Here is a 139873-nt window from a genome sequence, read left to right on the forward strand (position 1 = left end):
AGAACTTCCGTCTGAGTTGATCGCATACATCAACTTTGCTTCGAAAGAGACACGAAGTCTTTGAAGTAGACTTAGGTCTTAGACAATTGATCACAATCTTGTGAAGCACAATGTTGATAGCGTTCATTCTTGAATAGATAATTTTCTTATCTACATCCCTATCTTTGACAAGATCCCGAGTAGTTCGAGCGGGTGAGACTTTAATTGGGAGATAGCGTCCCCGTTCAACTCCAACTATGTACCAACATATTCACATCTACCACATAGACTTTGTCTCGAACACTTTGAATGAAATTCTATTCGCATCCAAAAAGCTAAGATTTGAATAGAAATAAGCAGTCGAGATGATCATACCGTCTCAGCCAGAGTCGGAGCGGAAAGTCTCAAGTTGAAGCAAATTCAACTTCTCTCTTAGGTTCAAGTTGATGGAATCCGAAGTCAAAATCGACACTTCTAGGGTTGATTACCCCTCTTTTTCAACAGTATCGTAATACACTTTTTCTTGATCCTTGGATTTAAACAAATCCATCCGATTTCCTTTCGCCTTTGCCACACCCATTCTAGGTTCAAATTCAAGGAACATTTTGTCATCATCATTCGCGTCAATCGATTTTTGTCACGGCATACGAGGATCTCTTGGAATGTTCGCAAGAGCTTCCTCTGCTTTTCCTTTTGGGGCAATTCCCCATTCCTCCATTTTCTTCGAAAAAAGATACTCATTCCCATAATTTTTGTCCTTAAGGAAGTCATCTATGTAGTTCAATGGAGTACTGTGCTTTTCAATGCACAATAAAGTTTATACAAAAAGGAAGGCTTTTGAACTCTTCTTTTGGTCGGCATCCTCGATTATCTCTTCTTCCAGATTATGACTTTCACTTTGTGGGGCGGGGAGATGCTTGAATGACGTGGAGGAGAGCGAATCGGACTTTGTCGGCGACCGAGATAAGTCTTCTTCCTCGGTGAGATCGAAATGAGTCGGTCCCTTCTTCATTCTTTGTGGTCCCACATTCGCGATTCTTGATGATTTCCTTGAAGACGACATCTTTCTTTGTCTATTGGAGGATTCCTTCACTTGCTTTCCCAAGAAAAATGACCACTTTCTCGACGATGAACAAAGAGTAGAAACTTGATGTCGAGAGAAGAGTGCTTTTAGGGTTTGAAGATTTGGGGAAAGAAAAAGCTGTATATATATATATAACTTAGTTTTTGAAAAGGGAAGTTCAATCGGTGCAATGGAAAGTGAACGATTACTTCTTTTCAAAATCTATAACTGCCAAAATTATTAAACAAAAGATCGTACCTTTTCGACTAAATGACAATTAGTACCTTTTAGAAGAAATACAACTTACGGTCTTTATCCACGAATGTCCGAGTCTCGGGACTTAGAGTCTAAGAGATCGAGTCTTTAGAGTTGGTGAGTCTCTAGACTTTAACTTCTTCAAGCTTCAAAATGTTGAGTCTTGAGCGGATAAAGTCAAAAATGATTCTTCTCAAAGGCTTTGTGAATATGTCTCTAGTTGACTTTTTGAATCAACAAATTGAATCGAGATTTCTCCATTTTGAATATGATCTCTAATAAAGTGATGTCGAATCTCAATATGCTTTGCTCTTGAATGAAGGATTGGATTTTTGGTGAGATTTATAGCACTGGTGTTGTCACATCGATTTACGTGCATGAGTCTTCAATGCCAAAGTCTTGTAGCTGTTGTTTTATCCATAGAATTTGCGAACAGCGACTTCCAAGAGCTACATACTCGCTTGTTGTTGAAAGAGCTACAGTGCTTTGTTTCCTCGAAAACCAAGACACCGTTCTGTTTCCAAGTAGTTGACAAGTTCCAGAAGTGCTCTTTCTATCGATTCTGCAACCGGCCAGATCTGCATCTGAGTATCCTAGAAGATTAAAGTCTCCTTCTTTGGATACCAAAGACCGATGCTTGAAGATGAAGCAACGTATTTGATAATTCGTTTCACGGCACTTTGAGATGTGATTCTCTAGGATCCGATTGAAACCTTTTGACAAGATCATTCGCATATTTTTCTTGATGGATGAAAGTTCCTTCCTTCATTTGTTTCACTTGGAGTCCAAGAAAGAATGTTAATTCTCCCATCATACTCATTTCAAATTCATCTGCATAGACTTAGAAAATTTCTTGCAAAGACTTTCATTAGAAGATCCAAAAATAATGTCATCAACATATATTTGAACAAGTAAAAAGTTTTTGTTTTCCTTTTTGATAAACAAAGTAGTATCTACTTTACCTTTGACAAAACCATTTTGTAATAAAAACTTACTTAATCACGTCGTACCAAGCTCGAGGTGCTTGCTTTAGACCATACGAGCCTTTTTCGGTCTCGCTTCTTTGGGTCTTCAAATCAGTTGTTCCACATAAACTTCCTCATGGATAAATCCATTTAGGAAAGCACTTTTGACGTCCATTTGGAATAACCTGAAATTTTTGTAACAAGCAAACGCAAGTAATAGACGAATAGCTTCTAACCTTGCAACGGGTGCGTAAGTCTCGTCATAGTCTATTCCTTCTTCTTGCGTATACCCTTTGGCCACGAGCCTTGCTTTGTTTCGTACGACTTTTCCTTTTCGTTCATTTTGTTCCCGAATACCCATTTGGTTCCAATAACAGTTTTACCTTTTGGTTTAGATGTCAATTCCCGGACATCATTGATGTTGAACTGTCTAAGCTCTTCTTGCATAGCTTCGATCCAGCTTTCATCGGATAAAGCTTCTTCTATGCTTTTTGGTTCAATTTCGGAGATGAGAGCCACGGCACTAGATTCTTCATGCCTTTTTGATCTGGTGCGGATTCCTTCATTAAGTTCGCCAATAATAAGATCTTTGGGATGAGCTGGTTTGTGTTTCCGGTTACCGGGTTGATGATCTCTTTCTTTATTTGATTCTCCATGATCGTCTTGATGATGGACTTCCCGAATCCGAGATGCTTCTTGAGATGTAGACATTTGAAGATCTAGAGCGGATTCGAGTCTCATCGTGCACTGAGTCATTTGGATTCATCTTGCAGAGTCTTGGAATTTGACATTCATTGATTCTTCCACGGTTATGGCTTTTTTGTTGTAGACTCTAGGCTTTGCTTGATGTAGAATATCCAAGGAAGATGCCTTCATCTCTTTCTTCAAACTTACCAACTCGATCATTTGCATTTTTCAAAATAAAGCATTTGCAACCGACACATATCAAAGTATGAAACAATAGGCTTCTTACCTTTGAACAATTCATAGGGGGTTTTATCAAGAATAGGTCTTAAAAAGACTCTCCAATGCTCTGGGTTCTTGTTGGTCCGAAGAGATCCATATGAAGCAACAATATTACATGATTAGTAGATACATGATTTATTTGTTTAAATGAATTTCTTACACCTTTCCCGAATGCATGGAGTACATAAGTCGTGACTTTTGGTATGGCGGTTTAGGTAGACCTCTAACAAGTTTGCTTTGAAGAGATTTTGGCTAATTGCTTCTTGTTGATATGGCCAAGCTTTCTATGCCATAGAATTGCTTCATCTTGAATTGAAATTAAGCATTGTTCTTCATTTGGCTTTACATCAAGGAGGTAGATGTTTCCATGCCTTCGACCCATGAAAGATCGCGAGTCGAATCTTTGCTAATTCCAGAACAAATGCCTTCTTGAAAGAAGATCTTGTAACCAGTATCACACAATTGGCTAATCTTTGAGTAGATTGTAGTTGAGTCCTTCCACTAGAGACATTGCTTATTGTGAGATTTCCAATTTTCGCAATTCGAATCCCACAATACTTCCTTTGCTATTTCCTCCGAATGAAACTTTTCCACCATTCACTTTAATAAGCTTTATGAAACACTCGAGTCTCTGTCATGTGTCTTGAGCATCCGTTTTGTCAAGATACCACTTTACCTTCTTTTTGACCAGAGACTGCATTCAAAAAAGAGTCTCAAGCTTTCTTTGGTACCCAAATTTTCTTGGGTCCTTTCATGTTAGTAGGATAAGCATTATTAGGCCATACTCTCTTCACGGGCTTCCAAACCATAGGACACTCTTTTTCAAAATGATCCGATTTTGTTACACTTAGAACACCTTAAAGCATTTCGACCTACGGGCTTTACAAAACTCTTTTGAAATGATTTTTATAAGCCTCTTTCGATGGTCTTTTCTTAATTCTTTCTTTTACTTTCGGAAAATCAATCAAAGGGATTGTTTCTTCTGTCATACCTAGACCCGACTTATTAAAGTAAGGTCTTTGGATTGAAAGAACTTTTCAAGTTTTTTCGGACCCTATTGAAAATTTCTTTGAAATATTTGATAAATCAGTTTTTAAGAAAGCATTTTCTTTTGAAAGATTGTCTTCACATCTCTTTAAGAGTAGAAACATTCAAGTCTAAATTTTTACCTTTTCTTCTAAAATGATTTCCTTTTGTTTTAAAACTGAGTTTTCCTTTTTAAGTTCGGAAATCCTTTTAAGAGAAGTCTTAAGACTAAAACATAACTCATTAATATATTTAGAGACTTTGACAGGGATTTTATAATTGCTTACCTCAAATTCACACATTCGATCCAGTCTCGAGTCCGATTGCGCCATTAGACACGGGTTGGCATATTCCTCATCACTCTCTTCACACTGATCGCTCCAGGTTTCGGCTTTAGAGCTTTTGAAATTTCTCGGCTTTTCCTCTTTTCTTTTTCGAAGAGGACGGTTGGGTCGATGTGTCCCTTCTTTTTACATTCGAAGCAAACTACTTCTTTGTTTGGTTCCTCATCATCAACATGGTCTGCTGTCTCACGAGAATTTTGTTTCCTTGGGATAAACCTTCGCCTTTTCTATTCAGTTTTACGAATCTTCTTATCATGAGGGCGAGCTCCTCATCATTCATATCATCTTCGAATCTGCATCATCGGAATCATCATTTGATTTCGGTGCAATAGATTTCTTACCTCTTGGATCTTCGTCTTCATTAATTCGTTCCACTTCGTAAGACTCAAGAGTTCCAATCGGTTCGTCTGAGATAATGGCATGATTCTTTGCGTCTCTCTTATTGAAGTCTTTATATGATTCCAATCCTTGGAGAGTCCACGTAGAAGCTTGTTCACCTTCATGGGATCAGAAATTTTTTGTCCTTGGTTCTCAAGACCATTGACAATATCGTAAAACGACTAAACATGTCGGTTATAGATTCTCCTGGTTTCATTTTGAAGGATTCATATTGACCAAGAAGAATGTTAATTGGTCTCCTTCACTCGATCTGTTCCTTCATAAGTGATATGTAACACCGTCCCGGACTTCTTTTCTTTGTGACACAAGAAGATATTCTGTTATATTCAGTTGGTGACAAAGCACAATATAAAGAATAAATTGCTTTAGCATCAAGTGCTTGTCTCTTGTTTATTTCTTCTTGAGACATTCCCTGGTTTCAACGGTTTCTTTTCCTCTTTCGGTGTTTGATGCAGCGGCAATAGTGATTCCTTTTTCCACTACGTCCCATTCCAGGAGGATCCTTTGATCGTAGGGAAAGCTTTCATCTTGTTCTTCCGGATGTTGTAATCCTTTCCATCGAAGTAGGGAGGTCTGGTATTGCTTTGCCCCTCCATCGGCCAGTGCTAGCATACTAGCCATGGATCTTTTACTACGAAGTAAAACACTTCAAACAAAGTAAGAACACGAGGCTCGATACCAATTGAGATAGCTAGTACGGTACCTAGAGGGGGTGAATAGGTATACAAAAAAATTTCTCGATGTTTGCACGATATTTAAACAATTAGAGACTTTGCAACTTGAAAATTCAATCGCAAGACGAGTAAGGGAAAGAGAGAATTGAACACTCGGTTTATAGTGGTTCGGCTTGATTCAAGCCTACGTCCACTCTTACGCGCTCCCTGATTGGTGATCTTCCTTGATTTCTAGGTGTAGATGATCTACCACACTTGCTCAACGTCACCAAGTATAAACATGTTTGCAAGAATACGATATGCAAACAATTATAACAAAACCACCCTCTCTACTTTCATCACAACTCTATATGAAAGACATATTCAACCTAAATTAAGGCATGCCAATTATCTCGAGGAGATAATTGTCATGCACTACAACTTTATCATCAGTTGTTGTTTTCTTCTAAATTCTCCAATATCTTGTCCTCCTCGATGTGTCTATGGATCTTAATCCCATTAGAATTTGACATTGACATTTGGTCAAAAGGTGTTGCAACAATTCCCTTTTAGTTATGGAATTTTCGATGGAGAATACAAGATGGGCTTTCCCATTCACGCTAATTTTACAGTTAAGCTAGCATTTGTAGTGATTCAAAGCTTCCTTCCAACATTTCTATTACCTTCACAATTGATGGTCGATCAAATGGACGGGTTTGAATGCACCACAAACTCACAATGATCATCTTCCTCGCCAGCACTTCCTCCTCCTCTGTCACATTCATTGGCAATTTCAAATCTTCGCCGAGCTCTAAATTCCTATAAATCCATTCTGGAAAGTATATTTCACTACTACTGGAAACTTTGACGTCAGAATTTTTTATGCCTACTATATCAAGAACCAACATTCCATAACTATAAACATCAGACTTGTGAGAGACTCTCCCCAAATTTCGGCAAAAAACTTCTGGTGCAATAAATCCGACTGTTCCTCTCATGCTGAGAGTTGATACAGCACTCTCCCGTCCATGACAAAGTTTAGCAAGGCCAAAATCCGAAATCTTGGGGGTAAAATCTCTATCAAGCAAGATGTTCTGAGGTTTTATATCAAAATGCAAGATTCTGGTATTGCAGCCTCGGTATAGATATTCTAGCCCACGAGCGATGCCAATTGCAATTTGATCTAGTATCTTCCATTCCAAGGAACTACTTGTATTTAAAGCTCTTCCTGAATATATGAACTTATCCAATGAACCATTAGGCATGTACTCGAATATTAGAGCTCTCTTCTTCCCTTCGTAACAAAAACCTAAGAGAGCGATTACATTAATGTGAGAAGTTGTACTAATGCTCACAACTTCATTGATAAATTCTTTAGGGCTACTTTTCGACTCTGTCAGAATTTTCACCACCACAAGACAACCATCTTTGGTCTTTCCTTTATACACTGCACCGAATCCTCCTTGACCAAGTTTCTCTGAAAATGATTTTGTCATTTTCTTCAAATCAAGATATCGGTATCTTCTTGGAGCAAGAGATCCAAGGCTTCCTATCAATTGTTCCACTTCGCCATCTTTCTTGTTCTTGAAGAGTAGAACCTTCCATGTGAAAATGATGGCAATTGCAAATATTAAAGCACCAATAGCATACGCTCCACCTGTCATTTTCAATCCCTTAAAAGATATCGATGATTTACCAAAGCGAGAGATACAAACCCAACAATGTCAGAGAGATGTTTACCTATGATAGGTTTTCTCCACCTGTTGAATCCTTGGAAATGGAAAGATCCATTATTTCCAGGGTTGACAACAATTATAGAAAGAGAAATGGTTGAGTGACAGTTTTAAATATATTATGATAATAATAGTTTATTCTGAATCATTAAAAATCAAATAATAAATAATTATAAATCATTACGGAATCCACTCCTTGAAAAATTTATAGCTCACAACAATATATTAGTCTCAAAGTAGCCCAAAAATTGTTATGCTATCAACCTAAAAAGAATCTGGTGCAAATTGAGTGTACATAGGAATTGCTAATAGTAAACACCCAAAGAGTGAAAACCTTGTCCTCATTTTCAAATCATATTCAAGACATGAAATCCTTTGTGTTGGAAATCATTCGTAAACTGTCCATAAAGTGATACTGATCTATTTCAAGTGACTTCGGGCCCGTTTGGTTCGGCTTTTGGGGAATGCCTTTGGCTAAATGCAAATATCTTTAGGATAAAGGGGTTTTCGGAAATGTTCGGCCGTTTGGCAAATTACGCATTGAAAAGTTGCTTGTGCGAAAATATCGTTTGGCAAAATTTATTCCAAATGAGCTTTTGCTTTTAATTTTCTTTTTTAAAAAATCTGAAAATCAAATCCGGCGGCCGGCGATGCCGGACGGCCCGTCGCCGCCCGAGGTCGCGACCTCGGCGACGCCGTTGCCGCGACCTTAGGCGCCCGGAGGCACAGAGGCCGATCGGCCGTTCGATAGCCGATCTGGCCTCCGAACCGCCAGATCACGGCGGCTGAGGTCGGGCGGACCCAGCGGCGCGACCTCGGGCGACGTCGTCGCCCGGAGGCGCAACCTCGGGCGCCCGAGGTCGTAGAGGCCGAGATCGCGCCGGACGGCGGCCTCCGCCCCAGAATCGGCCCGAGGTTGCGCGGACCTCGGGCGGCGTCGCCCGGTTCCGCGCGACTCGGGCGACATCGGGCGACGCGGACCTCGGGGCGGCGTCGCGAGGTCGCGCGAACCTCGGGCGGCGTCACCTGGTTCACTCGAAACCGGTCGACGCCGCCGAGGTCCGCGCGACCTCGGCGACGCCGCCCGAGGTCCTCGCAGCTGGGTCGCGCGTTGCGGCACCCCCGGACGGTGGTCACCGGCAACGCGCGACCCTCAGGCGGTAGCGGCGGTGGCTGCCGGAGAAGCTCGGTCGCCAAAAAGAAGAAGAAGAAGACGACGAAGAAAAATGATGAACAGTAGGTGTGGCATTTCCCAAATGCCGAATGCCCAATGCTGCCCCTCCCAGCATTGGGCATTGAGCATTCCAAATGCTCATACTTGGGCAAAAGGGCTTCCAAAAAATTTGCCAAACACTAAAATTTTCCCCCAATTTTCTTTGGGGGTCCAAGGGGCTTTGGGAATGCCACATCCTTTTTCCATCTATCTGTTCTAGCCTCGAGCCTTATCAAAAATCTTCTCTGCTATGGGGCTGTTCCTTGACTAAAGTAAAAGGTGCAAGGGGGAAACTAGCATGCATGATAAAAAAAAATAACTGAGTTTCAGATCAGCAATTCCGCAGCAGGTCATCTGATTCATTTGAACGAACAGAAAGTGGGTCAATTGAAGTACCTGAGGTAGGAATGGGCCTGCTGGGGGACGTGGGACAAATTTGGTCACCACAAATACAAATGGGCTTCCCCTGATCAGAGTCGAACCCACACTCCCCCCCAATCCCACCACACATCACGCACTGATCCTCGTACGGATTCGTGTAATTCATTTCAAAAACCTCCGCCAGAGGTTCTGTGTGCGTCGACGAGAAGGCGGTGGACATGTTCGCCACGAGCGGCTGATTTAAGACCGTGACGCTCACTTCACACTTGCTCCCACTGCGAGTCGGGTCAGTGGGGACAGCACCGATCAAGTAATAGTTGTCCGTCCTGGTCCTATTGATCTTGCACCTGAACTGATTATCGGGATTGATTTTCGTCAAGTTCAAACACTCATAAGACAAGGTGAGGTCTTCGCCGGCGCTAGCGAAGGCGTAGGAGCCTCGTGGCAAGCAGGTGGTGACGCGGTAAAGATCGGTTCTTAAGAGATTGAGCGATCGGCGAGTCTGGTTGAGTGCCCGGACGCGGTATGTGAGGATGCCGGCAGTGCGCTCGCGGTAGAGGCCGTCACAACTGAGGCGAAACTTCGGCAGACCGCAGTGGGCGGGGTAGGAGATGTTTACGAGGTGGCCGCAGCTGAAAGTTTGGCCGCAGTTGGAGAGAGAGTCGCCGGTGGAGAGAGACGACACCGTCAGGAGGAGGAGGGCGGTGGCCGCCGTGAAGAGGAGGAGCAGGTGGCGGTGCATTGTGGGGTTGGTGGTGGAGATTGAGAATGGATGGGAGAGAATGGAAAGAGTAACTACTCTCAGTTAACTAGACCAGCGTCCAGTGAGGAGTAGTTTCGATTTATAGGTGACGAGAGCGTGAATGAGCCGAGAATAGCAGCAGAGGATAAAGCACGATAGCAAGATTGGCGAGTACTGAAGAATGGCTATAGTTTTCCCTCTCAGTAGTTCCACTAAGCTTTTTTAGGGAAGATGACGTCGCAATATTATGAAAAATCTTAAATTTGTACATTCATGATAAATTTAACATTTATTAGATTTCGTTAAATTTCACAATCAAATTACTGAGTTTGACGAATGTGGCAACTAATGAGAATACCAATTTAAGGTCGCAATATTATGAAAAATCTTAAATTTGTACATTATAAATTTAACATTTATTAGATTTCGTTAAATTTCACAATCAAATTACTGAGTTTGACGAATGTGGCAACTAATGAGAATACCAATTTAAGGTTTTGCTCTCCGTCTATTACCGGTATACCAATTTGTGGTTTTTTTTTTTTTTTTTTATAGTATCAATTAAATTTAATGAAAACTAATAAAGTGTAAATTTGTCACAAATGTATCGATTTGAGGCTTTTTGATAGTTTTGAGTAAATTATTTGCAAGTATTTTAGTTTGTGTTTTTTGATAGTTAAAAAATTAATTATAGATGTATCAATTTTGGATTTTTATGGAATTAATCTTAAAAACAACATATTCTCGGGCTTGATGATTAAAGCCCCTCCGGCGACTGATGGTAGAAAGAGCTTGCTTTGTGAGCTAAATGATCTTAAAAACAACATATTCTCGAGCTTGATGATTAAAGCCCCCCTCTAGTGACTGGTAGTAGAAAGAGCTTTGCTCCGTTAGCTCTCCTCACGTCTCCAATTCATCTATCTTATCCAACCACTCAAGAAGAGTTAGTAGAGAGAACTTTTAATCAAAAGGAGGTTGCATAAAGGTACGATAAGCATGTACAGAATTGCATCGATATTCGAAGGCAATGCTAAAGATAATGTTGTATAGTGCAACACTTGCGGAATTATGAGTATATATGAAAATAGTCCCTTACTTATAAATTACGAATTTGATAGATTATGGGCTACTATGGGACATAGAGTATTTTTGAAAGGGGATCAAAAAAGGATGATAGTGCGCCACCCGCCGGGGTGTGCTTTTCTAACTTTCTTAGTCTTAAATTGCGGACAAAAAAGGTCTTAGTCTTCGACAAAAAGGGGAAAAACAAAGTCCTAGTCCATGTGAAATGGAGAAATTAGAAAAGTTGGATTTCGAATTCGAAAGAAAGAGACTAAGAGTTGTCGGCACGGGGACATTTTACTTTCACAAAATATTTACTTGTAGAGAGCTATTCTTCTGTTACAATAAATATTCATCCAATCGAAATTTGGTATATAAAAAAAAATCAAGCATATATATATATATTTTAATTCGTAAGAATTGTGGAAATTTACATCGTCATTGTCGTCTAAGGAAAAAAAAAGAAAACCCACGAAATCGCAAACGATTTCTGAATAAAGATAAAACAACAAGCTTTTATTCAAGCTCATATAATGTAATTTTTTTTTCATTTTTCATTTTTTTTGCCAAAAATGAAAATATGATTTCTGATATTTCCATTCTCATTAAATAATTTTTTTCTTTTCCACAAACCAAATATGTTCTAAAATAATAAGAAAATTAGACCTTCACTTTTTTATTTAAGGAAACATCAAATATGGTGCAACAAATAGTCATTTGATTTTAAATCAAGGATTAAATAAATTTTGGGCTATTTATTACGAAAGCAAATGATTGAATAATATAATAAATAGAAAAAAATAAATTGGACACCGGATTTACATGATTCAATCATAGTGACGTCGATTGCAACGAATTCTATTAAAAATCAAGTAATACAATGGAAATTATAACCACACTCGAATCACTCATATACTCTCATTCTTTTTCAATCCCCAATCATATCTAATAACTCACGCAATATTTAACTCCATAACTTCTTGCAAAATAATCTCTTAATGTCATAAAGGAATTAACTAATTTTACCATAATTTTTTTGCGAAAACACTTTTCAGTTTCATTGGGACGTAATTTATGGAAGAAGTCTTGGATTACGACCAAAATAGCTCGCGATCCAGAAGGCATGAAAATGCGTCCCTGACCCATATTCCAACGTATGCGCAGAGACATGAAATCAAGTCTGACTCCAATATGGCAATATCGAACCGCCTTCCCTCGGGGGAAGTCATCCATATCTTTTATTTCTTTCTTGCACTCGTGTTGACCAAGTCAAAGAAGAAAGCTCACTTTGGACTTTCCTTTTTGTCTGTTGTTGTTATCTTGAGCGGCGTCAATACGGAAACAATTTCCGTAAGATTCGGCTTTTACATCCCCGAAAATTTTATTCAAACTCGGGAGATATTTGATATTACTTTAAAACATGTGTCATTTTAAAAGAGGAAAATATGATGGTGTGTCACACACGCCAAGGTCTACTAAGTCTTTAAAGTTAGATGGGAAATCAAGAAATCAGAAAAGTTAGCTTTCAAAACTATTGAACTATTTCCGTGATGTAGAATGATTGACAATGTTTGTAAGTCATTTATTAACAGTAATTATTAATCGTTGGATCAGCAATGCGTTTGATTATGCCTCCTGACGACATAGTAGAAAAGGCCATAAATTTTATTCTCGCAAAACATTTATCCCAATTAATAGTCATTTGCTAACAAGGTTAGGTTAATGTTAACCTTGTTAGCATCCTATCTTCCAAAGGTGTTTCCACCTCCAAGGTAGTCTGGTTTACTAAGAGTCTTGCCAGACTATGTTCCTTATTTTTAATGTCCTAGTGTCTAGACACCTTGCACCTCAAGTTTCCACCCAGATTTTGCTTTTCAGGTGAGTATGAATACTTAAGACAACGAGAAATTTCACCTCTCGAGGGTTCTTCCTCCTATTTTCTCATAGAGCCTCTTAAGGACTTGCTCAAGTCCAAAATAGGCATTTGGTTAAGCCTACTAACAACATGGCAAAAAAAACCCATAAATTTTATTCTCACAAAATATTTATTGACGATAAATGTAAAAGGGAGAATATATGGGTGCAGCTGGAGAGAGAGCTACCAGCAAAAGGAGACACTGCCGTCGAGTAAAGGATGAGGAGTAGGTGGCATTGCATTATGTTAATGTCTAAAGATAAAGCCATAAATTGACCATCGGTCGTGGTGGCTCCGCTGAATAAGAGCTCCGTTGATCATTGTCCAAAGGTAAGGGGTTCGAAACCCAGTGGAGGCGCTTGGTGTCTTAAGTGTGACGTCGGGATGGTGGGTCCTCCACTAACGTCACTCCAAGGTTTACCCGCCAACTGCCGACTATACGGGTTCCTAGGTATCAAAAAAAGAAGAAGCCATAAATTGGCAAACATACAGTTAAATCAACTGATCAAGATGGCATCATGTCAAGTTTCTACTCATTAGATGCAATTAAGGCCATCACCCAAGCCCTCACAAAGTCGGCCATCTCCTCACCAACTGCAAACGAGATCACCTTAGCACATGGCGAGGCTAGCCTCACCTACAACCCCTAGGCCTTGCCCAAATCTGGGTGAGGCCGAGCAAGGGCCTACCCTCGCCAACTACTATCGAAGATACTGGCCCTTGCCCAATGGCCGACGAGTCTTGTTGAGGCCTCGCTGGCCACTATGGGGGAAAAAGGGAAAAAGAATGAAGAAGATAAAAGGAAAAGGAAAAAAGAAGAAGAAAAAGTTAATAAAAATCAAAAAATAAAATAAAATATTATTAATAGTTGTCCGCATTATTGTCAGTGATCGACCAACGTCCATGTCAACACTAGTCAACCAAATTTGACCGGATGAACTGATGACACAATTGTAAAATGTTTAAGACTGAATTGACATAATTGCAACATGTTTATGACTTTTTGATAATTTTCCTCACGGTTACCTCACATGGAAAGTTTGCATGCTGCCGTTAAAGACGGTTCCATGGATTTTTCCAATGCCACATTAATAGCTAATTCTTTACAAATCAAGTGGGTTGACCCTTTTTTTTAGGGAAGTTCTAGTCCTTTCGAAAAGAGTTTTGCTCGCATAACAGTCAAATGAGTTACTGTGAGAATAATAACTTATTATGAACCATAAATTATTAAAGGAATTGATCCTATAACAATTTATAATTATATATCATTTGGTTTTATTGTTATTCTCATAATATATTAAAAATTGTCACGCAACTATTTTCTGTTTCAAGAAATCTTTGTTTTTTTTTTCCTTTTTATGGAAAGTCACTTGTGTTAACTTTACTGAAAAATGAAGCTTGCAATTCAAAAATCTAAAATGGGCGATTCTGGTTGTGATTAAATTAATTATCTTAAAAGACAATTTCATATATTTGAAAAATTTAAGGAGAATGTACATTGCAATGACATGCCCTATATCACGTAATAAATCTATTATATCTGAAGAAATTCATGAACAGAAGAGAAATGGAAGAAAAACGAGAGAGAGAGAGAGAGAGAGAGAGAGAGTTTGATGAATGTATTTCTTTTGTTATTCAACTTCCTTGAATCTTTACAATATGAGAGATTCCTTCTTATATCTGCTCTTGTTCTCTCAATGAATCTGTTTTACAAATGAGCTGTTGAACAAATAGTCAACTCCCTAACCGCAAGGAACTAACCGAATACCGATCACAAGAAGTGGAAACGAGTAAATGGAAAAACAAAGTGTATGAGCGAGTAACGGTTTAGCAAACTTCGCAGCCTTTCTTCATGCAATATCTCGATCCGTATTATCATCCTTCTTCTTTCTTCTCTTTATTTTTAACAGTAGATCTTCTTCTTTCTATATACTTCTCGGCATCATTCATACAATCAGCTTCTTCCTCATTTATGCTCTTGGCTTCTGTTCTTGTTATTTGCTGTTGAATGAGCTCTTGTCTTTTGTTCTTAACATCCCCCCGCAAATTGGGCAGGGGTGAATAACCAATGCCCAATTTGAGACGAAGAGAGGAGTGTGTTAGTTTAGATAGTGGCTTAGTAAAAATATCAGCAATTTGGTTATGGCTGGGAACATATCTAACACACAAGGATCCAGACGCAACTTTTTCTCGAACAAAGTGGAAATCAACCTCAATATGTTTTGTTCGAGCATGAAGTATAGGATTTGCTTTGTGAGAGATATGGCGATTGATTGTCACGAATAGTATGGTTGGTGAGTGAAGAGAAACTCCAATACCTCGAGAACAAAAGTAATCCAAGTAAGATCAGGTTGTTCTTGAGGCAAGGGCTCTATATTCAGCTTCAGTGGAGGAACGAGAAACAGTTGATTGTTTCTTAGCTGTCCATGAGATGAGATTAGAGCCGAGATAAGTACGTAAGCCTGTGGTAGAACGTCTAGTTTGAATACAAACCAGCCCAATCTGCATCGAGAAGCCATATAAGTTGAGAGAGCTGTGAGAGTGAAGTGAGATACCGAGGTGAATTGTTCCTTTTACATATCGAAGAACTCGTTTCGCTTGAAGAAAGTCCCCAATAGTAGGTTGCTGTAGTTTCTGACATAGGACATTTGTTGCAAAGGCAAGATCAGGCCTGGTGATAGTGAGATATTGTAAGCCACTTACGAGACTTCGGTAGTTCATAGGATTTGGAAGAAGAACATCATCTCTCTCAAGTATGACTGGTTTAAGAGAAAGAGGTGTAGCAATAGGTTTGCAGTCAGTCATATTTGCACGAGACCGTAAGTCAAGGGCATACTTGGTTTGACACAAGAACAACTCAGAAGACGTTCGTGTGGCTTCAATTCCGAGAAAATAATGAAGTTGGCCAAGGTCTTTCATATGGAATTGAACACTGAGTGAGTGAATAAGATTCTGTAGCAATTGTTCTGAGCTACCAGTCAGTTAGAATTATATCGTCAACATATAGAAGTAAAAGTATTGTCTCTTGTCCTTGATGAAGTATGAACAGAGGGGGGTCAGTTGAGCTGCAGAAAAAAACCAACTTCAAGCAAGAAATTGCTAAATTTATCATACTGTGCACGCGGGGCTTGACGCAGTCCATAAAGTGATTTTTGAAGCAGACATACATATTGAGAGTACTGTGGATGAACAAAACCAGGGGGTTGCTCCATGTACACAGTTTCATTTAAGGTGCCATGTAAGAAGGCGTTCTTGACATCAAGTTGATGTATAGACTAGTGTTTTACCATTGCTACAGAGAGGATAAGTCTTACAGTTGCATGTTTTATCACAGGGCTAAAGGTTTCTGTGAAGTCAATTCCTTCTTCCTGATGAAATCCCTTGGCTACTAAACGAGCCTTCAATCGATCTAGACTTCCAGTAGAAGTAAGTTTAGCCTTGAACACCCATTTGCAGCCAATAACATTCATGTTATTAGTACGAGGAACCAATAACCAAGTTTGATTATGATGTAAGGCATTCATTTCTTCTTGCATTGCCTGATACCATCCTAGATCTGCTAGAGCAGATTTTATTGATTTTGGTTCTGGAGGAACTTGGTATTGAGCAAGACATGCATATTGAGGATTAACTTTGACTATACTAGATTTAGATCTGGTTTGCATGTGATGAGTAGGTTGTGTACCTTGCACAGAATGGATAGACTGTGTTTGTATGTTAGAAACATTTTGATCGATAGCTGGTTCATTCTTTGTCCTTTGTTGTGGTTCCAGATATGTTTACTTGTGGAGAAATACTTTGAGTAGTAGATGGAACTTGATCATCAGGTAATACAGTTGTAGAGATAGGATCTATATGTTCTGTAAGAACTTGCTCAGTTGGAGGGTTCTGAACATACCTTGTTTGATGAGATGATGAAGTGTTGATAAGCTCTGTACTTGGAGTTTGTAAGAATCTCTCTTCTTTTGTCCAGAGTTTATATAGATGTGTGTAAGTTGAAGAATATGTTGCTAGCTTCTTAGAGAAAGGAAAGAATGTCTCATCAAAGATTACATGTCGACTGATGTACACATGACCGGTGGTAGGCACCATGCATCGATATCCTTTATGATGAGTACTGTATCCGAGGAAGACACAGGTAAGTGATCGTGGATCCATCTTGTGTTGTGCATAGGGTCGAAGACAGGGATAGCAGGCACACCCGAACACTCTGAGATGATCATATCTCGGTTTATGCTGATATAGCTTGGCAAAGGGAGATTGCATCTTTAACTTTGGAGTAGGAAGTATATTGACAATATAATTTGCTGTCATAAAGGCATCAACCCAACATTTTAATGGGACTTTTGCATGATATAGCATAGCCAGACCAAGCTCAACTATATGTCGATGTTTCCTTTCAGGTATTCCATTTTGTTCGGGTGTATATGGACAAGAAATAAGCTGTTGGATGCCATAAAGCTGTAGGTGAGCTTTAAACTTGTGACTGACAAACTCTCCCCCACCATCACATTGAAGCTTCTTGATTTTACAGTTGTGCTGATTTTTTACTAACCTCTGAAACATAAGAAAGATATCATAGAAGTCTGATTTTAGTTTCAATGGATACATCCAGCTGAACCGAGAGAAGCTATCAACAAAGATCACATAATATTTGAAATTCGATAAGAGTTGACTGGAGAAGGTCCCCAGATATCGCAATGGACTTGTTCTAGAGGTTTATTAGCTATAGAACTCGACATAGGAAAAGGTAGAGCAGTATTCTTAGTAAGTTGACAACTTCTACATATAGATTGTGGTTCTGTATGACACTGGATTAACTTTTGATTCTTCAAATGCTTCAGACATTCGATTTGTATGAGCTAGCCGTTGATGCCACACGTTTTCTCCTGTAATCTTTTGTCTTTGCGTGAAGAATACCTCTGCAGAACAAGGATCAACTCCGTATAGTCCTTTCTCCTTCTTTCCTAGCATCTTGGTTATGTTGGTGATGCTGTCCTTTATGTACACCCCAGTTTTGTCAAAGACAAAAGAACAGGGATAATCATCGGTTAGTCTAGAGACTGAAAGAAGGTTTTTCTTAATTGCTGAAATAATTAACACATCTTTTAGAGGTAAGGTAGTAGTAGCAGTAGTTAGCATTGTATTCCCAATATATTTCACAGGTAAACATGAACCGTTGCCAATCATAACTGTATCAATACCAGCATTCTTAGAAAAGTTTTGGAGAATACCAGCATTTGCAGTAATGTGAGCAGTTGCTCCAGTATCAGGATACCACTCATTTCCATTTGTTTCCTCAATATGGAGTGTTGATAAAGCTGTTGGAATCTCTTCAGCTTGGTAAGAATTATCAAATCTATACCAACAATACAATGCATTATGACCTGGTTTTCTGCAGATCTGACACTCCAGTCGAGTGTTTGTTGTTGTTTTCTCCATCTGAAAATCTTTATGGAGAGTTAAATTTGAGGATGGATAGATCTTGGCTTCTGTATACCTCTGAGCTGAACCATTATATGGTCTGAATCCCTGACCAGAACTCAAAGTAGAGGGGGTATTAACCTGGTTAAGATGTTGACTCCCCTGTTCGTAGCTCGAGTTATTATTTCTGTAATTCATATTTCTTCTAGAATATCCAAAGTTTCTGTATCTGTTACTGAATGGCCTTCCTCTTGCAATACTTCTTCCTCCACGACTATATCCCCTTGAACTTCCAAGACTGTTATTTTGTTGTACAAGGTTTCTATTAAACTCCTATTTGTGTATAGCTTCAGTCTTCCTTTGACCATAATAGGCTAGATTTGGACTGAATTGACTTGAGGAATAATTTTGTAGCCTTGTTTCAAACCTCTCTAGATGAGAGATCACTTCATCATATTCTGGCTGAGGCTTTAAACAATAAATTGTTGTTTTAAAGCTCTCATACTCGGACCCTAAACCTTCCGTATACCAAACAGTTTTGTTATTTCATCCACTTGGTTTACCGATTGCATTTAATTGATCACATATTGTTTTGTATTCTCTGAGATATGTTGATAAAGCTCTATCACGTTTCTGACAAGCCTGCAATTTTCCTCTTAGTTCAAACTCCTTTGCCACAGATTTTTGAGTGAACCGATTAAGCAAGGCCTGCCAGAGTTCATAGGCTGTATTTAAGCCAATTATTAGGCTAAGTATGTCTTCGGAAACAGCACCACTAATCCAAGAGGAAACAAGTTGATCTGTCTTAATCCAATCATTATAGTCAGGATTAGGAATATCAACTGTTTGATCACCTTCTTCGACCTGTAGAGTTTTAGCAGGCGATGGAGTTTCTCCATTCACGAACCCAAACAGATCTTGGCTTCTTAGAAACCTATGAAACTGAGCTTGCCATAGGAGGAAGTTATCCTCGGCTAATCGATTGTAACAAAGTTCGAGATGTTGACATGAATGGGGAATGGATATCTCAAGCTTCTTGCTGCCATTCTACTTTTCCAGATCTTTGATCACCACTTGTTTCGAATACAATCTCTACTGATTTTTTGCAATATGATGCAACAAATCGATTTCTAATGATAGAGATTTGAAGGAAGATGAAGAATATCAACTCACAGATCAATGAGGCTTGATTCCTGACTCCAATTTGCTGTAGATTCAGCCATTTTTATGCAGTATTGAGGGTGATTTCTTTAGGATGAAGGCTCTGATACCATGAAGAAATTCATGAACAGAAGAGAAATGGAAGAAAAACGAGAGAGAGAGAGAGAGAGTTTGATGAATGTATTTCTTCTGTTATTCAACTTCCTTGAATCTTTACAATATGAGAGATTCCCTTCTTATATATGCTCTTGTTCTCTCAATGAATCTGTTTTACAAATGAGCTGTTGAACAAATAGTCAACTCCTTTGCTCAAAAAAAAAAGAAAAAGAAAAGAACAAATAGTCAACTCCCTAACTGCAAGGAACTAACCGAATACCGGTCACAAGAAGTGGAAACAGAGTAAATGGAAAAACAGAGTGTATGAGCGAGTAATGGTTTAGCGACTTCGCAGCCTTTCTTCATGCAATATCTCGATCCGTATTATCATCCTTCTTCTTTCTTCTCTTTATTTTTAACAGTAGATCTTCTTCTTTCTGTATACTTCTCGACATCATTCATACAATCAGCTTCTTCCTCATTTATGCTCTTGGCTTCTGTTCTTGTTATTTGTTGTTGAATGAGCTGTTGTCTTTTGTTCTTAACAATATCCACAGTTGATGAAGACCTTTTCAAAGCAAAACATGCCTGAATTCTAACAAGAGTCCTTCCCTTAGCTGCCTAGCAAGCCTACTCTTGGAAGGAATTTTAAGAGACCTCTTCCGTCGTTTATATAAATGCGTTACCACGTCTCTTGATTTTCTCACTATCCCTTCTACATCAGAGCAATTCTCAGTTTGAGAGTCCTATATCGAGACGTTGACATCTCTCTCTCTCTCTCTCTCTCCCTCTCTCTCCCTACGCATAGAGAGACTCAGTTCATGGAAGTTTGCTCGTTAATTCAGCAAGAAACTTGACTCGTGCTATGTGGTTTTAGACCCTAGAAAAGGATGGTGGTAAAAAGTGGAGGATGCGGCATTGTTTTTTCTTTATTTATTTATTAAAAGAAAATTTCATTCATTTGTCATAATCAAACATGAGAGGAATATACAAAGCTTTCAAGCAAAATAAATCCCAAAAGATCTACAAAACAAAACAAAACATAGAAACTAAAAGTATAACCTGCAACTATTAGCACGCACAAAGGATTAGGGGTGTGCAACCAGAGTGGATATACCTGGTTCTCGGACTGGTCCACCCAGAAAACAGGGTCGGGAATTGGTTCCCAAAATTTGGAACCAGTTTAAACCAGTCCGAGAACAAGTTCCAAGTAATTGCCCACCCAGAAACCGGTTCTCGGACCGATTTTGTAAATAGAGGTCAAAAACCTTTTTTTTTTCCTCAATTTCTATTCTTACTTCTGCAATCACACGACGTTTTCCTCTTGACTCTCTCAAACACGCACAGGAGGACATTCCTCTTCCTCACTTACTTCCCTCCCTCACCAGCTCCCTCTCGCACCGTCCGATGGACAGACGGTGTTCATCGCTGCAAAATTCTTGTGTATCACATGGATTGGCTCACCTAATTTCTCTTTTGTATGAGCAGTTAGGCTTGCATAAATGAGTAGCTTCATGTAATAGTTATGGGAATAAAACTAATATTAAACCATATTTGTTGCTAATTCTTTGCCTTATGATTTTATTTATTATAATTAGTCTTGTGGATCTTTAATTTTTTGTTTAATCAAAAAGTTCGTGTATTTATTTATTACAAGTGCTTAATATTTCATTACAAATTATAAGAATTATATTATTTTCTCGCGTATTAATATAAAATTCGAAGTCGTATAAGATATCAGGAGATTGCAAAACAGGTTCTAGTGGAAACATGGTTGACTTTGGAACCGGATCGGAAAAATAGGGCGGGTCAGGTACAGAGTCCAATATGAACATGGTCGGGTATAAGATTCAGAAAAGAGGAACCGGTTATAACAAGGTCGGGTATAGGGTCCAAGTCTAGATCATACCCACCCTAGACCCGATCACCCCTACAAAGGATGTGCCATTGCTAAATAAGTAGGGAGCTGGTGTTCATTCGAAAGTATGGCTAGTGACACTACAATCATTGTGTTAAAGTTATTTATTTATTTATTGGTACCCAGGGAACCCCGTATAGTCGGCAATCGGCGGGTAAACCTTGGAGCGACGCTAGCGGAGGACCCACCATTTTTTTTTGTACCCAGGGAACCCCGTACAGCTGACAGCTGGTGTGTAAACCTTGGAGCGATGCTAGCGGAGGACCCACCGTTTTTTTTTTTTTTTGGTACCCAGGGAATCCCGTACAACTGATAGCCGGTGTGTAAACCCTGGAGTGATGCTAGCGGAGGACCCACCACCCCGACATCGCGCTTAAGATCCCGTACGACCCGTGGGATTCGAACTCCTCTATCCTGGGTAGACATCATGGGAGCTCTTATCCAACTGGGCCACTGCAGGCGGTGATGTGTTAAAGTTATTTATATAGATATCTATCTAGTGTTTTTCAACCATTCACCATACGTCATATTTTATATTGAAAAATATAATTTGGTGAGATTTCTTTTCGTAATTCAATTTCTTTTTTGCTTAACTATATATAGACCATGATGGTTTTTTATTTTTATTTTTTTGGATAAGCATACTAAAAATTCTAAAACTTATCTTGAAAGTACAATTGAATCCTAAAACTTTCAAAAAGTGTATCAAATCTTAAAATCTATTAAATTGGTGCAATGGAATCCCTTCATTACCTACGTCGGATTTGGCTAATTAAAAAAAATTATTGCGGTTCTAACCACCTCGCTAAGGAAAAAGCTTTCAACGTTGCCCGATATACCTTATTTTTCAAAATGTTTTTACGAATACGTTTTTTGATATAGAAGTACTTTTTTTTGGAACAATCATTAAAAATTTGAAAAAAGTTATTCATTTCTCTAGTTGAATGTGAAAGACATCTATTGGTCAGCGTTGAAAGCACACGCAGTTTTGTTGAGAACACATAATAAGAACCCCTTAAATTTCCACCTTCTTCAAATATCCACTTAGATTTCCTTGTTATCTCAAACTCTAATTCAAATTCAACCTTTGTCAAACTCATAATAAGAACCCCTTAAATTCAACAGTTTTGTTGAGAACACACAGTGAAAGCCTAATACCTTCATCCTAAGAGATCACCAAGAAGAAGCCCATGTTCAAGCCTATCAACATATCCAGTTAGACCCACTTTTACTAAAAAAACTTAAGCCGATGAGTTATAGACTAAGTTAGATATATTAATTGCTCAACACCACACCAATTATCCAATGCGAGAATTTTTTAACATAACTCACACATACATCTTAACAATCCTTTTGTAAGAAAAAGAATTCCTTAAGTTTTTTTTTTTTTTTTGACAATGTCATCTCCAATCTCAAAGAGATTAATTAGTAATAGCATGCACACTAAAAAATTGGCTAGACCGGCATCTAAGCTCACTAAGTATGTCTATAGCAGATAAACTGAAAGCATATGGTCAAAATGTATAGAGGGTTCAAGATCAATGCCAAGACCTGAGACAATTGAGGACGGGCTTAAGGCCTCGTTGTCCATACTTGATGCCCTAGCACTTAGGCTCGGCTCTACGAAGGCCAAGTGTAGGACGCCCAATACCCATGCCTAGATCTCTGGCACTTGGGCCTAAGTCCGCAAAGGCCATGTTCAAGTCCTTGGCATTCTGGTTCATATCTCCCACACTCGAGCCTAGGTTCACTGAGGTCGAGGCCCGAGACCTCAATGCCCATGCTTGGGTCTCCAACACTCGCATCCAAGTCTATTAAGGCCAAGCCCGAGTTCACAAAGGCCTAACCCGAGTTCATCGAGGTTGAGTTCACAACCCCTTTACTCGTGCATAAATGCCCCACACCCGAGGCCGAAGCCTAGGACAACAAGGCCCATGCTCGAATCCATCAAGGCCAACCCAGGACTGGGGTGCTAGTGCTTGGGTCTCCAATACTTGAGCTGAAAACCCATTTGCCCAAGCTCAGATTCATCAAAGTTGAGGCCCAAGATTGATGCCTGTGCCTAGGTCCAAGGCAAGGCCTAAGTCCCCAATGCTCAAGCCCATAATTTCTAGGACTTGGGCTTGGCCTCAATAAACTTGAGCTTAGCCTTAACAACCCCGAGCATGGGTGCTTAGGTGTTGGCCTTGATCGACCCTAGCTTAGCCGTGTGGGATTCGGGCACAGATATAGGGGCCTCGAGTCTGTCTTCTATGGACTCGAGGTGGGGCACTAGGAAGTCGTGCACGAGCATCAAGTTTTGAACTTTGGCTTATGTGGACACAAGACTCGTGCTTGCTTGTGCTCTTGCTCAAGACCAATGCCCATGCCCTATTCCCTAGCACCTAGATCAAGGTCCATCAAGACTAAATTCAAAATAACAATACTCATACTTGATTCCTCGACTGCTTATGCACAAATGACTAGAATCTAAATAGTGTTACTTATATTTAGGAAAATCAAATCAAAGTTTTTTTTTCAAATGACCAAAAATATTTTCCAATTATTTTTTCTATTTTAATTAAATATCAGAAAATATTATTATGTTCTTGAAAAATAACTTTTTAGAAAACATTTTCTAAATCGTTGAACATTTTCTCTGAAATAAACGAGTCCTTATAGTTCTAATCATCCAGGAAATAGCAACAGTGGTCTTGTGAGAGCTTAATGTGTGTCTTGTCTTAATAATGTATAATGGGGTCTGGGGCCAACGTCTTATTGTTAAATTAACCCCCTTTTTGTCTGGATACACCGAGTCACTTTATTTTTTCAATTTAATGCCCCTATAGAAAGTTTCTTGTACCTTGTGATTGGAATTTTTTTTCTTTTTCAATTTCTTTTCCCTCTCTCATTCACCCCGTTTCTTAGGGCACAGACCTAATATTGTTTCGAAAAGCATCAATGAGCCCTTGTTCTTTTCAACTTAGTTCATGGATATATCCAAATTGAAGTTTGATCATAAGGGTTGCCACTAATTATGCTTTTAGTAATATTTATTCGCGAAATATACACAATCACGTAATATGACTCCTTAAAAACACACTATAGAATTTTTGTAATGCTGGGTACTTTTCATTTATTTAACAATAATTATTTCATTGTTTTTGTGATATTTACATGTAAAAGATGAGCTATAATTCTCTAATGATGAATTTTTTCATTGATCCTCTAATATCATTTATTGATCCAATGGAGGGTGTCGTATTGTATAAGTATTTAAATGATCCTCTAGCATCATATATCGATGATATGTGCAGTATCACGTCATGGAAACCTTTTGCAGTAATTGTTTTCCTTGGTAAGCTATTTGTATTAATGAGTAAGTCATTATTAATTTGCTAATCTTCATATTATAAAATATAGGCAATCATGAATTACAAGTTCTAACCATATTTTCATGCAGCTAGTTCCAAATATAATCTATATACACACACATAAAAAAATATTTAGAAAAAAATTAGTACCAAAATCCTAGAGTATAACTTTCATCTAATTATATCTAGATATTGCAAAACAAAACCTTCATGCGCCCGCACACGTGTGTATGTATGTATGTATGTATGTATGTATGTATGTATATTGTGTCTGTGACGTCAAAATACACCATATATATACACACGCATGCATGAGGATTCGATATGCAGCACTAGATATTCACTAAAATGCGCGCATTATATTACTGTCCATCAAATTATTCATAAATAGAGTAAACCAAATCTTGTCTCGTCCTAATAAACACCTGCTCAAGTTACATGGATCAAACGGCAAAAACTGCTTTCTTCACAGCAAGATCAGTTAAATAAAGAGAGAATTATTCCCACGTATTCATTGCACTACAGTCCACAACCAGAGTTTGATGCTGACGAGCTTCATTTGGGCAAAACCAAGCGCGTTGCTTAGGCACCCGATCATTTTATGGCTACGACGATCTAATGACGAAAGGTACAGAAACATTTATGTTAACAAGTCGTGTAAGCACTTTCTACTGCATCATTGTACTCATGATCCAGAAGCCCTTAAAATCCTTCATGGGTGAATTGCACGAGTTTTTTTTTTTTTTTTTTTTTGTCAAAGAATTGCACGAGTTAATGAAATACATGCTGCAACTGCCGACTCAGACAGTTTACACCCAACTCTGCCCTTCAAACCATTAGTGCAGGTAGTGCTGGAACAGAGATGCCATCTCAATCTGCCAGGCACATAAATATATTAAAAACTGGCAAAATAAGGACAACAGTTCACAAAGCAGGTAAACAAATAAATTCGAAAGGGCGAAGGCAGAGACTAAGATTTATGTTGCTGAACTCATAGGATCATCCGTAGGAGAAAACTCATAGGCTCATCCGTAGGAGGAACCAAGTTAACATATAAGTCCATAGAGGGTGGCCAGCACATTGGTGAGGGTCATTCACCCTCCTTACGCCTCAGAGAAAAGCAGGATTGGGCGACCCTCGCCCAAGACCGATGACGGAGGCACGGCCCTTGCATGACAACGGGGCAAACTACCCAAATTCTAGCTGGCGGTGACGCAGATGCATCGTGTGTGGATATAAATAAACCCAGTGTACAGGAAAAGGAACAGCGAGATTAGCCAGTGAAAAACATATGGAGCTATGAATAGTTCGTTTAAATTAGGCTATCGTTACCTTTCCTCATAATTCTTTTTTCAGACGGGCAGATCATACTGAAGGATTATTTGCTGATGCACGGGACAATTCCCTAACAATCCGTAGGAAGGTGGTCGCACAAAAAAAAAAAAAAAAAAAAAAAACCACGATATGATTGTTTTCCTCAAGCTTCCGAGAACTAGGAGCACATCATTGTATCATAATCGAACACCAGTCCACAAGATTTCTCATACAACGTTGCTCCCAATGGCAATAAGAGAACACATCCAAAGATGACGGCCACAATATGTGCAGATAAAGTACATTGTTTGTCAAATTAAGAGATATGACATCTCCCTAAACTTGCAAAAGGATTGAAGATAGAGCCCCTAATGGCAGCGAAGTCAGGAATTTCAGGCAAACTGTCGCTGGGGACGCCTTCTTCAATGACAGGTTCAATTAGAATGTCAAGGAAACTTCAAGCCTATGGAGGCTGTAGCAAATCAGGATCTTATTGAAAGTATAATTGGACTTTCTGGATAGAGATGTTCAGGGGCCTTTGCTTAGCCATATCTCCCTATAGAGTCAGTTCAGGGGTAGTGTGAGTTTTATGTTCAAAGAGATCTCTATGGGTACAAGCATGTACTTAATTGAATGGAGAGCTCTACTTTCTAATATTAAGAAACTCTGTCAAGCATTCGTTCAGGCACACTGAGAGTTGCTATAAGAGACCAAAGGTATTAAGCTTAAACTGTGTTTGAGGGAGCCCATGAAAATGCCAACCTGCCTTTGCGTGATATGCTATATGCAATACCAGCACGATTAAATACTCCTACAGTTTCTCATGAAGTCGCTTTATCATGTTCAAAGACAACCAGCCAAACCGAAGGATCATGGGATGATGAGGCAGTTTACACTTTATTATTTTTCCACATATTAAAAATTGGGGGGAAAACCAATATACGGTAATTAATAGGAGGAAGAGAAGCAGAGTCATAAAGGAAAAGAGAGTAGAAAGCAACACTTTATGCAAACCAACATGGCCGCTCAACTAAGAGAATAATTAACAACAATTTACAGCAGTTAAAGCAGCCTCAGATCCCTTGTTCCCAGATTTTTCACCAGCTCTGTACAAAGCCTGCAGATTGCAGGAAAAGTTTGTTCATAGGTGAATCTAATGCTGATGAACACAATATTTCAAGCGCAAAACCCAAAATCCATTAAATTCCCAGAATGATTGATCACCTGATCCATGTCATCACAGGTCAAGACCCCAAAGATGCACGGAACACCTACAAATTCATCCATAAGATTATATGGTTTTGGAAAAGCTAGTATCTAACCGGAAAATCAGCAATTATATGAGAATAGGAGCAATGAATATCGTCAACTATGGCCACTTTGGCCAAACTTTTGTGACCACTCAAGAATATCAGTTCAATTCAAAGATTGCCAAAGTGTGTAACCATACAGACAGTTATATAAAAATAAGAATCCGCACAGATTGGTCCTGCATAGATAGAGGTTCCTACACCCACAATGTATTTGCTTTGACCTTCAGTTTGATGCAAGCGCCCTTACTAACATTGTCACGAAACAGTCAATCTAACAAACACTACTAATCGCTTTTGTAACAGCAATTGAGAACAAAATGTGTAGCAACATTTTATGAGAAGAAACGCACATTGTGAAAGAAAGCCACCTCTACATGGCGAAGGAAAAAACTAGTAGAACTTAAGTATCCAATCCGCAGTATCTTTTAAATTATGTGCTGTATGTTTAAAAAGATCAATCTGCGACGGCCTTAAGGCGGTCGAAACCATGTTGGCCATTTTCCAGATAAGTGATCTCCCTCCCTTTGTTATTGTCACCATGTCTATTATTTGAATATAACAAGTTGAACAAATGCATATAAGGGAATTACATCTTGCTCTATTATTTGAATCGTTATGATGATGTGCATATAATAAACAAATTCAAGATCTGTTCGTTTCAAGAAAAATAGATCATTTCCAGAAAATATTTTTCCAGAAGTCATTTTCTAGGAAAATAACAATATTTTCTGGTGTTCGGCTAAAACCTAAAAATGTTTCGGAAAATATTTTTCGGTGCTCGGTAAGGAAAATATTTTGAGGTACGGACACGTGGAGTGTCAAAACTTGGCACGAAGGGATACTTAAGTACTAAAAGTTTGGAAAGTGACACTTAAGTGCCAAAATTGAAGCAAAATGGATCGCTTAAGTGCCACTCCGGCTAAAATCCGGCCAAAATATCAACGTGGCGATTTTCCGGCGAATAAAGTAAAAAATGATGCCGTTTTGCACGTTGACGTGGCTAAACAATATAAAAACGATGTCATTTTGGTGCTGACATCGTTAAAAATTAATATAAAAATTAATTAAATTTAATTTAAAACTAAAATTATTTAAAATATTTTAAAATAAAATAAAATATTAAAAAAACTAAAAATAAAAAAATAAAAAAATTATAAAAATTATAAAATATATATTTAAAAAACTAAAAAAATTTTAAAAATAAAAATATTAAAAAAACTAAAAATTTTAAAAATTTAAAACTAAAAATTTAAAAAATTTAAAACTAAAAATTTTAAAAATTTAAAAACTAAACTTATTTAAAACATTTAAAAATAAAATAGAAATATTAAAAAACTAAAAATAAAAACAAATAAAAACAAATAAAAAAAAGGGGGCCGGGCCCTTCCGGGGGCAGCGGTGAGGGCTCAGCCCTCAGCCACTTGCCCCTTTTTTTTAATTTTTAATTATTTTAAATTTTAAATTTTAAATTTTTAAATTTTTAAATTTATTTTAAAATTAAATTTAATTAATTTTAATTTTAATTTTTTTACCATGTCGACACCAAAACGACGTCGTTTTTGTATTGTCTAGCCACGTCAACGTGCAAAATGGCGTCATTTTGTACTTCCTTCGGGAAAGTCGCCACATCGGTATTTTGGTCGGGTTTTGGCTGGAGTGACACTTAAGTGATTAATTTTGCTCTGATTTTGGCACTTAAGTATCACTTTCCTAACTTTTAGCACTTAAATGTCCCTCCATGTCAAGTTTTGGCATTTGAAGTGTATTTCTGTCAAAATATTTTCTAAGACTTTACCACTTAGGCATATATCACTTATCGACCTATAAATCAATCAAATATAAACTTACCTTTAAATCCAAGTAAACTTGTTTCATATCTTCATTCCCTCATTATCACCAAACGCCTATCTACTCTAAAACATATTTGTATGGATTTTAAAAAGAAGCAAAGCATGTACAACTCTAATGAGAATCTTTCAACTGAGTGGCATGTTCTCTCCATGTGTCTTTTGTGTTCTAATAAACAAAAGAAAAAAAAAAAGAAGCAAAGCATGTAGAGTATTTTGCTTAAGTAATGTACAACTGCAGGGTAGAGTAAATAAAGAAAAGGATAAGCAAGAGTGCAGAGCATGAGCTTAAGATCGAGGAGCTCGAGGTTCGCCTGGCAACGGCCGACGACTAGCCAAGAAAGAAGAAGATGGGAAACAAAGAAAAGAAAAGAAAAAGGAAAAATGAAAAGGAAATTAAAAATAATTTGAATTAAAAAAAAAAATAAAATTACAAATAATTCGAATAAAAAAAGAAAAGAAGAAGAAGAAGAAAGGGGAGGAGGAAGTGGAGATTTGTAGAGGTGAAATAAAAGAGATCAAGTGAGGAAAATGTTTTCCACTTTTCAAAAGTGTAAAACATTTTCCCTAATCTAGAAGACTTTTTTTTCCTTTTCATGGAAAACATTTTCCCCAAGGAATTCATTTTCCGTGAAACGAACGCCAGAAAATCCGAAAAACGTTTTCTCGTAAATTATTTTCCGTGAAACAAACGGAGCCTCGAGTTCATGTATTTTGTGATACTAAAACTTGAAAACAACTTTGCAAGTAAAAGAAAGAAAGCACTTATCAACCTGAATTAAGACCAGCATAAAGCACACTAGAGGCTACCTCGCCCCTTATCTATGTTATGACTGAAACTATCACCTAAAGGGGGTGAATAAGTAATTATAAACAATTAAAGCGGAATTTAAAACGACCAAGTTCAATATCACCAACTTTATGTTCCTTTTCACCAAAGGGTGATATTAAGCATTTTAAACAAATTTGATGACCTAATTGAACAATTTAAAAGATTGATAGTATATCATAGTTAAGGACTTGGGAAATTAGACACAAGAGTTTGGGTGTTTGAATGTTTGCATGTAGAGGTGAGCATAGTTTTAGATAGAGGTGTGCAAAGGAACTGAGAACTGCTTGAATTGCCTAAAACTGTACCAAACCAGCCCAGAATTGGCGATTCCCATGAGGATTAGTCCAATTCTCAATTCCAAATTACTAGAATCCGTGAATGCCAATCCGGTTCCCGATTCTAGGCATGAAACCGCCCATCCATTCATCCGAACCAAACTGGTATATTTATATATTTTATATATAAAATCGCATTGGTGAATAGATGTTTTAAGTAACAAAACATAATGGTGAAGGTGTAGCGAGAGCAATTCTTTCTTCCATTTTCCTATATGAAGCGACAATAGGAAGAATAATAGCCAGACTGAAACAAGAAAAGAAAATGAACAATGACAATTGATGAACCAACGATGTTTGCTTCCATGGTGATGGTGAAAATGGCTTCAAGACTAATTCTGGGCTTACTCAAGCTCATCCTAATACTTGCATATAGAGAGTTCATATGAAGAGCGAGGAGGCTCACATAAATGCGTCGTGGGCAAGGAATAGAGCGACCTCCTCATTCTCATCTTTTACTTTATAACATCCCATACATCAAGAAGATATTAATTAATTAATGTAATTTTGATCCACTCGAGAATTTGATCGGACCGGCGATCTGATTCTCAAATAGATCCATAGAACTAATGGGCGATTCCCGATTCTAATCTTTTAGAACTGATCGGCTCCCATTCTAAAGTGAGAACTGTCCACTCGAATTATGCTCACTCATAATTTCAAGGTAGAACCGATAACCGATCTAGTTATAGGTTCTATGGCATGAGGATGGGTTATAGGCTCAAAGAATTGGAACCTGTTAATTGAAACAAATCTTTATATTTTTTTTATTCTATGTTTTCACACAATCTTGTGATATAGTGTCCAATAATGAGTATGTAATTTAGAACCACTAGTCTAAGTTTCCATTTTTGGTATATTAATAACTGAGACTTTTAATTTATTAATGTTACATATTATTCATATGTCTAAATATGAATTATGATAGCAGTAAATTGTAAGTGATGATTTACTGCAATCATTCATTTTAGAATACTGGCGGAATATGGATGCACCTAAAAACTTATGACAAAATAAGTTTCAGGTATATTCTAAGTGGAATCTAAACCAACCTTGAAACAGCTTACTCTTATTTGCATGGAAAGCTTGAATTCATTATGGTCGGTATTAGGGCAAGAGAGAACTTGTGCTGCTGCTTCAATAACATGACAAACAAAAATTATTAGCCGTTTAGACAACTAATTAAGCATTATTGGTATAAAGACACTCTCTTGCTTGAAGAATCAAGACCTATGAACACATCTAAGTGTCTACTCTCACTTGCAATCAAAAGTTTGATTGAAATTTATCGTATTAGAGTAAAATACACTTAGTATAGAGCTATATTGTACAATTAAGAGGGTACATAGTGTTATACTCCAAATTCTCCAACCTTTGCAATGAAGCTTTTTGATTAGTGGATTGGGTGTGATTGTCGAACGGATACAAAATTGAAATAGGCACCAACTTGGAGCCGAATCATTGCAAATTGGCTAACATTTTTCCATCCTTCAACTCTTTTATTTTACGTCGCTATGCGCTTGATGAATTGCTTATTTGTTGTTGTCTTTAATCCTTTAAAAAAAACCTCCTAACTTTTGATTAAATCCTAATTTTGCCCCAAACTTTTTTTATTTAAAAAAAGATTGCAAGTTTTCACTATAATCCCTAATCCGTCTCCATGTCAAAAAAATTGCCCTTACTTTTTTTCAAAATTATCAACATCAAGGGTGATTAGAGTTCATTGTTAGAATCTCCAAGAACAACCTCTTGATTTTGATGATATTGAAAAAACTAGTGGATGTTTTTCGATGCAAGGCATATTTAGGTCTATAATCAAATTTGATGATTTTTTTTTAGACAAAAAAGAGTTCTTGAGATTGCATCAGAAGTTATAATTTTTCTTGGGAATTAGGTCATTTGTTATTTGCACTTAATTGTTGAATATTGGGCTTAATTATTTCATCATCTAAGTAAACACTAGGCCCAAATAAACTCACTCAAATTCGAGCACATTTTAAAATAATTAAATATTCCATGTAAAATTGCCCGAATTAAACAAATTTAGGTGGACCAAAGTCCAAGGTTGGGCCTAAGAAGGGAATACCTTGTTTCGACCCACTCATTTCGTCCCCCTAGGGATAGCTTATCCAAAGAGTATGTCTATTCTCCCGTGTAAGGTAAATTTCGTTAATATTAATTTCACCCATATATGGGAGGTTTTTTGGGAAAATTTGTAATAAATGCGGTCGAAATCATTTGGGATTAACTATGATTAGGGAAACGAATTATTTGAACATTCCTTTTATCACCCACAAATGTTTGAACATATACATATTATCACAGTTTTACCAATTTTGATTAGCAAAAAAATGATCACATTCTTCACTTATTCATTATCTTACGTGATAAAAAGATTAGAGTTGCACTTATTTCGTAGAAAATATTTTCTTAGAAATGATTGTTTATATCACTTACAAAAATGGATGAATGAAATATATTTTCATCGTTTACGAAAATATGTATTGATAAATGATCAACAATAACGATGTTGTGGAAAGTGAGCGGTTGAAAAATAAAATAGACAGGATAAGAAAATAAATTGGAGATCAGATTTAAGTGGTTCGGTCGTAGCGATTTATATCCATGGGGAAAGCAATGATGAATTCCACTATAGATCAAGCAATAAAACGAAGATTATACAATTGAGTCACTTAAACACTCTCAATGTTTCCCAAGCCTCAATTATATCCAATAACTCACATAATGTTTTGCTCCACAATTCCTCACAAAATAATCTCTTAATCTCGCGAAAGAATTATACACAAATCTTGACACAAGATTTTATGGCTAGAACACTGACATAATTCATGAATTCATCTACACGTCTTCGCCTAGCAAGCACTCGCACACACGGCGCTTTAAGAAGACCTTTGGATATGCACGGCACAAAAACCACACTCTGCCTTATCAACTACTCACGCCCAAAGTGTCCACAATTTAATATATATAATCCAAGAATTACCCAACATGGAAAAAGACTCATGCAATCCTAAGTGAACTTATCGACAAAGTCAACAATTGGGGTTACTTCTTGTGTCTTTTATTTCTTCACCGAATAGAGGAAAGTCCAAAATCCAAGTCTTCATTTGAAATCTTCTTAATGATAACAATTAGGTAATCATTATCTATTATTATTTTTTATATTTTGTTCCATCGCCAACTCTAATTTGCCAAAGGAAGTTAACTTTGATCAACTTCGGATGTCCACAACATATCTAATTCAAAATATTCAAAACTCCATAAATAACAATTAATCTCGCATCGGGTTTTTGTTTGTTAGACTCAAACTCGAGATGTATATTTAATAATCTCCACCTTGGCTCGATGTTTAGCCAAAGGACTTTCTGATGCAACCTCTTTAACCATAAATAAAGTAAAACCATTATTGCATATATATCTGTCAGGAGATCAAACATGTACCTTATCAATATCAGCAATTACGACAACTATTCGCTCTACACGCTCCATCTCATTATAAGCATCATTTGTGTCAATAACTTTGTTAATACCCGTACCCACTACCTTAGGAGCTTCTTATTGCAACTCCACCTCAAGCTGAAACCATTCAAATCCATATGAATATTACTATAAACACTCATAGCTAGAAGTAACTCATCAAACATAATATCTCTACTCATAATAGCTAAATTTAATTCTAAGCACCACGACCAATAATCCCTGCTCATCTTGTGCATAACCTAAGAACATGCATTTTCATACCTTTCTATCGAGCTTATCATCACTCACTCGAACATAATACAGGTAACCAAATATTCTTAGAATAGAATAATCATCAATTTTACCTAATCACACTTCTTTGAGAATCTGACATCCAATCATAGTCGATGGAGATCTATTTATCAAGTAGTACGCATCCACTACGAATCTCCTAATCATACCAGCACTAAAGAGCATTCTATAGATTATCTCTAGTAATATTTTGCTCATCAATTTTACAACATATTGTGGTTCATCAACACTAGTACGATGTTTTACTATGTCATTTTTCATGCAGAATTTGTTTAATAGCTTCGGGCAAAACTCCATACTACTGTCAATATGTAAATTTCTGATCGTTTATTAGTCTCCTTTTTTATCAAAACTTTTAACTGTATAATCCAACTATCAGCATCAACCTTATGCCTAAGCATAAACACTACGTTCTCATCAACAACTGTTAGCATAAATCTGACATTCTTTCTTGAAGGAAACTGCAACAACCTACGGATATTTAAGTGAATTACAAACATTCAAGTAAATTAACTCTGCAATTTCTATGGTTTCTTTAATAGTCCTATTAAACTACACTTTCCATCATTGATCTAAACAACACTTCAATACATTTAGTTCGTTAGCAATAGGGGTGAGCGGTTCCCGGTTCCTTACAGGTTCCGCTTGGAACCTGGAACCTACCCTCGGGTACAGGTTCCTCATTTTTTGGAACCTGGAACCTACCCGTCAAAACCGAGAACCTGGAACCTACCCTGTCACAGGTTCCGGGGTCGGTTCCGGTTCCAACAGGTTCTTTTTTTTTTTTTTTTTCATTTTTAGTTTAAAAAATGAAAATGAATGCAGCAATAATAAACAAACTTGTCATTCATTGAAGATAATATAACACAAACAGCAAACAGCATTTTAGAAGTAATAAACAAGCTGTCATTTGAACAACACACTTCATTCTAAATGATCTTTGCCTTAATCAAATCGAAAGTTTCTTCTTTGTGCTGGGAACTAACATACCCCGTCTCCAATTGGATTGAGTATCCCATCTCTAAAAGCTGAAAACAGCAGCAAACATAACTTAGCACCACCAAAATTAAAAAGAGAAGACCCAAACAACTAAAACTTCCAGATATGCTAAGAAGGGTTACTTACGCACAAAGGGACAGAGCCATGCTGCTTTTGCTGCACAGATAACTAAACAGCTTAATAACTCGGCATGCGACGTTCAAATTAGGAATGCGCATCGGGGTTGATAAGGATATACTTTAGTCTTTTGAGGAAGAGCAGCACCCCAGTAGTTTAGCCTTTGTATCTCAAATATTTTATCCACTCTAACAGCGGGGAGGGGCTCTTCGAATTGGGGCTTTCCTCAAACACGTCAAAAGGTTGTTCGGTGAGCTGCATCATTGATGGTCACGTACTATTCATTAGCTTATCGGAAGATGTTGCATTATAATTGACACACAAGATATAAGAAACACAATTAACAGGGCAATCAGGGGATAAAAGAGGTGTCTATTAGTGATCAAGGAAAATGTTGCAGCAGACAGGATATAAGACTCACAAGTCCTTTCATTTCAGCTAATCTAGTCAGGTCTCTTATAAGCCCACGCATTTCATACCGAGCAAAGAAGTTCACCACAGCCCATTTCGTATCTTAGCCGGCTCAACAAATTTCTGCGTAAGAGTGAAAAGATAGCATAAACAGACTTATTGAACACAATAATTGGTGGCAGATAATTCAAATAACCTTATTCAAACACCTTCTATCTCCGGGACGTACACCTTCAATATCAAAGTTCTCAGGGTGAAGACACTGAGAACTACCAGAGCATGACAATTTGGTTGAGAGAGACAGAGACAAACAAAGAGACCTTCGGCTCGGAAATGGGCAAAATGTTCTACCTCGCGCAAACTATCTCTCGCAGAAGTGATAAACACAAACTTCATTGTTGAAACCAAATAGGCCACGAAACTCATTAACTTTCGAACATGGCAAGTTCATACAAAGACAGCAACATAATCCTAAGTTCTAGAACACGAGAGAGAGACCTTGGCCGGAGCTTTGGCCACATGGTAAGCATCCAAAGTGTGAGCCCCACCAACCATAAACCGGGAAAGACAATGCAAGCGAAAACCAAATGAAACGAAGAGAAAATTCATCGTATGAAAGAGGAATGAATATTCCACATAGAAGAACATACATCAAGTCCGCTTCGCTCGTTCTTGGGCCTCCAGTGCCCTCAACCCCGTCATGATGAAAATGTCCTCCTCGATCTCCTCCTTCGACAGCGATATCCAGAACTTCTTCTTCTTCTCCCTCCTCTCGCCCTCCCCCACGAAGCCTCGTGATCGCACGGATTTCGGCCGCTGCTGCAACTGCAAGCCGCGCGCGGCGTAATTCTCCTTGTCCCCGCCGAGGGGACGAGCGGCGTCCACTTGCGGCGTCGACGGCGAGCGGCTGAGCAGTGAGGCGAGCGAGGGGTGACGGCGTCGAGGGAGCAGGAGGCAAGGGCGAGACGAGCGGGGGCGACCGCGTCCGCGGCGTCGAGGGCGAGTGGCGTCGGCGACGGGCAGAGGCAGAGAACTGGAGGGTCCAGTTCGGTTCTCCGGTTCCCGGGTGCTCACCCCTGCTTAAGCCCGAACGAAGACTCTTTATAGGCATACTAGCAGTCTAGCACACACAACAAGCATACCCGTAATGCACATCGGCGTCAACGGAGAACCGGCGGGGCGGAGTTCACATAAGCTGAACGGCCGCGAACTCGGACCCCGCGTGCCCAAAACAAGGCACGTACGGATGAAGAAAGGCCTACCGGGCCGGCGCGGTGCTTTGTGGCGAGCAAAGGTGGTCGGTGGGCTGGCCTCCGCAACGCGAGTCTCTTACTACTTTCTCACACGTACGAAGCGGACTACTCACTCTCTCTCTCACTCCCTTGGTCTCTCTCTCGGTCTCGCTCTCTAACCGAGCCCATGCACGGCCGAACCTCTCCCGCTCTCCCTCAATCGCATTGAACTCTCCTTCTCGATCTCTCTCCCTCGAGATCATCTCTCTCTCAGCCCAAAATCTACGGAAAAACCAGAAACCCCCTTGCTTTCCCTCTCTCTCGTCGCTCTCCCTTGCTTGGTCCCTCTCTCCCTCGGCCAAAAAGGAGCCCCTCAAAAAGAGAGGATGGAAGAAGAAGAAGAAGAAGAAGGGGGGTTTCGGCCTAGAGAGGAGGAAAGAGGAGAGAGAGAGAAGAAAAGAAAAAAGTTTGGGGAAGGCAGGAAGTGACGTGAGGAGGAAAAAGGGGAGAAAAGAAAGAGAGAGAGAAAAAGAAAGGGAAAAGGGGGGAAGAATCGGCAGAGGGGGAAAATGAAATCACGTGGGGGCGGGCTAGGGTTTTTTTTTATAACTTGGCCGGTTCCGGTTCCTCCGGTTCCGGTTCCTATGGGAACCGAACCGAACCGAGAACCGCAGGTTCCCGAAAAGGAACCGGGAACCGGAACCGGCCTCTTTCGAACCGGAACCGAACCGGACCCTCCTCCGGTTCGGTTTCGGTTCCCGGTTCTACCCGGAACCATGCTCACCCCTAGTTAGCAACACAACCACCTAGCATATTTATTTCACTTAAAACCTTCAAACTTGTCTCATTAATGTGCCTCAAACACATATGCCACAATTCAGACTCTCGAATATATGCATCTAATGTCTCCGCAATGAAATTTGTCACTATTTTATCTTAAAGTTCATATAAGCCATTATGCTTGATTCCTTTCATTATCACAAAGTGCCTTGAATAAGTTTCAAAATTCAACATTTAGAAATATATCAATGCCAAGTTGAATTCAAAGCAATTAAGGAAATCAAGTTCTTTTTCAACTCTGAAACACACCTCACTCTTGCCAATGTTCTCATAATACCATCATGCATTCTCATTCCAATATTGCCAATATTGATAACATCGCATTCAGCGTTGTTCCCTAATTACACCATGATAAGTAGTAAATCATTTTTTATTTGGTGTAGCATAAAAAGAACAACCAGAATCTATAATCCATCCATCATATAACGAATCATTAATAACAAACAAGAAAAAATTAGTATTATTTGAATTACCATTAGTTACAACTGTAACATCATTTGCAAAATCAACTATAATTATCTTATCCTACTCGTTCTTCAACTTAAGGCAATTCCTTTTAAGATGCCTTATCTTTAACAAATAGCTTTATCAGTCTTAGGCTAACTACGTTTATTCATGTCTGTATTACTTTTACTAATACGTGTACTAGTTCTTCATCTATTTTCACCAACTAAAGTAGTAGATATAGGTTTACCAAATTCTCTTATACAAATGTTTGAGTGAATTTAATCTCGAACCCTATCAAACGTAAAGCTCATTAACCAAGAGGAATTACTAGAGGTGTTAAATGGGTGGGTCGAGTCAGGTTTGGATCGAATCATTAATAGTCTGACCTAAATTGACCCATTAACCCATTTATAACCTATTTATGCCTAATGTAAATTTTATGACCCATACTTGACCTAACCCATACCCCCGACCCATACCTAACCCATTTAACTAAACTTAAAAGAACTTATTTCTTATATATATGTTTAAAAAAATGATATTACTAAAATAGTTTTATACAACACTAATTTAATGGACAATTTTTATAATTTTTAAAGTAATTATTTAAAAAAATCGAATTTTAATTAATTTTTCAATTAATTTTTTAATTATTTTTTAATTTTGTAAATATAATTTTTAATGTTTAATTTTTAATTTTCTTTTTTTTTTTGTTCTTTTTTTTCTTTGGCCGGCAGCCAACCACGGGCGAGCCTCAAGCTTGCAAGATCTCGGCGAGGGGCGAGCTCAAGCTCGCCAAATCTGGTGAGGTTCGAGCCTCATCGAACGTCGGCGAGGCCTTCACCTCGCTAGATTTGGCGAGCTCGAGCCTCGCTCGACGCCGGCAAGCCTCGAGCTCTCTAGATCGGTGAGGCTCGAGCCTTGCCGATTCGGTGAGCTTGAGCCTCGCTTGGCCGGTCGCCGACTATCACCGTGCCGACGACCGGAGGAAGAAGAAAGAAAAAAAAAAAAAGAAAAAAAGAAAATTAGAATAAAAAATAATTATAATTTCATTTTTTATATAAAAAATATTTTTGTAAAGTTAAATAAAGAAGAGAGTCTCTCTTTGTAAATGTGTTTATTTTTAATGGGTTAATAAATGGATCTTAAATGGGTCTGCTCTCAAACCTATTTAACACCCATAGGCTGCGTTTAGTAGTCCGGATTTGAATCTGGATAGGATAATTTGTTATCCTATCCAAGTTTGGGAATGTCCACCGGATCGGACAAACCCGGATACATTCGGATAAAACACCGGATAAAAAATCCGGGGGAGGGGGTGGGATAAGCCCGGATTGGATAAGAATTTTTTTTTAAGTAAAGAAAGAACTTAACAAAAAGAGAAGATATCATAAGCATCTACGTCAAATGGATGCCCCCGCCTCTTCAATTCATTGTCAGCCCTCTTCTTCCACTTCTTCTCCCATCTTCGCATCTCACCGTTTTCAATGGTGGCCACTGCAGAGGTGGCCACAATTCCTAGATCTAGGGCTTTTCCATAGCCTTTAATTAATTGAACTTATAATTTTATAATTTTATAATTTAATTGAATATCATATTTATTTTTTAATTTTATCCTGAAATGCGCCAAACACTTGATAGGATTATATATGTCCGCCTTTATTATCCAGAAGATTTAATATCCTATTTTATCCTATCCTATCCTGATTATTATCCCGACGACCAAATGTAGTCATATATCTCAGTCTCTTTATTTTCAAAACCCATTATGGGTGTTTTGGGAAATAATGCTTGACCCATTAACGACCTATTTAACTAGAAATGGGTCCATAAATGGGTCATTGACCCATTTAACACCTCTAGGAATTACTAACAATAGTAACAGTGGTATCCAATTATCATGCAATGAGAATAATAAATTTAAAATATGTACCTTATCTTCAAAGTCAATATCAACTTACCTCAATTGATCACATTAAATTTATTGATATGATATGCAAATTAGGCATCTTCATTCTTCTTCAAATTAAACAAATGTTGCATCAAATAGACCCTGTTGATTACGGAGCTACTCATGCATATCCGATAGTCCTTTCATCAAATTGGCAGTGATTTTCTTCTTCACGATGTTAAACATCACGTTACAAGCAACTTGAGCCAAATAACACTCATAATTCGTCTATCAAGCAAATCTTAGTTAGCTTGCTTCATCGTATCTAGCTTCTCTCTCCATATAGGAGCAAGTGCAATTTTATTTGATATAGATAATATTCAATTTCCATCTTCCAGAAACTAAAATTCTTCCCATCAAATTTATTGATTTTTACTTTCCCTTCGTCTATCGTCATCGACTTGCTTCAACTTAGTCAAACTTGACTTTGATACCAATCATTGCCGAGAACAACCGATTCAACAATAAATTAGATAAAACAAAAAAATAAATCGGACACTAGATTTATATGGTTTAGTCGTACTGACCTAAGTCCACGAAGAAAGTAGCAATAAATTCCACTATAGATTAAGCGATATAATGGAAATCACAAGTTCAAATCACTCAAATATTCTCAATATTTCCCAAGCTCCAATTACATCCAATAACTCACATGATGCTTTGTTCCGCAATTCCTTGCGAAATAATCTTTCAATCTAATAAAAGAATTATACACAAATCTTGATATAAGATTTTATAGTTTGAGCACTAACGTAATTCACAAATTCCTCTACACGTCTTCACCCAGCAAGCACTCGCACACGCGGCGCTTCGAGAAGACCTCTGGATATGCACGGTACAAAAATTACGCTCTGCCTTATCAACTACTCATGCCCAACGTGCCCACAATTTAATATATATTAAGCCAAGAGTTGATCAACTCTAAAGTGGAAAGAAACCCATGCAATCCTAGGTGTACTCCATCGACAAAGTCAACAATGGGGGTTGTCGTTTCTGTCTTTTATTTATTTACCGACAACAACTTGTAAAGGAAAGTCCAAGGTCCTAGTCTTCTTTTAATCTTATTGGCGATAACAATTAGGAACTCTGTCATCTGTTATATCCTTTTATATTCTCTTTCATCGCCGGCTCTAATTCGCCAAATGAAGTTCACTTTGATCGATCTTGGACTTCCATAAAATATCAAATTCTAAATATTCAAAACTCCACAAATAATAATTAATCTCGGGTCAATTTTTTATTTGTCGGATTCAAATTTGAGATATATTAATAAATGAAATTACATTTCATTGGTTAATTATTTCAAGAGAAATTTATCATTTTTTGAAAAATATTTTTAAAATTATTTATTTTTCCCAAAATAAACGGAATTTAATATAAGAGATAATATATATATCTGTGTGTGTGTGGGTATTTTCCCTTCCGAACCAATCGATGGATGGAGAGAAAAGCGACGGCGTCAGATCTTCGCAGCAGCAAGCTCACTACTGGCTGGCAAACAGGGAGTAACACCGACGCTCGTCAAAAAGCTCTCTGCAACTTGCCCAAAGCCGCAGGTGTGGACGCCCAGAATCTCCATCCTCCCGTCGCATCCGAGTCCCTGAAGCTCATCTCCCTGATCTCTCTCTATCTCTCGCCGTTCCACCGTCGCGTCTCCGGCCGCCATTTCCTCGGCCGGACTCCTCGGAGAATCCGCCGGAAGAAGAGGTGCGAAACGAACCCGCCGCCGGTCCTCCGCGCGCGGGCGCCGCGCCCGTCGGGGGAGCCGCGACCCGCATTGGCTCGTATCATTCGCCTGATCTCGAGCCCCGCGCGCGATCCGCTCGCCTGGCGGAGCGCGGGGATCGAGCCTTGCTTGGTGAAGTTTTAAGAATGCCGACGCTGATCGCTCTGTGTCTTCTTTTTGTTGTTCTTCCCGATTGCAGTGTCCGTTCCGTTTATAGCCGGATTCGACGGAGATGGAATCGTCGGCGCTCCTGTTCAACCAGCTCAAGGTTCGGACCGCGTCTTCTTCTTCTTCTTCTTCTTCTTCTTTCTTTAGCCGACCTCGAGGCGATGCGGTATGATTGATAGTTGACGGCCGGAACTCTTTAACAGGCGGCGGATCCATTCTTTCTGTTAGCTGGACCGAATGTGATTGAATCGGAGGAGCATGTTTTGTACATGGCGAAGCACATAAAGAGCGTCGCTGCAAAGTACGTTTTCCCTCTGCATTTTGGATTTTGCGAGAGCCATTGCCTTGGACGGAAACGAGGACTTGGAGAAAGAAGCTCGTCGCTTGTTTTGTTCTCTAATTAGCTTTCATCATTTGATTTCACCTGACTAAGCTTGCTTCCCTGATAAAATTGATGCCGCTGTACTTTTGTTTAGCAAACAGAGTAAAGATATATGGTCGACGTTATTCTTGTTGTGAGTTGATCCGGTACTTCTTTTCATTGCACTCTCGCAGAGTTGGCTTGCCGCTTGTATTCAAGTCAAGCTTTGACAAAGCCAACCGAACGTCGTCGAAATCGTTCCGTGGTCCTGGCATGGCTGAAGGCCTCAAGGTGCTTTTCTTTTTCCCCCACTTTTTTAATTGTTTTCCATCTTGAATGTATATCTTCGAATCGCGAGTGCAACAGAAATCGACAATAGGGATAGGGGTAAGAAAAGAACATCAAGGATAGTCATAGTTGTGCAGAAAATTGAATATGAAATTTATCCATTCGATGCATGTATAGTCCTCAATTGTACAATGCTTGATAATTCTGGTTCTTCTCTTAATCTGCATGTCACATGATTAATGTTTATTTTTCGGTTACTTACAGATCCTTGAGAAAGTTAAGGCAACTTATGACATTCCTATTGTGACTGATGTGCATGAAACAATTCAGGTAATCCTCCCCTTTTCTCATCTTGGTGTGACTTCTCTATGGGAAGAGTGTAGCCTCTTATTTGTTTCAGGTTGAGGCTATTTGTTCTGTTTCTACCATTATCCTTACGAGATTTCAAGCTGTCATATACTGCTAGTTCATTTTTTTTTTCTTTCTTTGAAAATCAACTGATGGCAAGGTTGTGCTCTGTTGACGACTATAATCACATCAAGAATCATTCTCACAAAGATGTGACCTATATACATTTATTGACTGCTTAAATGATGCTGCCCGTCACAACAAAAGATTTCTCTAATTTGATTTAGTTGTAAGGTTCTCCAAGTAAATGTATTAATTTACTACTACAACATTACTTATTATTAAAGTGAAAGAATAGAAGAATAGTTCATTTCAGAAACTTTTCCTTTTGATTTTGCACATTTCCAGCTTCATTCGGTGTTCCTAATTAAATACTTTTTTTGGAGTATTGTGTCATGTTGTACTTCTGTTTTAGCATTTCCATTTGGTAGCTTCTTTGTTCTTATGCTTGTGGTAATTGCTAGTAGTGTTGCTGCCTTTTCTTGTCTCTCTGTAATTAGCTTGTGGCAGGACTGCAGTTTGTGTGAAATACTGCACAAAAGTTGCTCATTGAGAATTTTCTATGCATCAGTATCAATTATCTGTCTTTTTCCTTTGTTTTGTTCAGTGTGAAGCAGTAGGAAGAGTTGCAGATATTATTCAAATTCCAGCATTTTTATGCCGTCAGGTTCTGCAATACAGATGTTGGATATGTAATTCATCGTATTTTGATAATCATAAAGGCTTCTGAAGTCTGAAATCAATTTATTTTTCTCATATTGACAGACAGATCTCCTGGTTGCAGCAGCTAGGACAGGGAAGATTATTAACATTAAGAAAGGCCAATTTTGTGCTTCCTCTGTTAGTGAACTTCCTTTATGTCTAAAGTTTAAATCCTCCATAATTTTTCTATTGAATTCTTTTTCTTTTTCTTTTTTTAATTAGGCCGACTGTTTTTTAGGAAGTTTAGGGATCCAGTGCATGGGTTTGAAGTGCTTATATGTACTTGATTGTTTGCTTGACTTGTCGAGTGCAATCCTACCTTTGCTGATATTAGCAGATATGCAGGTCATGGAAAACTCTGCTGAAAAGGTTAGACTGGCTGGGAATCCACACGTCATGGTTTGTGAAAGAGGAACTATGTTTGGTTATAGTAAGTGATTCTAGTATTGTAGAATGCTATTGAAAGATTGTCAACTTCGTTCAGGGTTTTGAGGACAATAGATGATTTTAATTGAACTTTATTTGTCAAAACTTGAAGCTTCTGATTTCTGGTAGGGTGGTGCTCTCTACTTCCAGGGATCTTTATAATATGATTTATGAGTTGTGTGCATCCTAATTAACTCTTGGTCCCTTTTTATACTGGTACTTGACCAATAGTTGGATGAGTGAACAGCTTTCGATCAAGTTCTGATTATATGACACCTCATTTATCCCCAATGGAAAGACTCTGATTTTCTTTTAGGCTTCAGTTGGCTGATTATATCCTAGTTTACATACTTCAGAGTAATGTCATGATCACAGGAGAGGCAGTTAATCTTCAGAGTTATTTTCCTTATCCTGGGTTATTGATTCATATCTTCAATCTGTCTGTAGATGATTTAATTGTGGATCCACGCAATCTCGAGTGGATGAGAGAGGCCAACTGTCCTGTTGTAAGTATACTATAGTTTCTTAGATTGGTGAGTTGCTGCATGCTGCCTGATCTGTCTGGTGCATGCATATAAAATTTTAAGATGATTTTCCTACAAAAACTACAACTGAAATTTCTGTTTAACTAGTATGGTAATGAACATTTCTTCATTTCTTTTTCCAGAAACAAACAAAAAGAATTTTGTTTTTTGTGATAGCCTTGGCCAATGTCAATGTGCCTGCATGCATCGACAGACATTAATCCGTTGAGGATTGCTTTCTCTTCACTGTGCCTGTGAGTTTTTCACTGCTTTGTGGGAATACTATTTGACCTTATGTTGCCCAGGTAGCTGATGTCACACATGCACTCCAACAACCTGCTGGGAGAAAGGTATCAACTCCATTTATATAATGTTAAAAGGGGATTCTTACTGGCTTAAACTTCAAGTTTTTCTCATTGAACCTCATGGGAAATGTATATAAAATAATTGAGATGGGTTGCTATTCACTAGCCGATTTTAGTGAAATTGTTGTCATTTAGGGGAAATGTATATAAAATAATTGAGATGGGTTGCTATTCACTAGCCGATTTAGTGAAATTGTTGTCATATAGTATACATACCATGCTATGCCGGTCTTGATGAGAATGCTATCTATTTCATCACTCAGGATGAAAACACGTGCTTTTATGACTTTGTATTGTTAGCTGCACAACCACTTGCAAACAGGAGATGGATGCTTCAAGATGGAATAGCATGGTTTTTCCTTCTTTTCTTGAATATCTCAGAAATAAAGTAAAACTGGTGGCTATGTTACCTTTCATCCTCCCACCACTTTTGCTTGTTTCTTCTCTCCTAAATTTGGTTGTAGAAGTATATTTGACTTCTCTTATATATGGAGAAATAGATAAACGAATTTTTTTTTTATTGTTTTTTAGTCTGGTGATATAGATCTTAAGGTTCAACTTGTCAGATTGAGTACCTTGTTTGCCTCTATTCCTGTAAATGCATGATATCACCAAAGAGTGTTGTCTGTCCTTTAGATCTTACAGCTAGTATAGCTTTTACATACCCATTGTAAATCCCTGTCTGTAGTGCCTGCTCATATTTGAAAAGCGAATTATGTTTTTTCTGTAGTTGGAAGGTGGAGGTGTTGCCAGCGGAGGTCTTCGGGAACTTATACCATGCATTGCAAGGACAGCAGTTGCAGTTGGAGTGGATGGGCTTTTTATGGAGGTATGCTGAGTCCCAATAACAATCGGTCATTACAATTTTCTTCAGATTGTCGGAAATCTCCAGACTGTTGCATGCCCTAATTTTTAGTCAGGAATGACGAGCCTTATTTTCAGGGAGTAGAATAAATTCATAGATTGCAATATTACTTAGAGACCAGCATTGGAATTTATTTGCTTATATGGATATTTTTTTTCTTTGGACGCTGGTTTGATTCCTGCATATGTATGGATTTACTGGCACTATTTTAAACAAAGAGCTGTTGATTTTCCCTCATCTGGAACGTTCTCCCGAGAAAAGTATTTGTCTGTTATTTATCAGACCTTTTATCTTTGTTAGCCATGGGCTCAACAGTATCCTAAATAACTATGCTCTCGACTATGTATAGCTACAGGCGTCTTTCTTGTATCCCTTATTCTGAATTCAATTATGTTGGTCTTCTGAGAATCACTTTGGATGTGTTCAGGTGCACAATGATCCTTTAAATTCGCCAGTAGATGGTCCAACTCAATGGGTGAGTTCAGTAAATACGCCTTTTTGCTGACGATCTACCTTTTATCAAAGAAAATTTTGCACTTTTTGAAGGATGTGTGGAATTAATGACCATATATTGCTAAGTTGTGAACTGAGCAGTCTAAACTCCTGCTGTTTGATGGTGACAGCCCTTACGCCATCTTGAGGAGCTTCTGGAAGAGCTTGTGGCAATAGCTGTGAGTTTTATCTTATTTTTTTATATGATGTCATACAACAATCAAGTGCATGTATCTGCATGTATTGAATTGTTACCTTTCAATCTATCATGTTCCAAGGACATCTGCACTTTTTCTAAGTGAGATTACCTTTCAATTGATTATCTTCTGAGGACACCAGAACTAATACACCAAGCATGATTGACAGAATCCTAGAATGAAATTATGACATAATCCTATGTATAAGAGTGTAACCAGAAAAGGCCAAATGATTTACATTCGTAATTCTTAATTATGTGGAGGGGTTCTATGCTGTGAATGAAACTTGAAGCTTGTGTTTCTCATTTGGCACCATGGAGATAGACTGGAAAGCTCACTTCTGTAGAAATTGATGAGAAATCTTATGTCTGCTTTGTGTGATGGGGTTGAAGGAGTAGAATATGTGTTGATCCAGAGAAAATGAAGTTTAGAAGGATTTGACTAACCATTCTAAAAATTTGGTTGATCCAGAGGAAATTCCTGCTGCTAGAAAACCAGAAGAAGGGCATTGGAAATTGAAAATGCCAATTTTTTACTTCCATAGATCTTAGTGATATTATTGCTTGTGCTGAATGCTGTAAATTATTACTAATCTGCAGTAAATGAAAACTGGATTTTGTTTGTTCTCTAAGTTCTGTTATTGTCCTCAGAAATCATTTATGGAATAAGTAAAATATTAGCTTGCCTAAATTGCTTTGGATCTTCTTATGAGTGGACAACATGGTATTGAATTATGATTGGAGCTTTCTTTTTTTCTCTTTCCAAAGAGGGCAAGCAAAGGGAAGCAACAGCTTAAAATTGATCTTACACCATATCACCTCTAGGAGGACCTTGAGGCTTCTCAGAGAGTATGTCGATCTCAAAGTCTTAACTGTAGGAATTTTCCTCTTGGGTGTTGATCGAGCATTTTTGATGTGATTTAGAATCTCTCAGATGAAACCAACTCAGTAACCAGCATTTCTTCTTTTGAATCCTATGCAGGAAATAGACTTGGGCTCTATGTAGATTTTCCTTAGTGGCTTAGATACCTCGAAGTGATCAAGCAAGTTCAGGTGATCAGGCAGAATGCCTGTAATGGTGGCTGGAATAAATAATATCATGCAACGTAATGCTATTCTTTCCTACTGTCTTCTGGCATCATCTCTGCCCGGTTAATCACCAATGTTTTGCATCTCCGTGTTATTCCTAGATATTATTTTATTGATTGTAATTGTTTTTTTGTTGATGAGAGAAACCAAAGTTGCTTTGAGTAAGTAGAGTTTTGTTGCTGTAGCATGGTCTTTCCAAGTGAACTTGTCCACAGTGCAAAATTGACTGACGAAGTTGAAAAGGAAATCTCCAGGTTGAGACACTGATCTTTACCTGTGCGTGTTTTCTCTGTGATTTTCATCGACAGATGAGGTTCTGTACTTTGCTACTGGCTAGGGAAAACACAGTTGAGACTTAAGCATGGCCTTGGTGAAAGTTCGGACTTCGGTGTGTTTGGCAGAGTCTAGGATAATACAAGGAAGAGCTGGGAAGCTGGTTATCTTTTGGTATATTGATACTGGTAATCATGATTGCATTAATGCCTGCTTTCTAGGTGATGGTAGTGTATCGGAACAATGGACGAGCCCCAGCGGACTACCATCGGTCCATGAATGAAAATGTAGGCCTTGCTTCTTGAGCTTGGGTGAAAACTCTGTCGTTCAGTGTGAAATGCGTCGCCCAAGTCTACTTACGGCTGAAAGTAATTCTTACCAAATTCGTTGGACCCGGCCGGTTGTCCAAACACCCTTCTTAAAAAGGAGAGACTCCCAACTGCATTCCTCATGCCAGAAGGCATTTTCCAAGCCTAGCTGGTTGTTGGACCTGAGATCAAATACGGTTAGGGGAATGGCTGCGGAGAACTTGCGGATCGAGGACCTGCAAACGCTCGAGACGCTGAAACATTTTTTCCTTTGGAGGATCTGGGCTTCGTAGCAAGTCCCTTAAGATATACCTCGGTTCTTCCCTTTTCAACCTCTGTCTAACTGCATATGCTTGAAGAGTGTTAGACAACCATCGATACACCAAACGAATTTTCGAAGATTGTAGCGAAGTTGATAAAAGGGAGTCTCTTCGCCAACACATCTCAAAATCGGGTACCGCCTGAGGACACGTTCATTTCGGTTCTCCAAAGACTGAATTCATCCAACCGTTATTCTCAAACAGCATGTAAATCTCGACATGCTTCATGCTTATCCATAGGAAGGATTCGGGACCGTGGCCAAACGTAAACAGTGCATTGGACCCCCAAATACCATTAAACAAGAAAAGAAACATCTAGCCCAAACAAAACTAAACAAGATAAGAATCTGAACAGAAGCAAAGAATAGGCTACCAAATAACCAAAACGCAACCGAGGTGCATCTTTGACAGTCTGCCGCTTAACCCTTTAAAATTTATTTCATTGACCTAGTCAAATAATTTACATCAGACAAAACTTCATTTCTCCAGTAAGGATTCTTCGGAGAAGATCGCGACATTATTTTTCTTGTTCTTTTTTTTCCAGAAGAGAGGAGCAAAGGTAGTGTTGCCAAAAGATGCGGGCCACTGGTGTAGTGACTATGTATTCCTAGAGCTCAAACTTTTAAACGGCCTCGTGCTTTACAACATCAGTCAATCACAAATGGTTCCCTCAGAATGCCTCCATATAACATAAATGGATGTAAAAAAGTGCTTTTTTGTACTGCTTTCTCACTCCTATCCACTCCTGGCCTAGTAACATCCTGCCGCACGCAAATCATTTGGACCTTCAGCTCTTTCCAGAAACAATGGCACAAACATCTGGACCTCGGTGAAAAATATTCATTCTTCGAGTACCTCACATTCAACGCTCCTTGCTACGATCAAGGGCAAGAACGTTCACCTCTTTGTGAAAAATGTCTTCGCCTATCAATCAGCAGAGGCTGATTAGAATTTACACCACAAATGAAGCGATATAAGATTGAAAATACAACTCCAATTTATGAAGAAATGCATCGAGAGAATGATACCTCTATGACATCCAACTAGTGATTCTTATCAGTCCGTAAGGTTTTCAAATACGGAGCAACTAGCATATCCATTTTGACCAACCAGAGAGCAACTGCAGATGTAGTATGGGGAATAATAGGAAAGTGAGCAACAATTTCTTCCCCAGATAAATTGTAACAAGGCACATTGTTGCACTGGCGCAACCAATCCCTATTAATGGCACTGACAAAATCTGCAAGGACCTGGAAGATTATAAAAATAAAGAAGCATGTAAATTAGATCTTGAACATTCTTAGACAGATGAGGCAAACAGACTTTAATAAACAACCCAGATGAGCTTCCCAAAAGATACACTAAAATAAACCTGCAAAAGCTCTGCCAACGAGGAGGTTCGTCTGAGTCTCTTCACCCAAAGCCTGTGGGCAGACTTGGTCCAAGCACCAATAAGAGCATCTTCAGGCATTGCTGACTGCAATAACATGGAAATTCCCATTTACTGAGTATGTGGGAATATAATAGTGCAAAACAAAGTCTCTTAAGGGGTCTAACTAGATAACATCTCAACAATGGAGTCAATCTGCTTTACAAATGACCTTCCTCTAATTTTGTTTGGTCAACAGAAGAGGAATGATGAAACAGAAGCACTGCCCACTCTAGAGGCATACTGTGTTTCCGTCTTAATTCATGTATAGAGTAACAATCACAAACAATTTGTCCACCATGGACAGACCAAACCACTGGAAGGCATCAATCTTAAGAATCAACCAGAATGATTAACTTATTCAATCCAATCCGCAAAAGCCACCGACCACACCTAGGCAGAAGTAGCAAAAGCAGCACATTCAAAGAGGCTGGTTTAATGCTTTCCATTGTCTTTCTGATAATTCACAGGCAGAACATAATGGCGCCTTCAGATAGCAACAGAGTGATGATCAAGGCAACCTTTTCTTTGCTTGACAATCTATCCGACAACTCACTTTTTGATTTTCAACAACCCAGAACCACACCGAATAACAGTTGACAATATAACAAGCAGGAATATCACATTCAAAATATTTTGCAATTATACACTAGAAGCATCTATCCATATAGACAACAAGAATTCAAGGTAGTCTCTAGAGTAAAAACACATGGGTTGCAGTGGAAATATAAAACATACTCAACATAATGACTCACCTCTATAGCATGAATTGCAGCTTTAAGAGACTGCAACTGTGATGATAGAACTCTGTGCTTTGGGAACGTATCAGTCTCCTCTTTTTCCCTACAAGTGGCTGCATGGATTGCATATCTTTCTTCCAAATCAAAATCCAGCTCAAACGTCGTATGGCAAATCTTACAGTGTTTCTCATCTCGCCAATACAAATCATGACATCTCTCACATCTATTAAGTGAATCATGATAAGATTTTCTTCTATGCCTTACAGCATTCAGTGCTAAGTAGAAAAAATTCCACATCCACCAATCAAATGCTTTGAGGCGGCTCCATCTTTGCTTTAGTTCTTCACCCTTCTCTCCAACTTCAATGGTTATAGCACCAGATGAAGGAAAAGAATCTCCACTTGTAATCAAGCTTGTGCCATTGTCTACATCAGAAATAGGAGAAGAACTTTCTTCCCTGACAGAATCAAGCTCAGTCACATCAGATAGGATCCCTGATCTAACATCAGCTTGACTCACTATACAGCTTGACATTGCTTGGAAGATAAAAGCCTTTCGTTTTTCCAAGGATTCAATAAGAAGTGCCTCCCTCGCACCCCTATCATCTAAAACCGACAATAAGGAGCAGAAAGCCTGCATCATGTACAACCAAAACAGATTGATGAAGAAGAATTCAGTCATAAAGTTCAAGCTACAAGACAATAACAAGAAACTATATTTAGCACAAAAAAAAAAAAGAGCACTGAACTCACCTCTTTGGTATCAATGATCTCCCAGTGCCCATCTTCAGAAGATTCAAAATAAACACTCCTATGTCCCGGATCACGAGCATTGCACGGACCCAGGAAAAGCCAGTACCTATTGTACCGACGATCTGATCCCAGATACACAGATTGCATTGGGTGTGGATAATCAGCTATTTCCACATCTTTTGCTTCGGTTGACTTGCCAGAAGATATCTGCTTATTATGCAATTTTGACAGTAATGCTGAAGAATCGATGGGTTGAATCTCTGCTGACGAATTATGTCCATGCCTCTGTTCATGATGCACCCAGGATGACCCTAACGAGTTTTGCTGCTTTGATGATGCTCTCTTGATTTTCGCTCCAGAACCAGTATAGAAGGAGCTTGGAACAGTCTCAGTCAATACTTGTGATGAATTCTGCTCAGGCTAAAAAGTAAATAGTAAGCACCTCTACCAAACAACAAAGATGCTACAATATCAAACAATCCATGAGTACAGCATCAACTTGATGCAACCTAAAATGGCATCTGGACCACAATAGGATCTTCCTCAAGATCCACCCATCCAGCATCAACTTGATGCTGCCTAATGACATCAAGAACAAATTTGCATTTCTTCAAGGACAGATAAATCAGATTATCTAGGATTCACAGTAGAAAAAAGAAAAAGTATTGTGGTCTTATAAATGGAACTTGCAATGGCAAGTACTAGCAGGCCACATGACTCTAATGGCTTAAAAGAATTCTTGTGCCCAACGGGCACGAATGCAGGAATTGACCTGAAATGGAAAATGCCCCAAGAAACAGAAGCTCTAATTTGACAAATATATGATTTTGTTGTATAAAATTAATTTGACTTTAAATTCAATATGATCTCTAATCTTGACTAACAAAGATTAAGCAAAACATAAGAAATCTTCTCGAGCATTACCAATACTAACAGATACCTAGGTATGAAAAGAGGCATAGAAGCAAACGAATAGAAGAAAAACCATGGTTCATGAGATACCTCCATAAGAATGGTGGATCCAGCACGAACAAGATCAATCAAGGCCACTAAAGCATTCAACTTTTCTTCAATGCTTAAGTCGGAATATTCACCCTCCATCAGTCCTAATAACCATACTTCTCCAGGATGGCTCTCATCAATCTCTGTATCTACCATTACCATGCTATTTTTACTTTTGTGACTATTGGCACGCTTGAATTTTCTAACAGTAAGATCTACTGAGTCACACTCAGAATCATCACCACCACTACACACATCATCATCGAGATTCTCAACACTTCCAGAGTCATCTGTATCAGACTGAAGATGTTCAGCATCCTTTGAGGCAAAGTTAATCCGTAGACGATAGGTGGAAGATGAAATCTTTTCAAACAAAGTAATATCACTTGAAAGCATGGAGCATATAGCGTTTTCCAGTTCCTCCCTATTGCTGGAGATGTTCAATCCCATAACCTTTTATTGACAAAGAAAGCATCAATATAAGTGCAATATACAAGGTGGCTTTTTGCCTTTACAAATTGCAAACTCCATTTATATAAAGTTACCTGTGAAGCCCTTGCCATTTCAGAAACTTTCAGGCCATTATTACCTTGCTCTGACAAAAGCCTAAATAACTCTCCCTTCAAAGTTCCAGGACGCATCCCATACTTCATCATAAGGCTCATTTCCTAGAGGACCAATTGAAAAGGTGTCATATATAACAATATTCTCATCTATGACACAATGTAAGGGGGGAAAAAACGCTACAACCTAATCATATCCAGGTGCATCCTTCTCCCCATAGACATATACACACATCCAGATTCAACAGCGGCTAAATGAAGGAACAAAATTAGAAAGAAATTCAAATAAGCTAAGCACTATTAAAATGAGTTCTAACTGTGGGTAATGTCAAATCATCTCCTATCAGCTTTTTACCTTTCAAAACTACTTTGTTGTAATCTGATTTCTTGGAGGATAATTCAAAAGATTTACCAGTCCTTAATGTGGAAGTCAAGTATGAGCCATGTCACTCGATTTTGGAGATTAGGAACTTTTGCCATCATTCAATTTCTGTTATTCCAACTAGTTTTTCTACACTTTCGCCTTTCTCTACTTCACTCCTAATTTTTAAACTCTCACAAAATCAATCTGAGGAAAGTTTGAGATTAAAAGTAACTTGAGGAAAGTAAACTAATGATAAGGGATAACCATTTGAAAGAAGTAGACATGCTTAATATGAGCATACCTCGCTAACAGCTTCTCTGTGTGATGTGCCTTTCTTTGATCCAAAACCTGCTGCAACCAATACTTGACGGAGTATTTCCGTCCATGTCAATGGGTTCAAAGATTTTTTCCAGAAATCGACAATCATATCTTGATTCTCAACCTACACGGTGCCACCAAAAGTGCAAAATTTACTATTTCCTCACCACAATCCATCGAGGAAAAAGTGGAATTAACCATAACAAGAAAATTTATTAACCAGCAAAGTGATTTTCAGGCAAAGGAACAAAAGTGAGAAATCAATCAGAGTGGTGTCTTATAGAACTTTCACATCTCCATGGTGAAAGTTAATATGTCTAAAGATGACATTTGTCAAGCCTATGTCAATAAGATGATGAAATCCCAAAGGCAACACTGTGTATGGAAATTTTTCAAGATTCCAACCATCTTTCTAGAATTCGACAAAAAGCTCTACATTAATTGTTGCCCTCCAACATTACATCCTTAGGCAAACTGCAGTACATCTCACATAGATGTTGGCTCCAAACTTTTAAAGAATGTCCAGAGTGAGACAAACAATGGTCAAAGTGAAAATCAACATGATTCTCAGCAGCATCTCAGTTCCTTTCCACCAACACAGGTAAATTTGCATATCATTTTTCATACCATATTGTAAGTTGGAGAAAGCCAAAAGCACAAACTAGAAGCAGAGGGAATAGACTCTAGGCCTTTTCCCGGTAAATGTAGTTGCCACATGATCCTTCTATGCTATAGCACCATCCCTACTAAATATCCTCCTTAGGTTCCTATTGTTAAGATGCTTGGTAGCGGTATCTACTGATATTTCTTACATTTCACTGATCTTGTTGAGAACACTTAGCTAATAAATCGTATATTCTCATTCAAGAATCTTGACATAGTCATTTGTGTTCCGGGGATACGACCAGAAATGAATCTTGATAGTCTCATCCTTGAGCTGGGAAAGATCAATACCATCCCATACACATTCGATTTACCCCCAATTTTATTGAATACTCATCCGCCCATTAAAGTATCTCAAATGGCTAAATTATCTTAAGCATAATAGAATGATTCTTCTTTATCTTTTAAGCAAAGTAGTGCAAGCTAACTAATAGCCTCGCTTATTGCTATGTGGTTTATGCACTTACCCAGTCATTTCATTTGTGTTCATTCTGAGGGGAAGGGAAGCATTGAGAAAAGCATTAAACTGTAAAGGGTTGGTTCTGGACAGAAACAGGGCAAAAAGATAAAAACCAAGCACATTCCTGGTGGTGCTTAGACATTCCTGAAACTGTAACTCACCGAGTGTAGTAATGCCAATAATTTGCAAGATTTGCTCAAGTGATGAAAGGACCCCTTAGTAAGCTCTGTTTCAACATCAAGGAGAAGAAGCTTCAGGAGGGCCACATGAATCTTTCCAAGTAACAAGGAGTCCTTCAACAAAATATACAAACAAATCAGAAAGGACAAATGTTAGCAACACTTATGTATAGCAAAAGTTAAGCAGATTTGCAGAAATTTTGCTAAGCAGCAACAACAGTAGGAATAGAAGATTACCTTGTCATGAAATGCTTGAGCAAACTCATCAAGTGTAAATGAGTTTATATCAAGCACTGCAGCAAAAGTATAAAGAAAGTGGATGGCCTGCAAAGACACAAATTATATAGATGAATTTCTCCTGTTTTTTTAATCCATAAACTGAGCAATCAACTGTCCAGTTGAGGAATTTCAGTATGTCGCGACTTATCAATTACACATGTAACATGTAAATGAGGCACAGTGTCAATCTACCAAACAAAAAATGCAATTTAGAGAAGTGTTAATTCTGGGGAGAAATCAACCTTTTCTTGTACAAATTAAAAGAAGCCAACCTTTTCTTGTACAAATAAAGATAACATATCTACAAGGAGAAAACGAAGTGCACTTCCCAGCATACAGCGAATGTATAAAATTTAGTACAAGTGTGGGCCCTATTGGATGCAAGCAGTAATTGAGGATTGTATAACATCCTTATCTGACAAGCTTTTGCAAAATTAAGTTCTTGAGCTTATTTATCGAGAGTTCTTAACAAATTCCAGAAAATATTTCCTTGATAGGTAACTAATCCATCGACAGAAAATGGAAAGAACAAAACATTAATCAACAACTTTTATGTACCTTAAAGAGTTTCTTGACCATCTCCAAAGAATCCCAAGGCTGCATACAGAAGGGCTGCTTCATCTTTACAGAAATTGGAGGGAACTTTGCTAAAAGATCTGGAAACCCCAAAAACGAAAGGAATTTTGATTTACATTGTGACTCAAAGACAGAGGTAACCGGAATACTCGATAATAAGGTAAAAAACTGACCTTTACAGAGGGAACAACCATGTGATCCGTTGGAAGAAATGTGATCTGAACAGCAGAGAGGTTTTGGCCCTGCTCGTAACTCTCTCATCTCCATTTCTTCATCATCCACTAGCAGTGCAAATTTATCAAGGAGTTCTTGGGTAATTCCCCCTACCAACGCAAGGTCACATTTTTCCTTGCGGGTTTCCTTTGGGATTGAATCCTGATTTAATGGTTTCTGGATGAAAATAGCACCGTTAGAAGTGTACTACGTTTGCAGAACTCACCACCATTACAATGCATATCCCAGCTCACCTGTTTCTTCTTCATCAAAGGCTTCTTTTTTCCTGATGACTTCTCCTTTATCTTCCTCTGTATCTGAAAGACACCTCAAATTAAGACTACTTTTTCCTCACAGTGTCCACTACCTCAATAATATGACCAAAAAGACAAGGTATAAACCAAATATAAACATTCAATAATACAGTATGTATATTTGATAACTTACCATTGCAAGCGTTTGTTGACGATTTATTTTGCCTTGGCATGACTTCTTTTTTGATTTAGACGTCGACACTTTTGATAGAGCACCCGCTCCTCTAACAATATCCACACCAGTAGGAAAGTGTCCACCATCAGGATTGGTTGCTCGCCAAACTGTCATCAAGCCTTTGCCCATGCCATGTCTTTTCACTAGACCACTATTAAAGCCATCCTGGCCATCTATGATTTCTCCATTAGATACCTACAAAATGGATATCAAACTTTAATCCCTCACAGAAGTTTGTATTAGATCACCAACTAGAGTTTACTAGAGATACCTTTCTCTTTTTTGGTTCTCTGTGAATCTGTTGGCAAGAAAGTTTATTTCTGGAGCCTAAACATCAAATAAGAGTATGAACCAATTTAGGTATAGAATGACTATATGTAAGTTAAAGGCCAAAATATGAGAGGCTAGAAACACAAAAGAGAAAGTATAGCAAAAAATAGCTGCAATATGTAATATTTTATCACTGAGCACAACAGATTCATTACAAAAGAACTATAGGATCCACATCTAACACCAGGTAATAACATATAAGAGCAAAGCAATATGCCAAAAGCACCATTCTCTGCTAATCCATTTTATTCAGAAACAAGAGAAATCACAATCTTCACTTTACCATTGCCACCATCACAATTCAGTTTAGAAAAGATGACAAAAGCAAACCAAAAAGAATTTTGTTTTACAGATTATGCGCTGTCTAGCTCAATTAGTTGGCCAAGGAATTGACAACATAACACCCAACAACTGAAAGCAGAGACTAAGCTTTGCATTGGTCAGACTCTCTACCAAGCAAAACAACAAGAGCAAAAGCTGCTCCCAAATGATTGGTGTTGGAAAAACAAACAACATGACAAGAAGATTATTAACAATGAAATCTCGAGGAAGCAAGATAAATAATGATGGTAGTGCATCCAATAAATAAAACCTAAAAAGGAATCGACAATTAACAGACCCCTTGCGGAATAATGCAAACAGAGTTTTTTTTTTTCCCCTCCAAAAACCAGCTTTACCATGCAAAAACGCCCCTGCAGGAAGAGAATTGAATTCTACACCAAGAACCGGACCATCCTTGCGGAACACTTTCTTCAGAATGTAATCAGGACTGAACAACATATCCTGCAGACAAATGGGCTTTTCCCTGCTATTAGCATCAGTAGAAGCTAGATGTCCACATGTCGAAGGCAACGAATCAGCCGACTGTGCTCCGTCTTGAGCAGAAATACTGAACGGTGCTTCACCGTTCCTTTTATGCCGCTTCCTCTTCTCCATGAACCATCCCTGCACTTGCTTGAACGTCAATCCTAACGATGCAGCATAACCTTTCATAGCCTTTTGCGTTGGATACTGGTCCTCTGTAATAAAGAATACAACCATAATGAATGCAGTGACAGCAGCAACCGTCGAGCAAAGTTACTAAAAATCGTACGCAAGGGGATTCCACAATCCCTCTGGGAGGATTCGATAAACCCCTCGAGGCAGCGTGTCGTGGCAGGCCGGAAATGATGAGAAAAGCCACAAAGACGACACGCGAGGAAACAAAAAATCGGCGCACCTGAGTAGCATCTCTCCAGCGCCCGAAGCTGAAGCGGAGTTTTCCTCTTCAGTTCCATAGTTCCCTAACGGAATATTCCACAATTCTCAAGCCAAACCGACCGGACCTCCCATTATCTGGCGACGCCAAACAAAAGCGAAAAGGAAGTGAATCAAAAAAATAAAAATCAAGAAAGAAAGAACTCTGATCATCCCGAAGAAGAAGCACGAAAGTCAATCCCGACGAAGCGACACTGCGAAACGACGACCGGAAAGTAGCGACTCGCGCATCGAAAGCCGCATTGCGCCGCTCAATGCCGCGCGGCCATCGCTCCGCCGCTCGAAATTCGCGCGCGGAAGAATTGACGACGCACCTCACCTCGGCGTCACACGTCGGCGCCACCATCGGCGGCCGGAGCGTCAACTCCGGGAACTCATTTTCCCGGCCTCCGAGGGAGCTCGGTCGCCAATGGCGCCCGCCTCAGTCCGTCGAGCTGCGAAGAAGCGACCGGGTGCTCCGGCGAGGAGCCGACGAAGGCGAAGCAGGGAGGACGGAGGGCGGAAGGGTGCGAGTACAGAGGTAGGGTTTTAGGTTCTATCTGTATTTTCCCCTTTCATCATTTCTTCTCCTTTCGTTGAGAGGGTTTTTCGAAAATATCTTATAGTAAAGGGTTTATGTGCCTGCGCCACGTCATCGGCTTCGGCGCGCCGTTTTCCCTGGCCGTGCGTCCGTGCGTGCGTGGGTCCGAAGGAAAGCCGCTAGCGACTGTCGGCTTCGGCGGCGGCTCCTCGAGCTCGTTGATTGGGCCGCTCCAGTGGATTTCAGGCCGCTTGGTTCGTTTTGGGCCTTTGACAGGGACAAGCCCAGCCCATTCAACGTTAATAAAACGATGAAATTAATAAGGTCCACCCCTCCTGCAGCACTAGGGACGTCAGAGGTGAGAAATAAAAAATAAAAAGAATCTTCTAAAATTCAGGAGATATCAAGAGCTTGAAAAATGGCCGGCTGAACCGGGCCTCACATTTTGCAAGTTCCAGTCAGACCGGTAAATTATGCCACTTCGATTATATTATAATTATGTCAATATAGTTCTAAATCTTTTCTAGTTAATTAAGTTATAATTTTTTTTTTTGCATTTATGTCAATTTTGTTTATCCAACCAATTTTGACTATGACACTCGATGTGAATAATTTTTAATAATTGATTTTTTTCTTCATTTTCATAAAAATTTTAACTATATTCGATAATATTTTAATATTTTTCAAAATTTTCATTTTCCATTTTCTTCCATTTTCTTTCTTTTTTTCCTTTCCCTCTTATTGTTTCCTCCAATCGGAGGAAGGAAATGAAGGAAAAAAGGAAAAAAATTCAAAATTTTATTAAAAATAATCCATGTTAGTGCTAACCGGCTGATATTGACCAAATGAACTGAATTGGCATGCAAAAAGTTAGAACTTGATGAAAAAATGATTTATGATCGAATTAATACAATTGCAATAGGTTCGGAATGCTTTTGGTAATTATTCTCGTTAAATTTTAATTTTCGAGTTTGTTTAAGCTTCCAGCTTCCGGAGCTCTATATGTCATTGACAAAATAAATGAACGGTGAAGTGAAGCGTGAAGGATATGCAGGATATGCAGATGAATAGCGAGGACAATGGGAGTCAATGAAATCGTGGTATAAAATAAAATTTGAATGTAATTCAATTCATTCCATTCATATATGAACCTTTATTTTCTACATTGCTGCAGCGTATGTACGAGACATTGTTGACTCGTATTATATCTTGCTATATACTTTCGCTATAAAAGAGAATTTGAGAGGTCATAAAATTACTAAAAAACATCAAATGCCACGTGGGACAAACTGAATTGTCCTTGGTCCAGGAACTGCCACCTGGGATTTGGGAACGACCCCCCACAAATCAGCAATTGATCTTCTTATCTGAGCCGTGGCATCACGTGGATGGTCCTCGTTGGACGGCCAGATCCTAACCTTATCAGGAAGCCACTGGCCACCTCCCGCTCGCCTGAAATTTCCCCGACCCCACTCGGAAGTAGTGGCCTCGCTTCGCCCTCTTGTATATTTCTTGTTGGCCTGTGCAGAACTTAGCCATTCTCCCTTGATAGCTCTTCATTCTCCATCTCTTTGTTTGAGCTCCATAGTTTGGGAAGGAAGCAAATGGCGGCACAAGCTCTTGTATCCTCGTCGCTCACCTCCTCCGTTGAGTCGGCGAGGCACCTGCTAGGGGCGAGGCCCGCCGCTCCCTCAAGGAAGGCCTCGTTCGTCGTTAGAGCCGCTTCGACTCCACCCGTCAAGGTCTATGTCGCTTTCTTTTTCTATGAGCACAATCAATCTGATTGGAAGGGTGCCATGTTGACCTTATGACATTTGTGGTCACTAGTTTTGATTCACAAAATTGCTCGCGTAAAATTGATTTTTCTCTAAAACTTGAGTTTTACAGACAAGTTTACACATTACTTGTGTGATGTGATGAACTACTTACTCGAGGCCAACGAACAGTATTCCATTTACTCAATTGGAATCGTGAAACTCCTAATTTAGTTGATGATGTGTTTAATTCGTGTTATTTTCAGCAAGGATCAGACAGACAATTGTGGTTTGCATCCAAGCAAAGCCTTACATACTTGGACGGAAGGTAATTCCAAGCTCCATATATACTTGCTTTTACATACATTTTTCTTAGTTTTAACCGAATCTAGACGCAATTGTTTTTAGAGGTTCAGCCAATTGGGGGGATTATACTTGGAGATGAAAATTGTTTGGTCTTCTATTAAGAGCACCGATAGAGAAATTTCTCATAAACCATCAAAATTACCCTGACAAGCCTCCTTTTTCACGGGACGTGCACAATCGAATGTGTAAACATGGTTTTGGCCCAATTTCTCGCTCACTATATTTCTCTTAAATGATGCAGCCTCCCTGGTGACTTCGGCTTCGACCCGTTGGGTCTTTCAGACCCCGAGGGCACCGGAGGGTTCATCGAGCCCAGGTGGCTAGCCTACGGAGAGATAATCAATGGGCGATTCGCTATGTTGGGCGCCGTTGGATCGATTGCACCAGAGATTCTAGGGAAGGCTGGGTTGATCCCACCGGAAACTGCTCTCCCATGGTTCAGGACTGGCGTAATCCCACCAGCCGGGACATACAACTATTGGGCCGACAACTACACGCTCTTCGTGTTGGAGATGGCCCTCATGGGCTTCGCCGAGCACAGGAGGTTCCAAGACTGGGCCAAGCCGGGCTCAATGGGCAAACAGTACTTCCTAGGGCTCGAGAAGGGCTTGGCCGGCTCGGGAGACCCAGCATACCCCGGTGGCCCCTTCTTCAACCCTCTAGGGTTTGGCAAAGATGAGAAGTCAATGAAGGACTTGAAGCTGAAGGAGGTGAAGAATGGGAGGTTGGCGATGTTGGCCATCGTGGGCTACTTCATCCAAGCCCTCGTGACTGGTGTTGGGCCTTACCAAAACCTCTTGGATCACCTGGCTGACCCAGTCAACAACAACATTCTAACCAACCTCAAGTTCCATTAGGGTTTTAAGTACTTCCCTTCTGTGTCACCACCGCCCCCCCTTGTGATATCGTAGTTTCATGTGAAAAGAGGTTTGAATGAGGGATCAATGTGGAACCTTGACGTGTAAAAAACTGAAAACTGCACTTCTAAATAGCAGTGCCTTGACAGTTGCTCTTGCATTCGAGAGGAGAATGAGATCAGATCGAGCTAAACTTGGTTTTCCCTGAACCTACAGAATCACATATGTAGGAAGATTGTTTATTGTTCGAGATGGCACGGGTCATGGGTTGTTCATAGTGACTAGAACATAGTGCATGAATGGCAATGGTTCTGATGACTCAAATGTTTTTATTTTAACCAAGCAAATGATAATGATTTGGAAAAACGACAAAAGGTAGATCTCAGCCAATGAATTATCATTGATTAGCAATATGACCATCAGGCAAACTCAAGACATAAACCGAATCTTATTCACGATCTTATCCTGCATCAACTTTAAACTGTTATCCACACTAAACAAGCAAATTGGCAATATCAGAGTGACCCAACTTGTTAATCTTCACCAACCTTGACAGAAGTCGGAGATGCCGCCCCTACTACTACATGAAAAGTTCCAGGAGTCAGATGTTTAATCACTTGAGAGAGCCAAATGGACCTAGAGCAACTATGAATCTACTACGCCGCTTCATTATCACTCTCCATTTCTAACAAATCTCACGGTATTAAATGAAAATTAAGGAAAGCTCGCAACACAACATTTTCAGTGAAGCTGTGCCTCTCAAATAATTAAGCCTGTCGCACAGAAAGAAATTAATTGAGGATCTTCAATTTGCAGTGACGTATTGCATCCATCAGATTCTGTTGAGAGCATACCCTCATATTACACAGCTTGAGCCACAGGTTCAGGTGCACTCGATGTTTCATTCCTGTGATTACAGCGGGCAACATTTTATACATCAGAGAGAGAGAATGAGTATTTACAAAACAACAATGCAGAGTTGCACACTTATGCTGAGTTACATGTTAGTCATCAGAACTATAGATGCTACCCGATGCCAGCCAGCCAGCCCCACGAGCTTTATTTCTCAGCTAGGTTATAGCTAACCAAGGTTTCCTTCTCACCATCTCATGCTTTAATAAAACATCCTATTTGAAAGAAAAAAGTCGTGGAAAATGTTCAAAGGAACATGCTTCCACAAAAGCCTGTTTTTGGCTCGATTTCAAAAGCAGTTCTCTATGCATAGGACAAGCTAATTGAAAACCATCACCCGACCTGGGTCAAAAAGGTTGGAAAAGTCATTGCCTCGCCAATAGGCACATGAACATGTGCAACACCAAAGACAGATTTGGTTCAACCACCCAACCCATCAACCTCTGCAATTTCAACCTCTACAGTAAGCACGGGACCTCAATCAAGTTGCCAGTTCAGCTGTAAAAGCTACCATAATAACACACAGCAGTCTTATTTTTAAGCACTTCTTTGAAGTACACTGGGAGATAACTGCTTCATTTGAATTTTCATGGACATTCACTGTTGGCATCAATGGAGGTCCCAGTGTACTTTGTTCTAAAAGTTCAAAACAAGTATGAATTTGTCACAACAGGCTGATGCCAACAATTCAGACATCAGATTTCTAAAAATAGAACTTTATCCAACCATGGAATAGCGACCTCAGTGCAATATTCAGAATGTCAAGAATCTTCAGTTAAAAGTATGAAGATACACCCACTATGTCCATATAGCGATAGTCTGCCTTATTTATTTTTGGATCTTCTTTCTCTGCATTATCAGATGTATCTCTCTAACATGATAGAGCAGCTAATTACTAAGGCTCAATGAAGCTGGGTTCCTGCAGTACAGCAAAGTGACCAAATGCCCAATCGAGAATGAGGTTTTCCCGGTATTGAGGGCACAATCTTGGTACCAAGTAGGGATACTGCCTGAGCCCTTCAGAATCTTCCGTTCCAGAATAAATAAAGTTTAATGAACAAAAGGCTTGATGAGTTCCCGCATCTACTATAAGATATGATAGCACCAACTTTTATAGAACAAAGTCCAATCACAGTAAAACCTTAACTATTGGTCAGACCGCCCAAGAGAAAGATTCAATAACATCATCCAACTATTGATATCAAAATGTCATTTTTGCAGTGATCCAAGGACTCGAGAAGAGAAATCAAATCACCTCATCCAAATGACACCACATAAGCATTACAGCGTCCAAGAGATAAGAGATTTGGAGACACCTGCTATCATTGAAATTTAAGAGTCTCATTATCTTAAAAAGTGAAAGTAGCTACCTCTGAATTCCTTCTCCAACTTCCATTCTGAAAAAGTTTCCAATCTTCACAGAGGATCCCACTTCCTTCGATAGATTGCTTATCAAAGTCTGCAATACCAAAACAAGCAAATGGTCACTTTTGATAGATATAAATACAGATAATAAGAAACGCGTTGCTGCCTAGCCCTCAAACAAAAGGATGCTGCTGAAAATTACAGGAGGAGTATCCTTATAAATTTTCCATATATATTTTATTTATTGAGCCAGTGAAACTACAATACGTGTTGAATAACCCTACACTAGCACCTGACTCACTTGGTAGTAACTAAAATTAAATTTGGATTCTTTCTTCGGCACAAGTCGACAAATACTTGACTTCCATCTCCACCCATGTCAATTACCAGAGCTAGCATGTTTCTTCTGGAAGGCAGACCATTTTTCCAAACAAATACGTCAAGAAAGAAAAAAGGTAATTGGCTTATGGACCAAGATATAAATAGTATAGTTTGATCATTGTATCATTTGATACATGATTTGAAAAATGGAAGAACCAATGAACTCTATTTGGGATTTGCAATCATTTTGCTACTGTTGCAGGTTATAATTCCTTGAGAATGTTCTTGTGTTCTCAAAATACAGAAGAATTTTAATACATACCTTCACATTAATACTATCATTCACAACAAACTTTTGCTCCATAAGTACCACTTCCTCCATGTATTTGCGTAGACGACCTTCAACCATCCTGTCTATGGCCATCTGAGGTTTCCCCGAAGTTTCTGCCTGAAGGCACCAAAAAACTGGATAAGAAAGTCTTACCAAAAAAAAAAAACTGGATAAGAAAGCTAGTTTAGACACAAAGAACTAAGACGAATGCCTTGCCAAGCCCAATGAACTAAACAGTCAATGGCCAAACGTGTAAACAGTTTTCCAAGAAAAAAGCACAAGCATGGACAAATTTTCTTTAAGTTCTAGTGGGATCCAACAAATACCACTTTCACAAAGAAAGATTACCTGAGACTTCAGGATTTCCCGTTCACCTTCTAATGCATCGGGCGTGACAAGCTCCTTAGTCAGAAACAAAGGCTTGGCAGCCACAATATGCATCGCCAATTCTGAACCAACTCGTTGCAGTGCATCAAGTTGTGAATTCTCGTCTTCAACTTCAAGAGACAGGATTCCAGCAATACGGCCTAAACCTAATTAAGATCATGCATCCAACCATAAGGCCTTTTTATCCATCCAATGCGGCAACTCTCCATCAAGCAACTACATTTTGCTTCAAGGTATGAATGCAATGATGAGCGCACATGAAGAAAAGAAGCATGCTCTCTATCACATTTATCTTCAATCTCTTACAAAGAAAAAAAGGTATCCAAACGCTTCTTACCTGGTTGGGGACTAGTGTGAAGATATGTGGAAAGAACACCGTGTGAAGAAGCACACATGGCATAACCTCTTCTAAATTTTACATTCTCTCCCATCATTGCAGCCACTTCTGTAATTGCATTCTGAACAGTTGTTTCTCCACTGATTTTTGGATGCTCGAGGTTTAACTTCAAGCCCTGGTGAAGCCAAAAAGCTTAGAACCCTCTTATGGCTCTTGAAAATTGAGCCTTTGACTTATCTAAATAAAATAGAGCATCTATGAAATACAATAAGATCAAATTGCCACAGTAAGCTTAAAGCACAGCCGCATGGTACTTTTCGAGCCACATCATTGCGAAGACAACAGGATATGAAAACACTGCCTGTCCAAAGACAACATCGTCATGACTTGGACAGAGAAAAATCTACTTTTAACTAAAGCCATGATGATCTCTCAAGAACTGTTTACCCTAGTCATGGTGAATAATCAACTTTGCACTTTCATTGATCTAGGAGCTTGTGAAATGTACTGCTTTGTGATTCATATCTTAAGACAGAATTTAAGCATGGGATCGGATGACGACAACAGACATCTACATACACAGAGACCGTAACAAATTAAGCTATTTACTTATTACAATGCTACAGCTAAAGATCAAATATACATAATTCTCACCTCCAAGTGCTCAGGTCCCATGTGATAGATCCCGGAAACTTGGTTAGAAGGATTTTCCACCAGCAAAGCTTGCTTCGCCAAAGCTAACGCCTGAAGTTCATTTACGTCCGTGACGAATTAGTTAATGACTATGAACAAACCAAGTCGCAATATCGGAGATAGCAAACCAAGCAGCGCCTCAATCGTCTCGCACGAGGAAAGCTCGCTGCTCGGCATGGATTCACGCATTCAAGCAACTAAAGCAGAATCGTAAATCATGATCAAAACATGAAAATTTACCAAATGCTGGAAGATCTCGTTTCTAGCGACGAAGTCGGTCTCGCAGTTGAGCTCGATGACGGCGGCCTTGCCCTCGCTCTGCGCGAGAGCCAGCAAGCCCTCCGCCGCGGTCCGCGAAGACTTCTTCGACGCCACCACCTGCCCCCTCTTCCTGAGCTCCTTCTGAGCGGCCTCGATGTCCCACTGGCAGTCGACCAGAGCAGACTTCACTTCCTTTATCGGAGCGCTCGTCCTCTCCCTCAACTCCCTGATCAAACTCATCTGCTCCGTGGCGCCGACACCGCTGCTGAACCCTCTCCCGACCGCCGCGCTGCTCAGAAGCCGCTTGCACAGTGCATTTCCGAGAGGAGTCCTCGCCACGCTCCTCAGCAGCGCCATTCCTGGACGCGATTCCACTCTTCGCTGGGAATCGAATCAAAATGCGGGAGCTAACGACAGCGGGGGGTCTTCGTCACCGGATCTGTGAAAAACCCTACCGCCGCCGGCGAGTGTGCTGCTGAGGTTTCTGGCGAACGGCGACGGAAGCTGAGGAAGGCGAAAGTGAAGAAGACGGGGAGAGGATCTTCGCACGGAATATTTGCGGAGGCTCTGGCAGATTGGGCCGAATTTTGGGCCTCGGCCCTCGACCCGAGCCCGACACGAGGAAGACGACGTCAAAAGGCCCGGAACCTTGAAAAGGCTTAAAGTTTCCGGGTGGTCCCGTGCATTTTTGCCTCGAAGTCAAAATGGCTCTTTACTTTCGAACGAAAACAAAATGCTTCTTCGCTATTATTATTTTTTTCGAAAGCGTCGCCTTACTTTTTAAAAAAAGTGCCCCGTTAGACCTTTTCATTCAACTTTTTTCTCTTAATGATTGATTTTTTATGACATCGACAGATGAATTATTGATGTAAATAATATCATCGCATAGTAACAAATATGTATCACATCATATGACACGAGTTAAAAAAAATGAAATCAAGGGAGAGAGCTAGGGAGGAGAGTATTCATTGCTTTCCACCATGACTGTACCTTTGGTGGCTATGGTCATTCGAGCTCAAGCTCATAGTTGTCATGACCAAGTTAGGAGCCTGTCAAATCTCGTGTTCTTGGCCATGGGTGGTCAATTTGAGCCGCTTGCTAGGTAAATGGAAGCGAGTGCGGCTCATGGTTTTTTGCGGTATCGCAGGTGTTAAGCACCACGGTGTTTCTCTTTTATAGGCATTCAAAATAATAATAAAATATATGTCCTTCAACATGTCATTAAATTCTATAAATTCCCAATTTAGGACCACCCACGATGCTTTCTGATGTCCATAAATTCTAACGTCAATAAAACTTAGGAATTCCTCTGGGAAAAACGATTTTCGTGCGAAATATATTTCTTAATCAATAAATCCTCAACGAAACAAACGCGCCCATATAGCATTAGCACGTGCACACTAGGCCCGGGCCTCCGCCCATCGAAAGGGCCCCAGTACAAACATGGGCCTCGATGGGCCCAACTCAACTCAACCACGCTCTCAACCAGAGTCGCCACGAAAGACGCGATTAACGAAGGGTGGTTAAACATGGCGTAAAAAGGCCAAAACCATCGTCACCACCATCATCATCATCCATCTCCCCCTGCTTGCTTCCTTCGTCCTTTGATTATTCAATTTCTCCCAGCGCACTCCTCCTCACGTTACAGCGCTCGCTCCTCTCCGGTAAAACCAGAAGAAGAAATTAAATAAATAAAAAAAACCAACTTTTTTTCTTTTTTTTTCTATTTTTTTTTTTTTTTTTTTAAATATTCGCAGCGACTGTCGTTATTTTACGCGAGATCTGATCTGAGCTGGTATGCTTCATGTGCAGTCAACATCTCACGGCTTTTTCCGGTATAAAGTAGGAGACGATTCGGCCATTCGCGGGGGGAGGGATCGAGTGCGTTGGCGTTGCTGCCGAGGTTCCAGAGGAGAAGAAGAGGAGGCTTCGGGTTTCCTTTTCCGCGATTCGCATGCGCTTTCGGGGGAGCGCTGAGGAGCGGATCTGATCGGGCTGAATTGGATCCAGATCTGAGGAAAGGTACGAACTGCCGTCGTTGTTCGGTAGATCTGATTTGGGTTTTTGGGTAATCGGCGGATTGTGGTCTCTGCTTGGATGTGGTCTTTGATTGGTTATGTTGTTCGTTTGCTGTGGTCGATTTCGAGTCGGGCGAGGCGATGAATGGTCCGGCTTGGGTGATTAGGTTTTCTTTCGAGGCTCGCGATAGTGACTGTTCGGCTCGGTCGCGTCTCGTTGTCGTCGTGCGCGTGTCTCGACCGTTGGATCCGTGCTGTTTGTTCACTGCCGAAAGGCATCTGCTCGCTTTTTTGATTTCCTTTCGCGTTTTGGGGTTTAGCTCTGCTCCGTCGGCTGTTGTCAGGATCGCGGGTTTTCTATGCTAGGATGAAATTGCTCGTTTCGGATGTTTGTTTACCGTTTGGCTTTTCGAGTGGCGACTTTTTAGATGTTTCTCTGACTGGTGGTTACGGATTGATTGTCTTCTCTCACGGTGGAAATATGCCATAGCATTACGCTAGTCACGGTGTTGCACGATGATGTCGAGGTGTTTATCTTGTAGTTTTATTCGTTTCATTTTTGGCTTCAGATGTCCAGATCCGGGATGCACTCGATATGCAAATGGCGTCTGCCTTTGCTGTTTGCTCTGTTGGCCCACGTTTGTAGTGGGTTCTATCTTCCAGGAAGCTACATGCACACGTACTCCACTCGTGATAAGATATTCGCCAAAGTCAATTCTTTGACATCTATCGAGACAGAACTTCCCTTTAGCTACTACAGTCTCCCTTACTGCCAACCACCAGAAGGCGTTAAGAAGAGTGCGGAGAATCTTGGTGAGCTGCTCATGGGGGATCAAATCGATAACTCCCCCTATCGCTTCCAAATGAATATCAACGAGACGGTGTACCTCTGCACTACGGCGGAGCTGAAGGATCATGAAGTGAAGCTTCTTAAGCAGAGGACTCGGGATTTGTATCAAGTCAACATGATCCTTGACAATTTGCCGGCGTTGAGGTATGCCAAGCAGAACAATGTCAACATTCAGTGGACTGGTTTTCCAGTTGGGTACACGCCACAGGGCAGCAATGAGGATTACATTATTAATCACCTCAAATTTAGGGTCTTGGTTCATGAGTACGAAGGTAGTGGAGTGGAGATCATAGGAACTGGTGAAGAGGGTCTTGGTGTAATCTCTGAAGCTGATGATAAGAAGAAGGCTTCGGGTTTTGAGATAGTTAAGTTTGAGGTCATTCCTTGCAGTGTTAAATTTGACCCCGACAAGATGTCAAAGGACAAAATGTATGACCGAATCGATCCAGTTACCTGCCCGACGGAGTATGACAAGTCACAAATAATTAGGGAGCAAGAGCAAGTGTCATTCACCTATGAAGTTGAATTTGTGAAGAGCGACATTAGATGGCCATCACGATGGGATGCTTATTTACAAATGGAAGGTGCAAAAGTACACTGGTTTTCCATCCTCAACTCATTGATGGTGATCTTTTTCTTAGCTGGTATTGTCTTTGTGATATTCTTGCGGACAGTGAGAAGGGATCTCACAAGGTACGAGGAATTGGACAAAGAAGCTCAAGCACAGATGAATGAGGAACTTTCTGGCTGGAAGCTTGTCGTGGGCGATGTCTTCAGAGAACCAGAGTGTGCAAAGCTTCTTTGTGTGATGATTGGAGATGGGGTTCAAATTACTGGAATGGCAGTTGTCACCATTGTCTTTGCAGCTTTTGGCTTTATGTCGCCTGCTTCACGAGGAATGCTCTTGACTGGGATGATAATCCTCTATCTATTCCTTGGAATTTTTGCTGGATATGTTGGTGTCCGCTTGTGGAGAACTCTCAAGGGAACTTCAGAAGGATGGAGGTCTGTCTCCTGGTCAGTTGCTTGTTTTTTCCCTGGGATTGTCTTCATTATTCTTACGGTACTCAATTTCTTACTTTGGGGAAGCAACAGTACTAGCGCTATTCCCATATCCTTGTACTTCATCCTGTTCGCCCTTTGGTTTTGCATCTCCGTGCCACTCACCCTATTGGGAGGATTTCTAGGTACACGTGCTGAGGCAATTCAATATCCTGTTCGTACCAACCAGATCCCCAGAGAAATTCCTGCACGCAGATATCCCTCGTGGCTTCTTGTTCTGGGCGCAGGGACACTTCCATTTGGAACCCTCTTCATCGAACTGTTCTTTATCCTCTCTAGCATCTGGCTTGGGAGGTTTTATTACGTCTTTGGCTTCCTGCTAATCGTGCTCTTATTGCTGATCGTTGTCTGTGCTGAAGTCTCTGTGGTCCTTACCTACATGCATCTTTGTGTAGAAGACTGGCGATGGTGGTGGAAAGCTTTCTATGCTTCTGGCACGGTCGCCCTTTATGTGTTCCTATATTCCATCAACTACTTGATTTTTGACCTTCAGAGTTTGAGTGGACCTGTGTCAGCCATGCTTTACCTTGGTTATTCTCTGATAATGGCAACTGCAATCATGTTGTCCACTGGCACCATTGGCTTCCTCACGTCTTTCTATTTTGTTCATTACCTTTTCTCATCGGTGAAGATTGATTAGAGATTTTCACCTTTCCTGTCGTCCCAAAAGAAAGAAAACGGAAACCACTTTTCATGAAGTCTACGAGCTAGCTGGAGTCTCTGCCTCTGGTTTGTAGAATGTTTTCTTGGTCCTTGCTTTTGGCTTTCTCCGAGTCATTTTGTGGCCAACCATGCTGCACTGGATAGAGAGGCGCATGCTATTGCTGATATTATTCACGCCTTAAATAATATCTGAGCTCCGTGAGGTTAGAGGTTTTGATGTCGTTATAGTTTCTCAAAATTGTTATAGGCTGTTGGATCATTCTAAACTTTTTGTTTATGGGTTTTAGTTCATGTCAGCGAATATTATTATAGTCAATGGACAGTTTATTTCATATTATGGATGTTTGATGCTGTCTTGGCAAGCATGTCAGATTCGATATCTACTCAATTCAATAAGGCAGTAATCGATTCACATTGTTGTTCATATGTCTAATAAATCATCTGATGGTTTTGCCCACTCAGCAGCAATTTCCTGATGTGACGTTGTGCTCGTCACTATAGCGGTAAGATGAGGTATATCTCTGGTGAAGACATCTAACCAGAAGCCCTCTTGGAGCTATTTGCTGTTTTGATTATGGGGGCATAACTTTCACTAATCTTGAAATAGCATATATGTCTGCTTCCGCATATGGTGAGCGTATCTAGACCTATCTTTTTAGCATGCGTTGGGCCTCTCTATAGACGCATCGCCTCTGGTCCTCAAACCTGTTTTTTTTTTTTTTTTTGTGTTAATTGATCACTTATAACAAATGTATGTATACAAAGAAGATTTCCCTCTAATAACAGTCAGCTTGGTAGGCACAAGCTGTGAACCCAATCTAAGCATCGAACAAGTTAGTCAATTGATGATGACGGTCTAGGCCTCTTAAATTGAATTTACTATGAAATTGTTAGTAATTTTAAACGAGAAGTGTTCATCCCTTTTACGTCGATATTGCAAATAGATCACCTCCTTCTGCTGTCAGCTCAAAGTCAAGCCCCGTGAGTGTAATTAATAAAGTGAAGATTTTGCCATCTAAACTTTTATTCATTTCACTTGTGGCGTTTCTATAAAATATTTTCTAAAAAGTTATTTTCTAGAAAAATTAATTATTTTCTGGTATTTGGATGAAATCTAAAAATGAACTGGAAAATAATTTCTATTGTTTGATAAGAAAAATCTTTTTCTCCATACACTATTTTTCATTTTTTTAATTCTTTTCTTTGTTTCTCTCCTCTTCTTGGTTGGTCGCCGACCATGGTGAAGTCCAGTGAGTGGCCACAGTGAGCCTTGAGCTCATCGCGACGCTTGAGAGGCTCGCCCACCTTTGGCGAGCTCAAGCTCGTCACTCGCCGACCTTATGCCTCATCAAGTTATGCTTGTCGATTTGGCGAGTGACAAGTATGAGCTTGTCGGAGGTAAGCAAGCCTCATGCTCACCGACGAGCTCGAGGCTCGAGGGCGTGTGGCCGATCACCAGCTATTGCTTTGTGGCTGGTGATCGGCTAAGGAAGAAGTAGAGGGAAAATAAAGAAAAGAAAAAAAGAAAAAAAATTGAATTTAAAAAATATACTAAAAAAGGAGGAGGAAGTCAAGGCTTATGGAATGAGTTAAGGAAGATCAAGTGAGGAAAACTGGAAAACATTTTTCCTTAATTTAGAAGGCTTTTAAATGTTTTCTCCAAACAATTCATAAGAAAAAAAGTCTTATAAATTAGGAAAAATATTTTTCACTTTTGAAAATAAAAAACATTTTCCTCACTTAATCTTTTATCTCACACCCCTATAAGCCCTCACTTCCTCCTCCTCACTTTTTTTTTTCAAATGCAAATTGTCTTGTATGTTCTTTGTTTTCCTTGTTCATCTTTAGTTTTGTGTTTTTTATTAATCTTTAAATTAAGTTTTTAATTCATTTTCTTCCATTTTCTTTTTCTTCTTCTTTGGCTGGCCATGACGGCGACCCGCCACAGGCCAAACCCAACCTCACCCAAAGCCAAATCTAGCGAGGGTAAGGTTTGAGCTTGCCAAATCTAGCGATTGCATTTGACCGCCGACCACATCAAAGCACGTGGTGGTGGAGGAAGGAGGGAGGAAAAGATTAAAAGAAAAATTAACAATAATAAAAATTCGATTTAAAAAAATCATTTTTTAAGAATATATATAATTTAAAATTAAAATTAAATTTTTTTAAAATAAATTTTCCCAAAACATCAAATTAGATAAAAGAACGATGAAAAATATTTAGATTTCAGCAGAGTACAAAAATATAGTTATTTTCCAAAAAAATGACTTCCTAAAAAATATTTTTCGAAAACATATTTTCATAAAACAAACAAACCAACCCTTGGGCAACAAATAAATTCTTGGACTTGGTCACTATGGCTAAAACCAAGCATATTTGCTGCTGACTTCCTTCGTGCTTCATACATCATCACGCCAAGAACAAGAATTCAGGGGGATGCTTCCACTTGTTTTTGGACATTGATTCCTCATGGCTCTACTCGTAGGGGCGGAATTCTCGACTAAGGTTAACTACCAAGACCAGAGCTTTTAATGTCTCCGAACACCTTCCAACTGTAAAGGAAAATATCGTCCTCTTCCAAGCTTCACCGTAAAAGAGAAACTGCACTTGACGACCAGAGAGAGAGAGAGAGAGAGAGAGAGAGAGAGAGCGCTCTTCTCTGAATTCTAAAATAAACTACAAGGGCACATAAGCTAAACGTTTGAGGAGTTAATTCATAATGAAATGGCAAGATATTTATACAGAAATCCAGCCAAAAGTAAGGCTAAGAACAAAAAGGGAGAGGAAAGATTAATTTAAGCGCCATCTGGCTGCACGAAGGGATTGGCAATCTCGTCTGTGCCGTCAGTAGGTGACACAAGCATCACAGCAGTGCCCCGGCAGACCTGCAATTACCGACAAGGGAACAGCGTTCATCCGAGAATTAAGAAAGGAAAAAGGAAGAAAAATAAAAGAGAGGAAGGTCTAAAGTTGAAAAGAACATCAAGTTGGAAAGAACATCGATTTGATGATCTTTCAGATGTCACGGACAAGAACGTGTTCTACCATACTGGGTCATCCACGAAGCAGGTCTCAAGCAAACTACTGGAGCATTGTATTGGCCAGAAAAGTAAAAAAGAAACTACTGGACAGTGTGGATTCTACCTTCTGAACAATATTGAGGTGCAAAGGTGATCTGCATAAATTAAGGTGCAATTTTATAGAAAACCTCAGCACTTCATCAATTACCTCGTGCACTACCAGAACTTAGACTAAATACATCAGAATTGGAAATGTGATTCCGAATGTAACAGTTTGCAGCAATAAGTCCACACGCCCCAACCACAAAAGTTGTCCAATGTCTCGAAAGATCTTCACCATATAAGGAGGTCAGATGGTCCGGAGATCTCTAAAGATAGATATCCTGTTAATGACAAGCAGCTCAACCTATGCTTGCAATCTTTAATTCATTTGTTGTAGTGGCTTTAAAAGAGGTCTGCCAGTCAAACGAAGAAACTATGGGGTCCTTGAAATCACAATATTCTGGATATGTAGCTCATGAAATAGTTTTGATTGTCAAATACATCTGCCACACATCTCTGCCATATATTCAGCTTAACCTCACTCAGAATCTAAGTTGATTTTTTCCAATCAAAAGCCAAGGGGCAGTTTATATTAAACATTCAGATGACATAATGAAAGATATCCTTACTATTAGGCCAAGACGCCTGGTTTGATCCGTGGTCTTCAAGGGGTCATCGGGATCTGCAGAGAAAGGACAAGATTTTTGCTTTGTTAGTTCCCTGAGTACGTGAGATTTCAACAAGGGAAGTCCTGCATGGCATCATGGACTCAATCAAGCGAACCGTTTAATGCATGGGGAACAGCCAAAAGATGATAAAAGTACACATGCTAAATCCTGGTTGGCCAACCATTACTTATGCCTCGTCTTGTAAAAGAATTGAAAAAGCCAAAAACAATGTATATAGTATTGGATAGTCCCCAAATGATGATTTCTTGGTTTAAACAATTATCTAATCTCTCTCCATTCTCCACCCTGAAAAGACCACTCAATGACTTGATGCATATACCTAAATCTGGAACTGCAGCAATCTTTAGTTGTCAAAAACTTTCACTCGTTGTCCTTCCACAATAGGACTGATAATTAATTGGGTTTTCAATTTTAGCCATTGAACTGCTCCCTCCAGTGCTTTTACACTTTTGAAGGATATGGGCCATAGTTCAATTAAATTGTACTAATATTCAGTGGCGACGGATATTCCGCCTAAATGAAAACTTTTACTAATTCTGTCTTTCCAGAGTAGGGCAGATAATTAATTGGGTGGTTCAGTTCCCTCCAGTGCTTTTAGATTCTAAAGAGTATTGGCCATAGTTCAATTCAATTATATTAATATTCAGTGGACGATAATTCCACCTGAAATGAAATGATAATCTTAAAATAGATGCATGGACATGCTATTTAGGTTGTCATTTTAGCGATTTAACTCTAAATTTAGAAGGGCACCTATGATATGCTTGATACAATATGTGCAATTTTGAACACCAACCAGCAAGGGTCCAGATTAACTTCACAATATGTCTTTACACCAATGTCTACAACAAATCCATAACAAACAGAAAGCAAAGATGAATGAAACAAATCTAAAAGTTCACCTTTCGAAATCTAGCTTGGAAAGTGCCGATGCCATTACTAAAAAGCACAAAAAGATGAAAACTAAGGATGCGCATGACAAAATTTCTGGAATAGAAATTGATTTCTGAAATTGAAAAATCAATTTCTAATTCAGAAATTGAGAAGTTAAAAATTTTAACTTCTGATTTCTTCTTCAAATCAATTTCTGGATCTGTTCTAGAAATAGAAAAATCAAATTGCGTTACCAAACAGATTTCTGTTTCAAATATGTTCTAGGGAACAGAGAAACAGAGAAATAGATTAGTAGAAATTTTATCATGCGTAGCCTAAGTGTTCACCTAGGCTTCATGTAAATACCAGTTTGTATGTTTAAATAATATTTTCCCAACAATCCTTCCTTCAAGGAGGGAAAAAAGAATGATACAGCATCAGACACGGCAACATGCATGAAAGATAAATGACAACAGAGCAAAAGTACAAGCCATTGTGTTTCAGGTCAAAAAAATGAAATGGCCACAAGACCTAAATGACTTGCTCTATAACTTAATAATGGAAATTTCCATTACAGAGGATGTCCATTGTGAAGGCAGTGTCAGCTCCTCTGAGCTCACTGAAGCTTAATTAATCGGTGATGTTTGACTATTGGCAAGTGCACCGACAGTTAACAGAAAATGAGTTGACAAATGCGGAGATCATCAGCAGAGAACATAATAAAACTGTTTTCAGCATCGAAGAAGGAAATGCTGGCATATGTTTTCTGGCCAATCTTTTTAAACAAGAAATTGCACCAAATGGGGTTTCTTTACCACACTAAAATCAAGAAGATATCACAAAGCCAAGCCCCCCCACCCTAAACAGTATGCCGTTAAAGGTAATGAGACTATTATCATGCATCTGCTTTTGCGATATATAGAAAAATTTGGGAACAAAGGGGTCTTTTAAACTATAGAATTTTCTAACTTTTTCCTCACCCATATCAAGCACACGAAATGTCAAGATACCACCATAATACGTATACCTATATTCTTTCCACATCAAAGACACTTCAGTCAACACACAATTAGAGTAAATCCATAAGCTGAGTGGCAGAGTAATTACCTCGTAGAAATTCCACAGCTTCATCCAGAACAAGGTTCAGTAACTGATCATATCCCTTTAAAGTACCAGTAACTGTAGAAAAAGAAAAAAGAATCACAAACCAAAAAAGAAACAAGAGAAAGTAAAAACAGTGAAAAGAACTCATGACATAGTTCATATTTAAACGCAATTCCTCATGTGTTTTGAATCCCAACGAGTTATATAAGTACTTAATTCTCAGTGAAACTGAGAGTTAGCCTAATAGTACTCACTTCTACAGCTGTTTTCCCCTGATCCTAGTTTGCTTTGGAACCCAAACTCTTTCGCACTTCGTAATTGACATGAATCTCACTACCCAGGGCTTTAAACAAGGCAGCAAAATACCAACAGAAAACAAGCATATCCATCTCTTCGGACGCGTCACTAGCAGTTCGCTTTTTCACGTCAGAAAGAGAGCAAGACCGGAACTGACCTTGTCTTCCACCGGTGAGCTTGACTTGAACCCCCTTATCCACGAACTTGGCCAAATCCAAAACCGTCTCTTTCCTTCCCGACTGCAACATAATCACCGCACAATCAAAAAAGAGAAAAACAAAAAACAAAAAATCAAGCTAATTCTTTCGCACGTTGTTCAGTTCCGCGCAATCACCTGACGCTCTCAGCTGTAAAGAGAAAGAAAAGGAAAAAAAAAAAAAACAGCACGAGCAATTTACCATGCCGGCCGATTGTTTTCCGCCGTCACTTGCTCTCTCCTCGGTCGGAACTCAGCAGGGACCCCTGAATGAAAGAGAGACGACGTTTTCCACGGGTGAGATCAACGGCGATTCCTCGCGCGATCGGAAGGCGAACCGCCGCGCGATCGATCGAGCGAAAATGCCGCGAGACGAATCAGGGACTGACCTCCAGCGGAAATCTAGGGTTTCGGTGGGAAGAAGCTGCTCGTTCCCGCTGTTCTTCGCTCCCCTCTCTTCCTACTCTCTCTCTCTCTCTCTCTCCAGCTTGCTGGCATAATGCTAGTAGCATTTGAGCGCCAGGTGGGAAGCGTCTTGACTGGGCTGGGCTTTCAAGCTCAACTCGGCCCAGAATAAACACGGGCCCCACACATCTAGGCCCTCGTGTCTCTCTGCTGACGTGGAGTGCCAGGTCAGCAGTGATGAGACATGAGTTCACTTGTTTTTATGATTTTTGGTGGGTGCATTCGCTTTATAACTATCAATTGGTAACGCCACAATTAGACACGTGTGAGATACATTAACGTCACTTCACTGCTAGAGAATTTTCATAAATAAGATGCATTGTGAAAATTCTTAATTTGAATAAGATGCAATGAAAATAAAAATAATAAAATTTCTAAATTGCCGCGTGCAGCGACCATCATTAGATTCATTATTGATGGCAATGAAAATATTTTACCTCCATCAGATGAGCACGCTCTCTCTCTCTCTCATCTCTCCAAATGGAGATCATGACTTCGACTAAGGTGATTGACTTTAGATAGGGCAAGAGATTACACGCCTTGAAATAGACTTTTGTTTAGGTGTGATGTTGTGTTGGGCAAATGTGGTCACAACTATTGTAACAACAGCAACGGCAACAAGTAAAACGATTACGGTGATGTTGGCAAATGTAACAAATATGATTGCCGATGATAATGGTCGAGTTTGGTGACAATTGAAGGGTGAGAACCAAGCTTGTTGATGATTGTCAGTTTAATATTGGTAGTGATGTTTGAGTTTTGTTAGTGTTAATGTTCGAGTATAGTAGCAATGGTGAAAGCATTCTGGCTCTAGAACCAATGACTGAAAACAGCAAGATGTGAAATGTATATCTTCCTATGATGAAGGGAGGAGATAGCTAAGAAAAATACTCATACATCACGGTGTACAAAACTAATGACTAGTTGATATTGTCAGCATCTACATTAGCTAATGTTGTCAAAACTCAAGTATATTCAATCCATGTCCAGATGTTCAAGATAAATCGAGTGACAAAGTCTAGACGACATTAAAAAATGAAAAGGTAGGAATATAATCGCAACATAACTTTTAAAAAATACTCATTCGAGTGTCAAAAATGTACTTTTCGTGTATTTTTAATTCCAAACTTTGCAAGTTTGATGCATTCAAGTTTTTTCCGGTTAATTTCCATCTAATAACTTGATGGAGCTAATGAAATGACTAAATTGAATAATTACAATAAATTTTAGGATTTACATGAGCAAGTTTTACTGCGCGATTGTTCCGACAAGTCCAGAGTAATCCGAGTGCTATATAAGAGACGGGCGCGTGCTGTGCCCGATGTCGGAAACAGAAGAAAACGCTAGGAGCTTGCGAGCGTCTCGCCGGCGAATTCGAACGATCAAAATTGCCGTCGGCGCGCGCATTAAACCCTAAACCCTCGATTCCTTGCGCGGGAAGTCGGGGATGGCAGCCATTGGAGAGAGCTCCGGCGGCGGCGACAAGCCACTGATCGTCCGTGTCAAGCGCAAGGCCTCCCAGTCCCCCGTCGACGCTTTCTGTGAGTTTCCGCGTTCTTGTTCGACGGCTTCTTCCGGCTTCCTTTTGATGGCTCATTCCCGACGCGAGAAGGAAGGGGGAAACTTGTGTGGCGGCACCTCTCTCGGTCTTCGCTTCTCTTTCTGCGATGTCTTTGACACGGCTGGATGGTGGTTTGGCAGGGTTGGAGATCAACGAGCGGCCGCTGAAGAGACCCTTTCTCGATTTCGAGAAACTGTCTATCTCAGACGCTTCTGTAAAGGGTACTTGATTCTGCCCTCGTGTTTTGATCGTTTTGGTTCTCGTGTTTTGCCTTCTGAGGGGCATTAGGAAGAAAGTGCTGGTAGATGGTTGCTCTGTTCTGGGATTGGAATCCCTTCAATGGCTAAATTGTCCAGACTACTTGAGAATCTATAGCGGCAAAGTGTTGTCTGGTTGGGTTAAATGTTTATTTGGACATTGCTGTGTTAGTATGGGGACTGGGCTGCCTTGATCGATTATGCTCCTATTTCGACAATTTAGCTTCTAACTGGTGTAGTCATGTACGAAATGCTCGACAAATGTGTTCCATTGACTTATGATCGTTGTATCTTTATATAATACAACCACCGGGTTCTGTTGACAAATTTGCCCCGATGTTGCTGAGGTTATGGGTTTTTAAATTTGTTATGATGATTTCCTTCTCAGTTCTTAAGTTTTCTTTTTTCTTGTTGTCTATGTATTTGCAGAGAATGACTTGAAGATTAAAAGGGTGTTAGTGAAGCATGTTGAAAGCACAAACAGATCCAAGGCTGACTTCGATTTATTGCAATCATTTCTGGTCAGAACCCTCATATATCATGGAGCATATGCTATTTGGAAATGCTCTGAGGACTTTCATTACATTTGTTTTACTGACATGTTTTTGGTTCACTTCTCATCCATCCTAAGTGATCTATCGAGGTTATTTTGTTGAGCAGCCTAGATCTGCTGAAATGTCTGAATCTAATACGGTTATGGAGGATAGAAGACGCGCATTTAAGAAGGACAATGTAAGCTCTCTCTCTCTCTCTCTCTCTCTCTCTCTCTCTCTCTCTCTCTCTCTCTCTCTCTCTCTCTCTCTCTCTATAGAGGGCAGGAAAAATACTCGGAGAGGAAGTTTCTGGATTTCTATTAGAATTCATTGTGTAGGAGGAGAGGTTGAGTTGAAGTAGGATTTTCAAAGATTGCCATCTCAAGGCATGATCTCACTGTGTATCTTGCACTTTTGTATTTCTTGGCTGTAGATACAAGAGGAGTTGCTGTCTAAAGCGAGAGAGGCAAAAGAGGTATGTTGGAAAGCCGATAACATACAATTAATTTTCGCTAGAGTCTAGGATTTGAAATCCACTTGCTTTTTTGTTCTATTTCAAATTCAAGGATGCCTTTACTGAGGAAAAAAAGAGAGAAATGGTCACTTTTTTCCAATTCATCAAGAAATTTCTCTACTATAAATAAATACTTGAATGATAATTTTTCTTTGCATCTACATATATAATGCTTCAAGTACATTTTGGTCTTTGTTATCATTTGAGAGACGGTGCATTGGATGCTTGGTCTTATACTTGAAATTGTGGTGCTTTACTCGAATTAAATTACTGAGTGAAAATCTAAAGAGATAAGGAGATGAAGCAGACCTACATAATATTACACAGTGTTGCCCGCTATTACTGGAACTTCAGTAATGCTTTATTTGCACGAAGACATAAACTTAGCTGGATATTATTCCCCTCTCCAATCAATACACAAACTTAAAGAATGTTGGGATCTGGTCATTTATGAACAAATGGTTGTGATTTGGGCAACCACTTGGAACTGCCTAAGCTGCATGTAAGGCTGGTCACTGGGTATTCTGTTTGTCCCTTTCAATTTCCGTGTGGTTTCATACTTTGATAAAAATGATGATATTCATGACTGAACGTGGTGCTGTATGCAATTGTCTTTGTCTGTCAAACATATCTTTTTCCTTGGAATCTGTATTTTACGTAGCAGTAGTGCAACTAACTTTGTGTACAGTCCATAGAAATATCACGTGTTAAGGCTGTAAAATTTTAGGCTATTCTACTAGCTCTATATTTGGTTTCTATTATTATGGACAACAGATGCACTTAGGTATGGGTCGTTTATTTCTTTTTGATCTTCCTATTTGCCTTATCTATAGGTACAAAATTTTAGGGCTTCCTGCTAAGGCCCATTTAATCCGTCTGCCAAGTTATATGTGGTTAGTCGTCAAAGGCATTATTATAATAAAAGCTCTTAAAAAGAGCTGAGTTCATTTCCATGACATTTCCTTTTAAATAATGTCTATGTATGGAGCTTTATGCAATTATTTCTCTGGCTTCATATGGAAATTCAATATGGGTGATCTTGCAACTAACATCAAGTAGAGGAGTCCAACATTGAGAACACGTGAGGCTTTGTGGTTTATTATTCTAGTTCAATTGCTTGTAGACAATTGCAAAAAATGCTCGCTTTGAGCAAATATGGAGGAGACGTAAAGGTAGTGAAGGGGACACGGACAACAAAGCTCTTCATGAAATGTATCAGTTTTATGATGTTGTTCGTGTTGACGGTGAAGAAAAAACCAGCACGGTCTCAAAGGAAGAGTAAGCTCTTGCTCGAATACTGTTTCCTTTTTAACCCCTTCAACAACATTAGAGAATCTTATCTTTTTGATGCAGAGATTTATCGTTGGAGGATCAAAGGATGTTGTCTAGTTATCTACCTCTTTTGAGAGAATTTATTCCAAGTGCTGCAGCAGAGATTGAATCCGATTTGAAGGTCCACAAGTCAGAACAAGGTTCTGCTTCATCAATAGTTGTCAGCTATTAGTTTTCCTGCTTTCAAGCATCATTTGTTAGTTTTGTCCAATTTTTTGTGAGAAAAAGCTCATGTAAGTTTTTATTGCACCCGCATAGGATATCCTGTCAAGTGTTTTTAAAGTGTTCACTCATCTTTCTCTGTTTCAGGAGCCACCGATGATTATATATATGACTACTATGCAGTAAATGATGACGCAGACATGAAGGATGATTCTTTTAGCAAATTTCCGCTGTAAGTGTTGCATATGAAATTTGCATTAGCAACTACACTTGTCATTATTTTAAATTTTCTCACTTCTGGACTGAAAGTAAAGAATCTTGATTCAGAGTGCAAGTGGATGAGGATGATTTTTTTGATGGGCCTGATGAATCAGATATCGAGAGCGATGATTCTAATGGTATGACAGTGTTTCGTTTCTCTTTTTCCATGTACTGTTCAGAAAATCCTTTTGGATTGTTTAATAATCTTGTTCCTGGCATCCTGCAGCCGAGAATAATCCTCTGAATGATTATCCTGAAGAGGAATCTGAAGAGGAAAAAAAGAGTGAAGATTCTGATGGTCAATCTGAAGAGGACGAGGAGGAAGAAGAAGAAGAAGAAGAAGAAGAGAGTGATACGGAATCTGAGGATTCGGTACTGCGTTGTTCGTCAAATATAGATGATTCATTTGAAGATGTGATGGGGTATGATGACAATGTACTTGATCACAATCACGATCACGATCACAATCACAATCACGAGGAGGGTGAAGGTGAGGGTGCTGACTGGAGATGGTCCTACCGATGAAGCTCGGCCACCATGAATCAGAGATTCACTGTCGACCTGTTGCGTGGAACGAAGTGCTATTAGTAATTATTGATAATTGCCATGTTCGGTTTGTTACACATGAGAGACAATCTTAGTTAATTAGGAACTCTGGTAACAGATTGTTAATACTGCAGCGATTTGGTGGATCAACGAAAAAAATGCATATAAGTGTCTCTGAATGTATTTGGATAGCGTTGCCAATGTGGTGTTCTCGAATTTCTGCAGTTATGAACTTGGACATGGGATTAAATGAAGGCAGGAAAAAGCAAGAACGCTCACTTTGGCAGAAATTAAACCCGTAGAGGTCTTTCAAGTTTCAGACAAGCGTCCTTTGTTTCCGCGTATGTCATGACACCATCAAAATAATCATTTTCTCGTATTTAAAATAAAATGACTAATTAGCTCATTTGATGGAGAGCTAAAGATTTTTAGGATGATGTTGTAGGGTGTCCAATCCTTGGAGCACCAAGCTCCGTCCTGTCTCTCTTAAGAGAGTTTCATCGGCGATGCACAGACGCAACCTATGTAACGGAAGAATGGTTTGCAAAGAATCATAATCGAACTTAAGCTGGTTTGCAAAGAATCATAATCGCCACCAAAACTACATTCCAAATTTCCAATACCACGAAATGTGGATACAGAACTATGAGGCAGGAAAGTTGGTCTGCAAAGAATCATAATCGAACTTTAAGCTGAACAAAGGGTCAGCTTTTCAGCTCTAGTTGAATGACATCAAATTATCATCCAAAGTTAAATTTTTGAGGGCCTATGCAAGATCTGCAGCCCTAGACCAGGGCAAGCAAATTCACAGCAGCATCTTGAAGATAGCTTCAACTATTTGAATTGTTGGCATGATAGCTATTGTTGGTTCCTCCATTTTCCCGTCGCCCCTCCGTTGAGTCATTCTTTTATTCAGCAACAAGCAAATACTTCATGTTGGGCATCTGATCTGATTTATCAGATGTTGAAAGTGGAGAATCCCTGATGAGACTGCCGATCCAAGAAGCTGCAAAGGAGGATTGAACTTGTCCCGCATGGCATCTTGTATGCTGGAAAGAAGCATCTGTGGGGGAGAAATTGGCATTTAAAAAAAAAGCCATAAACGTTGGACCACTGAAGAGAAAAGCCATCTTTTGCAGAGATTATTCCAGGACGTCCTGGAGGTCCAATTAATAAATGGAAGGTAGTTAGTCTATGATATTCTGAGAAGAAGCAAGTTAGCATGCCTGGAACTTATCAAAGAAAAAGAAGTCAAGTGTTACATACCTTTCATTAACAGTTTGCATAAAAAGGAAAAGGCATGCTACTTCCCGCTAGAAAGAAAGATAACGACAAGCGCAACGATGAAGGCATGATCAATAGAGCCAGGATATATCGTTAATCGAAATTTTCCCCTTCTCACATAAATCTGGTGAAGCTTGTACATAAGGCTAGTCTGCAAGTAAAAAAACAATGTATCAGACAAGGGAACAAGCCAGAGAGTACTTAAACCAATCTGTTAAGGATAAACTGGAACAAGTCATTTAAGCCTCACTTTTAATCCCCAAAACAGTTTTAAGTACCTGGGCGACTATGGAATCACCTTGATAGATTGTGCAAGACTTCTGGAACGGAAAGCCCCTCATCTTGAAGGATGAACCTAGACTGCCGCAGCTTTCACCAATAACAAGGACCTCTAGCTCTGTTCTGGTGAGGGAATTTCGAGTTCTCTGCACGTTGCATATCAACTCTTTCTCTTTGTCCATGATCAACTTTGAAGATTTGCCACGACCCTTTCTACACTCAACAAAAAGGAACATGAACAAATGACAAGTAGGGATACAATGGGGCCATGAAAAAGAAGCATGACATTAGTAAATTGCCGTTTCAAAGCAACTTGAGATCAAGTACATAAGCTGAGCTGTATATTTTGCATGATACATTGGGAAAAATGGTGCCTAACTGACAATGAGATCGACGCCCATGTATCCTACATTTCTAAACAATGTGTGACCCATTTTAGCTCTTTAGAAGAGTACCTTTTTCCCCTTCAGCTCCCATCAAAAGCGACTCAATTTTTCTCCGTAATTTTGATGCTCTTGCATTACCAGAAAGCAAGCACGCGCTGGTCCTACCAAAGGGTCAGATTATTACCAAGAGCATTGATATACTTCACTTGCAAGATGAAATGTCAGTTTTCACTGGCTCCCGAACTTTTTCGAATTCAAAACAGTGCCATGGAAGGTAACCGATCGGGCATTGATCCCTATTCAATCACACAGAAACCGAATGTCCGACTCGAAATCTTCCACATTACTGAAATACAAATCGGTTCGTCACAAACGATCAGCACAATACTGAAATACAACCTAGGAATCCATCAACATAAACACTACCCAAAAATGAGCACCGCCAAAAATACGTGTGCCCGTCTGCTACTTTGATCATCAGCTGAATTTACAACAGAAAAAAGCTCCAATTCACTCGATCACAAGACACGAGCTCCAACAGATTAACCCGCCAAAGGACAAAGGAAAAAAAAACGAAATTTGACCGTTTCAAACGAGGACCAAGAAGAAGAGATGGAAGGCAGAGGATCACTCACGCGACCGCGAGCGATGGATAAGATCGGATCGCCTGCAGCATCGAGAAGCGATTTCGTGTCACGACGAGGCGGCGGCGGCGACGACAATGACGACGATTTGGGTTGGCGGACGATCCTGAAGACGGGATTACCGGAGGAATCGACGAACCCCAGCTCGCCGCGAGGGAGGTTCTTGTGCTTCTTCGACCCGAACAGGTCGATCGGAATCGGCAGGATCGCCGGAACTGCGGCGTCGGATGCCGGAACTGCGGCGTCGGATGCCGGAACTGCGGCGTCGGATGATGCCGGAACTGCGGCGTCGGATGCGGGAACTGCGGCGTCGGATGCGGGAACTGCGGCGTCGGATGCGGGAACTGCGACGTCGGATGCCGGAACTGCGGCGTCGGATGCCGGAACTGCGACGTCGGATGCGGCATCCATGGAGAGAGAGAGAGAGAGAGTCTTCGGTCTGAAAACGCCAACGTTGTGTTCGTGAAGCGTGCGAAATGGAGATTTCTTACTGAAGAGGTTTTTGCTGTTTTTGCCGTTAATTCTTGTTGGAAGATTCATAAAGATAAAAAAGTAAACGTTTTGCACACGCATAAGGATGACGAGGACGGTATTTACTTTTAAACTTTCCTTTCTTCAGTGCAAAAAGTTTGCATATTATCCACAACTGCTTTTATATCCCAAATACCAAAAGAAAAAACACAATTTTAAAGGTCGGAAAATTTCTAAACCATTACATTTATGTCAATTTAGACTTAAACCTCTTGATCTAGTGTCAATTTAGTCATTATGGCTAATTTTAGTTGTATATTGCTGATGTAGATAATATTTAATAATATTTTTATTTTTTTAATTTTTTTTTCTTTTTTTCCCTTCCATTCCTTCTTTCTCAAGTCAATTGTAAGACTTTGGCGACCAGTTAGAGGCAAGAGACTCATTGGCCACTGGCGAGACTCGCCCAGCCTTTGGTGAGCTCGCCCTCATTGGCCATGGGCGAGTCTTGACCTTGCCAATGCAATCTCGTCGGTTCTCGCCTCTAGTCGGTTGTTAGCTGGTGACTAGTTGGAGGAAGAAGAAAGGATGGGAGGAAAAAAAAAGGAATAAGAAAAAAAGGGAAAAAAATAAACATAAATATAAATGAAAAGTTGTAAAGCCTATTGGTATCCATATTAGCAAAATTCGACCAAAACTAACCGAAATAATTGAATTAGTATTAAGTTAAAAGGTTTATGATTAAGTTGGTATTAATAAAAGATTTAGATTAAATTGGTACTAATGGAATTATCAGGGTATTCAACCAAAAAAATTTTACTATGAATAATTTAACTCAACCTTATATAAACACGTAAAAAAAAAAACATCTTTTATCAACGTGACATGTTTAATCCGGCCTTTCAAATTTAGCTAAAATTGCAACGCGTTTTGCCCCGCATTTGAAAATGGCATATGTTATGATTTCATCGCTCGATGGTCTTTGTAGCAGTTAGAAAAGGTATGGGCACTTCTTTTAAGGAAAGAAAGAACCTCTTGATGCTCTTTTAAAGAGAATAATTTGCTCGAGGAGACGTGATGAAATCAATAGATGAGAATAATCTGGGTTATTAGCTATCAATACGACGAGAGTCAAGAGGGCTCACGCTGTGAATAATATCTCATTTGGAAGGGACAAAATGTTGGAGGACATTATTTTTGTCGTAGTGCTAAGATTTTGTGCGTTTTTCCATATGTTCAAAAGATTGCATTAAATTCGACACATCGACAAACGTTGTGCTTTTCTTTTTTCACTTGACAAGTTGTGGTAACTTTGTCATAATGGTAAGATCATTTTATTATTTGATTTGATTTTTATATTTGCATTTGGCTTACCATTTGTAAGAAAAATTCAATACCTATCATTTTTAGTACAGACTTTAATAAAATCTACAAATACAACGGGCTCTTTTGATTGCTATTTAATTCTAGATCATCAATGTTAGACAAGGAGAGAATGGTGATCATTCAAGCATTGTAAATCAAAAGAAGCATACAAATTATTTATGCACGAGCATATTTAATTTCGACATATCACTCAGTAATTGAGTAAAATCGAATAAACATTTAAGCTCATCGACCATGGATCCGCTCATCTTTAGTTAAAAGATTTCGTTAACAAATACCCCTTAAGCAACAGACCATTGAAACTAACGTCTTCAGAGGGAAAAAAAATTAAGAAGAAGAGGAAGAAGAAAGAACGAAAAATGGGACAAAAAGGAAATAGAAAATAGACGAGAGCGCAGCGAAATAAAAATAAAGCAGGACGCAGCGGATCAGCGCTCTTTCCTTCGAGCATTAAGCAAAACTTAAGAAGAAGAAAAAGCGAAAAAACTCTCGTCAAAACTAGCCGTTGGCATTTTAAAAGACCTTTCACGAACGCTCCTCCTCCTCCTTCCCTTCTTCTTCTTCTTCTTCTTCTTCTTGTTGCTTCGTTGAACCTCGCAACGTCTCTGGCCTCAAGCCATCTTCATCTTCTTCTTCTTCTTCGAACTTCTCTTTCTCACTCCCTCTTTCTGTTCTTCACGCACGCGTGTTATCCGTCCGCGGAGATGTTCACGGAGGGGCTGGACGAGGGCGCAATCAGCTGGGTGAAGCAGGTAAGCTCCCGGGCTTCGGATCTTCCGGCTTTTTCTCGATTCCGCCCCCGCGGCGTTCTTGCCATGATTAGTGGAATTGAGGGAAAGTTTGTGAAATCCGACGCCCGATCTCGAGGTTCTTGTTCTCGAATCTTGACGGCCAAGAGCGTTTTCTCGCTCATCTGCAGCTAATCTCGCGTTTCGCCGTTCGAGATGAATTGTTTTGTTGCCTATTTTTAGTAATATTGGAAAAGATCAGTGACAGAGAAACTATAGCGACATCTCAAACGGAAAAGGTTCAGTTTTTGTCCTTCAATTGCCTCGGAATATCATTTTCTTGATCAATGGCTTGCAGGGATCGGATGTAGGAGAAGCACCGGCTCGCTCTCCCTTGACGGAGAAGCTCCCCGGAGTAGACCCGTTTCCTAAATCTCCTCTGGGGTTCAGCGGCAACAGTTACATGTCAACCCACAGTTTACCTCCACTGAAATTCCACTCGGGTCTCCTCACGCCTCACAGCATCGTAGCTCCCCCTCTGGGAAAGGGCAGTGACGACGACGATGATTGGGGAAGCGATGAGGAAAGTGTGGCTTCTGTCCCGGAAGATATGGATTGCTCCTACACTGATGAAGAAGATGATTCATCGAAGCCAGTCCTCCGCCGATACGATGAAGAACAAGTGTTTGGTCATATGCCCCCCACGAGAGCGAAATCTGGCACGGGGCGACCTTTGAACAGAGGGTCGGCGATGGAGGATCTCCAAATTGAAGTGCCCGGGACTTGTAGAAGGCATACATCAGATGGGGGATTAGGAATGAGGACCTGTGCTCCGAGTGGTCTGACATCTGCACCTGTAAGCAGCCATTTGCTTCGAGAGCGAGTTCTACGACGAAATGTGGGTGCAAGATGATCCTCCAAATCACTTAATCTGATGTATATATTGACGATATAGCCGTTGGGCTGATTGTTGTCAATTTGTCATTGATTGCAGAGAAACCCGACTCATGTGAATGTTGTGGAAAGTGGCGTATCAGACTTGGGGACTCCTAGTGCTCCTCCTATAATGGATGACGGGACTGAAGAGAAGAGCTTTCGAGCTGAAAGTGAACATGAGGAAGCTTTCAGAGGATTGGTAGACATCGACAAGACTGGTAACGGACCACGTTTTTCTGAAAACTCGGAGGTTATTGAAGATACAGCAGATTGGGGAACGAGTGAAATACCTCAAGAGGTCGGCGAAAGGTACTTTGTGGATGTAAAGTCCACTTAAGAATTTTATCTTATTGTCTACCTTTTTGTGTGCTGCACACTTAACAAAGATTTCATAACAAAACACAGAGTGAGAGATACCATTCAGGATGAGAAGGAAGTACAGATACCGCACCAACAGACCAACTCACTTGAACATTCACCTCATTACAGTGCCAGGTATGGTTCCCATTCTCAATTCACAGTTCACATCTTCTCATGGTAGAGATTATATCTTGAGCTCTTCTGGTTTCCACTTGTTTAAGAGAATGTCTGCTTCATATTAAGTATCAACTTATTTTAATTCCTTTTCTATGACACACCAGCTTCTACCAGTCCCCAGCATTGTGCTAAATTGATACTGCTTTTATCTTTCTGCAGGTCAGATGTTATCTGTTTCCTAATGGCATTGTACTTGTTCTTATTGCAGTGGTCAATATGCTTGGCAAACACTCGTAGCATATGATGCATGTATTCGCTTATGTCTATATGCATGGGCAAGGGGCTGTACAGAGGCACCTGAATTTCTGCGGGACGAATGCCTTGTCCTCCGCAATGCCTTTGGGTAGCCTAATTTTAGCTTTCCGCAGATGCTATTTATTTATGTAACTACTCTATTCACTGTAATCTCAGTTCAAAATCTACTTTGAAGTCTGAACCGGCCCATGTCCATCATCCTTTAATTATGCAGACTACAGAAGTTCTTGTTGCATCCAAGGGGTGTAAAATTAGGAGAAGGAAGGAGTACAAAGAATGTGCAGTCTTGCCCTTTGAAGGGAAAAAAGATTGTCGGCAAGATAAGAGTTGAAGGTTTGGTTTGATGTTTCCATTACAGTAACTTCAAAAATATATGCCTGTCAAATGCAGATCAAGTTTGAAAAATTGTCACTCCAGTTCCTTCTCTTCTCTAAATTGATTTTTCAAATACCAAAGTTTGGAGAAAAATTTTGTCCACATGCCTGGACCTTGTGGATGACCAAAAATAAATAAAAATAGACATCTTCAATTCAATATCATCTATAGCAATCAATCAATGTAAAGATGCGTGCGAGACTGAAGCGTGTATTTGTTTGATGTGTCAGTTAGAAGACTTCGAATTGTCCCGAGGAGGAAGCTTAAGAGCACATATTCACAGCGAAGTGCTATGTATCTGCAAGCAGGAGCAGAGTACGTCAGACACGTTTCCTCGCTTGTCAAAACCGGCATGAATTCTCTTAAACTAGCCTCATTTACAGTCACACCAGAAGGTTCGTTATCGTTAATGAGAATTTCAACACATGTTGGTTTTTGTTTTTAAACAGCATGCTGTGATTCAAAACTTGTCGTATAATTAATGTCCGCATACACATAAGACTAAAATAATGAGCTTCAGCATATGTAGGATGATTTGCAGAAATACAATAAACAACTTCTATGGGCTTCATTTCTCATTAAATTCTAACTTTTGCATCAATCTGAACAGCAGAATTTCGTTAGGCAACAAAGAAGCGTAAGTGAGATTTGAGCAATAAATGGTAGTTTGAGTTTGCCACGGCAGTAATTAATCATGATGTCAGGAACTTAATTCATGAGTTTCTGATGATGTGTAAATGATTTTTTTTTTCATCTTTGCAGAGCCCCTTTCTTGCTTGTTCCAACTCAAGAGTTCTTCAGATGATCCTCAAGCTGAAACTGATTCTGGAATTTGCTTGCACCCTGGATGTGGAGATTACCATGTCTTGTAAGTGGTTGCTTTTATCTTTTTAAGTTGTGGATTCTAGGAGCGCTGAAACTCATATGTCTATAACACAGTGGAAATTGTGGTAATGGGTACATTATTTTATTGACAATGGCCAAGGTGATAGTAGTATGATTATTTATTTATAGATGCGGTCTTTGGCTTGTTTCAGCTTCCCAGAGAGTCAAGGCGATGCTCTTTTGGTGGAAGTGCAAGATACAAAAAAATCAGTCCTTGGTCGGGCTGCCATTCCAATTTCATCCTTGACTGACAATCCTGTATGCATATTTTATCTTTGTCTCAATATCATGCGCTATTCTTTGCTTCCACTACGTGACTTTAATTATAAATTTTGCAGAGTGACAAACTACGATGGTGGCCGATATACCATGATGATCATGAATGTGTAGGGAAGATCCAACTTTCCATGGCTATCACCAGTACATCTGATGAGACTCACCATATAAAGGTTTGTGTTATCTCTTAGCATAACGTGATTCAATTTTCTCATCATTTTTTTTTTCATTTCGATTCTTTTTCAAGTTGGAAAAGGGTTAATTAACAACAGACAACTTACATGAGTAACCTTAAATAAACATAGCACTTTCGAGTTCGATTCATGTAACTTTTGCAGACCTGACTTGCTAAGAGCATTAGTGAACGATTAGCACAGTCAATGCCTAATGGCCCTTAAACAAGATTCCTCCCCCTTTAGGGCATAGCCAGATATGATGTAGATTGGAATATGTAAATCACCAGACATCTACATAGATCAATTGATAGTTAAGGGACAACTCCATCTATTACAATACCTTTGCAAGATCATTTTGATAGATCAATTGCCAGGTACATATCCAATTGATTGTCCTCCACAAGCCTAAATTTCCTTACTGCATCTGCAGTAACAACAGTCGGCTATAATTTTTACGTTGCCACGGTAATAGTTGTTCATACTTAGTGTGCACCTATTTGGGCTTAACGAAATTTTACTCTTTGTATGGGGGGTTCAAATAGTGCTTTTCCAGTTAAACCGTGTGCTGGCATGAAATGTTCACTACAATTTAACAAAACACTAGGAAAGATATACAAGACTTTGTTACATATATCCTTCTTTGAGCAAGAAGCACCACACCTAGTTGGACTTGAGTGACAAAGAATATCTTCAGGCAAATGCTTTCCAATTTTATGATTTCTCAGGACTTGAGCAATGAAGAGTATCTCTTGATTCTCTTCTATCACTTACTCGTGTGCATTTATGCATGTCCCTTCTCTGATAGGAAGCACTTAGACTTGGTCATGTTGAGAAGACAAAAAAGGAAAGACGAGCATTTATAATGAAAGGTTGAGATCAATTTGATATTTTGGAAGGAGAAAAAATTGAAGAAGATAACAAGAGAACTCATACCCTTTCTCCTTTCTTTCATGATATATTGGTACTGTTGTGCATTTGAATACCAAAGTTCCCTAAAAGCACTCTTGCTGATAAACTGTGGATGCAACTGTTTAAGTAAATGTTTCCAAATTCCAGAGCGGACCTGTTGTGGAAACTTTAGCTTACGATTTAGTGCTCGATGCTGCTATGCGGGCACAACACTTTCATTCTGGGAACTTGCGAATTGATGGGCCGTGGAAATGGTTGTTGGCCGAATTTGCAAATTATTATGAAGTGTCAGATTCATATACTAAGTTGAGGTAACAATTGAGTCCACTTCAAAGCAATATTTTGATCTGTATTTTGCTTTCTACTTTCTCCTTATGCTAATTTCTCTCCACTTACTCCGAGTTTTCTATCAGATATCTTTCACAAGTCATGAATGTGGCAACTCCAACAAAGGGCTGTTTAGAGCTTGTGAATGAATTACTTGTACCCATTACAAAGACGAAGGGTGAGAAGAACCTGACAAGGCAGGAGGTGAGTTTCTTTAGCAGATATTAAACTTCCTACTCACTACTCGATCTGTTTAGGCTGATCATTAGGGTCAAGTCTATCTTACAAAACATTATTTGGGAGAGCACCCCAAGAAAGCCTTATATGTTGCATCTTTCACCTGTACCGCAGAAAGGTATTCTCTTGGATTGTGAAACACAAATCGAGGGTCTACTTGCAAGTGTTTTTGAGAACTACAAATCGCTGGATGAAAATTCAACCACCGGTTTGGTAGATTTGCTTGGTCCAATGCAAGATTCCGCTGCACCAGCTCTTGCTCCTGCAGTCCAAGTCTTTACCCTCCTTCATGATATTCTAGCTCAAGATGCACAGAATATGCTGAGGAACTATTTGCAGGTAAATAGCGTTTCATTATATGAGGTCGAAAATCTAGAGTACTAGATCATTAGACTCAATGATATGACCTACAACTACAGCAACACATTATGAAGTAGAGGATTCAGCTCCTTACTATGTTTTGACAGAAAACCTTGGGTTTTAAATCACACAGGGGAAGTTTCACTTATTAGGATGTTTATGGCCTAATACAAGGGGCCAGGGTATAGGTCGTTGTATTCGAGATAAACTTTCTACTTAGATGTCATCAATTTGTTAGATCTTCTGACAAATATGCATTATCATGGCTTCATTTTGATTCGACCTCTTACAGACTGCTGCAAAGAAGAGGTGTCGGAAGCATATGTTGGAGACAGATGAATTCGTGTCAAGCAACTCTGACACTTTTCTAGTTGATCAAGTTACCATATCGACAGCATATCTAAAGATGAAGAATTTGTGCATCAATTTAAGTAAGGAGATACAAGCAGATATCAAGATCCACAACCAGCATGTACTTCCAAGGTACTAAAAACTTTTGTGAACTCTCCTCAGAAAATTACCACTGAGAGTAGATGTGATCTATAGTTTGGATATAATCAGTGAAAAGGAAGGCACTAGACAGGAATGAAGAAGCAGACAGAATAATTGATATTTTTCACTGTCATTTTGATTTTTTTGGTTATGAACTTACGGTATCGATCGATACAAAGTTTTGTGGGATGCAGCGTGTGCTTGAGATCATAAATTCAGATTAATGTAAGCTGGAAAGTATCGTCCAGATGGTCACCTGCCAAAAGTGTAAATACTGCTTATGTCGTTGGGTTTCTAACATAATTGCTCTGTTCCAGTTCAGTTGACCTGTCGAACATCACAGCTGCTGTGTACAGTACCGAGCTTTATAGGAGGATTAGTGCTTTTCTTGCTGCATGGCCTCCATCTAGTCCACTGCCGTATGTAAATGAACTATTAAAGGCAGCTGCTGATTTCGAGAGGGATCTTGAGTCATGGAACCTCAGGTCTGTGAAAGAAAATTTACTCTATCATAGTAAAGATTTGTGCAGTGAGGAAAAAGTAGGAGCACAGCTCACAAATGCATCTAGAAATCTGAGGAAGTAACTAATCATATACCCTATTAGAATGAAATTTTTGTTTGACATGTTTGTGGTGCAGCCCGGCACAGGATGGACTTGACTCGCGGAACTTGTTCCACTGTTATATCGTAGTGTGGGTACAGGATATGCAACTGAACTTGCTGGAACTCTGTAAAGCAGAAACGGTATCTTTCTTAAGATGTATCAGCTTAATTAGCATTAGCATATATGCAGATCTCTCTAAGCCGGCCAAGTTTTTTGTTGCCGTTTGAAAGAAGTTACTTATTTTTCAATAAATTTCATTTGATCCATCTTTGCAGGTTCCATGGTCAGGAGTAATAACAAATCATTTCACCTCGCCTTTTCCAGAGGAGATGTATGAGAAGATGAAAAATGCTCTTACTGAGTATGAAGTAGTGATCAATCATTGGCCGCAGTACTCTCTCATTCTGGAAAATGTAAGCACTCTTTCTGTCCTAGAGAGCAAGTCTCAGATACGAATGCAAATTTCAGCCAAATGAAAATGCAATAACAACTTGCGTGCTACCTTGTGACAATCGTATTAACTGATGTTTCTTTGACTTCATTAAAGGCTGTGGCAGACGTGGAACGGGCAATTATAAAAGCACTGGAGAAGCAATATAATGACATCTTGACTCTGTTAAAAGACAGCATCCCAAAGAGGTTGAATATGCAAGTTCAGAAGCTGACAAGACGACAGTCAACAGCAGTATATTCTGTTCCCAGCCAGGCAAGTACTTCTAAAAGTATACAAGATATACATAGTAGTTACTGTTAAATCAAGTTTTTCTGATAGAAGAGATTACCTCCACTACTGGGCTGAGAGATTGGAATGTGGTTCTTTTTTCAGTTGGGGATATTCCTGAACACCATAAAGAGAATTCTAGATGTTCTACACTGTAGAGTGGAGGACATGTTGAAGTGTTGGGCATCCTATTTACCAGTGACTGGAGATAAGAAGTCACTGTTTGGAGAACAAATGAATGGAATCACAGTTCTACTGAGAACAAAATACAAGAACTACTTGCAAGCAACAGTTGGAAAGCTTGTCAGCAATGTAAGTGGCTCTTACTTTCCTTGAAGATGGAAGTAGTTGAGGAGATGCATGTCAAGTCGTCCAAGAAACTCTCATATCTATCAACTTTGACTTGGCCTAGATAACACCCAGAGGAAAGAACTCAAAAGTATTAAATTTGATGAAGCTATTTTTTTGGTTCCACTAAGTTCACTGCTCCAAGCTTTTCTACTTGCGTGTTTAATTACAAGTAAAATCCTGAAGGACGAAAATTTGAGAAGGGCTACAATTGATCTGAGAATCTTTAAGCTCCAATTAGATACTAAACTAATGCTTTTGTATAGATGCAAGAAAACCGGAGTACACGGTTGAAAAGGATTCTAGAAGAAACAAAGGAAGAAGATGGAGAGGTTGAGATCCGTGAAAGAATGCAGATGCTGAGTTTGCAACTCATTGACTCGATAACGAACTTACATGAGGTCTTCTCGAGTCAAATATTTGTTGCAACATGTCGTGGGCTATGGGACAGGATGGGGCAGGTTAGCACATTTATACTCGATATTAATGTTTTGAACAATTTTATGATAAATCAGATGCGAGCTGTATTTATACTTATATATTATGGTGCTGCCATGCCAGATTGTTTTGAAGTTTCTCGAGGGCAGGAAAGAAAACCGAGTATGGTATAACGGATCTTATTATGCTCTTGTGGTACGTGCCTTTATCTATTTTCAGATCCCATCTTAATTCCTATGTGTAATTGCTCAAACAAAATTGACGTTCTCCGTCTGTGTTCTAAAGAAAGGGCTATTCGACATTCGACATTCTTACGATGTTCTTACTTTTTTTTCTACACTGCAGATATTGGATGATACATTCGCTTCTCAGATGCAGAGATTACTAGGAAATGCCCTTCAAGAAAAGGATCTTGAGCCCCCTCGCTCTGTGACTGAAGCTCGATCAATACTCTGCAGAGACACGGCAAATGCTGCAGATTCATCAAGCTACTTCTATGTGTAGATATTATACCACCCCGGGTGTCAATTTTTTGGAAATCTGTCATTTCATTTGTTCATTTTAGCAGAGTGTACAGGACCACACTTTAGAGCCCGAGCTTTTAGAAAGTTCTTCCGTATGAGATTAAAAGCTTGTATCATATGTATTGTATCGTCCAAATATCACAAATTTTTTATGTCAATAAGGGTTCGTTTTCTGGTTGGAGTGTGATGACTTTTCTGCATGATGAGCAGTACTTGCAACCATCAAAAGCCATTGTTTAAACTCTGCCAAGTTTTTCAGCAGAACAGAAGGGGAAACACGTGTGTAGCTTATTTGATGTGTGCATCATTTCTTATAGATTTATATTAATCCAAGGCATCGAGACTCTAAGACTGCAGAATGCAGACTTTATCTCTTCACCCATAGAAACAGACCTGGTGAAATTGAGTGTTACTATGATGACCAATCAAAGGAAGGACTAACGAGATTTAACCAGATGAATTGAGAGCTTAAAGGACCAAAATGAACAGACTTATAACTTACTAAACCAGCATCTTGTCAGTCAAGCAAAAAAGAGAGCAGATTGACAATTATCCAGGGGAAACCTATACTTGGTGACAATATATACTGCGTTATTGCCACGCATACCGTTTCATCACCCCTTCCATGTCCTTAGCTGAACAGCATTTAAGCCACCTAGTTATGTGTTTGCCTATCTAAGAACCCTTGTTGCCTTGTTGGATCTGCTGAAGAAGAGCAGCTGCAAGCTGCAGCGTTGCTTGGAGACGTTTCTGGGGATCTGCTTCAGCTTCTAGCGAGCCAGTACTAGACACCTGTCGACTCCCCTGAGCTCCAGCCTGAACTTCTTTTGAGGCAGCAGATAGGTTTAATAGATGCTGTGGATGCTGGTGGTGGTGAAAAGGCTGGATTTCACCAAAATGAGACACTGGAAGCTCAGAAGAAGTTGTCGTTACATCCTGTGAACCATAACCATCTGATTTTCCTCCAGAAATGTTTGGAACACTTCCAGATTGCCTCTGTTGTCCAAGAAGAGATGCCAATTGAGAAAGTTGTTCTGGTTGTAGGCTAGGAAGAGGTGTTGATGATTGAACCAGGGTTTCCCTTTCCCGAACAGGCATATTGTTATTTCCAGATAAAGGAAGTCCAGAGTTTGCACTCGATTGCACCATCCTTGGTATAGAATCAACTGTGCTGCTTGGAAGTTGCAATTGTGCACTTCTTGTGCTTGATGAGGTTGCCAGATAGTGCAAGTTTGATTGCGGAAGATTTTGTTGCTGGGGCAGATATTCATCCCTGTCCTCACTGTGAGTGTCATATCTACTAGTTCTGGCATTCAATGATGTTGAAAATGGAACAGATGGAACACAAGGAGCTGCATCAACGGCAAGATATCGATTCCTGGGCCCCAGTTTACCTGTTTCTAGAAATTGTGTCCCTGAAGGTGTTGATGGCTTTGGATATAAAGAATCCCCATGAAAGGGCACTAATTTTGGGTCTTTGAGCTCATCTGGGTGGTAAACAGCACCAAATTTGGAACTAGGTTGCTCTAATCTCAGTATAACACCAGAAATGCTTAATTTTCCAGGTACTTTTAGTACCTTTTCAGAGAAATCAGATGGAGGCACAAGAAACAAAGTATTTCTTTCATCTAACTTAGCGACAGCTGCTCGCTGTTTCTCCTCCAGATAATGCATAAACTCATTATAGAACCCAATATCAGCATCAGTTCCAGGGACAAAAAAGACAACCCAAGTAGCGGATGCTTGATAATAATGCTTGGCCAGCATCTCAAGACCAGTCCTAGCTGTGCAATCCAAGAATTTAGGCCTGCATTACAAGAATATCAATTAAGATTCGAGATGCAGTGAGAACACATAACAGAAAATTGACAGCAAATCCTTTAGAGCACTATTAGGGTAAATTTGGGTTAAAGGGCATGGGTGCAAGAACCCCAAAAAATGTCAGGGGGTCCATCGCTTAGCCGTGTAAAAATTTCACAAAGTAGACATCATTGACTGAGAAAGACAATGTATGAGCTCCTTATCTAGGAAAACATAACTGGCTGACTATACTTTTTCAACTCCAAAATAATTTGCTTATCCACATTTCACAAAAGGCAGAATGCATTTTTGATCAGTGAGATAACTCTTGGAAAGTTTTCCTTTTATTCATTGAACAAAATATCTAAATTTGACACCTTCATTTTTAAATGAATTTTCTTCACAAAAATGAGATCATATAATTTAGAGAAGATAGAGAAAGTTGAGTTTGAAAGCTTTGTAAGCAGAAAATTAGTAGGGACCACAAATTCTCAAATAATAAGCGCAGTTGAATTTAAGAGGCAACTAGAAGCCAAACACTATTGAAAACATAGACTTCAAGACCCAATAATAATAGGGTTAATACCACAAAAAACCTAGTACACTCATGACAAATTTATCCTAAACTAATTTTTTGACAACATAAAACGCAAAACTGGTACACTTACAAATTTTACCGAAACTAACTTTTTGACCACTATAAACCCCGAATCGATATATTTGTGACAAATTTACCCTCCATTAATTTTCATTAAATTAGATTAACACCACGAAAAACTATAAACTGATATACTTGTGACAAATAGAGGATAAAGCCCCAAACTAGTACACCCGTCAATTACTATGTGTCACCCAACTCAACAATTTGACAGTAACATTTAATGAAAACTAATGGGGGTAAATTGGTCGCAGGTATACCAGTTTGGGGCTTTCGTGGTATTAACCCATAAAAATATGCATGCCATGTTAAGGTTGCCAATCTCAAGCCATCATTCTACTAAAGTGGGATCCAAATTGCAAACATCAGGCAGTGCCGGAGTAAGCTGCATGGGCAGCTGAAAAAAACCACAGCATTACCCTGTTAAATCAGAACGACACTAATACAGATTAATACACTTACAGCAAGATGTCAAGCACTTTTCCCACAGGAAAGCATCGAGCACGACATACAGGAGATCCTCCCTTTGCTATGGTGCCTTCCCATTTCCACTCTTTTGTTGAAGACTGTTTAATCTCTGGAGTAATTCTTTTCCTCTCAACATTAGCTGTTGGCAGTGAACCAGAACCTATCTGGATATTTTCGTAAGAGGCTCTTGGATGGTCGCTCCCAACCATTTGCTCATACTCAATGCCATAGGGATCAGATCGAACAGAGTCAGATAATACATGAGAAAAGACTTGATTCTCACGTCTTAAATCAGAGAGTTGAAACTCTGGTAGCTCATTGTCAGGAGGATAAGCATCACCCTTCAGTCTCTTTGACCCATGAAGGATGTCGACTTCCTCAGGTATGTCCCATTGATCTTCATAAAATGCACCTGTTTGAGAAAATCCTTGAGTAGTATATGGCAGGTGAGCATTCCAATCTCTCTTTGGACTGCCATGGAATTCATACACACTATGTGATGGCCTCGATTCAGACTCCTCTTCTCCAAATCTTCTGTGCTCCAGGGAACTAAAACCACTCCTCCTCAAATTACCCTTTCTACTGAATTCATAACCATCATGACCTTCAGAATCCAAGTCTGTGAAAGTATGAGGAGACCTGACACTAGGATTTCCAGTTAAGCTAGTGTTGTCCCTATCATGCCAAAAGCTCTCCATAGATCCATGGCGACCATTGGATTGGTAACGGGGAGAGAGAGGACCAGTTATTGAGCTCCTTCCACCACTGGACGAGCCAGATTCATTCTTTGCAAAACATATATGCACACGGGGATTTCCGAATAAATTTCCTTGGAGAGTTTCTTTTGCCTTGCAAGCAGATATTAAATTTATAAACCGAACAAAGGCATAAGTGCGCCCTGGAAATGTGGTGATCTTCTCAATCTCACCAAATGGCGAGAAGGCTTTTCTTAATATTGTTTCATCCACCTTCAACGAAGCTGGAAATCCTATCCATAAAACCTCGCTAGGTTCTGCAGCTTTATCATTCATCTTGGGTCTATCCAGATGAAATGGATCAGGACTAGCATGGCGGACCCTAGAGTCCTTATGCAAGAGAGGAGATTCCCTCAATGAAGGGCGTTGTTCACTATGATGTTCATAATACTCTTCATTGCGTGACGAGACAGATGATTTATCCTGAGATAAGAAAATGATGTCAAGGCAGAAGGAAATTAAACATAATTCTTCACCACTAAAACATAAAATCAAAAATTAAACAAGAGACATTCATTGTAAAACGGATTATTGTGTTAAAATAGCAAATGAAAACCTTGAAACTGAATGAGAGAGCCAATAAAGGAACAAATACAATCAAGACACATGTCACCAGACTTTCTGAAGAAGCAATTGCTCTCTTTAACTACCTTGAATAACTGAAAGAAACTAGCTTGGATAAGTAGATCTTCTATTGACCAGGCGAGAAAGGCATCAAATTAGGGGGGAAAAAACTATCAAACGAGATATTAGTTCTACCTTTCTCGTCTTTATCCAGTACATCAGTATGGATTTTCGCAAGGCGTCAATAGAGAAAAAACTGTTTAAAAGAAGAAGTAAGGAAGCATGTTTGATCAGAAGGAACATCCGTTCCTTTTCATTACTTGCATCAAATGGAGAAAGTCTCATCAGTCTTTTCCAGAGGAAAGAATGCCAAGAGCCTCTACAAGTTTCCAAAGGGGAACACTAAGGAATTGCTTAAGAATCTTTGCATGACACTGAAGGTGAGACTATTTCTGTAGAGAGTACAGTTAGCAATATTAAGTATAGCACAATAATGCTAACCACAATGTGAGTTATCGGGAAACTTCAAATTTGACAGACATCTTACTCGCCAGGAGAGTGTCTGACCGGATTTTAACAAAAAAATAACCTTGAAAAACAAAATGGAGATGGCTCTATTTTTTTCTTGGCAGGAGGACATGAACTAATATTACAAACTCAGACATGTTGCCAGATAAACAGTGTGGTCTCTGGTTCTTCTCCTGCTAAAAGTGAATAGACCATATGTCCACAGTAGTAGAACATTAATAGCACAAAGGTTTTTCCAGCTTAGCCTCCATGTCAATGCATCCTATCCAGTATCGTGTCCTTCACTAGGGACATATATCTAAGGTAATTTGATATAGTTTCCATACATGATAAGGTATTCATCAGGGATAGGGACACTACCCTAGGAATAAGGATTCTCTTTTGGTGCATATGCATGTCTACTAGGTACGCAACACAACTCTGTGGTAGGCCTACAATCAACTTGTGGGTCATACGTGTAACCCAACCTTAATTGTTACAAACCCCTGACTTCTATAGTACAAGCAGTGGAACAGGGGACGGATATTCCTCAAAGGTTCTTAACAATAATCTTATAAGACTACTTCTGCACAGAAATGAATATCAACCTAGAAGATTGCAGCTCATTAATCACCGTGTCATCTGAAGACTGATACGGATTCTTTAGAACACCTGAGTTAGAGGAAAGTGACACTTCCAAAATGCATCCCCTGAAATTGATAGCTTAAATTCTTCGGGCAACAAGCAACAGAGAGGATCATTAACAAAAACTACAGCAAAGACACCGACTTTTCCCATAGAAAAACAGCTTTGAGATTGTGAGTAATTCGACCTTTTCACGTCATAAGTTCAGCAGCGCACTTAAGCAAGATATCTTGCTTTCGGTCGTTTAATATGGGGCCTCTCCAGATGTCTTGCTATGACATCCTCGATGAATAAACCCAAAAGGCATTGTCTTAAATAATCACTAACAAGTTCGTTATGATATATACTGATCACAACTGGATAATTTTTCCATGGACCACCAACAGAGAGAACAGGAAACACATCTTTGTTCAAGAACAGGGGAAGAGCACCCGGTGACTTAAGAAGAAAAACTTATGAACTTAAATACATTCAGCAATGTCATCATGGTCAACTAATAAATAAGACCCTAGGTTTGGAAATAAGACTGCCAGACAAACAAAAAAGTTCAGCTGAATCATTCAGAGAAAAAAAGCTTCAATTCGTTAAATCAATTTTGTTGGTGAACTGCGCCTTCTATCCTTATCTTATTAGAGATCTCGGACAGTTGTTTAAGATAGTTTCAACATGTAAAACAATGTCCCATATGGTTTTAGTCAAAAGAGAAAAAGGCAAGCCCAGGGGCCTTCTCGACGATTCTCTTCCATCGCTGCTTTCGCTTTCAAAATGCAATTGTAGTTCCAATTCATAACCATTCAAATATTGGAAGGAAGAGCATGAGTCTACTAAACTAATGCAGCAGTAGTTCAGCAAACACTGTTCTACCTTCTTTTTCTCCAGCAAACGTTTAAAAAATTTCTGTCCAGTCATATTGGAAAAAAAGTTTGCCTTGTCCACACCTAAATAGCATATGAAGTACGCATACTTTTAGTTCTAGCTGATGATAACAATACATGCACATAGGCAGAGTACAGTCTCGGCCATATGAATTTAACAGGGGACCTGATACACAATAGGACACAAATGTTGCCATTTCCACTAAAAGAAGAGGCTTGGGTAGTGATGGTTGGTTGTTGTCGTCATTTTTTAAAGTTAAAGAGACTATCATAGCGAAGCTCAAAAGAGTTGGCAGTCAGAAGTTTCCTCACCACAAATGAACCATTTCTATCTAGGACTCATTAATTAGAAAATCATTTGCTTCAATACAGCTAAAGCACAATCCCCACGGTACATTGCTATAAGATATAAAAACCATGACTAAACTAATAACAACCAGCATCTCATTACATCAGAATGTCGAAATTGGAAGGATAAATCCAGCAGGCCTTCCCTCTAGCACCAAAAGTGGAGTCAAAAAGATAATACTCATCTTGTATTACACTCAAAAGAAAGGGTCAAAGCAGGATCCCTTTGGAAAAGCTTAGTTTAAAAGAGTAAGCAATCGACAGATGTCAAAATCAGTGACACTAAACCATTAACATAGAGGCATCTATAATCAACGTAGAAAGGCATAACTTAAACCAACTGTAGTGTCCAGACAGGATTAAGCCATCCGACTACATAAGCTGAGACTAGGCCACGAACGATGCTAATGTGTTGTGATCCCTCAAAAAGTGATACACAATCAATAAGGCAGCTGTAATCTAGAATCACAACCGAGTGCTATCCCCTTCCTTACTCCATCTTAACACATGTAAGACACCCTTGCACACATGTAGAGACTGTCAAACTTAACGTTGAAAATAGCATACTTTATCTCGTGAGCAACTATAAGAAACTAAAACGGTCCATATAATAGATGTTCCGCTAAGAATGTTTTTACTAGTTCTTCACAAGTAACCTGATTCCCTTTGGCTGATGAGATGCAAAAAATATTGAAAAATACGACTCCAAGCATTCAGTTTTATATCACTTTCAGTTTAGGAGCAAACAGTTAGGTAGTTGAGGCTCCCAAGCATAATAAGTTTTTAGGACCTCCTGGAGAACCACATCCACCCATCCATTGGCTCAACATATCACGGAGAAAGAACATTTTGGGTGGATGACTTTTTTTCAGCAGAAGACTGTGAAATGCATAGCATTCTGTGCTCCATCTTTGGTTTGGTGGACGAGTGTCATGGTCCTCCTGGAACACCTGAAAACCTCTATTTAAACTTCTTAGAAGTCCAAGTCTTTCATACAGTGGAAGTTCATTTACTGGCTCATTTAGAAGTTGGGTAATCATCTAGAAGTTTAAGCGATTAATCCTTATATAAGTTTAGCTAAATGCCTCCTTTTCACGCAAATGGAACTTTTTATTGTTTGATAAGCTGCTTCATGCACCTTTTTATCTTCATTGCAATGCAAGTTAACATTCAATTAATGACTATGCCACTTCAACCCCAAACACAATAAAGCATTTGGATGGCAACTCTGATCAGTGCCCATTATTCTCTTATCTTTTTGCATACATAATGTGAATGCAGATATACTAAATGCACATGATAGGTGTTCTGGCTTGTCCAAATATTGTATCCTTAAAGCTATGTTACAGTAGTCATGTTAATATCTAGTGTATAACATTAGAGTTTGGCTTACGTGTGAAGAGAGTGTAAAGAAATTATATCTATGTATAAGAGCTTAAGGCTTTTTAAAATAACTAATATGCTAACATGTTTCAATAACAAGGAAAGAGCATTTAACTAGGACTGCTCATGAGAATCCAGATTATAGTCTGAAAAAGATTTGAACATAGCAAACTCGCTTTGTTTTCACAATTGGCTACAGAATTTCAAGTCATGATTAACAAATGAGGTAACTAAATTGTCACAAATTGCAATGGTCCAATTCATGAAGAGAAAGTATGAAATGTGTGCTCACAAAACTTTTGCATTGTATTTTATTCTGCACTGCATATATTCGGTGACTGGTAAAAATTTCATAAGTTAACTAAGTAATGCATCATCAGTGGCAGCATAATTATTTTATATAGGAAATGTATGTAGGAACTGTAACAGCATATAGTATGTCTCAAGATTTCTAGGACTTTCTCTTCCAGCTGAATAACGAATTCATAAACTCAAATATAGCTCAAGTTGCCTACCGTATGAAGAATAAGTTCAATGGACCAGAAAAAAAAAACTCCATTTTTATCACTTATGTCAGTCAGTGATAACATTGAGCCACCTTAATGCTCCACTAGGACTGGAGCGCACTTGCAACTAATTGGAAGAAAATATTGGAGAGGTAGTGTGGGTTTATTAAATCGGATGCTGGTTGGCTACAATTATTTTGGATATCTGAATCTCTCTTGCATGCTTGGAATTTTGGTGCTTTTTATTGTTATGGAGCTGCTTATGGTTCATTTGCAAAGTGATAAACTCACTGAGTTTTGGCGTTAAGAACTTGAGTGAGCGACATGATTGGTAGTTATATATGGTGATGGCACCATCAACAGATGCTCAAGAAATCCAGATTACTTGATCTCAGGAATATCCTTAAGTGGATAATTCTTTCACAGTCAACCTTGGTGCTTTACTGAAAGTTTACAACTTGAACTGCTAAATGTATGCTGGATCCATATTTTTGTCTCTGACCTGCATCTGTGACAGTTGATATTACTTCAATAGGATTACCCAGCTTATACACTACATACTACAGCTCCCTTTGTCTCTTTTCATTTTGCTTTGGTTGCTATCTGGATTCTGACTGAACACTTGATTTTTCTTCCCCACCATGTTCCTTCAAAGTGTGTCTCCCAATTTTCTTCTACATTCTTTAAGGTCCTTTTTCTCAAAACGAAGTGAAAGTCGATAAAAGAAAGCAGTTATTTCGTTCCATAAACCCCAGATCTAATGTCCAATCCGATTGTTTACATTGTTGCTTATGCAAGAAAAGTAGTGATTGAGTGGATGATCCTTTCATTCAATTTGGGCTCAGATTGTTGGCCTTCAATTTAAATAACAGTTAAACTTGATGTCTCACCAATGTTACAGAAAACTTTATATAAATTTCAACACAATGTTGTAAAAGCATTCACAGTGCCAATCCCAATTAGTGAAATAAGGCTTAATTTATTGTTTTGTTGTTTGTCATTGTTGTAGTGTAGGCTGGGTCATTTTTGAGTCTGATGGATTATGGAGAAGGTCAAGAGTTTAAAACTTGATAAAAGAACTAGTAAGCCTTTACTACTGATTATTATGCCATATAGCTGGCCACAAACAGATGGTAGAGTTTATGAAGGACAAGAACCACGAGCGGATGCAGCGAAGTTCATTATCCTCAATGCTGGAGCTGATTGGGTTTCAGTTAGGATTGGTTTTGATTCCTCCCTCGTTTATGTTAACTGGAGCTTTCTGCACTTGCTGCAAATCCTTTTTTGCGTCTGTATCTAGTGCAAAGCCTGCTGTACACTGAGACTAGCCATATTTCTATAATAATGGTTCAATTGTCACCCCCACCCCCCCCCAAAAAAAAAAAAAAAAAAAGGAAGAAGAAGAAGAAGAAGAAAATCCCCTGACAGGACATTATCAGTTAACGTACCACGGACGTATAAGTAGCAGTTCAAGTGAGGTTCTTTTTGAATGAAAAATGGGTGCAAATACAAGTAGATCACAGATGGTTAACCTTTGATTGAGAACAAAAGATAATCATAACACTATTTATACCATGTGTGAACATGGGATGACAAGCTTTTGCCTCAAATACTTCCCAAGGTGATTCTCCTTACATTTTGCGGAATGTCTCATTATCTTTAGGCCAATATGGGTTAAAGTCATAGCTTGACAAAATTTTAACTAATTAATGCCGTGCTTCTCATATTTCTTCGCAAGATTCTTCCTGGCCTTCTAATTGGAGCTATGTGCATGTTGTGCTGACATTGATAACTTTAATGAAGGTAAAGGCACATATTTAGCATGTTGTGCTGCAATTTTTTTTTTTTTTTTTTTTGCAGTTTTCATTCCACCTCTAAGCAAGAACAACCAAAATTTCATTGTTGTGAGTTAACATCTATGCACTGTGCATCCGACCAAATTTCCCCTTTCTCCTGTACTGAGTGATGGAATGGAGATCATTAACAATTTTTTGAACTGTAATCAAGTGTACTTTGAAAAATGCAACACTTTCTTTTCATGATTTGTAATGGAGCAAACCTCTTGAGATACGCAATATGTGGATTAGGTGGACATGTTAGATTTTAGAGATGCTGTATGGTTGTGAAGATATTGTTGGGATAGATTCTTGATATGGATTTGTGAAAGAAACCGAGACACTTAATGGTCATTAGGCAATGGAACCATTTGATTGATTGAAAACAAATACTTAAATATACAGCCATAAATACGATACACAACAAGGCGCTTGAAGTTTAAAGAGTGACAGAGGTTGGGCACAAGACTAACCACCTTTGCAAACTCAATTCTAAGTGGATTGCCAGCAAGAGGAGAGCCTCGGAGTGCATCCAGGGCAGCAATTGCTCCCTCATCAGTTTTGAAGTTAATGAAGGCATAGCTACGTCCTGGTTGAAAAGCAACACTGTCAAGCTCTCCGAACTCCAGAAACGGACGGACAAGATCGCCTTCTGAAATGGAGTGAGACAAATTCCCGACCCACAGATGTCTAGACGGCGGCGCACTGCTCTGCCCCGAGGAGTTCCTATCCTCAAGCCTCCGCGACCTCTCCCTTCCTCCTCCTATCCGGCCGCTCTACGCACAAAACCAATTTCAAAGCAATCAGACACCCACCAAAAATCATCGCAGCAACAACATCAAATCAAATGGACTGATCTAGTAGCTTAAAAGTGCCTAATCTAATAATCACAATGAAGCAGCCGACAACAACCGGCAAACAAAAGCAAACCCCCAATCCGGAGCAACCCCGAATCCCGCGAAGATCGAATCTTTCGCACAAAAACCTAGACGACAACCTCGACCAATCAAACTCCCACTCCAACGAATTCGACTGAAGCCATCGACCATCGCCAACTCAACAAGGACACCAACCGAACGACGAGACCCTAGGACCCGACCGATCGGAGCTAGACAAAAGCCAAAAAGGAAGGCGCATCGGATGGCGAATGCTAACCATCTTCGCAGGAGAGGCAGCTTCATGAAAAATAAGATCGCAATGCGGGAAGGAGAGACGAGGGGTCGCGATCGGAATCAATGGCGGCGAATCCGAATTGTCCGAGTTCGAATCGGAATCGCGCCTCGCCTCCTCACTGCTCGACGGCTTGTTGGAGCGTTGGAACGATCGGCAGGTTGAAGAAGAAGAAGAAGAATCTACACAGAGAGAGAACGCACCACTCCAACTCGAAAAAAGTGGCCCAAAAAAGCTGCTGCTTTAATTTATATTTTTCTAGGGTTCGAGAGAATTTGGGGCAGTGGCTGGTCAGATGCTGACGTGGATTTGATAAAGTGACGTGGTGCGATGATTTTCGTACCGCTCCTTTTGGAAGGTCCTCCTTTTGACTTCTTTTTCTTTTTGACAATATATGTTCGCACTATATTCGCCTGGATAATGAACGGTGATATATGTGTACATATATATATAATCATTTATAAAAATAATAAGGTGATTGGTATGACAGAATTTTATTAGATATTCAATAGGGTTTGTGATATAAATTCCCATTTCAAGTTTATCTTAACATATTCAATTCATAACATATTTCATGATATATAAATTTTTAAATGACGAATTTAGTTGTATAAAAATCGAGGATGTTGATCAAATGTAATTTCAGTCGCCAATTGACAATTTTGTGCTCATTCTCTTCCTTGCCACCCCCATTGTGTTGGGGTCCTTTCAAAAATGAAGTAAGATTGCAAGAGAGCATCTTATGCTCGATGCAAAACTCTTTATTTTCTTTTCTTTATCTTTTTGCAAGCTAAGAAGGATTTGAGTGGAATTACGATCCATCTCACCTGTTGTTGGTGTGTTTAATGAGGTGATTGTCGTTGCTTAGGACAATCAGGGGGAGATCATCGCTCACCTAAAGAGGACAACCACATCAAGTGGTGGTCGTATTGGCATACTAAAATGAAAGAGCACTTAGAAATTTACAAACTGCTTCGATTGATTGGAGTGGCCATTCTCTTGGGTGAGTAAAGCATTTGCCAACTGTATAAGTTCTAAGAGAGTGATAAAGTGAGGAAGAGTGTTGTGGTCCAATTTTTCCCCTTACCTACGTGGGCTTAAGAGCATGGTTTTGAATTGAGGCAAATGGGAATGGAATTAGAGTGTTTAAGCTAAAAATCCAAAAATGAGATAATTATCATTTTAAAGGTTCTATAAAGGTAAGGTTGGTATTTATTTTTAACATAATCAATTTTTTCCATAGTCATGTAAACGGCATTTTTACAATAAAAAACAACTCTTTGATAATTTTTCAAAACAAACGAAAAAATTTATCCAAACCCTACAAAACGGCGTCGTAGAGTCTTTGCATACGCGATTTATTGAAAAAAAGGAGAAGCAAACTTTGAATTATGTGTTCTCCCTGGAGGAGCAGCAGGAACGAGGCGGGCAACTGAGAAGTTCGAACCCGCGGCGTCTTCGAATTCCGTCGCCGGAGCGCGAGCGAATCGGATGCTGCGCCGGAAATGAGGGTCGAGACTCGGAGGAAATCTCTCCCGAAGCCCTCCGCCGCCCCCGTCGCCGCCGCCGCCGCCCCGATGGCGGCGCCTTCCCCCGATCAGGTTAGGGTTTCGTCTCCGTTCCCCGGCGAAAGAGTCTTTAGTCGGCTGCCGCACGAATCTTTCCGATGGGGCGTGATCGGTAGGGGAGCTTTTTAGTAGTTCTTCTTGGGACGTGCATTGGGTTTCGACTTCAAAGCCGTCCCCTCGTGGATGGTGATTGTTATTAGTTTTGTTCCTGTCGTTTGTTGTTATTGTACATTCAGAATCGGAGTTTAGGACGTGATTATGGAAAGAGAACATTGTTGGATGAATGGGGAGATGTGATTTCTGATTTCGGACGCCTGAGGGCGAAAGTGCGCGAAATTGTGCTCTTTTGAGGGGGCAGGTTGGAGCCGTTTCGTGGCTTTTTGTCGCTTGGGTTCTGCTCGCATCAACTTGAGGCGAAAAGGGTGATCCACTTCTTTTTCGCATTCCGAACTGGTTGAGGCGTGGATCCAGGGCTGTCGGTTTTGGCCTCATTCGTCTGGCTGTTCTCCACAGGTTTTCAGGGGTGAAGCATGACTTGTTGGAGGAGATGAGTCTTTGTTTAGAATAACGAGAGATGGCTCGAAACGTTTGTTATTAGTTGACTATATTATTTGGCCTGGTGTGTGCGGGTTTGTAATGTGGGATGCACTTTGTCTTTATATTTGTTCTGTTAGAGGGGCTTGCTACAAGTTTTGAGGGGTGAAGCATGGCTTGGTGGAGGAGATGAGTCTTTGTTTAGAATAAGTAGAGATGGCTTGAGACGTTTGTTATTAGTCAACTATATTATTTGGCCTGGTGTGGATGAGTTTGTAATGTGGGATGCTCTTCGTCTTTATATTTGTTCTGTTAAAGGGGCCTGCATTGTCTTTGACTGACTTGCGATGGGTAGCACCCCTTGGTGTTCTTGTTTCTTTGCTAAAAGTATTTGTGCCTTTCACTTTTGCCCATGTTGAGTTCTAAAGCTATTGGGTTGAGTTAGATATTTTAAGTTTGCATGTGATTAAAAATGCTCTTGAAATTTCAGTAAGTGACAATCTGGATAGATACTATGTCTCGTGACTGATGTGTGTGGTTTGTTTCTCAGTCAAGAACTCCATGCTGTCCAGAGAATGTAGCCAACAAAGAGGATGGCGTGCTTGGCACAAATGAATGTAACGTCAGAGTTGAGCAGCATGGAGAAGAGGTTCCCGGTACAGACCCTGTGGAGATTTTACCTGTTGAGAAATCTCAAAACGGAGGCTTACGAAATGTTTCTAGTCAAGAAAGTGCGGACATTCATATATTGGAAAAGAGGACTTGTTTAACATGCAATGGACATGGCCAATTGCTAGTCTGTAGTGAGCCTAGTTGCCCAATTGCTATCCATGAGAAGTGCCTGAGCTGCAAACCTCAATTTGATCATTTGGGGAACTTCTATTGCCCTTATTGTTCATACAAAAGAGTGGTGGCAAAGGTTCATGAATTGAGAAGAAAAGCCATGTTGCGCAAAGAGGCTTTATCCAATTTTCTTGACAATGGGGTAGTTGATAAGGGGCAAAGGGAGCAGATTAGCGGGGTCGATAAGCGGGGAGACCTCGATCTATCTCCATCTCCAGGACATGACAGTTGCCATGACGATGTGAGTAAAGAAAACTATGAAGGGCAACATCAATCCGATCCTGTAAATCCAGTCTACAGTAAACATGAAGCATTGGTTGAAAATCAAACAGATACATTGGCTCCTAGTGTCCATGTTCAGAGAAATTTAGTCTATGAAGAAGGGTTACAAGAAGGGGAATCAAGAGAAGCCACCAATAACCACTGCAAGGAAGTTTATGATCAAGAGAAAGCAGAGACGGCTGATGATCATACTTCAAAAGAAGGGGCAGCTGAGGCAGCTGAGGATGCTGTACTGTCTAAATCTTCTGAAGGAAAAAGGCATCGTAAAAGTATTCGCAGAAGTCATGGGCTAAGTAGGAAACGAAAACGGAGGAAGGTCCAGTCAGGTGATGCTACTGTCTCTTCAATTCAAGGAGATTTTGCCACTGATGTGAACCCAGAAGCAAATATGGTAGATCAAGTATGTGATTCTGATGCGGAGGCTGGTTTCATGAACAATGGACATTCTCCAAGTGCAAAACCTCAAGGCAAGGCACCAGTGGAGGAGGTTGTTTCACCAAGAAATGGTTCCTCTGAACCAGGCATCACTATTACAAATCAAGGCAAGGCCACTCTTGCTGAAATGTCAAGACAACAACGACAGTCTCCCAGGAAATTGTGAGTGATTTTGATTAATTTGAGAAGGTTTACTGAATTATAAAATTCATTTTTTTTTAAGTTGAAGCAACGAACTGGATTTATGGGGAGTCTACTGTTTATACAAATGCAGACCCAAGCCACCACTTCCCAATGTAAAGCGCAGATTAAGATGGTCACCTGAAGAGGAGGAGATCCTAAAGGCAAGTATCTCTTGTCGTAGAATCCTTTTCTTGTTTGTATCTTTTCAAGTTTCATGTATTTCCTTCAGAAATGGCCAAATCCTCAGCCATGCTCGTAAAATTTGGAAACAAGAAACCATGTTTAGTCTTAAGAATGATGATGATACGATATTAAGATCCACTGAGTCCTTTAAATTGTCTTTGATTTTTTTTTTTTTTTTTTGGGGGCTACTCCTGTACTTTTTGCCACGAATCTGAATAGCTAGCTTACGCGCAGAGTGTATATCCACAGATGTATCTATTCGTAGAAAGCCATAACTCCATTTCAAATAGATTGAACTGTAGTCTCTAGGGAATTGCTGGATGTTTCCTACTTTTGGGCATAGTGATTCACCGATTGGCAACTTCGTTCAATCAACCTATTTCTTTTATCTTTTTTTTTTTTATAACTAGTGAAGGCTTTTTTTTTGAGAAATCAACACAAGAGAAAGAAAATACAAATAAGTACCAAAAGCAACGCTAAGATGAGGCAAAACTGAGCAAGATGACAAGGATGAATAGAAGACTGGAAAAAGATGGCAACAAAATTTTCAGTTCCCTCAAATATCCTTTTCTTAAGCTCTATCCAAATTTCATTGTCCTTTTAGCATTTCTTTTTAACTTCTTTTATTGTTCTGATCGAGTTACTCTTGTTTTTATAGACTAGAATTTACTATTAAAGGCTTTTATTGAGCTAGAGATGCTGGAAAGTGTTGTGACTTGTTGATTTCGAATTTGATTCATATGAGATGATGGGCTGCAGGAAGGAGTGCAGTTATTCTCAAGCAATGCGAACAAGAATATCCCTTGGAGGAAAATTCTGGAATATGGTTGTCGTGTTTTCAATCCAAGTCGCACACCTGTTGATCTCAAGGATAAATGGAAGAACATCGCTACCAGAAGATAGCGATATCAGTCCATAGTTTTTGAAGAGGGCAAAAGTCATTCAGAAGACGCTAGTATTTTACTACTATCTTTTCCACCCTCCTCTCTCTCCGTGAGGATTTAGTAGGTTTTTGGTGAGGGAAGAAGCCTCTCTCGTAGCTCGGGATGGCAGCATTTGTACATAAGTAAGCTCCCTTATGATGAACTGATGTTCAGTCATTTGCAAAGGAAACTCGTTTGGCTGTGACCATTATAGAAACGGCATCATGACTTCCGCTGTAGGTCACTCAGAATCGTGTACATGAATAATGGTCGGATTGGATGGATTAGTTTTGATGTTTTATCTGGACTTGGACAGGAAATGATATCCTGCTAAAATTGTTGGAATCAGTTCAGTTCCGTCCCCATAGAATGAACAAGAGTCGGAGATTGCTTGCCGATGGCACGATGTGGACTACTTATCTTCTTCAGTCTTGAAAGCCTCTGAAATGAGATCTCCATCAATTCCAGGCATGTAGTCATCATCTTCAAATTTTTTCCGATGAACAAAACAGAGAAATGAAGACATTCCTATCGGTGATTTCTGCCCAATTAGAGTAACGGAAAACTGCTAAAACGAAATATTGCAGATTGTCATACACTTGCTTACCTCACTTATTAAGAAAAAAGACCTTTACATCGTAAAGTATTCAAGTCCTCTCTTCCTCTGCTAGTTACATCTGGTCGCACTGAGATATACATTACAGGTCTAGTGGGAGAACCATGGAGCTACCTTAAAGAGATTATGACTTCCAGTTGCGTCACTTTCTCAATGCAAAGCTTTTGCTAGATCGCAATTGCACAGTTTCTAGATCACGGTTCCGCTGGGAAGCAAAGCATCCTTGATCACCGTGACAATCCCACTCTTTATGAAGTATCCATCTGTTTCTCTTGCAGCTTCTTGAACGTCATCGCTGTTAATGATCTGGACCATAAAGCAATACCAGTTAGCCTCCAAAATGCGAGGACAAAAAAGGTCATAAGATCAGTTGCATGCTAAGTGATCATGGACGAACTAGTCAATCATAGTGAAAGTGAAGAAACAAAAGAATGGTGATCGGAATGCAAGGCTACCTTCACATTCTCCCCTATGCGGGCATTTTTGTCGATAATTGCTCTCTTAATATGCGAATTCTTGCCGATACCAATTGGGACACTGCCCTTGGCAGCCAGAAATCTCCTATCAGCATCCGTCTGGAGCAAGAAGAGATGGGGGAAACAAGTCAAAATATGCACCAAAATACCTCGCCATAACAGGAGAATGGTGAGTAAATCTAAGTGCAGAGCTCGATTGAGAAAACCTCAATCATTCAAGGGTGATGGTTACCTCATAATAATCTGCGCCCATTAATAAGGTGTCTTCTATTATCGCACCTTCCGAAATGCAAGATCGAAGTCCTATCACCGAATGGTGGATCTTGCAGTTCTGCATTTCAAGAACATGGAAAGGTAATAATTGAATGATTTATCCATTTCCTTTAGCACTACTCATAGGATAAAATGTCATTCACTATCAGCTAATTCAGAAGACCAATGGCTTGAGGAAGATACCTTAATAACACATCCTTCACCAATAACACTGTCTGTCACATCAGCATCTAGCATCTTGGAAGGGGGCAGATACCGTGGTTGGGTGTAGATTGGAGATGAACGATCATAGAAACTGCAAAAGGAATGCATTGGTGTCAAGTCATTCGTCTATACGGTGTTCTGTCAAGAATATCCAGAAATGTGCAGAACTCAGAAAGGTAATCTACAATTTTGTTATCGAATGATCATTAACTGAGATAATTTAGAACGGGAACCACCTGAAATCCGGCACTGGCTTCTTAGTGATCCCTAGGTTTGCATTATAGAATGCCTCAATTGTACCTATATCTTCCCAATATCCATCATACAAGTAAGCTTGCACCTGTTAAAGCAGGGAAAATATATGATTGAAGAACTTGTTGAAACGAGTAATGTGAAAGGGATTGGAGGAAAAAGGAAGTTAAAAAAAATAAATTCATACTGTACTGCAATTCCAAAATGGCATATTGTTGCTAAAGAAAACAAGAACCAGTTTGAAGGTGAAACTATCCAGGTCAATTTGACAAGAAGTAGATGTTATAACACTCACTCTCATCCCAACGGAAGTTGCGCCGGGAATGACTTCACTTCCAAAGTCATTGGCTCCAGGAAACTTGTCTCGGAGAAGATTAAGCATCACATCTTTGCTAATAACGTATATACCCATGCTCGCAATGTAAGGCATCTCCTTTGCCCTTTCATCGTCAAGACCTAAGATAGTTGTGTCAACCTACAAAAGGGAAACAAGTTAACTTAAAAAGAACTGAAACCATAGAAACCAAGCACTTCCTTTGTTACTAGCAGAGAAAGATGACGCAGAGATCGATGAGAAGAATTAACCTTCATTGCTTTTAGTTGCTCTCCTTTTGGCTTCTCGGCAAATTCAATGATACGTCCTTCTTCATCTATCTTCATCAAGCCAAATGCAGTGGCACGTTTTTCGTCCATTGGAAGTGCAGCCACAGTGATGTCAGCATCAGTTTCTCTATGGGCTTGAATAAATCTCTCATAATCCATTCTGTACAAATGGTCCCCAGCAAGAATAAGGAACTCCAAAACATCATGCTCCTCAAACAGCCACAAGTACTGTCTGACAGCATCGGCAGTGCCCTGTAATCACGTATCATTAGATCATTTTAATTGATGAGAACCACTTTTTCGAAAAGCTTATGCTATTAGAGAATGGGCCCAATATATACATGAAGCATATTAGTAACGACTGCCCTCATGTGCTAGCCAAACGGCAGCTAAGTCAATCATGTAGACTTTTGACCCCCAAAAAAAAAAAAAAAGACACAAAATCACGTAGACCAGTGACTCCAGCCAGAATGACCTGAACTTTGCTCCAAACTTCTTGAACCGTTTTCAAATTGTGAACAACTCAGTCACAGCTGTGTCAATTAATTAGACCAGCGGCTCCAGAGAGATTGATCAGACATTTCCAGAAAAAGATCTTCAACCAATTAGTCATTAAATATTGAGCGGCTCGGTGTGAAAATGACAGACTCAGCCACAAAAATTTAAGACTGGTTCTTTAATTACCTGAAACCAGTTAGGATTCTCCGGGCTCTGCTGGGCAGCAAGAACTTCAACAAAACCTTCATTTTTGTAACCACCCATGTTGCTGGCATAAGCCCGAGAAAGGTGACGGTTGAGAGATGCAGAATTGAACTGCGTGAGGACATAGATCTTCGATACGTTGCTATTCAAGCAATTGCTCACAGGAATGTCAATCAGCCTGTAATTTGCTCCCAACGGGACGGCGGGTTTTGCTCTCTTCTTAGTCAGGGGGTAGAGACGGGTCCCGGCCCCACCTCCTAGTATAATTCCGAGAACACTCTAGAAAACCACATCACAAACAAAGCATCCAAAGTGAGATGAAACCTCTTCGATTCGGTTTCCACACAACAGCGAGGAGTATAAAGTTCCAAATAGCGATTCAAAAGAAGATTCACAAAAATACAAGAACTGTGAAAATGATTGACGTCAAGATATCTCCTTGATGTCTACCCAATAAACTACGCTTAAAGAAGTCGAACACCCAAACTACGATCCAAAAGCTGCATCGAAATCCCACCGCGAGCTAAGCAACCGAGCTGTATTCCAAAGACAGTACGCAGAAAACCAGACAGTAACGTCAACACTACACACGTAACTAGCGAGGGGAAAAAAATTCAACAATGATTATAGAGAAATGCTCGCTTTTTGCATTGGCACTTGAAAGTTCGCATCAGCAGGCCTCAACTTGTCCCGGAAAAGATTCTAAAAATAAGCGGTTCAACCGGAATCCCATCTACCGTCTAGTTGCATCGAGTTTCAATCGAAGGCATCGCATTTATCGCTAGATTTTTCGCGCATCAGATCGTAATCACATCTAGTCCTTCCAATGCCAGAGAAGAGGATGAGCACTAGATGGACGAGAAGGGGAAGAAGAAGAAGAAGAAGAAGAAGAAGAGAACTAACGCGGCTGGCGTCGGGGTCAAGGCACGTCTGCGAGTTCCGGGAATCGGAGACGGCTCTGGGAGACACGACGGCCGGAGCTCTCCGCACGCTCTTGAAGGCAGCGGCGGAGGCGGCGGCGGACGAGGCGATCTTGTCGCCGGCGACCTGCGAGGAGGCGAACGACAGGGCGGAGGAGCTCCGGCCGTGGCCGGAGGAGCTCGGCCGTGGCCGTTGCACCACCGCCGCTGGTGGCGGGACTCGGAGGCCGCCGGAAAAGAGGAGGAGGAGGAGGAGGAGGAGGAGGAGGAGGAGGTAGGCACCCTGATGGCGCCCACCGCAGCCATGCTCGCCATTGCCGCCGCCGCCGCCGCCGCCGCCGCCGGTGTCGAGGCGAGAGCTGGGCCCACACTCTGTGGAGTGAAGAGAGGAGAGAGAAAGTAGAGAGAGAGAATTTGTGGAGGAAGGAAGGATGGAGAGGAGGGGAGTCGATGATCTGATGGGACTTCGGGATTTGTAGTTTTTCTGCTCCCGCTCGCTGCGGTGCGGAGTCGATTTTACGGAATTGGCCCCTCGGGATTCGTAGCCGTCCCTTCCCTAGCTCCTGTATTTAATCAAATTGTTCTTTTGAGTATGATTTAATCTAAGGGCGTTCTTTCGTAAAATAATACATGAATCGAATTAAAGCATTTTGAGATGGTTCATGAATTTTGACTCAATGTACGATGTTATCCATGAATTTTTAATTTGTTCAATATAGTCTTTCAACTTTTATTCAATGCATAATGTGGTTCACAAATTTTCAATTTATTTAATGTGATTATTGAATTTTTGATATATCTTCAATTAATTATTGAATTAAATGAAGATATTCAATGCTGTCTTTTCAGACCAATATTAAATATTTTCATATATCTCATTGACTAAATTTAACATGTATCAAAAGTTTCAGAGTTACATTAAACATATTAAAAGTTTAGAGACCATATTGCATATTAGACTTTCAAGAACCGTATTAAACAAATTAAAATCTAGAAATCATATTGTACATTGAATTAAAATTTAAGAACCATTTGTGTCATTTGCCAAAGCATTATATTAATCTTTGTAACCATATCTATAATTTACATTGTAGCCTTTCTTTTTTAAAATATTTTTGGGAGCGAGCTTATGAATTGTCATAAGTATAAATTTTGGTCTCCTCGCCGAATCAATTCCCTTTCCAATTTGTTTTCAGTGGATTTAAGCTCACGAAATTATGAATAACTAAAGAAAAAAAAAAAAAAAAAAAAAACGGCTGAACGAAACCAAATCTTGATAAATGGTTTGCTTCCAAACTTCAATCCGTTTGGTTTAGTTCGGTTTATATTTAAGAGATGCTTTGAACCATTTTCTGATTTTCTCTTCTTTTTATTAAAAAATGCATAACTCATGTGGGGATTCTAACGAAAGCAATTTCCGACCGTCGATTAGATTTGATGGTTGCCTTTGAACGGTGGATCTCGGAAGAGTCGGAGATCGCTCTCAAAAATGGCCTCCACGTTCGAGAAGATTTTACCTCGTAAGTAACGCGCTCGAAATCTCACGTTTCTATGTTAAACAAACTCTACGTGCGCGACAATAATTGATCCACTTTGGCCATGCAAGGGTAGTTTAGACAATTCGCAAATGATGGCCCGCCATCCACGTGTGATTATTTTATTATATCTAGGTTTGAGGAAAAAATAAATAAAAATCTAGCGAAGGATAGAGAGATATTATTAATTTAGTGGATGTGAATTGACGGTGGGAGATTGCGATGGGGTCACATGCCCTTGTCGATTACTTTTTCCTTTTCCTCCTTTCTTTATTTCTTTCTTTTTCTTTTTTAACCTTATTTCGTAATTTTAGAATTTCGCTTTTTTGTGGGTAAGACCACGGGAAGGAACCGGCACCGTTGAATTTCTTTTTTTTAATTGAATTTCTTTTCTTTTTCTTGTCGATATTTTGGCAGTTCATGATCATGATTTAGATAGATAGAGAGAGGGAGAGGGTCGAGAAATTCACGTGATAAGATGGTTGGAGACCATGATCACCGTTGAATTTGGAAAGGAAGTATGAAGAAACTTCATATAGAGCTAATGATGAATGATTAATTAACCCAATATAATTGATAAAAAATTCCAGGTGGCGGCACGTGTCATTTTCATATGAATATTAAAATCTTCCTAAGCCAGCTCGTTTTGTTGTTGGAATATACTCGACCGATGTAACCTCACCATCCACGCAATTGGTGCTTCGATGATCATATATGATCGTCCTGATTAAGTAGAAAAGCAACAAAAAAAAAAAAATTATGCATAATCAAGATTGAGTACATGAAAAATTTCAGTGCTTACATTGGAATTTTCCACATACACTCAATTTGTATCACATCAAGATAGAGCCTTGTAAATCAAGCTAAGGACGGTACAAAGTTCTAACAAAGTCATGTGATTGAATCATGACTTGACTTGATTTGCACTCGATTATTTAATAATATCGATTGAAAAGTTTCAAGGCAAGACAAGCGATGAGAATTATCTTTGGATCGAAATTTTCAACATCTATATTATTTTGAATCTTACTTATTGGGTTGTTAATTATTTTTACGAATATCAAGGTCATCTTCTCAATAGGAGGAAAATATTCATTGCACTCAAAAGATTTTATGAAACAAAGTGCTGGGCATTGAATAAATCTCACTCTCATGAAATTGTGCTCATAGTTATTGGGCTGTTCTTTCACCGATTGTACACTTTCACCTCATTTGCTTCTTCTCATGTTAGAATTCAAATTCAATATGTTATAATTAGCTAAATAGGATAAGTTTTGGGGCAAATTACATTTTGTGCCCTAGTTTTTAGGGTTGTCACATATTGACCCCTGCCAATTTGATTTTTGTAATCAATCTCTTGAATTTTTGGATTCATTATAGAATGCCCCTTGATAGTGACTTTGATTGAAATTTTCTGTAGCTTCGACCACATGACAACACGAGACTGATTGTCAAGGGAAAACTAGTCATATAAGTATATACAAAAAAAAGAACAATGGAACAATGGAACTTTGGTGAACTATCTTAGTTACACGTGACGTCGGGGTGGTAGTGCGTAATCATGGTGACATTCCGGACAGAAACAATGGAACTTGATTGTTACATGGTCAATCAACATTCCGGACAGAATTTGATTATGGTCAACACTAGAGTCAAGTTGAAATACAATTTTGAAATATATCTATATTTGAGCTATTTTTTTTTATTTTTATTTTTCTTTCACATACATAAATGATAAATGATCAATTTGTCCTCCATACTAGTAACTAGTAACGTGATGAGAGTTGCAAACGAAACTTGCTTGGAGTCAACAATACAAGAATTGGTGACCGAGTATTAACAAGTCGGGCGTAATTTGCAAATATTGAAAGTCAGAGGACAACTTGTCACTATACAATAAATTTTGGGATAAAATATAATTCGCCCTAAGTTTTGTGACACGGCATGGCAAATTGGAATTAGTCATGTCTACATGACGTAAATTAAATTGCGAATCATTGTGCCTTGAATTCTTTTCGTGATCTTATTGAAGATTCAATTGCCAAATCAAGTATGCATTCCCAAAAGATCATGATATTATGCATTTTTATATCTATTTACCACGAGCACATGTGGAGGCTAGTTACTCGTTTAGATAGACTTGCTACCTGCTGCATAGGCCATTCAAAAGTGCACTTGCGACGTGACTCGGACTCATGATGTCATGGAAGATATATGATCTCTTTTTCATCGGGCCAACCATAAAAGAAAAGGAAATTGAAAGAGAAAATGCCCATAATGCCTTACATTGGGCTCTTGCTGAGAACGTAATGACCATAACTCTACCAAGACTCATTCGGCCCAAAAAAGCGAGCATGGGCCTTTGTGTTGGGCCAAAGTGTAAAATCCAGCCCTATAAACGAATCAACCTTGGGACAAGAAGTGGGCCGGGGTCTAAAGATAGGCCCATGTAGTTGGATTCCATCCAAAAAGCCCTAGCTACATAGCTCCTACAATTTGGCTGCGTCTTTCAATAATGTTTCACTTAGGACTTGGGAGTCAATCCCGACAGCAAGCAGTGTTGATTTCTGCAGAAGATCTTGTCGTGCGAAGGCTAGAGTTAATGTCATTATGTTTGCCATATAGGCAATGTCTTGGAATTGTCGAATTAGGTAGATGCATGGCTAAAAAGGATGGTCCTAGATGGACAATTCGACATCCTCCATTAGATTTTGGTGTAATTACTCATGGTGTGAATGGTACTTGGTGATCCATATACTTTCAAAGGGTTTGCTCGAACGGTAAAGATGTAAGCGTGCTCGTCTTTCTTGCTTCACATTTGAGTTTGAATCGCCGGACTCACGCTATTTGATTTGGACACAACTTGATTGTAATAATTACCTATTGTTCATGGCATATTGAGGTCGAGTGCCACAACCGTGTCTTTCTTACTTTATATTAGAGTTCGAGTCACGACAATTATGTGATCTGGTCTTTAGACAACTTGGTATTTGAGACAGCCTCCAAGAACATGATGTTCTAATAGTTGCCTATTGCTCATGACAATTTGAGTGGGATGGTGCCCGGAGTACCATATCGAATGCTCAAAGGACTTCGAATCATTGCATCTTCGGAACAAGGGAACCCTTGTTCTACCGGATAGAACACAACCATTCTTTCAAAGAAAAGATGCACGCTTGTCTAGAAGAAATGAGAGTTAATAGCACATGTACCCCCTCACCGACGCGAGAAATTATTCCGTAAACTCAGTATATGTATTAAAATTAATCTAGACCACTGAAATTAATGGGTTTGGATGAATATTTCGTGAGCTTCAAATTGATCTCATCATGTTCGAGGCTGCACATGACAACGCTTATGTTCCGAGAAAGAGTTTTTTTTTTTTTTTTTTTTAAGAAATAGTTTTTTCTATTTCTGTTCCGGGAACAATTTATGAGTAAAAGAATCCATCTGGTAACTACACAAAATATGTGCTCTTGGAATGGAAAAAAAATAGAAATGCGTTTGGTAATGCAATAATTTCTCTTTTGTATTTATTCATTTTTTTATTTTTCTCATGGATTGCCGTCAGCCATTGGCCGCTTGCTGCTCGCTGCATGACCGGCTGGTTCACCCGGCCGCCGTCGCAAGCCATCGGCTGCCCCTCTCGCGGCTAGCGGTCGTTGGCGGCCATGGGCTTGCGGTGGCGGTCGCGGTGATCTCGGCCGCGATGGCAGCGTTGGCGTTCGGCGGACGGCGGCTTGGCGGCGGCGGTGGCGATGGTGGGCGATGGCTCTAGGCGATTGACGGTGGCCGTGGCAAGAAAATGAAATAAAAGAAAAAAAAAGAAAATTAGCTTATTTCTAGAAATTGTTCAAACAGAAGTAACTTTTTTGCTTCTCATTTATGCTCCAAATCTATTCCCGGGCCTAACTTTCTATTTAAGGAATAGAAAAATAACTTGCGTTACCAAATAGGATTTTGTTCTTTTTTTTTTTTTTTTTTTTTTCGGAGAACAAAGAATAGAAATCATGAGAAATAGAAACGTCCTCATGCGCTACCTCAACATCTTAAATTCAATTCACTTCAATAATTTATCATTGCCGCACTTTTCCACTTTCCCTTTTTTTTTTTTTTTTTTGACGGAAAGAAACATTGCATTAGGCGAACTGATAGTTACAACTTTGCTTGAAAAGCGTCAAGAGCTAATAAATCTACCAAAGGAGTAGGAGGACAAAGCCCAAGTTGCTGGTAAAGAGCCACTATTACAGGCCTTTGCGGCCCAGTCAGCCGCGGAATTAGCCTCTCTGGGGCAAAAATGAACACGCAGGCGAGGAAGACGCGAAAGGAGAGCTGCACCTTCGGTGATCAAGGGTTTGATCGCCCATGGAGATGCGTCCGAATCTCGAACCGCTTCAACAAGTACAAGACAATCAGATTCAATGAGAGAAACCTATGTTCGGCGGAGTTGATCAGATGAGTCAAAGTGATATTCAGTGCTTCAGCCTCGGCCTGCAATGCCGAATACATAGGTACGGTCTTCGTAAAACCCTCAATCAAAGTTCCGGTGTGATCGCGACAAATATAGGCTACTGATCCTGTAATGCTTCCTGGTTGATAAGCCCCATCAATGTTGATCTTGAGAGCGCTCGGATCTGGAGGCCGCCATAGGGTACTGATATGGGGACGCTGTTGGTTTGACACGATTTCGGGGGGACTGGCGAGACTAGAGCGGCCGTACGTACTGCTCAAGAGTTCAAGCAGCCACCGGATAGGGGTCGGGTCTGTCGAGCGAAGATAGAGCGTGATTACGAGAGACTTCCGGATCTGCCATAACGGTGTGGTGATCAGCTCCAAACCGGTACGTTACGGTTTTGGTAGACAGATGAGTAATCCATTCCTCTATGCGATGAATTCTGGTAGTTGTATAGAAACTCGACTTCGGGATGAGACCAAACTGTGAAGTCAAGGGCAGCATACAAATAAATGTTCCTCGGTCTCGGGCGGTTTAGATAAACGAGAGGGAACAGATAGGAGAATCACTAATTTTCTGGAATAGATTTTCTTTTGTTGGCAATGCGTTACATAGAGTGACCATAGGAAAAATTTAAGTTTGGAAGCAATCTGGAGTTTCCATATGGTGTTCCATAGTTGCTTTGGCGGTTGATATGAGGAAGAAGCTCTGTGAACTGTAGGATTAGACGCCTCCTGTTTGAGAGCACTATAAGCACTTTTGACCGTAAACACGCCTTGAATGGTACCCGGCCAGATGACCTTGTCAGTCGTATATTCATGCCTTATCGGAATCTTAATAATTTCTGTAGTAGTGTCCGCATCATAAAAACGTTCCGGTAAAGATAGATTCCATTACTTAGTGTTTGTGTCAATCAGATCAGCAACTCTTTCAGGTTCTTGTACATCAGCCGTTCCGCCTATTCTGCCTTTAGGAAGCCAGCGATCTTCTCGAATCCTAATGTTCATACCATTCCCTACCGACCATTGAAGCTTAGGTGAGATGGAATCCCGACCCGATAGGATACTCTGCCAACCCCAGGAAGATCTAGTACCTTTTGGAGCTGTTAAAAAATCTTGAGAATGGAAATACAGACCTTTGAAGAGTGTTGCCCATAAAGTAGGATTACGGAATTAGACGCCAGGCCTGTTCACCTAACATGGCTTTGTTGAAAGCCACTAGGTCTCGAAATCCTAGACCGCCCACTTGCTTCCCAGTCTTCAGCACCTCCCAGTGTTTCCAATGGATTCCAGTTTCCGGCTATCATTTTGCCACCAAAACCGGGCAATCTTTTTCAATGGATTGGCAAAAGCGAAATGTATCTTAAAAATGGACATAGCGTAATGTGGAATGGCACATACAACACTCTTAATAAGGATTTCCTTTCCCCCCTTAGAGAGAAGATTTTCCTTCCACCCATCAAGCTTTACATTAACTCGGCCTAGTATCCACGCAAACATGTCTCGCTTAGAACGTCCCTAATCAGACGGGATCCCAAGATATTTCCCAGTTGTTGTTAGCATAGGTATTCTGATTTCCTGAGCTAAAGTTTCCTTAAGTCTATCAGGGCAGCCTTTACTAAAGAAAATACGACTTGTTTTTTATTTTAAGCAAATCCCAGTAAGACAATCTTGATTCAGAATATTTGATAGTTCTTGGCATTCCTGTAATGACCTGTGTAGAAAGAAGATAGCATCATCGGCATAAAATAAATGAGTCAAAGTTGGACACCACCTATTTAGTTGGATACCCTTAAGGTTCCCCATATGGATAGCTTGATGGATGAGAGTAGTCATCATGTTCGCCATTAGAATAAACAGATAGGGAGATAAAGGATCTCCCTGCCGAAGTCCTCGCGTGGGGTGGAAATCTTGCAATTTGTTCCCATTAAATTTAACACTAATGGAAACCGTAGTTATACATTGCATAATCCACATAACCCAAGTAGAATGGAAGCCTAACCTGAGTAAATAGTCATGGAGAAAATCCCATTCGACTCGGTCGTACGCCTTTTGCATGTCCATCTTTACAACAGCCTGAAATTTTTAAAACTGGCGAGTCTGGTTTTGAGCTGATGTAGAACCTCTTGCACAATTAGGATATTGTCCTGTATTTGGTGACCGCTGATGAATGCACTTTGCTCGGTAGAGATGATGTCGGGCAGGAGGGGTTTCAGTCGGTTAGCAATCACTTTAGATATTATTTTATATGCAAAGTTACAAAGACTGATGGGTCTGTATTGATCTAGGCTGTCTGGATTCGGGACTTTTGGAATAAGAGTGAGGGTGGTTCGGTTTAGTTCCGGTGGCATAGAACCCGATTGAAAGAATTGTTGAACCGAGAAAAAAACCTCGTCTTCTAATATATCCCAATGATGTTGGTAAAGAGACCGTTGAAGCCATCCGGACACAGGGCCCTGGGTCTTTCCCAACCCCCAGAAAAACTGCTAGTTTGACTTCCTCTCGTGTAACTGCTGAAATGAGTTGCATATTCATATCATTGGTGACAACACCTTCACATTTTGCAAGAATTGGCCCATAGTCTCGAGCTCCTTCAGATTTATAAAGCGTTGAAAAGAAGTCCATCGTCATTTTGCTTGAGAATCCGATTGTTAGTAACCCATCGTTGGTCTTCATCGAGCAGCATCGTTATTCTGTTTCTATTTCTGTGTTGAATGGTAGTGGCATGAAAGAAACTAGTATTCCTATCACCCCACCGGAGCCGGTTAATCCTAGACTTTAACGCCCAATACTGTTCCTCCTGCTGCCAAGCATCATGGAGCTTGTCTTTCAACTGCTGAACTAGCTGCTTGTCATAAGAACCAAATGTCTGATTTGTAATTGATTGAAGTTGCTGCTGAATGGTTGCAATCTGTTCATTCGCTTTCGGGAAACTAACTTTACTCCATCGCAAAAGAGCCCAACTAACCTGTTTTAATACTGTTGGCAGGTTGTATCCCTTTTCCCGAGCTAAGGACCAGGCCTCCTGAATAATTTTCTGACAAGACTGATGTTGCAACCAATAAGCTTCAAATTTGAAGATCTTCCTAGTACGGCGCTGCTAGCCTTCAATTTTAAGCATCAAGGATGATATGACCCTGCTTTGGGAAAGCAAAGACTTCAGCCTCGGAATAAGTTAGCCGCCAAGTCGGTACACGAGAACTCGATCCAACCGCTCCTTAACCAATTCTTCCCACTTCGCGATTGTTCGTCCGGTGAAAGTGCATCCTTTATTTTCAATATCCATCGGCACAATCATGTAATACTTCTCTAAATGATTGCATTCGAGAAAAATCAGGGGTCTCTTACCAAACTTCTCCCATTGGTAGGCTATTTCATTGAAGTCTCCCACGCAAAACCGGAGGAAGCAGTCCATAAGGTTGGCGCAAATCGGGAGTGTTTGGAGCATGTATGCGGAGCCCTTCTGTTTCTGAACATATAGTATCAAAAAATTTGGAGTAGCTAATTCCACTCGTATAGATACATGAGAATGCCGGCAAGGCAAGACTGTTAGAGCTTGAACCGTCGGCATGGCTAACGGTGGCAAAATCAAAAAAATTTGCAGTAGCTTTCCGCTGAATTCTTGAAAGAACTGGTTCTGTAATGGCTCCAATTCCCGGAGAGGATCTTCATTTTGCACCTTGGTGGCTTTTTCGGGCAAGCCACGGCCAGCTATCGATATCAAGATAGGAGTTTCGAGTTGAGTATCATCAACATTCTACGGAACATATGGCCTTTGCTGGCAAGAAAATGAAATAAAAGAAAAAGAAAAAAAAGAAAATTAGCTTATTTCTAGAAATTGTTCCTGGAATAAGAAGTAACTTTTTTGCTTTCATAAAAGGCTCGTTTATGCCACCGACCAAATCTATTTTGCTTCATTGAAAGGTATATTCGACGGTAATTGCATTTCCTATTTAACAAAAGTGGGGAGCCGTTCGTATCGGAAATCTAGCCCAGGAATAAAAATAACTAGCCCGACCTACTTTCGGCGTTTGAATCCATAATGCACATCTGGAAAAATCGTACTGTGAAGAGGTGTTTGGTTTCCAAGGTTGAAATAGCACCAAGTTTAAGGAAAATCGCCAGGTTTTGGCCACATGTTTTCTTTTTTCTATTGTTTCCTCAGGGAACAAAAATTGTGGAATTAGTGAATATCTTACCAACTAGAAACCAATGAGAAACAAAAACGTTCTCATGTGCCATACTATCTCAACGTCTTAGATTCAATTCACTTCAATAATTTATTATTGCCATTGATGGATGACACTTTTCCACTTTCCCTTTAAACCCACTTCCTTACCACCATGTTTAATCCAATCAAGCAACAATTTCAGCCAATAAAACAATAGATAAATAAACAAGTGATTGGATTCATAATTCAAGCAATAATTAATCATAGAGCATAGGGGACAGAAGTCAATCAACGGCGGTCGTACGGTTGCTTCCCTAGCTATGTGGCTGCGGCGGACACAGATAAGGCCAACGCCACTCTCTAATAATGGCGGTTTCTTTCGGGCTACAGCTTTGGAAATACGTTAGTCTCTAGTCGGTGGTCATATAGGCGTAGGGGCCAACGACCATATTATTGTATTTGCATAGCCAATCTAGGGCAAACAAGAGCTTTCTTGATCTGCCGCCCAGCGTGGTCCAACCACTCCAATCTCTCCAATCTCCGCCTCGGAATGTTTGTCGTCTATATGCGGCTGAATTGACATCTTGGAAATTTTTATTGTGAACAGAACCCGATCGCACAAGAGGTGATGTTTATTCTCGATTCCAGGCAGAAAATAAAGGAGTTTACACGTAGGATTGATCGACACCGCATAAGCCCGATATATATAGGATATTTTTCCTTTGGTTCTTTGCCTTTAAACGAGTCCTCTAGTGTTGCTTTCTTCTCAACCAGTCCTATCTCCAGCTTCTCTCTGAGAGAGAGAGAGAGAGAGAGAGAGAGAGAGAGAGAGAGAGAGGAGATGATGGGCATGCATGTTCAATTGCAGGTGAGCGATGAAGCAGTGGTGCGGATGATCTGCCTGGCTCCCTGAATGCCATCTAAGGAGGTGGTTCCAACAGTTGACCAAAGAGAAGGAGGATGTTTGACTTCTTCTTAGTTGGCATCAGAGGAGTCATGCAGGCCCTGATACGCAGCACCACCTATTTCATCATCTTCTCCCCTCACTTGCTGAACTCTTCACTTATAATTCCATGTATATCATGCAAATCATCTGATGTTCTCACCCTTTCTTTCTGCTCTCCACGTTCCTTCGTTTTGTCACATGTTTTTGCGGAGTTCCTCAAGCATATGCATTTCTGGAAGACAAATCCTTGTTTTTTTGCGTCTTTTTATCAGTTCAATATCACAAATTATTCTCATCAGTGTTTCCTATTTACTTCGGTTTTCGAATGGGGTTTTACATGGGTTATGTAAAATTACAAACAGCTAGAAACCACTGTCAGATATCGACGTTTAACCCTTGGAAACTGTGCTGATTTATTCTTTGTTGTTGCGGCGATTGAGTGAAACTTCTGTGCTCTATGTTATTGTCGTGGTCGTCGTCCGTCTCTCTGATTTTCGTTGAAATATGAGGAGACCATGCAGCGAGGGTGAGGTGAAACGACCACCTACGGGAAGGAACACACGAGGATAAAGGCAGGAGCCACTACGGGAGACGACGAAGAGAAGATTCTTGCTTAAAAGTAAGTAATCAGTGACTGATTCAAACCAAGGTCAATCATTCATGGATTGGCCAGTATGTTGTTTTTCTGTGAAGGAACATCGATTTGCCCAATTTATATATGCCATCGTAGAGGAATTAGAGCCAAGTAGATCTGATGCGTTGGTACAGTGCGTTTCAAGCTTAAAAGTCACAAGCATCACAAGACATTGACGGACAAAGTTCTTTGCTATAGCTTGATTCCCTAAGAAACTGCAAACATTGGGAAGCAAATGTATCCAATAGTCAAAATCAGAGAGGAGTAGTCTTGATCGTAGTAATAGCACCCTCACAAAGTTCAATCTCAATGAAAATGGGCAAGCGATTTTATTCCTTTTTGAAAACTGTGTCTGTAAAAGAATTAAAAAACCATCGATGGTCTCCATTTATGTAAGTCATTATCGCCAATCCTTATCGATCCTACATGATCGAGCATGAGGGTTCGCTGTAACGTGGGCATGGATCCACGAGGTAGGCGATTTGGCAGTGCGGGACTCCGCCAACGTACGATGACATGATGCATTGTGCCACCTTGTCCTTGCTCTCGCTTTCTTTCTTGTCTTTCTTGCCGGCCTTGCTCACTGTCACTATCTCCGCATATGCGACTTTCTTCCTAAGCAAATTGGTGAGGTTGATTGCATCGACATCTCCAGTCACCTCGATCCGGTCTCAGTCACCCACGAGTGCCACGGATTGAACTCCTAGAGTAAAAACAACAAAGGAAATGAATCGATTTTGAATCAAAATAGGTTCTTTCTTTCTCCACTATTTTCAATCTCGCAACCCTTAAAATAATATATTAGAGATACACCTAAATGGTAGTTAAGATATAATTTTTTTTTTCTAGCAATCACCTCGGAAGCCACCCACAAGTTTCAAAGCTTTGGAGTGAGGGCTTTTGGGGCCGAAACAATGAAATCCCGAGGTATGGTTGTTCATAGATACCTTGATCACGAGTTTTTGCTGCAAACAAAGGTCAAATTGAATATAAAAGAACGGATCATAGTGGCGAATTAGCATGCGGGGAATTAAGTCACGATTTTTCTCATCATATTACCTTCTTGGTGCTTGCTTCGTTAGAAATTTAAGCAACTATGAACTATTCGATTTGTTGGAAGACTTTTGAGAAAATATGGAGGAGGATGCAGACGAACCGAGGGACAAATCTCCCATTTATAGCCTCTCCTTGGAAGAAGAGTCAATAACTTAAAATAGAGGCCGGGTAGACATTATTCAGAAGTCAAAATTCAAATGTAAAGTTAAAGCGGTGAGCAGACGACCTGCGAGAAGGAATGATAGGATAGGACAAGGCAAGGACCGCTAAGAGAAATCATGGGAATGTTCATGGTCAATTCAAAATGGTCAATCCAAAGTAATGACTGATTTGAACCATATTCAATCATCGGTTTGTTGACTTAATTGTTTCCTAGTGAGATATAGAAAAGAAGCATTCACACTTTCCGTGTACAAATTAGAGAGTTGACCGTCAATGACATCTCCAACCAAAACATTCGCGTGAAGTCAAAGTTAGATGTGCTGAAAAAAATAATATGATGTTTCCCATCATGAAATGAAATTATATAGCCATATATCCACATATATATGGTCATGGATCTCGCCCCCTAACTTGTTCTATTTATGTAATATGATCATTGACCTTTTCATTTGTGTAATTAAATTTGGTTAAATAAAATAGTGGTCTGACTGCCATTGACTTGTTATCATTTTACACAGGGCTAATGTAACACATAGTTTCGCGACCCAAGCAAATTAAAGAGAGTTGGCAAGTCACAGTAACAATCCCCTATGGGGAATATCTTAGTGTCACGCTCCAGGGCCCCCACTGCTGTGGAAAAAATTATTTCATGCTGTCATATCTCAAGAATGTTTTTTTTTTTTTTCCGGTTGAAATTTAATCATATATTATCAGAGTTAGGAGTAGTGTAATGTCCAAAAATAATACTATAATTATCCAATTTCTCATCCTAAATTTAATTTTCATATTATAAACTCATAAATGCTTATTAGTAGATTGATTTAAAAGAAGTTGTTAAAGTACACTTCTTTGCTTATGATATAAGAGGAAAGTCAAAAAGATAATTTCGTGAATTAAATTTGAAAAGTAATAAGATAAAGACGGAAAAAAGAGAGGAATAAACTAAGCTATATAGAGTATTATGTTTGCCTAAGAATAAATTGCCAAATCCCAAAAACACCTTAACTTTTATTCCTAAGACAAAAGTGTCTCGACTTTTGAAATGATACAAAAAACCCCCTTAAATTTCTATCCAAGGAAACCATTATATTCCACCCAAAAAAATTGAAATGGTACATGACATGACTAGCAGTTATGTTTTAGAGAAATAGATTGGTGATCTTCTAAAACTTATGCAAAGAAGTTTTATCCCAATTAAGAGGAATCAGAAAGGACGCCATTTTAATAAAAAACTACACTTTTTTGGTAATTATTGACATGTCCGTGACTTCTTTTGATTCATGTTGACATTCTTTTTGGACGCTTTAGCGCTAATAGCCACATTATCATGTACTATATCGGCTTGCATCGGCCGAAAACTTAATAATGGGTAATTTTGTCCTTCAAATAAGAGTTCGTGGATTCTTTTAAGTCGCTTGAAAAGTTGGGACATTTTTATCATCCGCATAAAAGCTTTTGAGTCGTTTTGTGATTTGGCTAGAGTAAAGGGAAAGATAATTTTTTTTTTAAAGAATAGTGGAGGCAAACCCTCAGCATCTCTCTCAACTCTTGTGCCTTAGCGCCACAATCGATTGAGAGAATTTTCACCAAAACGAGGCAAAATCATAGCCAATCTTTATTTGCTTCAAAAAATGGTGCCTCTAGAAAACTCAGCTCTTGGTTGAAAGCAAGTACAAGATACTCATCAATCTAAACAACAGTATTACAACGTAGGATGTCCAGCCTGCACCAATTTCGTTTTCTTCACTTCATTGTCTTTCAAATTCCCAAGCAATTCACTTTTCTTTGTCATTCATATCGATTTCCACCGTATCCATTCACCCGTTTGCTTTCGGGAGCTGGCAAATTTACAGCCGTGCGCACCATCAGATCCCTCTTTGCAAATTTGTTCTGCGAAAATTTCAATCACGTCGTGCTCGACCTAGAATCAGAAAGGAGTCTGCTTCGTTTCCCCATTCACCCGAAACTCAAACAGTATTACGCGTTTCAAGCTCGAAAGTCACAAGCATGACTAAAATTGACAACAATTTTGCCATGGATTGTCTGGGTTATAGCACGATCACAAGGTTCAATCTCAATGAAAATGGGCAATCGATCTTATTCATTTCTCCAATCTGTTTGTGTAATAAAATTTTAAAAACCATCGATGGTGTATATTTATATAAGGCATCATCGTCAATCCTTGTTGATCCTACATGATCGAGCATGAGGGCTCGCTGTAACATGGGTCCACGACATAGGCGATTTCGCGGTGCGGGACTCCGTACGACCACATGATGGCTTGTGCTGCCTTGTCCCTGCTCTCGCTTTCTTTCTCGTCTTTCTCATCAGCCTTGCTCACGGTGACTATCTCCGCAAACCCAACTTTCTTCCTAAGTAAATTCGTGAGGTTAACCGCGTCGACATCTCCGGTCACCTCGATCCGGTCTCGGTCACCCACCAGTGCCACGGATTGTACTCCTGGAGTGAGGCAAACAAAGGAAACAGATTGCTTTTGAATCAAAGAGGTTCTTTCCCACCACTATTCTTAATCTCGCAATGCCTAAAATAATTTACTAAAGACACATCTAAATGGTAGTCGAGATATAATAACGAAATATTTAACAATCACCTTGGAAGCCACCCGCGAGTTTCATAGCTTTGGAGTGAGGGCTTTGGGGGCCGAAACAATGAAATCCTGAGGTGTGGTTATTCATCGAAACCTTGATCACGAGTTTTTGCTGCAAAAAAAGAAAAAAAATCAAATTAAAACATAAGCAGATCAAGAAGGCTAATTAGCATGCGACATAAGGGGAATTAAGTCGTGATTTTCTCATAATATTACCTTCATGGTGCTTGCTTCGTTAGGAAATGAAGCAACTGTAAACTTTTCAATTTGTTGGAAGAATTTTGAGAAATTATTGGAGAAGGATGAAGACCAACTGGGGGACAAAACTCTATTTATAGCCTCTCCTTGGAAGGAGAGTTTAAAAACAAAGGCTGGGCAGATGGTTGTCAGAAGTCAAAATCCGAATGTGAAGTCAAAGGGTTGAGCAGACGACCTTCGAGAAAATCATGGGACAGGACAAGGCAAGGACGACTAAGAGAAAATCATGGGAAAGTTCATGCTCAATCCAAAGTAATGACAGATTTGAATGAGGTATTTTTCTGGTCCAAGATTTAAACCAGATTTAAAAACTGATTTGTTGACTGGATTATTGTTAAAAAAACCCTCAATCTATATTAATTAAGTCATAAATCTTAAAACAAAGACTTGGGAGATGGTTGTTAGAAGTCAAAATCTGAATGTGAAGTTAAAGGGTTGAGCAGACGATCTTCAAGAAGGAATGATGGGACAGGACAAGGCAAGGACGACTAAGAGAAAATCGTGGGAAAGTTCATGCTCAATCCAAAGTAAACAGATTTAAATGAGGTATTTTTCTGGTCGAAGATTAAAACCAGGTTCAAACATCGATTTGTTGATGGGATTATTGTCCAAAAAAACCCTCAATTTATCATACGATGATTAATTAAGTCATAAATCTTTTAATTGTGTTATTTATTTCTAAATCTTTTGACAATTTGTACTTTAGTTCTAAACCTTTTAATTCTAAATTAATTTAGTCATAAACCTCTTAATTGTGGTAGTTCTAAATTTTTTTGATGATTTACCAATTTAGTTCTAAACTTTTTAATGAATTGTCAATTTAGTTCATCCAACTGCTTTTGGGCAAAAATCACCGACATGAATGTCAACTAGTCGTTGGCCATTCTTGTGATGTGGCCGATGCTAACGAGGATAAATTATGCAAATTTATTTTAATTTTTTTCCCCATTTTTCCCTTTTCTTCCCTTTGGTTGGTGAGGACAACTCTTGCAAGATGTGGCGAGGGATGGCCTATGCCCAGGCCATGAGAGTTGAGCCCTTGCTAGATGCGATGAGGTCAACAACACCCTCCTTTGTGGCTGTTTGTCGGCAGTATTGGCCACAGGCCAAAGGAAAAGAAAAGTAGAAAAAAAGAAAGGAAAAAAAGGGAAAAAAGGGAAAAAAAAAGAAGAAAAGGATTTTTTTTTTTTAAATGCAAAATTTGTCCAAGTCAATGTTTGGCTGCATCATGTACATAGCTAGTGGCTAGCTGATGTCCATGTCATCGACTTTCGACCAAAATTGACCGAAAGGACTAAGTAAGTTGTTGAAAGATTTATGATTAAATTTGCACAATTGAAAAATTTAGGACTGAATTGACCGCCTCTCAAGAGGTTCACGACTTTTTGGACAATTTTCCTATTTGTTGACTTAATTATTTCTTAGTGAGCTAGAGAAAAGGAGCATTCGCATCTATATAACTTATAGTCACGGACCTTACCCTCTAACTTATTTATTTATGATCCTCAAGCTTTCTATTCGAGCATTTAGATTTGGTTAAGTAAAATAAGCATGTGACAACTGTCAGCTTCTTGATCTTTTTACCAACATAAGCAAATTAAAGGAAAAGTTAGCAAGTGATGGTGGCAACCACCGGCGCTAAAGACGCTCGATAATGGTGTAAAGACGCTTGACAATGGTGCATCCCCACCTTCACCAAGTAAGCGACAGTTGCTGCCCATGCCATTCTCACCGCAGCAAGAAGGCAGAAGAAGCGATTCTTGCCTCGTCAAATCGTGGCGAGGGCAATTGGATAGCAAAAGTCCATCGAAGTAAAATACTTCTTTTCAATTGGGAGTCTTCCTCTTCCCAGCTTCTTTGGGATATTTCATGTTCGGAAGTATTTTTTACCTTTCTCATGTAGTTATTATTTTAATGAATGAAAGAAATCATCTGTTTTATGAAAAAAAAAATTGTGGTGAGGGTCGCTAAGCTTGCTTGTCCTGCCGCCCCACGGTGAGGGCGAACGAACACTGTTGAGGTAACCATGAGGGTATGCGCACTAGGTTCTTTCCCATGTATAATTTGATGGAGCAATTTAATTGGGAAAAGTGTTAAAAGAGACTTAAACCTTTTACATTTATACTAATTTATTCCTAAATCTTTTTACTTGGTGCTAGTTTAGTAATTTTTATCTAATTTTGGCTGGATTTTGTTGATTGGATGTTGGTTGGTTGACGTGGCATGAATCGCACTGACGTGGACAACTTTTAAAAATATTTTTATATTTTTGAATTTTTGAATTTTTTATTTTCTTTCTCCTCCTTCCTCCAGCTAGTCGCTAGCTAGCGGTGACGGTCGGCAAGGTTTGAAACCTCGCCAGTGGCCATGAGGGCGGCCTTGCACTGGGCAGTGAGGCTTGCCTTCGCCGGATCTGATGAGGCTAGCTCGAAGCCGCCGCGAGGGTGGCCTTGCGCCAAGCTGGCAAGGGTCAAGCCTTACTCGGCCTCTATCAACGGTGAGCCTCGCTAGCCCAGCACGAGGCTACCCTTAGCCTTGCTAGTGAGGTCGAGTCTCGCCCATGGCTAACAAGGCTTGACCCTCGCCAGCCTGGCATGAGGCCACCCTTGTGGCCACTAGCGAAGGCTTGAGCCTCGCTAGTGGCCGACAATAGGGGTGATCGGGTCCAAAGTGGGTAGGGTCTAGACCTGGATCCTGTACCCGACCCTGTTTGCATTGGATCCTATTCCCGACTCACCCTGTTTTTCTAGTCCGGGAACAGGGTTAACTCTGTTTATATTGGAATCTGTTTTACATAAAAATTGCTGTACAACACTCATATGTAAGATAAAGTGTTTAACTGTTAAACGCTTTATCTTACAACTAGAACGACCCCTCTTAATGTTGAGGGAAGAGGAAGTGATTTTTGATAAACGATGTGACCACAATGTGAAATAAAGTGTGGTTATCATGTAATAGCACATGATATGCTTATTGCAATGCAGTCGAGTGAATAAAGTTTTGCATTTTCATGAGGCGGCACATCTCCTGTCTCATGTACAAATGAAAACGGTACCGAAACGAAAAGCATAATGTCAATGAAGTACTGAGGCTAGCATTATCTGCATCATGATTTTCTTATTTTGAGACAGTAAATATAACAACTGAAAAGGCAAATCGCTCACCTAGAAATCTTACAAAACCAGCCCTTGAATCAAATGATATCGTTCAATAACTTGAGGACATGGACCCTGTGATTCTCTGCTCGTAGCAATCTGCAAGAAGCAACCAACGGGGTTAATTGCGACACGAAGAGAATTTAAAAGGGTCAATAGGCAAATGATCAAAGTTGCAGCGGCTGCAGATGATTCCTAGGCCTTTTAAGTCATCTCTGAGAATTGAATGAGCCTTTCAGAGAGACTAACTAACTCCATCGAATTGGTGTGAGCATTCTTGAGATCCTCTCAACCATAGTCATGAAGGATGAGAGGACTTTGAATTAAGAATGCTAAAGAACTAGATTTCTCAGAAATACACCATTTCAAATCCTACCAAAAGAAGAAACCATGATGTTAAAAAAAGCAAGATCAAGACACAGCTAAACAGAAAGAAGATCCCGACATATTGTGCGAATTTGACTCGCTAAAAGTTCATCTTCCATGTGGAAACTATAAAAAAAAGCACACATCCCTTGTTCATCAATTAAATCTTTTCTTTTCTTCATCAGGATCTCAGTCCAATCCGTTTTTAAACAAGAGTTATGTCTTTTCTAGTTGCAGGAAGCAGAATATCCACCTACAGATCATCGATATGTTCTTACTTTCTTGGTTCCTAGTTCCTGGTTCTACTGAATTTCCCATCAGTCACACGTACAAGGAAAAAAAAAAAAAAAAAACAGAATGTGACAACTTGAGGCATTTGATTTCTCACAAGATAGATGTGCAACAACTTACCATTGGTGGTGGCAAAACACGAGCCTCAACGACAGCAAGTTCCTTTCTCACCAACACTCCAAAGAGAAATCAAACACAAATAAAGTCTATTGGGCGTCGGAGCAGAGGAGGACCTGGCAGCAGGGGCAGTAGCAGCTTCGCAGGGGAGGGCAGCGCAGGCGAGGCGCTGTAGTAGGGGGCTTAGTGGGATGTGGCGACGTCGAGTCGACGGGGATCATCACATCAACGGCTTTGACGGGTTGTTGGTATCGCGGCTGGTGAGGGCGGTAAGGATTGGCGTGGCTTCAACGGGTGTCAGCAATGGGGTTAGGCCAGATCGCTAGCAGAATAGGGGGCATTATTTGAGTGGCGATAGATCGGCAGCAGGGGAACTTGGGAAACAGCGTGCAGTGAGAACATGATCGGCGGAGGGCTACTGTAGGTTGCTCGAAGATGCGACAAGGTGGGCTTGCGGACGCGAGATCTGCAGGTCAGGGGTGTCGGCGAGGCAACAAAGCGGCGGGTGGAATGGCAAGATCGAACGGAGGCGGAATTGGCGCTCAAAGTGCGAGCTCTGTGGGGGTCAGTGGCTTCGCAGGCAGAACTAGTGGAGCGGAGCTTCAGATGACCAGTGGAACGGCGGTGGTGGTGCGAGCGTGAGGGGTGTGACGAGAGCGGTAGAGGCGACGTTGGCTTTGTGATTTCGGGAGGGGAGCTCAGAGCAAGGCTGGTGAGCAGGGTTGACAGAGGCGGCGTCGTGATTTTGGGGGGCGACGGTGGGCCAGCAGAATCAGGATCGGCGGATGCTAGATGGGCGGAGGTTGCGAGCTGCTGTCTGTGGGTGTTGTGGGAGGAAGCTGGTCGGATAGAAAGTAGAAATTAGGGTTTTGCTTTTGCGTTTTGGTCTTGGGGGGCTTACAAACCGGTCCGGTCGATCCGATTCCCGGGTGGGTAATCCTTCGGAATTGGTTCCCGGATCGGTTCAAATAGGGTTTGAGGTTTGGGAATCGGTTCCTGGACCGGTTTCAACTGGAACCGGTTCCCGACCCTGTTTTCCGGGTGGGCCGGATCGGGAATCGGGTAAACCCGGTCCGGTTGCACACCCCTAGCCGGCAAGGCTCACCATAGGTCAGTGAGGTTGACCTCAACCTCACTGGCCATCGCCTTTGGTTGGTCACTGAGGTTCGGTGACTAGCTGGAGGAAGGAAGATGGGAAGGAAAAAAGAAAAAGAAGAAAATGAAAAAGAAAAAGAAAATAAAAAATAAAAAATTATTAATTTTTTTTTTAAAATTATTCACGTTAACGCCAATTGTGCCATGTTAGTCGATGATACCCGATCGGCAAAATCTTGCCTAAATTAGCTGAAAAGGACTGAATTGACGTAAAATGAAAACGTTTAGGACTAAATTAGCACATATATAAAATGTTTATGATTTTTTTAACACTTTTCCCCAATTTAATTGCACAAACCAATCTAAATAGCTTATTGCAATAAATGAGTTTAATGATGAGATACGAGAAAATGTAATTAAGCTGGGGGACCGAATCTTATCTCATGTAATCTATATATGTTACTATACTAGCAATTATTAAATGGATATATTTTGCGGTTATTAACATCTTAGCAAAAGTTATAAAAGGATTTATAGCACAAAAATAATTATGCTATAAAGTATTCCGTATCGGAAGAAAAGATAGATATTATCCACTGAAAGAAAAGAAAATTCATATCAAAAGCACAATCAATACGAACGCATGCTAATTTCATTACGTTGGTGAAAATCAGAGACAAGTAGTCCTGGCCATAGCACGAACACAGAGTTCATCTCAAAACTTCTTGTGTGAATAAACTCATCACATCGATGTTGTACATTTATATGAGTCGTCATCGTCGATTGTTGTCGATCCTACAGGTGCTACCACCAGCATCCGGGTTGGACATAGACGTATTCATAGCGCGGGTATGGCCATACGAAGGGCTTCACATCCTCTGTTTCTTCAGACTTGTCTTCGCTTTTGTCTTCTTTCTTGACCTCACCCACAGTCACTATCTCAGCGGACCCGAATTTCTTCCTGAGTGAATTGGTGAGGTCAACTGAGTCGACCTCCCCGGTTACCTCGATCTGGTCCCGATCACCCACGAGCGCCACGGATTGAACTCCTGGAGCGAAACCAACAAAGAAAACGGATTGGTTTCGAATCAAAAGAGCTTCTTTTTCTTTTTTGTTTCGCTGTTCTCAATCTCAAAACACCTAAAACAATCACCTCGAAAGCCACTCGCAAGTCTCAAAGCTCTGGAGTGAGGGCTCTGGGGGCCAAAACAAAAAAAGCTCGAGGCGTGGCCATTGCCATTCATAGACACCTTAATCACAACCTTTTGCTGCAAACAAAAAAAAGAAAAAGAAAAAAAGAAAGAAGAATGAATAAGAAGAAGAAAAGCAAAACGGTGAATTCGACATAGATTGATTCATGATTTTCTCATCAATCTATTACCTTCATGGTGCCTGCTTCGATTAGGAATATGGGCAATTCGAAATTCTTCCACTTGCTCGAAGAGGGATGAGAAATTGTTGGAGGAGGGTTGAAGAGGAACTGAGAAACCACTCCCTATTTATAGCATCTCCTCGGAAGAAGATTCAACGACTTTTAAACAGAGGCAGGACACAATAGTAGTTAGTTAGAAGTCAAACTTGTTGAACATTGAGTCTTTGATTTTTGGCTTTATTATTGTTATGTAATTCAAGTACATCATGTCCCCTCTCTGCCCCACCACCTATGTGCCTTACATTATTGAATTGATGACGAATGCTTTAGAGATTATAATTCTCAAGTATAGGAATTGGTAGAGAAATTCCATCCACACGATGGAGTTAATCAAGTAAATGACTACGAATGTAGATTCAAAATCGAACCCAAAAAAATCTATCGAAATTCGACGCAATTAGTCCAATTCATCGTTTTTTTTTTGGTCAAAGGCCTTGTCTCTAGAAAAGGTCTTCCAAAGACCCTTACCAGCCCATGCCTCTAATGATCATTGACTTGAGAATGTGAAGTCAATGGTATGAGCAGACGCGGACGACCCGCTAGAAGGAATGATAGGACGAGGCAACGACCGTTGAGAGAAAATCTGCGGAAACTTCACGCTCGATCCAGAGTAATGACCGGTTCAGACCAATTTCAATCACTGGTTTGTCTCCTCAGCTGTTCGTCAGTTAGTCGGAGAAAAAGGAGCATTCACACGTTCCTGGGGTCGACCGTTGCCGATGTCTTCGACCGGGCAATTTGCTGCGGGGTTAA

The 139873-nt window shown here is 39.8% G+C and overlaps 14 protein-coding genes and 1 long non-coding RNA gene across 22 annotated transcripts; 6 read left to right on the forward strand and 9 right to left on the reverse strand.

Annotated features, from left to right (window-relative positions):
• Positions 1-6282: 6282 nt before the first annotated feature.
• LOC104427338 (PR5-like receptor kinase) lies at positions 6283-7314 on the reverse strand. The gene has a single exon (XM_010040442.2). It carries the CDS (start codon positions 7312-7314, stop codon positions 6283-6285), a length of 1032 nt encoding a protein of 343 aa, XP_010038744.2.
• Positions 7315-41506: 34192 nt separating this feature from the next.
• On the forward strand, positions 41507-47976 carry LOC104425179 (2-dehydro-3-deoxyphosphooctonate aldolase 1). The gene is made up of 15 exons (XM_010037789.3): positions 41507-41785; positions 42004-42072; positions 42176-42273; positions 42528-42624; positions 42886-42951; positions 43637-43696; positions 43795-43869; positions 44077-44161; positions 44605-44663; positions 44987-45031; positions 45777-45875; positions 46339-46386; positions 46535-46582; positions 47368-47448; positions 47582-47976. Exons 2-14 carry the CDS (start codon positions 42037-42039, stop codon positions 47422-47424), a joined length of 873 nt encoding a protein of 290 aa, XP_010036091.2. The 5' UTR covers positions 41507-41785; positions 42004-42036; the 3' UTR covers positions 47425-47448; positions 47582-47976.
• A 1026-nt stretch (positions 47977-49002) lies between these two features.
• LOC104425180 (homeobox-DDT domain protein RLT3) lies at positions 49003-58770 on the reverse strand. 3 transcript variants are annotated; one of them, XM_010037793.3, is made up of 18 exons: positions 58523-58770; positions 58166-58281; positions 57624-57965; positions 56888-56943; positions 56575-56811; positions 56382-56444; positions 56088-56304; positions 55897-55994; positions 55297-55383; positions 55042-55173; positions 53741-53881; positions 53058-53180; positions 52513-52965; positions 51511-51930; positions 50774-51391; positions 49962-50066; positions 49618-49839; positions 49003-49513 (listed from the first exon to the last, which is right to left on the reverse strand). In XM_010037793.3, exons 2-17 carry the CDS (start codon positions 58221-58223, stop codon positions 49633-49635), a joined length of 3357 nt encoding a protein of 1118 aa, XP_010036095.1. In that variant the 5' UTR covers positions 58224-58281; positions 58523-58770; the 3' UTR covers positions 49003-49513; positions 49618-49632. The 3 variants fall into 3 exon arrangements, with proteins under 3 accessions (XP_010036095.1, XP_010036096.1, XP_010036094.1); XM_010037794.3 differs by having other exon boundaries at positions 51511-51921; positions 58518-58770; XM_010037792.3 differs by having other exon boundaries at positions 58518-58770.
• Positions 58771-60235: 1465 nt separating this feature from the next.
• LOC104425181 (chlorophyll a-b binding protein 8, chloroplastic) lies at positions 60236-61950 on the forward strand. The gene is made up of 3 exons (XM_010037795.3): positions 60236-60465; positions 60744-60805; positions 61085-61950. The coding sequence occupies exons 1-3, from the start codon at positions 60328-60330 to the stop codon at positions 61698-61700; spliced, it is 816 nt and encodes a 271-aa protein (XP_010036097.1). The 5' UTR covers positions 60236-60327; the 3' UTR covers positions 61701-61950.
• Positions 61951-62126: 176 nt separating this feature from the next.
• On the reverse strand, positions 62127-66839 carry LOC104425182 (elongation factor Ts, mitochondrial). The gene is made up of 7 exons (XM_010037796.3): positions 66287-66839; positions 66008-66097; positions 65354-65528; positions 64978-65162; positions 64621-64746; positions 63983-64071; positions 62127-62607 (listed from the first exon to the last, which is right to left on the reverse strand). The coding sequence occupies exons 1-7, from the start codon at positions 66662-66664 to the stop codon at positions 62562-62564; spliced, it is 1089 nt and encodes a 362-aa protein (XP_010036098.2). The 5' UTR covers positions 66665-66839; the 3' UTR covers positions 62127-62561.
• Positions 66840-67829: 990 nt separating this feature from the next.
• On the forward strand, positions 67830-71312 carry LOC104425183 (transmembrane 9 superfamily member 12). Its single transcript, XM_010037797.3, has 3 exons — positions 67830-67971; positions 68120-68329; positions 68895-71312. The coding sequence occupies exon 3, from the start codon at positions 68895-68897 to the stop codon at positions 70875-70877; it is 1983 nt and encodes a 660-aa protein (XP_010036099.2). The 5' UTR covers positions 67830-67971; positions 68120-68329; the 3' UTR covers positions 70878-71312.
• Positions 71313-73538: 2226 nt separating this feature from the next.
• LOC104425185 (sm-like protein LSM7) lies at positions 73539-77634 on the reverse strand. Its single transcript, XM_010037800.3, has 6 exons — positions 77511-77634; positions 77324-77387; positions 77083-77164; positions 76632-76703; positions 74592-74644; positions 73539-73785 (listed from the first exon to the last, which is right to left on the reverse strand). Exons 2-6 carry the CDS (start codon positions 77324-77326, stop codon positions 73696-73698), a joined length of 300 nt encoding a protein of 99 aa, XP_010036102.1. The 5' UTR covers positions 77327-77387; positions 77511-77634; the 3' UTR covers positions 73539-73695.
• A 1256-nt stretch (positions 77635-78890) lies between these two features.
• On the forward strand, positions 78891-82953 carry LOC104425186 (RNA-directed DNA methylation 4). Its single transcript, XM_010037801.3, has 10 exons — positions 78891-79127; positions 79288-79368; positions 79834-79925; positions 80065-80136; positions 80371-80412; positions 81575-81729; positions 81805-81923; positions 82093-82177; positions 82273-82343; positions 82433-82953. The coding sequence occupies exons 1-10, from the start codon at positions 79034-79036 to the stop codon at positions 82729-82731; spliced, it is 1110 nt and encodes a 369-aa protein (XP_010036103.2). The 5' UTR covers positions 78891-79033; the 3' UTR covers positions 82732-82953.
• Positions 82954-83306: 353 nt separating this feature from the next.
• On the reverse strand, positions 83307-85842 carry LOC104425187 (protein LURP-one-related 7). Its single transcript, XM_039305138.1, is given in 5 exon segments — positions 83307-83909; positions 84019-84187; positions 84315-84497; positions 84499-84528; positions 85253-85842. Coding segments are annotated over 4 exon segments (849 nt in total). The 5' UTR covers positions 85757-85842; the 3' UTR covers positions 83307-83909; positions 84019-84055.
• Positions 85843-87775: 1933 nt separating this feature from the next.
• Positions 87776-96512, forward strand: LOC104425188. 4 transcript variants are annotated; one of them, XM_010037806.3, is made up of 22 exons: positions 87778-87954; positions 88289-88786; positions 88925-89175; positions 89272-89361; positions 89612-89746; positions 89873-89991; positions 90264-90428; positions 90796-90901; positions 91071-91176; positions 91257-91367; positions 92427-92590; positions 92693-92810; positions 92958-93182; positions 93496-93686; positions 94013-94180; positions 94335-94440; positions 94576-94713; positions 94848-95006; positions 95127-95333; positions 95636-95830; positions 95931-96002; positions 96153-96512. In XM_010037806.3, the coding sequence occupies exons 1-22, from the start codon at positions 87907-87909 to the stop codon at positions 96309-96311; spliced, it is 3531 nt and encodes a 1176-aa protein (XP_010036108.1). In that variant the 5' UTR covers positions 87778-87906; the 3' UTR covers positions 96312-96512. The 4 variants fall into 4 exon arrangements, 3 of the variants coding, with proteins under 3 accessions (XP_010036108.1, XP_039160145.1, XP_010036107.1); XM_039304211.1 differs by having other exon boundaries at positions 88289-88828; positions 95636-95823; positions 95929-96002; positions 96153-96295; XM_010037805.3 differs by having other exon boundaries at positions 87779-87954; positions 88289-88828.
• Positions 96513-96774: 262 nt separating this feature from the next.
• On the reverse strand, positions 96775-108088 carry LOC104425189 (flowering time control protein FPA). Of its 2 annotated transcripts, none has more exons than XM_039304212.1 (4): positions 107831-108088; positions 107149-107451; positions 99252-100435; positions 96775-98138 (listed from the first exon to the last, which is right to left on the reverse strand). In XM_039304212.1, the coding sequence occupies exons 1-4, from the start codon at positions 107831-107833 to the stop codon at positions 97007-97009; spliced, it is 2622 nt and encodes an 873-aa protein (XP_039160146.1). In that variant the 5' UTR covers positions 107834-108088; the 3' UTR covers positions 96775-97006. The 2 variants fall into 2 exon arrangements, with proteins under 2 accessions (XP_039160146.1, XP_018721027.2); XM_018865482.2 differs by having other exon boundaries at positions 107152-107451; positions 107831-108085.
• Positions 108089-109223: 1135 nt separating this feature from the next.
• Positions 109224-114565, forward strand: LOC104425191. 2 transcript variants are annotated; one of them, XR_005547491.1, is made up of 5 exons: positions 109224-109446; positions 110498-111669; positions 111782-111851; positions 112633-112939; positions 113113-114565. XR_005547491.1 is itself a non-coding variant. In XM_010037810.3 (4 exons), exons 1-4 carry the CDS (start codon positions 109351-109353, stop codon positions 112774-112776), a joined length of 1482 nt encoding a protein of 493 aa, XP_010036112.2. In that variant the 5' UTR covers positions 109224-109350; the 3' UTR covers positions 112777-113141. The 2 variants fall into 2 exon arrangements, 1 of the variants encoding a protein (XP_010036112.2); XM_010037810.3 differs by having other exon boundaries at positions 112633-113141.
• On the reverse strand, positions 113346-117157 carry LOC104425190 (glucose-1-phosphate adenylyltransferase small subunit, chloroplastic/amyloplastic). The gene is made up of 10 exons (XM_039304406.1): positions 117042-117157; positions 116826-117000; positions 115905-116201; positions 115203-115472; positions 114913-115092; positions 114602-114705; positions 114345-114456; positions 114121-114219; positions 113868-113987; positions 113346-113718 (listed from the first exon to the last, which is right to left on the reverse strand). Exons 1-10 carry the CDS (start codon positions 117155-117157, stop codon positions 113602-113604), a joined length of 1590 nt encoding a protein of 529 aa, XP_039160340.1. The 3' UTR covers positions 113346-113601.
• Positions 117158-131872: 14715 nt separating this feature from the next.
• Positions 131873-132723, reverse strand: LOC104425192. Its single transcript, XR_005547561.1, has 3 exons — positions 132623-132723; positions 132410-132518; positions 131873-132258 (listed from the first exon to the last, which is right to left on the reverse strand). It is a non-coding gene; the product is annotated as a heavy metal-associated isoprenylated plant protein 46 (long non-coding RNA).
• Positions 132724-138320: 5597 nt separating this feature from the next.
• LOC104425194 (disease resistance protein Pik-1) lies at positions 138321-139171 on the reverse strand. The gene is made up of 3 exons (XM_010037812.3): positions 139070-139171; positions 138842-138956; positions 138321-138737 (listed from the first exon to the last, which is right to left on the reverse strand). The coding sequence occupies exons 1-3, from the start codon at positions 139073-139075 to the stop codon at positions 138493-138495; spliced, it is 366 nt and encodes a 121-aa protein (XP_010036114.1). The 5' UTR covers positions 139076-139171; the 3' UTR covers positions 138321-138492.
• Positions 139172-139873: the final 702 nt, after the last annotated feature.

The sequence above is a fragment of the Eucalyptus grandis genome, chromosome 11, assembly GCF_016545825.1.
Source record: "Eucalyptus grandis isolate ANBG69807.140 chromosome 11, ASM1654582v1, whole genome shotgun sequence".
Classification (NCBI taxonomy): Eukaryota; Viridiplantae; Streptophyta; class Magnoliopsida; order Myrtales; family Myrtaceae; genus Eucalyptus; species Eucalyptus grandis.

Excerpts from the sequence above, each read along its gene's own strand:
- LOC104425181 (XM_010037795.3), top strand. The coding sequence starts at position 60,328 with ATGGCGGCACAAGCTCTTGTATCCTCGTCGCTCACCTCCTCCGTTGAG. Across the intron at positions 60,466-60,743 it reads CTTCGACTCCACCCGTCAAG|CAAGGATCAGACAGACAATT; the intron begins GTCTATGTCGCT and ends TGTTATTTTCAG. Across the intron at positions 60,806-61,084 it reads CTTACATACTTGGACGGAAG|CCTCCCTGGTGACTTCGGCT; the intron begins GTAATTCCAAGC and ends TAAATGATGCAG.
- LOC104425190 (XM_039304406.1), bottom strand. The coding sequence starts at position 117,157 with ATGGCGAGCATGGCTGCGGTGGGCGCCATCAGGGTGCCTACCTCCTCC. Across the intron at positions 117,001-117,041 it reads TCCCGCCACCAGCGGCGGTG|CTCCTCCGCCCTGTCGTTCG; the intron begins GTGCAACGGCCA and ends CCACGGCCGGAG. Across the intron at positions 114,457-114,601 it reads AAGCCAGTGCCGGATTTCAG|TTTCTATGATCGTTCATCTC; the intron begins GTGGTTCCCGTT and ends TTCCTTTTGCAG.
- LOC104425186 (XM_010037801.3), top strand. The coding sequence starts at position 79,034 with ATGGCAGCCATTGGAGAGAGCTCCGGCGGCGGCGACAAGCCACTGATC. Across the intron at positions 81,924-82,092 it reads GGTCCACAAGTCAGAACAAG|GAGCCACCGATGATTATATA; the intron begins GTTCTGCTTCAT and ends TCTCTGTTTCAG. Across the intron at positions 82,178-82,272 it reads TCTTTTAGCAAATTTCCGCT|AGTGCAAGTGGATGAGGATG; the intron begins GTAAGTGTTGCA and ends ATCTTGATTCAG.
- LOC104425194 (XM_010037812.3), bottom strand. Across the intron at positions 138,738-138,841 it reads ACTTGCGAGTGGCTTTCGAG|GAGTTCAATCCGTGGCGCTC; the intron begins GTGATTGTTTTA and ends GTTTCGCTCCAG.
- LOC104425180 (XM_010037793.3), bottom strand. The coding sequence starts at position 58,223 with ATGGAACTGAAGAGGAAAACTCCGCTTCAGCTTCGGGCGCTGGAGAGA. Across the intron at positions 57,966-58,165 it reads GCTGGAGAGATGCTACTCAG|AGGACCAGTATCCAACGCAA; the intron begins GTGCGCCGATTT and ends TCTTTATTACAG. Across the intron at positions 55,384-55,896 it reads TGGTCAAGAAACTCTTTAAG|GCCATCCACTTTCTTTATAC; the intron begins GTACATAAAAGT and ends GTGTCTTTGCAG.
- LOC104427338 (XM_010040442.2), bottom strand. The coding sequence starts at position 7,314 with ATGACAGGTGGAGCGTATGCTATTGGTGCTTTAATATTTGCAATTGCC.
- LOC104425183 (XM_010037797.3), top strand. The coding sequence starts at position 68,895 with ATGTCCAGATCCGGGATGCACTCGATATGCAAATGGCGTCTGCCTTTG.
- LOC104425191 (XM_010037810.3), top strand. The coding sequence starts at position 109,351 with ATGAGGGTCGAGACTCGGAGGAAATCTCTCCCGAAGCCCTCCGCCGCC. Across the intron at positions 109,447-110,497 it reads CGGCGCCTTCCCCCGATCAG|TCAAGAACTCCATGCTGTCC; the intron begins GTTAGGGTTTCG and ends TTTGTTTCTCAG. Across the intron at positions 111,670-111,781 it reads CGACAGTCTCCCAGGAAATT|ACCCAAGCCACCACTTCCCA; the intron begins GTGAGTGATTTT and ends ATACAAATGCAG.
- LOC104425179 (XM_010037789.3), top strand. The coding sequence starts at position 42,037 with ATGGAATCGTCGGCGCTCCTGTTCAACCAGCTCAAG. Across the intron at positions 42,625-42,885 it reads GCATGGCTGAAGGCCTCAAG|ATCCTTGAGAAAGTTAAGGC; the intron begins GTGCTTTTCTTT and ends GGTTACTTACAG. Across the intron at positions 43,697-43,794 it reads CAGCATTTTTATGCCGTCAG|ACAGATCTCCTGGTTGCAGC; the intron begins GTTCTGCAATAC and ends TCATATTGACAG.
- LOC104425185 (XM_010037800.3), bottom strand. Across the intron at positions 76,704-77,082 it reads GCTCACCGGTGGAAGACAAG|TTACTGGTACTTTAAAGGGA; the intron begins GTCAGTTCCGGT and ends CTTTTTCTACAG. Across the intron at positions 74,645-76,631 it reads AGCTGTGGAATTTCTACGAG|ATCCCGATGACCCCTTGAAG; the intron begins GTAATTACTCTG and ends CTTTCTCTGCAG.
- LOC104425182 (XM_010037796.3), bottom strand. The coding sequence starts at position 66,664 with ATGGCGCTGCTGAGGAGCGTGGCGAGGACTCCTCTCGGAAATGCACTG. Across the intron at positions 64,072-64,620 it reads ATGATAGTATTAATGTGAAG|ACTTTGATAAGCAATCTATC; the intron begins GTATGTATTAAA and ends TTGGTATTGCAG. Across the intron at positions 62,608-63,982 it reads GTTGGAGAAGGAATTCAGAG|GAATGAAACATCGAGTGCAC; the intron begins GTAGCTACTTTC and ends CTGTAATCACAG.
- LOC104425189 (XM_039304212.1), bottom strand. Across the intron at positions 100,436-107,148 it reads GAATTGAGTTTGCAAAGGTG|GATAAATCATCTGTCTCGTC; the intron begins GTTAGTCTTGTG and ends TTCTTATCTCAG. Across the intron at positions 98,139-99,251 it reads AAAGTGCTTGACATCTTGCT|GCCTAAATTCTTGGATTGCA; the intron begins GTAAGTGTATTA and ends CTTGTAATGCAG.
- LOC104425188 (XM_010037805.3), top strand. The coding sequence starts at position 87,907 with ATGTTCACGGAGGGGCTGGACGAGGGCGCAATCAGCTGGGTGAAGCAG. Across the intron at positions 89,176-89,271 it reads CCTCAAGAGGTCGGCGAAAG|AGTGAGAGATACCATTCAGG; the intron begins GTACTTTGTGGA and ends AACAAAACACAG. Across the intron at positions 90,429-90,795 it reads ATTTACAGTCACACCAGAAG|AGCCCCTTTCTTGCTTGTTC; the intron begins GTTCGTTATCGT and ends TCATCTTTGCAG.